Below are 144,179 nucleotides of genomic sequence, written 5' to 3' on the forward strand. Positions count from 1 at the left end.
AGAAAAAGGCCCTCAGCCCATCATGTCTGCAAAGGTCAAAAATAACCACCGAACTATTCTAAAAGCTAATTTCTTACAAAAAGTATTTGAAGATTGAGGAATGATGACAGCCAGGACAGGGGTGGTGTTGAGTGTTCAGTCAGGTGATATAAATAAATAATTTCCAACAAGTTTCATATCCTTCAATTGTGGTTCATACCTAGCACAAAAGATGGTTAAAACTATCAGATAATGTGATATGATTATATAATAGTATAAAGTATTTACATTACTGCCTTGCCAGGTTACTTTATTCATTGTTGCACTTTACATTTTAGCCTTATTTTCATCTGAAATATATTTCAGTACACTGTGTCTGAAACATGTGGACAGCAAACTGTCATGAAAGTCAAGAGTAAAGCCAAACTTGGTCTCAGGTCAGGTAAACATGTGCTTTTCTCAGCATTATAAAATGCCACCATTAGCCCACACATGGTCAGAGCATGGACAAGCAGAGAGCTTTCAAGAACTAAAATACATGGTCAGAGAGCTCTGCCTCCATCACCAATATGAAGTCATAGCTGCACTACAGTCTCAATCTATAGGTATGCTAAAGAGAACGTCTCTGTGAGCTTCTTAACTATCTGTTGCTAATGACTTAGAGTCTTCTGTGTTCTCAAGCAGGCTCTGAGGATTATTAACATTCTTTGCCATTTGATTGTCACTTTCCCATCCAATAATGAAATCAGCTCTGGCTATGTCACTGACAGTGTTGCTGCTTTGATCTGACTGCTGTTTGCCTGCTCCTAGACCAGTTTCAGTGCAGGAAGCTGATTCTCTCTGGGCTCTAGCACTGCTTCTCAGGCTACTGCTGCATTTTCTCCTTTCTTCACCTAGAGGTTTCTTCTCTGCTGGAATGGATGTTTCGGTAACTGGGTTTCTTCCTCCTAAGTTGTCCTTCCTCCAAGGCCCCCAGACAAAGTTCTCTGCTGCCATATAATGCAGCCTGGCGAAACGCAGCAGCTTCCTCTGTTCCTTCCTTGATTTGATTGCGCAGACAAAGTATTCCAAAGCATTATGTACCATATTGGACAGAATTTCTTAAACCAAAGATTCCTGCATTATGAAGCAGACTAAGTGAATCTGGAACCTCTCAAACTTAAACTCTCAGAGATCTTTTAGCATGCAGGTGATTCTTAGATAATTGTGTGTTGGGACCTTTTTAAAAAAAGCGAGGTCAAGTTGGAAATTAGAAAGCATGATGTACTCAAAAGTACAATAAGAGACCAATAGTTATCACTCTCCAAACGTACACTGGCTTAAAAAACCAAAAGCAGCAAATAATGGAAACACTCTGCAGGTGTAGCAGCACTATGCAGAGAGATAGAATTAACACCCTGGATTTATCCTTGGCCATTTAGCTATTATTCCATTGTAGATGGGAGTTGTACATGGAGACACTGCTGAAATACATTGTAAAGGATTGTCCAGAAAACTGAATTTTCCACAGGACTATCCTCTACCACGTGGAATCTTCCAAAGGACTCCATTTAAATCAAAGTTCTTGGAGGATTCCAATGAAATTAAGCAAAATAGCTGCTCAAGAAAAGGTAGATTATTAAAAATCTAGTCTAACTCCTATACAACTGATCCCATACTAACCTCACACACCTCCAACTGCACCCCACCACCAGACCCTAACCTGAGCACCTGTCCTGCTCCTGACTCACGACCTCTCCCAAAATTCCCATTCCCCTACTCTGGACCTGACCAACCCTGCCCTACCCATTCCCCCACTGTAGACTTGGCCAACTGTTTGCCCACAAGGAGCTAATTCCCCATCACCCACTCCTGAACAACTCCCTCCTTTTCTTGCCCATCCATCCCCCCTCCAGATCAACTGTGTCTCTGCTACCACCCCCCAGCCCCATTCACCCTGGGATCCCACTCTCCTTTTCCCATCTCCACCTTCCTCCCCTACAATCTCAATGAAATCCTGGCACGTTGTGCTATAACCATTATTTAATTGACTGTTAATGCAGTCACCACTGGTAGGCCATTCAGTGTGCCTCGGCCACTCTATGTTCTTATCTTCAAGTTTCATCCCAAAAAATCCAGCACCATTTCATAAACCTGGACATAGTTACTCTTTGCTTTTTTAGTTTAAGAAATTCCTGCGATTAAAAAAGGTACAATAAAATTGATTTGAAGACCTTTGATAGTTGGTTGCAAATCAGAAGTACATTTTCACACTTTTACTTTAGTGAAACTTCATTAAAATATCTCATTGTACTGGTCTTGACCCACAGAGTTCAGAAAGATAATAGTTTGAAATGTAAGGAATTAGTCTCTCGGGCAACACTAAAACAGACTGCATTCTGCACCCTGGCAAATACGTACAGGTACCAGGGACTGTCTTATGATGAGAAGTTGAGTAGGTTGGGATTATGTTTATTGCATTTTGAGAGAGAATGATAGGATGCCTTGTTGAAACATGCAAGATTCTTAGGGAACTTCATAGGGTGGGTATAGAAATGTTGTTTCCCTTTGTGGGAGAGTCTAGGACCAGAGTGTATAATCTCAGAATAAGCAATTGCATGTCCAAAGTAGAGATGAGGAGGAATTTTGTCTCTCAGTATTTTCAATCTGTGGAAATCATTACTACAGAGGGTGATCAAGGTTGAGGTAGACAGATTTTTAATCAGTCAGGGAATCAAGGGTTTGCAGATAAAGCAGAAAGCCTTTCTTGATTATCAGCAATGATGGCAGAGTTGACTTGATGGGCTAAATGGGCAACTTCTCCTACATCTTATGGTCTTTTGAGTGCGTATGAGTGTGCTTGAAAATTCAACACCTGTGTGAAAGAGTCAATGGATATTTAATTCCAAATGTTCAGACTCTGCTGATCTCCGTTCAAAACATTATGTGGTACATAGCTGTACAAATTGGGGAAAGTTGATTGAATCCCTGGTTTGTATCAAGTTAGATTACTTGAGCTGAGTTATACATGAGGAGACTGTTTTGTTTGGTGTTACTGCAAAAATGAGAGACAGGGGAGAGAGCAAGACTCTGTCCATTTCCCAATCTCTCCTACAAGAAAATGTTCAATTTTGATGTTCAATGAGGGCCATTGTTGTTGCAGTAGGTATTCAGGTTGATAAGAATCTGCAGGCCAAGAGGAGAGGAGGAAGAGGTAGGATGCTTTCAGACCAGATTTACATGCTTGCAGTAACCTTAATCTCTTCTGCCATCAGCTCTTCAGTGTGCCAGTTCAGGCCTGGTTCTTGCAGTGGAAACAGCCTAGTTCATTAATGCAAAACATTCATTATAAAGTGCACACAAAATGAGGGCAAAGTTCAAACAATTACTTTGAAATAATCAAAAAAGTGAAGCCAACCATTGGATATAGAACATAGAGCAGTACAGCACAGAAAAGGCCCTTCAGCCCACGATGTTGTGCTGACCACTGATCCTCATGTATGCACCCTCAAATTTCTGTGACCATATGCATGTCCAGGAGTCTCTTAAATGTCCCCAATGACCCTGGCTCCACAACTGCTGCTGGCAACACATTCCATGGTCTCTCAACTCTTTTTTTAGATTAGATTACATTACAGTGTGGAAACAGGCCCTTCGGCCCAACAAGTCCACACCGACCTGCCGAAGCGCAACCCACCCATACCCTTACATTTACCCCTTCACCTAACACTATGGGCAATTTAGCATAGCCAATTCACCTTACCTGCACATCTTTGGACTGTGGGAGGAAACCGGAGCACCCGGAGGAAACCCACGCAGACACGGTGAGAACGTGCAAACTCCACACAGTCAGTCACCTGAGGCGGGTATTGAACCCAGGTCTCTGGCGCTGTGAGGCAGCAGTGCTAACCACCGTGTCGCCCACTACTCTCTGTGTAAAGAACCCGCCTCTGACATCCCCTCTATACTTTCCTCCAACCAGCTTAAAGCTATGACCCCCTCGTGTTAGTCATTTCTGCCCTGGGAAATAGTATCTGGCTATCGACTCTATCTATGCCTCTCATTGTCTTGTATACCCAATTAGGTCCCCTGTTCTCCTCTTTTCCTCCAATGAAAAAAGTCCGAGCTCAGTCAACCTTTCCTCATAAGATAAGCCCTTCAGTCCAGGCAGCATCCTGGTAAACCTCCTCTGAACCCTCTCCAAAGCATCCACATCTTTCTTATAATAGGGCGACCAGAACTGGACGCAGTATTCCAAGTGCAGTCTAACCAAAGTTTTTTAGAGCTGCAACAAAATCTCACGACTCTTAAACTCAATACCCCTGTTAATGAAAGCCAAAACACCACATGCTTTCTTAACAACCCTGTCCACTTGGGTGGCCATTTTAAGGGATCTATGTACCTGTACCCCAAGGTCTCTCTGTTCCTCCACACTGCCAAGAATCCTATCCCTAATCTTGTACTCAACTTTCAAATTCGACCTTCCAAAATGCAACACCTCACATTTACCCAGGTTGAACTCCATCTGCCACCTCTCAGCCCATCTCTGCATCCTGTCAATGTCCCGCTGCAGCCTACAACAGCCTTCTATACTGTCAACGACACCTCCAACCTTTGTGTCATCTGCAAACTTGCTGACCCATCAATCTCCTCATCCAAGTCACTAATAAAAATTACAAACAATACAGGCACAAGGACAGTGCCCTGTGAAACACCACTCACCACAGAGTTCCAGGCAGAATATTTTCCTTCTACTGCCACTCGCTGTCTTCTGTTGGCAAGCCAATTCTGTATCCAGACAGCTATGTTCCCCTGAATCCCATTTCTCCTGATCTTCTGAATGAGCCTACCATGGGGAAACTTATCAAATGCCTTGCTGAAGTCCATATACACCACATCCACAGCTCGACCCTCAACTTTTCTAATCACATCCTCAAAGAACTCGATAAGGTTTGTGAGGCATGATCTGCCCCTCACAAAGCCGTGTTGACTGCATTTAATCAAGCCATGTTCTTCCAGATGGTCATAAATCCTATCCCTCAGAATCCTTTCTAACACCTTGCAGACGACAGACATGAGACATACTGGTCTGTAATTGCCGGGGATTTCCCTATTTCTTTTCTTGAAGAGAGGAATTACATTTGCCTCCCTCCAGTCCTCAGGTACGACTCCAGTGGAGAGTGAGGATGAAAAGATCTTCGCAAGTGGCAAAGCAATCACATTTCTCATTTCCCAAAGCAGCCGAGGCCAAATCTGGTCCGGGCCTGGGGACTTGTCAATCTTAATGTTTGACAAAATTTTCAGCACATCAGCTTCCTCAATCTCTATCCATTTCAGCATGCTCTTCAAAGGTTTCATTCACTACAAAGTTTATTTCTTTCGTAAAGACAGGAAAAAAAACTCATTTAGGGCTTCCCCTACCTCCTCAGACTCCACACACAAGTTCCCTATGTTATCCCTGATCGGCCCTACTCTTTCTTTGACCATTCTCTTATTCCTCACATAAGTGAAAAATGCCTTTGTGTTCTCCCTAATCCGTTCTGCCAAGCCTTTCTCGTGCCCCCTCCTGGCTCTCCTCAGACCATTTATAAGCTCCTTCCTCGCCTGCCTGTAATCCTGTAGAGCTGAGCTTGACCCTAGTGACCTCCACCTTATGTAAGCTACCTTTTTCCTTTTGACGAGAAGCTCCACCGCTCTCGTCATCTAAGGTTCCTTTATCTTACCACTTCTTGCCTGTCTCAGAGGGACATATTTATTCATCACTTGCAGCAACTGTTCCTTAAAACAGTCTCCACATGTCTACAGTGCCTTTACCATGGAGCAATTGCTCCCAATCCATGCTTCCTAACTCATGTCTAATCACATCATAGTTTCCTCTTCCCCAATTAAATATCCTCCCATTTTGCCTAATCCTCTCCTTCTCCATAGCTGTGTAGAATGTGAGGCAGTTGTGGTCACTATCACCAAAATGCTCTCCCACCACAAGATCTGATACCTGCCCCGGCTCGTTTCTGAGCACTAAGTCTAGAATGGCCTCTCCCCTTGTCGGCCTGTCAAATTACTGAGTTAGGAAACCCTCCTGAACACACCTTACAAAAACAGCTCCATTTAAATCTTCTGCTCGAAGGAGGTTCCTATCAATATTGGGAAAGTTAAAGTCCCCCATTACAACAACCCTACTATGTCCACACTTTTCCAAAATCTGCCAACCTATGCTTTCTTCCATCTCCCTGCTGCTATTGGGGGGCCTGTAGTAAACCCCTAACGAGGTGACTGCTCCCTTTGCTGTTCCTAATTTCCACCCATACTGACTCTGTAGGCAGATCTTCCTCGACAATGGAAGCTTCTGTAGCTGTGATACCCTCTCTGATTAGTAGTGCTACACCCCCTCCTCTTCCCCCCTATTCTTTTTAAATGCTCTAAACCCTGGAACATCCAGCAACCATTCCTGCCCTTGAGAAACCCATGTCTCTGTTATGGCCACAACATCATAGCACCAGGTACTGATCCATGCTCTAAGTTCGTCACTTTTATTCCTGATACTCCTTGCATTAAAGCAAACACACTTTAACTGATACCTTGGTTCCTTGCCAGGAAAAACCTCCCCACTAGCTGGTCTACCTCTTGCCGTTGCCTCCCCTGCATCAACTCTCACCTCCAGTATACAGCTCAGGTTCCCATCCCCCTGCCATACTAGTTTAAACCCTCTCGAACTACTCGAGCAAACCTTCCACCCAGGACATTGGTCCCCTTCCAGTTCAGATGCAACCCGTCCTTCTTGTACAGGTCCCAGCTTCCCCAGAAGGCATCCCAATTATCTACATATCTGAAGCCCTCCCTCCTACACCAGCTGCGCAGCCACATACTAAGCTGCGCCCGCTCCCTGTTCCTCGCCCCGCTATCTCGTGGCACCGGTAGTAAACTAGAGAACACTACTCTGTTCATCCTGCTTTGCAGCTTCCATCCTAACTCCCTGAAATCACTTTTTATATCTTCGATCCTTTTCCTAGCTATGTCATTAGTGCCAATATGTAACAAGATTTCTGGCTGTTCGCCCTCCCCTTTTAGAACCTTATACACCTGATCGGAGACATCCCGGACCCTGGCACCAGGGAGGCAACATACCTTCCGGGAATCCTGATCCTGACCACAAAATCTCCTGTCGATTCCCCTATCGAGTCACCTACCACGAGTACTTTTCTATTCTGCCCCCTTCCCTTCTTTGCCACAGTGTCAGGCTCAGTGCCAGAGAACTGACTACTATGGCTTTCCTCTGGTAGGTCATCTCCACTCCCCCCCCCTCCGCCGCCAGCAGTATCCAAAACAGTATACTTATTGCTGAGGGGAATGTCCACAGGGGATCTCTGCTCTGTCTGACTGTCCCCTTTCCTCCCCCTAACTGTAACCCATTTATCCTTGTCCTGAGCCTTAGGAGTGACCAACTCCCTGTACATCCTGTCAATTACCCCCTCAGCCTCCCGAATGATCCGTAGTTCATCCAGCTCCAGCTCCAATTCCCTAACACGGTTTTCAAGGAGCTGGAGTTGGGTGCACTTCCCGCAGATGTAGCCAGCGGAGACATGTGCCATGTCTCCCACCTGCCACATTCTGCAGGAGGAGCAAGCAACTGCCCTAACATCCATACCCAATTTATCTGAACACGCACTCAGTACTAAAGTAGAAAGCTTAGTTCAAGTTGCTATAAAATCAGTAACAAACTTATATTCAATAGAGGAAGTTTAGAATGTAAGTGGAAGGTAACTGCTAATGAATAGGATTAGGGTGAGGGTGAGATTAAGGCTCAGGAATTGAAGGCAAACATCAGTGTGATTAGAATGTGGCAGAACATCTGGACTAGTATATGACGGAAACAGGGTAAAAACAATGACTGCAGATGCTGAAAACCAAATACTGGATTAGTGGTGCTGGAAGAGCACAGCAGTTCAGGCAGCATCCAACGAGCAGCGAAATCGACGTTTCGGGCAAAAGCCCTTCATCAGGAATAAAGGCAGTGAGCCTGAAGCGTGGAGAGATAAGCTAAAGGAGGGTGGGGGTGGGGAGAAAGTAGCATAGAGTACAATGGGTGAGTGGGGGAGGAGATGAAGGTGATAGGTCAAGGAGGAGAGGGTGGAATGGATAGGTGGAAAAGAAGATAGGCAGGTCGGACAAGTCAAGGAGACAGTAACTGAGCTGGAAGTTTGAAACTAGGATGAGGTGGGGGAAGGGGAAATGAGGAAGCTGTTGAAGTCCACATTGATGCCCTGGGGTTGAAGTGTTCCGAGGCGGAAGATGAGGCGTTCTTCCTCCAGGCGTCTGGTGGTGAGGGAGCAGCGGTGAAGGAGGCCCAGGACCTCCATGTCCTCGGCAGAGTGGGAGGGGGAGTTGAAATGTTAGGGCGCTTTAGGGAACATCTCCGAGACACCCGCACCAATCAACCAAAACGCCCCGTGGCCCAACATTTCAACTCCCCCTCTCACTCTGCCGAGGACATGGAGGTCCTGGGCCTCCTTCACCGCCGCTCCCTCACCACCAGACGCCTGGAGTAAGAACGCCTCATCTTCCGCCTCGGAACACTTCAACCCCAGGGCATCAATGTGGACTTCAACAGCTTCCTCATTTCCCCTTCCTCCACCTCATCCTAGTTTCAAACTTCCAGCTCAGTTACTGTCTCCTTGACTTGTCCGACCTGCCTATCTTCTTTTCCACCTATCCACTCCACTCTCTCCTCCTTGACGTTTCACCTTCATCTCCTCCCCCACTCACCCATTGTACTCTATGCTACTTTCTCCCCACCCCCACCCTCCTCTAGCTTATCTCTCCACGCTTCAGGCTCACTGCCTTTATTCCTGATGAAGGGCTTTTGCCCGAAACATCGATTTCGCTGCTTGTTGGATGCTGCCTGAACTGCTGTGCTCTTCCAGCACCACTAATCCAGTATGACGGAAACAGTATTAAGTCTATTGTTATGTGGTGGTGCTAACTGCAGAGTTCTTGACTTACCATCTGGTTTTAATGCAGTCTCCTACATATAAACCTTCAGATTAGTGTAAATGATGAAGTGTTTTGTTTCCCATGGTGTTGTCTGAGTATAAATCAGAAACAACTATACTCCCACCTCTATTTTGACCATTGTTTTTCAGATTGGGCCTTGATTAGCTCACTTGGCTGAATGGCTGGTTTGTGATGCAGAGTAACACCAACCATGTGGGTTCAATTCTGGCACTGACTGAGTTTGCCATGAGGGTCCCTCTTTCTCAACCTCGTTCCCTCAGGTTAAACTCAGCACCAGTCATCTCTCTCCAATGAGACAGCAACTTCTATGGTAGAACTATTGCCAGTTCACCTAACAAAGGGGGAAGTGGCAGCAAAATAATAATGTTACTGGCCTAGTAATCCAGGGGATATAGGTTCAAATCCCATACAGTATACGATAGCATTAGTTTCAGTGACTAATCTAATTGAAAGCTGCTGTCAGTAATGGAACCATATTAGCCCAAAGTTAAAAATCACACAACACCAGGTTATAGTCCAACAGGCTTATTTGGAAGAATTTTTAACTTTGTACACCCCAGTCCAACACTGGCACCTCCAAATCATATCAGCCCAGAATGTTATAAAAACCCAACAGAGGAATGTCTGCTTTCCTTACTTGGTCAGGCCCAAATGTGACTCCAGAGCCACAATGATGTAAATTAACTGCCCTCTGGAATACTTGGCAGAGCCACTTGTTTCAAAAGCATTTAGGGGTGGGCAAAATTGTTGACTACATCCACCAGAAAGTTGTGTCCACATCCCACAAGAGAATTTTAAAAACTCAAATTTCAGGATCTTTATTAAATTCTCCCCAAATCATCACAATCCCAGCTGTCCTGTACATAATTGCAGTCCCACAATTCTGGTTCAATTTCTGGTCAATCTCTTTTGTACCCAAGACTTTACATCTTCCCTAAATGATGCTCCAGATAACAAATTGCAATTGGCTCCCAATGAGTCTGAGAGGCAGGAAACCGGTGCCAGATGATAGCATTCATTTGCAGTGACCACAATGATATAGTTGGTCAGAACGCAGAGTGAGTGTGTACAATCCAGGGACCTGCAAGATTGAAACTTACTGGGTAGCCATGTCGTTACATGTACAAATCTCTTGCTGCAAAGAAACATCTCTTTGGATTGAACGAAATGTCAGCTTTATGATCTCTCTGCAAAAGATCAGATTAACGAGGATGAGCTTGGTGCAAACTACCAGGACAATTAAAATAGCTGCAAACTGCAGCTTGACTGCCAAAGTGGTCACTCAATCTCACACATAATGATTGTTGTACTGGTGAGACTGTGCTGAGTACAAAAATATAATCAAGTCAAAGGAACAAAGAGTAAATCACTTCTCTGCAACCCCCTCTGCCCTGGGAGGTGTGCTTTCGAGAGTGGGATAGTGAGGAGAGAGGTGGTATAAAAACATTTGTTCTTCTGTGTTATCGCTTTTTGGGGAAGGAGAACTGAAGGGTAGTCCTTTCAGAACATTGAAAATGGAAAGCCAGAGGTGGGGATTGGGATAGAGGAAATGACGGCCTCATAGCAGAGCTAGTGGAAATAATGGAGGACAAGGCTGTTCATAAGGACAAGGTGAATGCTATCACAGTTGTGGAGGGTGAGCTAAGGGGTGAGGCCACAAGAGTGCTTATAGCCAACCCCACAGTGTAGGTGTGGGAAGAATAACCAGTTGAGGAAAAAGGAAGGCATGTTGGAAGTACCAGCTGGGAAGTTGGCATCATCTGAACTGATGTAATGGATATGGTGAATGGCCAACAATGCTCTCAACAATACCCAAAGGGAGTTCCTTGATTTTGACCAAGCAATACTGCAGGAATGGTGATACATTTCCAAGTCAGGATAGATGGTACTTGGAGGTGTTGGTTATCCCATGGACCTATTGCCCTTGTCCTTAGAGTCCATCACACTTCTGACTTGTACCTTTTGAATGATCGATGGGCCATTGGGAGTCAGGAAGTAAGTTACTCACTGCAGAATTCCTAGCTCTGACCTCCTTTTGCAGCCACAGTATTTATATGGCTAATTTAGTGCAGTTTCTGGTGCATGGTAATCCCCAGAATGTTGATAGTGGAGGGTTCCATAATGGCAGCACTGTTATCAAGGGGTGATAGTTAGATTCTGTCTTATTGATGATGGTCATTGCCTTGTGTTGTGATGTTGGGTTGAGTATTTATGGATTGATAGACAGGGTGTTAGAATTTTGTTTAAGTGAAATGATAGCGGGGGAGAGTGCATGGTCCCTTGAAAGATGATGTGGTGTTTTACCAAAGTGAGTATCTGTGGGCAGTAATTTGCCGGTTGCAGATGCTTGAGTTGAAACAAATTATTAAAGGCTATACTGTTAGTAGGCAAAGCAACATTTTTACCAAGACAACAGATTTTTAAATTTAAACCAGGCACAAGGCGACTAAGGACCAATTAAATTTAAATCTGATAGTTTTGACAACCTAGAACTGAGCTGATTGCAAAGAAATTAATAGGTCATCAAGGGTATAAAAGAAGAGGGCATTTGAAAATCAGCGGAGAGCTAACTGTCACCAGTGATGGTTAGCACTGTTAGGTTTAACTCAGTACATTGACAGGCCGACGAGGCGAGAGGCCATTTTGGATTTGGTGCTCAGCAATGAGCCGGGGCAGGTGTCAGATCTTGTGGTGGGAGAGCATTTTGGTGATAGTGACCACAACTGCCTCACATTCTACATAGCTATGGAGAAGGAGAGAAGCAGGTACAATGGGAGGATATTTAATTGGGGAAAAGGAAACTATGATGCTATCAGACGTGAGTTGGGAAGCGTGGACTGCGACCAATTGTTCCATGGAAAGGGCACTATAGACATGTGGAGACTGTTTAAGGAACAGTAGTTGCGAATGATGCATAAATGTGTTCCTCTGAGACAGGCAAGAAGGGGGTAAGATAAAGGAACCTTGGATGGCGAGAGCAGAGGAGCTTCTCATCAAAAGAAAGAAGGCAGCTTATGGAAGGTGGAGGAAGCAAGGGTCTTGCTCAGCTCTGGAGGATTACAGGCAGGTGAGGAAGGAGCTCAAAAATGGTCTGAGGAGAGCCAGGAGGGGGCACGACAAAGGCTTGGCAGAAAGGATTAGGGAGAATCCAAAGGCATTTTACACATATGTGAGGAATAAGGGAATGATCAAAGAAAGAGTAGGGCCGATCAGGGATAGCATAGGGAACTTGTGTATAGTGTCTGAGGAGGTAGGGGAAGCTCCAAATGAGGTTTTTGCTTCTGTCTTTACAAAAGAAAAGGACCTTGTAGTGAATGAAACCATTGAGGAATAGGTAAGCATGCTGGAACGGATAGAGATTGAGGAAGCTGATGTGCTGAAAATTTTGACAAACATTAAGATTGACAAGTCGCCAGGGCCAGACCAGATTTGTCCTTGGTTGCTTTGGGAAGTGAGAAATGTGATTGCTTCGCCGCTTGCAAAGATCTTTGCATCTTCACTCTCTACCAGAGTCGTACCTGAGGACTGGAGGGAGGCAAATGTAATTCCTCTCTTCAAGAAAGGAAATAGGGAAATCCCCGGCAATTACAGACCAGTCAGTCTGTCATCTGCAAGATGTTAGAAATATTTCTGAGGGATAGGATTTATGACCATCTGGAAGAGCATGGCTTGATGAAATGCAGTCAGCATGGCTTTGTGAGGGGCAGGTTATGCCTCACAAATCTTATTGAGTTCTTTGAGGATGTTACTAGACAATTTGATGAAGGTAGAGCGGTGGATGTGGTATGTATGGACTTCAGCAAGGCATTTGATAAGGTTCCCCATGGTAGGCTTGTTCAGAAGGTCAGGAGGAATGGGATACAGGGAAATTTAGCTGTCTAGATACAGAATTGGCTGGTCGACAGAAGACAGTGAGTGGTAGTGAAAGGAAAGCATTTTGCCTGGAAGTCAGTGGTGAGTGGTGTTCCACAGGGCTGTGTTATTGGGCCTCTACTCTTTGTAATTTTTATTAATGACTTAGATGAGGATATTGAAGGATGGGTTAGCAAGTTTGCAGATGACACAAAGGTTGGAGGTGTCGTAGACAGTATAGAGGACTGTTGTAGGCTGCAGCATGATATTGACAGGATGCAGAGATGGGCTGAGAGGTGGCAGATGGAGTTCAACTTGGATAAATGCGAAGTGATGCATTTTGGAAGGTCGAACTTGAAAGTTGAGTACAGGATTAAAGACAGGATTCTTGGCAGTGTGGAGGAACAGCGGGATCTTGGTTTGCAGGTACATAGATCCCTTAACATGGCCACCCAAGTGGACAGGGTTGTTAAGAAAGTATATGGTGTTTTGGCTTTCATTAACAGGTGGGTTGAGTTTAAGAGCCGTGAGATCTTGTTGCAGCTCTATAAAACTTTGGTTAGACCGCACTTGGAATACTGCGTCCAGTTCTGGTTGCCCTAATATAGGAAAGATGTGGAAGCTTTGGAGAGGGTTCAGAGGAGGTTTACCAGGATGCTGCCTGGAATGGAGGGCTTATCTTATGAAGAGTGGTTGACTGAGCTTGGACTTTTTTCATTGGAAAAAAGAAGGAAGCGATGGGACCTAATTGAGGTGTACAAGATAATGAGAGGCATAGATAGAGTTGATAGCCAGATACTATTTCCCAGGGCAGAAATTGTTAACACGAGGGGGTCATAGTTTTAAGCTGTTTGGCGGAAAGTATAGAGGGATGTCAGAGGCGGGTTCTTTACGCAGAGAGTTGTGGGAGCATGGAATGCATTGCCAGCAGTAGTTGTTGAAGCGAGGTCATTAGAGATATTTAAGAGACTGCTGGACATGCATATGGTCACAGAAATTTGAGGGTTCGTACATTAGGTTTACCCTACATGAGGATCAATGGTCGGCACAACATCATGGGCTGAAGGGCCTGTTCTGTGCTGTATTGTTCAATGTATTTCAGCAAATACAAGCTTTTGGAGGATTACTTAACACTCTTCGTGATGTTTGTGGAGTGTGTCAAGCGATGTTCTCTGAACAAGGGAACTGTCCTCCCTTTGTACAGGGTTTTACATCACAGTCAGTCATGCACGCAAGACACAATCCAAAAAAAAGTTTCTCTTGTTCAGACAGCGTTGCTTGACATGCTCCGCAATCATCGCGAAGAGTGTTAAGTGATCCTCCAAAAGCTTGTATTGCTGAAATAAATCGTAGCTGTTCTCAGAAGTTGTCATATTGCAGTTGCATCAAACATTTAAGAATCTTAAAAAGGGAACCTAATATATGGTGACAAGAGTGGGATTCCAACATATATGGAACTTCTAAGTTAGTGATCGCTTACGTGATGGTAATGTGAGAAAGATGGACCCACAAGGTAAGATTTACTTTGATCTCTCTCACTAACCTATCACTTGGTCGACCCCTCATCCCCTAAAACTCTGTAGTGACTGAATCTCTGAGATAGCTTATGCACTTATATGCCAATGCGTTCATTCCAGGGAGGTTAGAGTCCCCCTGGAATATGGAGGTTAGAGTTCTCAGAACTCTAAGTTACCCAAAAGGGAGGTTAGAAACCCCTGGAAATCACAGGTTAGCGTCTTCTAGTAGCAGGGTCTCTTATGCCCCAGAACATAATACATAAAACGAAGGATAACTACTGTATCTGTCTCAATCACCCTGCCTGCGATCAGTTGTTAAGAGGGGAAATCCCTCACGTGAAGGTCAGGACCCTGAAGTGGGCGTCGAGACTGAGGACACTGAACTATTATATAGAGATAAGTTAGGAAGTTGCAACTTAAAAAAAAAGGGCAGATATTGGATAAGTTGGGTGCCAGAATCTTTTGCATCCCCAAAATGAGGAACGGTTCAGGCGCCTGATAGGATGTTTAAATAAAAGAATTGGGAAATGAAATTTGGCCGATGGGAGGAACTTGGGACATAGAAAAATGTTTAAAACCAGAGGAGGCAATTTGGAAATGTAATGGGGAGACTAAATGGAAAACTTTAATATCCGTGGGGACAAAGACTGCTGAGGAAATAAAATCTAAACAGACCAGCTGGGTGAGTAATCCACGTCAGAGGGATCAGAGTGTGTGATCATGAGGGAAACCCTAACTCTTGGGAGGTACTGAAGAATCAGTGTGAAGATTATGATTTCGGTAGAGAAAAATAGGAAAAACTGAGAAAGGAAGGCAAAGTAAGGGATCAGGGTTGAAACGCCAATCTGGACAATTGAGGTACCTCCTGATATGTCTGGTCTGCAAATAATGTTTCAAAATAATGACACTGATGACCAGCTATGATCACAATGCGGATCTCTGACCTCCTCAGGGTCACCTATTCAGAATTCACTGTGTCTAAAATCTCCTCAAAGCCATTCTCCTTCCCAAGCAATTGGCCATAATCAAATGTGCTGCCCATGTAATGGACAATACGAACATCAGCAGTGGCAATGCCAAAGCTGATCGAGCTGCCAAAGACGCCGCAACAGCTCGCAATTCTATTGTGTTCTCTATGAACCTGCAGGTACCAAATTGATCAGCTGCCTGGAAAACTATGAGCATTAGTAAGGCATATGATAAGGTTCCCCATGGTAGGAGTTATGCGGAAAGTCAGGAGGCATGGGATAGTGGGAAGTTTGGCCAGTTGGATAGAGAACTGGCTAACTGGTCGAAGTCAGAGAATGGTGGTGGATGGTAAATATTCAGCCTGGAGCCCAGTTACAGGTGGAGTTCCGCAGGGATCGGTTCTGGGTCCTCTGCTGTTTGTAATTTTTATTAATGACTTGGAAGAGGGAGTCAAAGGATGGGTCAGTAAGTTTGCAGACGATACGAAGATTGGTGAAGTTGTGGATAGTGAGGAGGGCTGTTGTCGGCTGCAAAGGGACTTAGATATGATGCAGAGCTGGGCTGAGGAGTTCAACCCTGTCAAGTGTGAGGTTGTCCATTTTGGAAGGACAAATAAGAATGTGGAATACAGGGTTAACGGTAGGGTTCTTAGTAAGGTGGAGGAGCAGAGGGATCTTGGGGTCTATGTTCGTAGCTCTTTGAAAGTTGCCACTCAGGTGGATAGAGCTTGTAAGAAGGCCTATGGTGTATTAGCATTCGTTAGCAGAGGGATTGAATTCAAGAGTAGTGAGGTGATGTTGCAGCTGTATAGGACCTTGGTTAGGCCACATTTGGAGTACTGTGTGCAGTTCTGGTCGCCTCATTTTAGGAAAGATGTGGAAGCTTTGGAGAGGGTGCAGAGGAGATTTACCAGGATGTTGCCTGGAATGGAGAATAGGTCATATGAGGATAGGTTGAGCGTGCTAGGCCTTTTCTCATTGGAACGGCGAAGGATGAGGGGTGACTTGATAGAGGTTTATAAGATGATCAGAGGAATAGATAGAGTAGACAGTCAGAGACTTTTTCCCCGGGTACAACAGAGTGTTACAAGGGGACATAAATTTAAGGTGAAGGGTGGAAGGTATGGGGGGATGTTGGGGTAGGTTCTTTACCCAGAGAGTGGTGGGGGCATGGAATGCGCTGCCTGTGGGAGTGGCAGAGTCAGAATCATTGGTGACCTTTAAGTGGCAATTGGATAGGTACATGGATAGGTTCTTAAGCTAGGACAAATGTTCGGCACAACATCGTGGGCCAAATGGCCTGTTCTGTGCTGTATTGTTCAATGTTCTATGTTCTACTAGATATTGTCACTGTGCTGCATTTACAGAGGGACGCCCCTGACCCAGAAGATGCATGGGTGTTCACATTCTGCTTCAAAAGGCCTCTGGATCCCTCCAGTCAGCCAAGTGTGTATACCTGATGCTTTGTTACCAATGCTTATTGACTGTTTTCACACTGAGGCAAAAGTGAGGACTACAGATGCTGGAAACCGGAGTTTAGATCAGAGTGATGCTGGAAAAGCACAGCAGGTCAGGCAGCATCCGAGGAACAGGAAAATCGACGTTTCGGGCAAAAGCCCTTCATACTGGTACCCACCTTGGTGAAGAGGAAAAGAGAGAGGAAATGCAAAGGTAGATTAGACTACTTACAGTGTAGAAACAGACCCTTTGGCCCAATAAGTCCATACCGCCCCGCCGAAGCCCAACCCACCCAGATGCATTCGCCTACATTTATCCCTTCACCTAACACTATGGACAATTTAACATGGCCAGTTCACCTAACCTGCACATTTGTGGACTGTGGGAGGAAACCGGAGCACCCGGAGGAAACCCACGCAGACACGGGGAGAATGTGCAAACTCCACACAGTCAGTCGTCGGAGGCGGGAATTGAACTCTGGTCTCTGGCGCTGTGAGGCAGCAGTGCTAACCACAGTGCCACCGTGCCGCCCCAAAACCTTTGGCTGCTATCATCATCTCTGAAGTTTCTCCATCTACAGGTAAAGCATGCCTTCGCACTACTGCCCGCCCCTCCACAACCTGATCCAAATCCCACTCCACTTAGCCAGCCTCCTGGAAATGTTACCCATTGCGCACTCAGCACCAAGTCACATTCCTGGGGACCTTGCTCAGTGCTTCTGATAGACAATTCACCCTGGAACGTGTCACACCCATTCTGGTGACCCTTCCTGCTCTCCCAGCACCAGCACTGCCTGCCGGAGTAGGAGGACACAAGGGATTCAATCAGATCCCTAGTCACAAGCAGGAAAAGTGAATAAGCAAACAATGGTGAAGAGGAGGTCCATACGCTTTTTGTCAGTGGCTTTCCTATGGACATTAAACCATGTGAGTTTTACCTTCTCTTCCAATCATTTAAGGGATATGAAGATCCACTGATCAAGTTAACATCAAAACAGCCAGTTGGCTTTGTTACATTTGACAGCAGAGTGGGAGCAGAAGCAGCAAAGGATGAATTAAAAGGCATTTGATATGATCCCAAAACTCTTCAGACTCTCTGATTTGGAATTTGCAAAGGCGAACACTAAGATGGCCAAAAGCAAACTGCTGGCCACACCTAACCTCACAAATATGCACCATGCCTTGGGAGCACACTTCATTGCTTGGGACCCCTACAACATTGCAGGAACAGCACTGATCCTTGCATCTCCAGAGGTCTGGACTCCCTATCCACTGTACACAACAGAATTGACCGCTGCTACATTGGATTTTGTTTTCAGGTTGAACTTTACTGAAGGATATTTTGAATAATTGGCTCGTTTCCACTCAACTTGAAAGGGGTGGAGTGGTTACTAAGGGCTGTGGATTTACGAACTTTACTGGTGAACACTTTTTTTTTCCACATAGGAGAATCCTGGGGATCCTGTCTACTGCATGGACTAGTAATTCTAGTAAGTCATTGCACATTCTGTGTCAATAACGTACTTAAATACTGGCTGTCAGATTCTTATGAATACACTGGTAGTGCATTTTTCAGCCCCATTTAGTTGGTTATCATGGAATGATAAAAGGAGGGAATGAGATGTTAAAGGGTTAATTTGTTCTGCTGACATCTAAGAAATTGCATGTCCCAAGGGGTGTGTTTTTTCTGTTTGGCAGGTAGATGTAACAATCTAATCATACTCTGTAAGTGTTGCGGTTTAAGGAACAACCTAATCTCACACTGTTTTAAGGAATAACCTAGTTACACATTGTTTCTGGAAATAATCTAATCACTTTACATTGTTTTTGGGTGGCATGTGACTATGAGGGAGTAGCAAGGGAGTGTGTCTTGCGTGCATGCATGACTGACCTTGATGTAAAATTCTATAAAGGAAGGACGGTTCCCTTGTTCAGGAAGTCTCGCTTAACATGCTCTGCAAGCATCGCGAAGATTGTTAAATTAGATTAGATTAGATTCTCTACAGTGTGGAAACAGGTCCTTCGGCCCAACAAGTCCACACCGCCCCTCCAAAGAGAAACCCACCCAAACCCATTCCCCTACCCTATATTTACCCCTGACTAACACACCTAACACTGTGGGCAATTTAGCATGGCCAATTCACCTGACCTACACATCTTTGGACTGTGGGAGGAAACCGGAGCACCCGGAGGAAACCCACGCAGACACAGGGAGAATGTACAAACTCCACACAGACAGGCAGGAATCGAACCCAGGACCCTGGTGCTGTGAGGCAGCAGTGCTAACCACTGAGTCACCATGCCACCCCAAATGATCCTCTAAAAGCTTGCACTTGATGAAATAAATCATGGCTATTCCAGAAGTTGGTATATTGTAGTTGCATCAAGCGTGTAGCAATCTTAAGAAGGGAACATAACAGCGTGAGGGTACATAACTTTAAATTGAAGGGTGATAGATACAGGACAGATGTCAGAGGTAGTTTCTTTACTCAGAAAGCACCCGGAGGAAACCCACGCAGACACGGGGAGAATGTGCAAACTCCACATAGGCAGTCACCCAAGGCGGAAATTGAACCCGAGTCCCTGGTGCTGTAAGGCAGCAGTGCTAACTACTGAGCCACTGTGCCGCCCTCATCTGACTAAAGGTATAATTGCATTCTTAGCTAATATTCCTGACACCAGAATTCAACAGAGAGAGGCATTCCTGAAGCAAGAATTCGAAGAAGGTGTCCCTGACAGAAGATCAGTAGACAGGGCGCGAAGCATTCCAGAAGATGTATCCTGGTTGTAATTCTGATCTGGGTAATCCAAGATGGAGGACGGGAAAAATTTCTGGCTGTAACAGCTGCTCCTCTTTTGAGGTATTTTAGGTGCTGGAGGTGATTTCCTCGAATTCTAGGAGCAGCAGTTACTGTTTCCATATGCTGTTGCATTGTTTTGGAAGTTTGGGAAAAAATGTCAAAACAACAGCAGTTTTAAAAGGGAGAAGAACAGACAAAAGAAACACATGGTGAGGTCATTGCAGGCGAGAGAGAGAATCTGCACAGTTACTGCCTTTGCTGTTTGAATTCATGTATCGTTGGACAGCGGAGTGTATCTGGGAAAATTAACAAACAGTGAAATTCACAACTGATCTTGGAGGAACTGTTGGGCGAAGTTCACAGCACAGAATCAGATAAGTTAATTGTTGTTTTAAATGTGGCCTACAGAGAATCTGCAGTAGTGAGTAGAGTGGGTTCTTTCTTGATTATATGTTTTTGGAGATATGTCTCTTGATTAAACTTAAAATATAAGCCATAACTATTAGTTTAATCTGGGGCAGTGTTTGTACAGGAATAAGACAGTGTTAATTTCTGGGTCTGTAGATTGTGAAGGGGCAAAAATGGCCTTTAATAGAGTGATATGTACTTCTTGTCAAATGTGGGAGTTTAAAGAGAGTTTAAGGGTTACTGTGGATTATATCTGCTGTAAATGCTTTTGGCTGTGAGTCTTATCAGATCAAATGGATCAGTTGGAGAGACAATTAGAACCAATGAGGAATTTGCAAAAGCAACAGTATGTGATGGATGTCAGTTATAGGAAGGGGGGAAAATCTCAGATACAGTCAAATAGATGGGTTAACTCCAGGAAAGGTAAAAGAGGTAGGCAGCTAGTGCAGGAGTCTTTTGTGGATATACCCATTCCAACAGGTATGCTGCTTTGGAAAATGTAGGAGGTGATGGATTCTCAGGGGAACGTAGCACAAACAGCCAAGTTTCTGATATTGAGACTGGCTGTAATGCAATGAGGGGTACGTTGGGTTCCAAGAGATCAATTAGGTTAAGGGATTCTCTAGTCAGAGGTACAGACAGATGTTTCTCTGGCCAGCAGCGAAAAAGCAGAATGGTGTGTTGCTTCCTGGTGCCAGGATCAAGGATGTTTCCGAGAGGGTGCAAAATGTTCTCGCAGGGGAGAGGGGCCAGCAGGAGATCATTCTCCACATTGGAACCAATGACATAGGAAGGGAAAAAGTTGAGATTATGAAGGGAGATTACAGGGAGTTAGGCTGTAATTTAAAAAGGCAGATCTAGTGAGGTGTTTGCAGCGCCATCAGAGGTAGTGTCAGGAGAATATGAAGAGGTAAAAAAGATTATTTTTGAGTGCCTACAATTTGGTACCAGAAGCATATAGACAGTGGTTCAGAAATGTAAGAAAGGAACTGGGTCACATATCGAGTTTGAAAGAATTAAACAGAGCATTTTTGATAGATGGATGAGAGCATTAAAGATAGAAAAGATGTATAAAGCTCTTTTGAGATACTATTCTGCTGAAAGAGTTTAAAAACTCACTTTTAGAAGTGATGAGAATTCATGTTGAGGAACAGAAAGTTAAAACAGTGAGAAGAACTGCAGAGATAGCTGATGAATATGCATTAGTGCATAAATTGAAATCTACCCTCTGACAGCAATTTCATTCCATGAGGGATAGAAATTGGGAAAGTGGGAGATCCTTCAATGAACAATAAAAAGCAAATCACTGGGAGCAGTTAACCACAGGTGAAAAAGGAAACCCAAGAGGGTGGAAAAGTAGTGAACGACCTCATATGTTTTGACTGTAATAGAGTGGGACACACAAAGTCACAATGATGCTTGTTTAGAAAGGCACTGGGGAAAAAGGATGTGGTGAAAGAGGCTAAACAAGTGGGATTTGTTGAGTTAGTGAAGGAAATCCCAAGAGAAGTCAAGGAGCCGCAGAGGAGTGCACAACCTAGTCACAGGCTGAATAGTAAGAGAGCGCCCAATCCTTTCAAAGACTTCATCTGTGTGGATAAGATTTACTCAGGTAGAACAGAGGGAGTAGGTAAAGAAGTTAAAATATTGGGAGATACTGGAGCAAGTCAATCTCTAATAGTCAGAGCGGAAAATATTTGCTCTCCTTCGAAATATTGCCCAAGAAAGTGGTAATCTGTGAATTAAATGGAGAGAGGAGTAGTCTTCCCCTGTGTAAGATAAGGCTAGGAAGCCCAGTCAAGATTGGGGAAGTGATGGGGGAGTGATTGAAAGAGTGGCTATTCCAGGAATACAGTTTTTTCTTGGAAATGATACAGCTGGATCAAAGGTGGGAGTGATACCCATTCTAGTGGAGAAACCAAAGAAAAACCAGGGAACTAAAGAGTTTAAAAAAAGAATACACCAGAATTTTTCCAGACACAGACATAAGTTAAAGTAAGAAGGGAAAACCAAGGAGAAAGACAAAGAAGTTGAGGTCCAGTTAGCTGACACCCTGTTTGATGTTATAATAAAGAAAGAAGCTGAGCAGGTCGAGGATCACTTTTAATTCTGAAAGACTAATGGAGTTACAACAAAAAAGATAAGATAGTAAAAATTTATATAATAATGCATCCTTTAAAGGAATCAGAAGATATTCCAGAACATTATTATCTTAAGGATTAAATCGTAAAGTGGAAGTGGAGACCTTGGTAGGTTAGTACAGATGAGAAATGGGCGAATGTTCACCAAATTGTGTTGCTGGTAGCGTACAGACAGGAAGTGCACAAATTACATATAGGAGGTCATCTAGGAATGAGGAAGACTTGAACTAAGATACAGAAGCATTTCTATTGGCCTGGATTACATAAAGATATGGTTTTATTTTTTGCCATACCTCTCGTACATGTCAAATGGTAGGAAAGCCACAGGCAGTGATCAAACCAGCGTCTTCGATGCTGAATCCCCCATTTGAAGAACCATTTACATGGGTTATGAATGATTGTATGGGTCCCTTCCCTTAAACCAAAAGTGGGAATCAATATTTACTAACCAGAATGGATGTGGCTTTCAGGTTTCTGGTGGCAATTCCATTATGGAATGTTAAGGCAAAAAAAGTTGTGGAGGAGTTGCTTGCTTTCTTTACCCATTATTGATTACCCAGGGAGGTTCAGATAGACCAAGGGTCCAGTTTTACTGCCAAATTATTTAGGAGGACATGGATAATTTAGGCATTAAACATTAAGGGCTTAACATCCTGAATCCCAGGGAGCATTAGAACGGTGCTCATTAAGGATCATGTTGATGGCTTATTGCCAGGATTTGTATCCATTTATATTATTTGATATTAGAGATGCTCCAAATGAATCGACCCAGTTTATGCCATTTAAATTGATATTCAGACGCAAAATCAAGGAAAAGTTGATAAGTCCGAAATCCAAGATCTCACAGTTACATTATGTATCTGAGGTAAGAGACAGGTTAAACAGCACCTAATGAAGGCAAGAAGCAGATAAGAACTCTAAAATTCATAGTTGTCCATGGGGATAAAGTATTGATGTTGTTATCAGTGGTAGGAGATCCCTTCAAATCAAGATATAGAGGAAGTTAAGTTGGGTGTATTAATGGATAAAGATGCCAGATAGGAAAAAAAAATTATCAGGTGTGTCATGTGATCATGTTGAAACAGTATTGTTACTGAGAAAGGAAACCAGCAAAAACAGGTATTAGTTACTGCCACTCAGAGTGAGGAATCAAATACAGAAGATATACATTTTGATATGCCTCAGATTAAATTGACCAATGAAGAAGTCATCAAGGAATTTGATCGTGTAGTGAGCTATCTGCCTCAGGAGCAGAGAACTGAATTGAAAGACTTATTGCAGCACTATGAGGACACATGTGGAAATAGAATGGGAAGGACTAATACCATACTTCACGAGGTTGACGTAGAGAATGCTATTCCAATAAAACAATACTCCTACAGGTTTAATCCTTTCAAAGCAGCACAGATACAGAAGGAAATGGAAGGGATGCTCTAAGAAAACATCATCAAAGCGAGTGGAGTTCGTTGGTCGTGTTGGTTTCTAAACCTGAAGGTACTCCATGATTCTGCGTAGACTTTAGAAGATCAATGCTGTGACTAAATCAGACTCTTGGCCAAGTCCAAAGCTGAAGGACTGTATGGAAAAAGTTGGACAAGCCACTTACATCACAAAGTTGGTCTTACTTTGTAGTTACTGGCAAGTACCTTTGTTGGAGAGAGCGAAAGAGGTTTCTGCTCTTGTAACCCCAAAGGGTTATAGCAATTTAAAGTAATGCAATTTGGAATGAAGAACACATCAGTCACATTTCAAAGACTTATGAACAGAGTTGTGGCAGGATTGTCTAATTGTACTTAGTGATCTTTAACCATTCGTGGGGAGATCACATGGCACATTTGGCAAAGCTTTTTGAGAGGCTATGGAAAGTGAAGTTGGTCCTAAATTTAACAAAAATTGATTCTGCAAGGGCAGAAGTGATGTTCTTAGGACAAGAAAAACCAGACTATTTCATTAGAGGCTTATGTTACAATTATTTAGTTTACAGATTATACATGTTGTGGGTCAGTTAGTGCGGTTGTGTTATCACTGTTCAATGCTATATATATATGTGTGTGTGTGTGTGTGTTTATAGGATTTAGTATGAAATGTGTAACTTTAGATTAATGACCTATGGAGCCAGTAACAATGGTGCTAAGGTTTAGAAAAAAAAAATGAAGCCATCTTTTAATCATGATGATTACATTTTTTTTAAGGGGGGAGGTATTGCGAAGTTGGGTAGAGCATTTGTGGATTGAACGACATAATGTTAGAATTTGATGTTTATAAACTGATGGGGGTGGAAGAATGGCATGGTCTCTAAAAGTTTTTTTTCTATGCTTAGCGATTTGAAAATGAGTGTCTGTGGGCAGCAGCTTGCTACTTGCAGGTGCTTGAAATAAAACATATGTATCAAAAGGCTATGCTGTTAGTAGGCAAAGCAGTACTTTTACCAAGATAAAGAAGATGGCTTTTGAAATTCAGCAGAAAGCAAACTGTCATCAGAAAAGATTAACTCTCTCAGCTCTTAGAGTAACCATCGTCTGATTAAAGGTACAGCACCACTCTTATTTAACCTTCCTGACACCAGAATTTAATGGAGAGAGGCATTCCTGACACAAAATTTGAAGGAGGAGGTGTTCCTGAAAGAAGACCAGCAGAGAGGGTGCGAAACATTCCGGAAAATGTATCATGGCTGTAATTTTGATACACTAAGTTCTAATTTTTATTTATTGGTTTTATTGGAACAGTATGTCATGAGAATTTTGTTTTATTTGGGAATAGTTAGTAGTTAGAGCAGAATTGTTTAGTTTGTTAGTGGTTACATTAATTTGTTCACTGTTGGAGTTAGATAAATAAATTGTTACATGTTGATTATAGAGTGAGTAAAAGGATTTCATTTCATTTAAATATTCCTTTATAACAGATTCAGGGTAGGTTATACCACTTTTCACGCTTCTTTTAGTTTTTTGAAGAAGTAACAAAGAAGGTTGATGAGTGCAAAGCGGTGAACGTGATCTATGTGGACTTCCATAAGATGTACGATAAGGTTCCTCATGGGAGACTGGTTAGCAAGGTTAGATCTCATGGAATACAGGGAGAACTAGCCATTTGGATACAGAACTGGCTCAAAGGTAGAAGACAGAGGGTGGTGGGGCAGGGCTGGTTTTCAGACTGGAGGCCTGTGACCAGTGGTGCACCACAAGGATCGGTGCTGGGTCCACTACTTTTTGTCATTTATATAATTATGTAAGGTTACGCGCTTTGCTAGCAAAAACAGGGAGGCAGATTATTATCTCAATGGTGATGTGGTTCAATGAGGTTCAATGAGACCTGGGTGTCTTCATACACCAGTCACTGAAAGTAAGGTGACAGGTGCAGCATGCGTACTGCATTTTTTACTTCATAATGAGAGGATGTTTTGTGTGCAGCTTTGGTCTCTTTATCCACGGAAGGATGTTCTTGTTATAGACAGGGTGCAGCAAAGGTTTAACAGACTAATTCCTTGCATGCACGACCAACTTATGAGGGGATACTGGATCAGTTAGGGCTGTATTCACTAGGATTTACAAAAATGAGGGGGAAACTCAGAATTCTATAAAATTTGAAAAGGACTTGACAGGGTAAATGCAGACAGAATGAGGTCCAGATCTGGGTGTCACAGTCTAAGGATATAGGGTAGGCCCATTTAAGACTGAGATGAGGAGAAATTTCTTCACACAGAGAGTAGTGAGCCTGTAGCAAACTCTGCTACTGTAAACAGATTGGGAAACAGATTTTGGAAAGGTGCAGAAGCCACAGGGTCGTAGTCATGGGCGACTTCAACTTCCCAAATATTGATTGGAAGCTCTTTAGATCAAGTAGATTGGATGGGGCGGTGTTTGTGCAGTGTGTCCAGGAAGCTTTTCTAACGCAGTATGTAGATTGTCCAACCAGAGGGGAGGCCATATTGGATTTGGTACTCGGTAACGAACCGGGACAAGTGGTGGGCTTGTTAGTGGGTGAACATTTTGGTGATGGCGACCACAATTCTGTGACTTTCACCTTGGTTATGGAGAGAGATAGGTGCGCACAACAAGGAAGTTTTTACAATTGGGGGAAGGGAAATTACGATGCTGTAAGACAGGATTTGAGGAGCATACGTTGGGAGCATAGGCTGTCAGGGAAGGATGTGGTGGAAATGTGGAACTTTTTCAAGGAGCAGATACGACGTGTCCTTGATATGTATGTACCGATCAGGCAGGAAAGAAATGGTCGTGTGAGGGAGCCTTGGTTGACGAGGGAGGTTGAATGTCTAGTAAAGAGGAACAAGAATTTTGCTTGTTGTATTCTTTAGACCCAGTTTTTTTAAATAAAGGTTAGCTTTAGAGGGATGGCAGTGAAGGCAGTGCAATGTTCCTCCTGCAACATGTATGAGGTGAGGGATGCCATGGACATCCCTGCTGATTACACTTGCAGGAAGTGCACCCATCTCCAGCTCCTCCAAGACCGTGTTAGGGAACTGGAGCTGGAGTTGGATGAACTTCGGATCATTCGGGAGGCAGAGGGGGTCATAGATCGGAGCTATAGGGAAGTAGTAACTCCAAAGATGGCAGATAGATGGGTGACAGTGAGGGGGACTGGGAGGAAGCAGCCAGTGCAGGGACCCCCTGTGGTCGTTCCCCTCAAGAACAAGTATACCGTTTTGGATACTTGTGGGGGGGACGACTTACCAGGGGTAAGTAACGGGGCTCAGGCCTCTGGCACGGAGCCTGTCCCCGCTACTCAGAAGGGAAGGGTGGAGAAGAGCAGAGCAATAATAATTGGGGACTCGATAGTTCGGGGCACAGATAGGCGGTTTTGTGGGAACGAGAGAGACTCACGTTTGGTATGTTGCCTCCCAGGTGCAAGGGTACGTGATGTCTCTGATCGTGTTTTCCGGGTCCTTAAGGGGGAGGGGGAGCAGCCTGAAGTCGTGGTCCATATTGGCACCAATGACATAGGTAGGAGTGCTGAGGATGTTAGACAGGCTTTTAGGGAGCTAGGTTGGAAGCTCAGAGTTAGAACGAACAGAGTTGTTGTCTCTGGTTTGTTACCCGTGCCACGTGATAGAGAGTCGAGGAATAGGGAGAGAGAAGAGTTAAATGCGTGGCTACAAGGATGGTGCAGGAGGGAGGGATTTCGGTATTTGGATAACTGGGGTTCTTTCTGGGGAAGGTGGGACCTCTATAGACAGGATGGTCTGCACCTGAACCTGAGGGGCACCAGTATCCTTGGGGGGAGGTTTGCTAGTGCTCTTGGGGGGGGTTTAAACTAACTCTGCAGGGGCATGGGAACCCAGACTGTAACTTTAGGGTGCAGGACCTGGAGTGTAGGGAGGGTAGGAATATGGTATCAATCTTAAAGGATCGTGCCTGTAAACAGAAGAGTGGCTTGAAGTGTGTATACTTTAATGCCAGAAGTATACGAAATAAGGTAGGTGAACTCGCAGCGTGGGTTGGTACCTGGGACTTCGATGTTGTGGCTATTACGGAGACATGGCTAGATCAGGGACAGGATTGGCTGTTGCAGGTTCCAGGGTTTAAATGTTTTAGTAGGGTCAGAGGTGGGGGTAAAAGAGGGGGGGGTGTGGCTTTGCTTGTCAAAGATAGTATTACAGCGGTGGAAAGGAAGATGGATGAAGATTTGCCATCTGAGGTAGTTTGGGTTGAGGTTAGGAATAGGAGAGGTGAGGTCACCCTGTTAGGAGTCTTTTACAGGCCTCCTAATAGTCCTAGAATCGTTGAAGAAAGGATTGCGAAGATGATTCAGGAGAAGAGTGACAGTAATAGGGTGATTGTTATGGGAGACTTTAACTTTCCTGATATTGATTGGGAAAGCTATAGCTCAAGTTCGTTAGATGGGTCAGTGTTTGTGCAATGTGTGCAGGAGAGTTTCCTGACACAATATGTAGATAAGCCAACAAGAGGTGAGGCCATACTGGATTTGGTTCTGGGTAACGAACCAGGCCAGGTATTAGAACTAGAGGTAGGTGAGCACTTTGGGGACAGTGACCACAATTCGGTGATTTTTACTCTAGTGATGGAGAGGGATAAGTGTGTACTACAGGGCAAGAGTTATAGCTGGGGGCAGGGAAATTATGATGCGTTGAGGCATGACTTAGGATGTGTGGATTGGAAAAGTAGATTCCAAGGCAAGAGCGTAATTGATATGTGGAACTTGTTCAAGGAGCAACTATTGAGTGTCCTTGATAAGTACGTACCTATCAGGCAGGGAGGAAAGGGTCGTGTGAAGGAGCCGTGGTTTAATAAGGAGTTGGAATCCCTTGTTAAATGGAAGAGGGCGGCCTTTGTAAAGATGAGGCGTGAAGGTTCAATAGGGGCGATTGAGAGTTATAAGGTAGCCCGGAAGGACCTGAAGAGAGAGCTAAGAGCAGCAAGGAGGGGACATGAAAGGTCCTTTGTTGGTAGGATTAGGGAAAACCCTAAGGCTTTCTATAGGTATGTTAGGAATAAAAGAATGACTAGGGTAGGAATAGGTCCAATCAAGGATAGTAATGGGAAGTTGCGTGTGGAGGCTGAAGAGATTGGGGAGGCGCTGAATGAATACTTTTCGTCAGTATTCACTCAGGAACAGGACATTGTTGTCGATATGAATACTGAGGCACGAATAAGTAGAATGGATGGCTTTGAGATATGTAGAGAAGAGGTGTTGGAAATTCTGGCAAGGGTGAAAATAGATAAGTCCCCTGGGCCTGATTGCATTTATCCTAGGATTCTCTGGGAAGCAAGGGAGGAGATTGCAGAGCCATTGGCCTTGATTTTTGTGTCCTCTTTGTCTACAGGAGTAGTGCCAGAGGACTGGAGGCTAGCAAACGTGGTTCCCTTGTTCAAGAAGGGGAGTAGGGATAATCCTAGTAACTATAGGCCAGTGAGTCTCACTTCTGTTGTGGGCAAAGTCTTAGAGAGAATTATAAGGGATAGGATTTATGCACATCTGGATAAGAATGATGTGATCAAGGATAGTCAGCATGGTTTTGTGAAGGGCAGGTCGTGCCTCACAAACCTTATTGAATTCTTTGAGAAGGTGACGAAGGAGGTAGATGAGGGGAAAGCGGTAGATGTAGTATATATGGATTTTAGTAAGGCGTTTGATAAGGTCCCCCATGGTAGGCTACTGCAGAAAATACAGAGATATGGCATTGAGGGTGAGTTGGAGGTTTGGATTAGGAATTGGCTCTCTGGAAGAAGACAGAGGGTAGTAGTTGATGGCAAAGATTCATCTTGGAGTGCCGTCACTAGTGGTGTTCCGCAAGGATCTGTTTTGGGACCATTGCTGTTTGTCATTTTTATAAATGACCTGGAGGAAGGGTTAGAAGGTTGGGTGAGCAAGTTTGCGGATGATACGAAAGTCGGAGGAGTTGTAGACAGTGAGGAAGGATATGGCAGGTTACAGCGGGATATAGAGAAGCTGCAGAGCTGGGCAGAAAGGTGGCAAATGGAGTTCAATGTAGCTAAGTGTGAAGTGATTCACTTTGGTAAGAGTAATAAAAAGATGGATTACTGGGCTAATGGTAGACTACTTGGTAGTGTGGAAGAGCAGAGGGATCTTGGTGTCCATGTACACAGATCTCTGAAAGTTGCCACCCAGGTAAATAGTGCAGTGAAGAAGGCATATGGCGTACTGGCTTTTATTGGTAGAGGAATTGAGTTCCGGAGTCCTGAGGTCATGCTGCAGTTGTATAAGACTCTGGTGCGGCCGCTTCTGGAATATTGTGTGCAGTTTTGGTCGCCATACTATAGGAAGGATGTGGAGGCACTGGAACGGGTGCAGAGGAGGTTTACCAGGATGTTGCCTGGTATGGTAGGAAGATCCTATGAGGAAAGGCTGAGGCACTTGGGGTTGTTTTCTTTGGAGAAAAGAAGGTTTAGGGGTGATTTGATAGAGGTGTACAAGATGATTAGGGGGTTAGATAGGGTTGACAGTGAGAACCTTTTTCTGCGTATGGAGTCAGCTATTACAAGGGGGCATAGCTTTAAATTAAGGGGGGGTAGATATAGGACTGATGTTAGGGGTAGGTTCTTCACTCAGCGAGTCGTAAGATCATGGAATGCCCTGCCAGTAGCAGTAGTGGACTCTCCCTCTTTATGGGTATTTAAGCGGGCATTGGATAGGTATATGGAGGATAGTGGGTTAGTGTAGGTTAGGTGGGCTTTGATCGGCGCAACATTGAGGGCCGAAGGGCCTGTACTGCGCTGTATTGTTCTATGTTCTATGTTCTATGTTCTAAGGAGGCTTACATAAGGTTGAGGAAACAAGGTTCAGACAGAGCAGTGGAGGGATACAGGATAGCCAGAAGGGACCTGAAGAAAGGGATTAGGAGAGCTAAGAGAGGGCATGAAAAATCCTTGGCGGATAGGATCAAGGATAACCCCAAGGCATTCTATGCGTATGTGAGAAACCTGAGAATGACGAGAACGAGGGTAGGTCCGATCAAGGACAGTGGTGGGAGACTGTGTATTGAGTCGGAAGAGATAGGAGAGGTCTTGAACAAGTACTTCTCTTCAGTATTTACGAACGAGAGGGACCGTATTGTTGAAGAGGAGAGTGTGAAACGGACTGATAAGCTAGAAGAGATACCTGTTAGGAAGGAAGATGTGTTGGACATTTTGAACAACTTGAGGATAGACAAGTCCCCCGGGCCTGACGGGATATATCCTAGGATTATGTGGGAAGCAAGAGAGGAAATTGCAGTACCGTTGGCAATGATCTTCTCGTCTTCACTGGCAACTGGGGTGGTACCAGGGGACTGGAGAGTAGCGAATGTTGTGCCCCTGTTCAAAAAAGGGAATAGGGATAACCCCGGGAATTACAGGCCAGTTAGTCTTACTTCTGTGGTAGGCAAAGTAATGGAAAGGGTACTGAGGGATAGGATTTACGAGTATCTGGAAAGACACTGCTTGATTAGGGACAGCCAGCACGGATTTGTGAAGGGTAGGTCTTGCCTTACAAGTCTTATTGAATTCTTCGAGGAGGTGACCAAGCATGTGGATGAGGGTAGAGCAGTGGATGTAGTGTACATGGATTTTAGTAAGGCATTTGATAAGGTTCCCCATGGTAGGCTTATGCGGAAAGTCAGGAGGCATGGGATAGAGGGAAATTTGGCCAATTGGATATAAAACTGGCTAACCGGTCGAAGTCAGAGAGTGGTGGTAGATGGTAAATATTCAGCATGGAGTCCAGTTACAAGTGGAGTTCCGCAGGGATCAGTTCTGGGTCCTCTGCTGTTTGTAATTTTTATTAATGACTTAGAGGAGGGAGTCGAAGGGTGGGTCAGTAAATTTGCAGATGATACAAAGATAGGTGGAGTTGTGGACAGTGAGGAGGGCTGTTGTCGGCTGCAGAGGGACTTAGATATGATGCAGAGCTGGGCTGAGGAGTGGCAGATGGAGTTCAACCCTGCCAAGTGTGAGGTTGTCCATTTTGGAAGAACAAATAAGAATGCGGAATACAGGGTTAATGGTAGGGTTCTTGGTCAGGTGGAGGAACAGAGGGATCTTGGGGTCTATGTACATAGATCTTTGAAGGTTGCCACTCAGGTGGATAGAGTTTGTAAGAAGGCCTATGGAGTATTATCGTTCATTAGCAGAGGGATTGAATTCAAGAGTCGTGAGGTGATGTTGCAGCTGTACAGGACTTTGGTTAGGCCACATTTGGAGTACTGTGTGCAGTTCTGGTCGCCTCACTTTAGGAAAGATGTGGAAGCTTTGGAGAGGGTGCAGAGAAGATTTACCAGGATGTTGCCTGGAATGGAGAGTAGGTCGTACGAGGATAGGTTGAGAGTTCTCGGCCTTTTCTCGTTGGAACGGCGAAGGATGAGGGGTGACTTGATAGAGGTTTATAAGATGATCAGAGGAATAGATAGAGTAGACAGTCAGAAACTTTTTCCCCGGGTACAACAGAGTGTTACAAGGGGACATAAATTTAAGGTGAAGGGTGGAAGGTATAGGGGAGATGTCAGGGGTGGGTTCTTTACCCAGAGAGTGGTGGGGGCATGGAATGCGCTGCCCGAGGGAGTGGTAGAGTCAGATTCATTGGCGACCTTTAAGTGGCATTTGGATAGGTACATGGATGGGTGCTTAATCTAGGATAGAAGTGCGGCACAACATCGTGGGCCGAAGGGCCTGTTCTGTGCTGTATTGTTCTATGTTCTATGTTCTATGTTCTAAACCAGTGAGGGCAAAACATTGAATGTTTCCAAGAAAGAGTTAGATATAACTCTTGGGGCTAAAGAGATCAAAGGAACTGCAGGATCAAAGGGAAACAGCGGGAATTGATACTAATTTGGATGTTCAGTTACGAACATTTTGAATAGCAGAGCAGGCTCAAAGGACAAATGCCGTATTCCTGTTTCTTTGTACAAATGCAGCACAACCTGGATATTATCAAATATAAAGTAATATTCTTGCCACAGAAGCATAATGCAATGATCATCTTCAGTAAGAGAATTTAACCATCATCCACTCAGTATCACCATCACTGAAACCCCCATTATCAATATTCTGGGGATTACCATTCACCGGAAACTGCACTTGACTAGCCATACAAATATGATTGCTACAAAAGCAGGTCAGAGGCGAGGAATTCTGCAGTCAGTAACCTAACTCCTGACTCCCAAAAGCTGTCCAAGTCACAAGTCAGGACTGTGATGGAATGTTTCTCACTTCCAAATCCATGACCCCTATCATCTAGAAGGACAAGGGGTTACACAGGAGATTCACCACCTAGAGGTTCCTTCCAAGCCACTCACCATTCTGGCTTGGAAATCTATTACCATTCCTTCAGTTCTGCTGGGTCAAAATTAGGGAACTCTCTATAGGTATTGTCGGTACTAACATTGGCAGTTCATCACCATCTTCACAAGGACAACTCAGGTGGACAAGAATGCTGATCCAGCCAACAATTACCCTATGAATCAACATGCAACCATATCCTTGCTCACTAAAGGGACTGATAAACCATTGAAAACTGATAGAAGATAAACCATGATCTTGCAGCATGGGTTGGTACCTGGAACTTCGATGTTGTTGCCATTTCGGAGATATGGTTCGAGCAGGGACAGGAATGGTTGTTGCAGGTTCCAGGATTTAGATGTTTCAGTAAGAACAGAGAATATGGTAAAAGAGGGGGCGGTGTGGCATTGTTGGTCAAGGACAGTATTACAGTTGCAGAAAGGATGTTTGGGGACTCGTCAACTGAGGTAGGATGGGCTGAGGTTAGAAATAGGAAAGGAGAGGTCACCCTGTTGGGAGTTTTCTATAGGCCTCTGAATAGTTCCAGAGATGTAGAGAAAAGGTTAGGAAAGATGATTCTCGATCGGAGTGAGAGAGACAGGGTAGTTGTCATGGGGGACTTCAACTTTCCAAATATTGACTGGGAACACTATAGTACGAGTACTATAGATGGGTCAGTTTTTGTCCAGCGTGTACAGGAGGGCTTCCTGACACAGTATGTAGACAGGCCAACAAGGGGCAAAGACACATTAGATCTGGTACTGGGTAATGAGCCCGGCCAGGTGTTAGACTTGGAAGAAGGTGAGCACTTTTGTGATAGCGATCACAATTCTGTTATGTTTACTTTAGTGATAGAAAGAGATAGGTGTATACCACAGGGCAAGAGTTACAGCTGGGGGAAAGGCAACTACGATGTGATTAGGCAAGATTTAGGAAGCAGAGGATGGGGAAGGAAACTGCAGGGGATAGGCACATTAGAAATGTGGACTTATTCAAGGAAACGCTACCGTGTGTTCTAGATCAGTATATAGTCAGGCAGGGAGGAAGCTATAGAGCGCAGGAGCCGTGGTTTACGAAGGGCGTGGAATCTCTGGTCAAGAGGAAGAAGAAGGCTCATGTTAGGATGAGATGTGAAGGCTCAGTTAGGGCGCTTGAGGTTTACAAGGTAACCAGGAAAGACCTAAAGAGAGAGATCAGAAGAGCCAGGAGGAGACATGAGAAGTTGTTGGTGGATAGAATCAGGGTAAACCCTAAGGCTTTCTATAGATACTTATGGAATAAAAGAATGACGAGTAAGATTAGGGCCAATCAAGGATAGTAGTGGGAAGTTGTATGTGGAGTCAGAGGAGATAGGGGAAGCATGAATTGAATATTTTTCAACAGTATTCACTCTAGAAAACAACAATGTTGTCGAGGAGATTACTGAGATACAGGCTACTAGACTAGGTGTGATTGAGGTTCACAAGGAAGCGGTATTAGAAATCTTGCAGAGTGTGAAAATAGATACGTCCCCTGGACCAGATGGGATTTATCCTAGGATCCTCTGGGAAGCCATGGAGGAGATTGCTAAGCCTTTGGCATTGATCTTTAAATCATCATTTTCTACAGGAATAGTGCTAGAAGACTGGAGGATGGCAAATGTTCCCCTGTTCAAGAAGGGGAGTAGAGACAATCCTGGTAATTATCGACCAGTGAGCCTTACTTCAGTTGTTGGTAAAGTTTTCGAAAAGGTTATAATCATCTAGAAAGGAATAATTTGATTAGGGATAGTCAGCACGGTTTTGTGAAGGGTAGGTCATGCCTCACAAGCCTTATTGAGTTCTTTGAGAAGGTGACCAAATAGGTAGATGAGAGTAAACCGGTTGATGTGGTGTAGATGGATTTCAGCAAGAAGCTCGATAAGGTTCCCCACAGTAGGCTATTTTACAAAATGCGGAGGAATGGGATTGTGGGAGATATAGCAGTTTGGATCAGTAATTGGCTTGCTGAAAGAAGACACAGGGTGGTGGTTGATGGGAAATGTTCATCCTGGAGTCCAGTTACCAGTGGTGTACCGCAAGGGTCAGTGTTGGGTCTACTGCTGTTCGTCATTTTTATAAACGACCTGGATGAGGGCGTAGAAGGGTGGGTTAGTAAATTTGCAGAAGACACTAAGGTCGGTGGAGTTGTGGATAGTGACAAAGGATTTTATAGGTTACAGAGAGACATAGATAAGCTGCAGAGCTGGGCTGAGATGTGGCAAGCGGATTTTAATGCGGACAAGTGTGAGGTGATTCATTTTGGTCAGAGTAACCAGAATGCAAAGTACTGGGCTAATGGTAAGATTCTTGGTAGTGTAGATGAGCAGAGTGATCTCGGTATCCAGGTACACAGATCCTTGAAAGTTGCCACCCAGGTTTACAGGGTTGTTAAGAAGGCATACAGTGTTTTAGATTTTATTAATAGAACCTCATTAATAAATGAGGCTCTGGAACCATGAGGTTATGCTACAGCTGTACAAAACTCTGATGCGGCCGCACTTGGAGTATTGTGTACAGTTCTGGTCACCGCATTATAAAGAGGATGTGGAAGCTTTGGAAAGGGTGCAGAGGAGATTTACTAGGATGTTGCCTGGTGTGGAGGAAAGGTCTTATGAGGAAAGGCTGAGGGACTTGAGACTGTTTTCGTTGGAGAGAAGGAGGTTGAGAGGTGACTTAATAGAGACATATAAGATAATCAGAGGGTCAGATAGGGTGGACAGGGAGAGCCTTTTTCCAAGTATGGTGACGGCGAGCATGAGGGGGCATAGCTTTAAATTGAGGGGTGATAGATATAGGACAGATGTCAGAGGTAGTTTCTTTACTCAGAGTGTAGTAAGGGTATGGAATGCTTTACCTGCAACGGTAGTGGATTTGCCAACTTTAAGTACATTTAAGTCGTCATTGGACAAGCATATGGACGTACATGGAATAGTGCAGGTTAGATGGGCTTCAGATTGGTATGACAGGTCGGCACAACATCGAGGGCCGAAGGGCCTGTACTGCGCTGTAATGTTCTATGTTCTAACTGTAATCCATTCTAAAGACTGTAATATGCCATGGAATTTGAATTCTGTTACATTCCTATTAGGTTTACTCAGAAGCAAGCTTGATGTAAACAACAGATATTGTCAATGTGTCTACACTGATCTATCAGGAGCTAAATTCAACAGAACAAAAGGATCTGAAGGAGCTTTCTTTCATCTGTCACATTTCATGAAATTTGTCGAGAAAATGATAATTAATTCCAATAGATATGAATTCAAAGCCTGACAACAGACCATTCAATCCAGCTGGCCTATACTGTCATCAGGGTGGTAAAAACAATGACTGCAGATGCTGGAAACCAGATTCTGGATTAGTGGTGCTGGAAGAGCACAGCAGTTCAGGCAGCATCCAAGGAGCTTCAAAATCGACGTTTCGGGCAAAAGCCCTTCATACTGACATCTGTGGTAGGCAAATGTTTCCTCCTACCCAATGTATCCAAATCACAGAATTGTAATGGCACAAATTAAGACTATTTCGCCTCTATATCTGCACTGAATGAGCATTCTGGTTCACTGCCAATCTCGTGCTTCTCTTTCCCTAATTCTGCACTTTGTTTCTGTGTAAATAATCAAAGCAAAGGTCCTGATTGTCACCTTTGACAGCTGCTGTCAAAGGATAAGTATATAAGATAAGACTGATTTTAATGTTCTGAGAGGATAGCGCTTCATATGGGTAAGGGGAATAAGGTACCAGGGAAAGAGGGTGCCAGGTAAGTAAGACCCCACCTGGGAAGGGTTTCAGGGATTCCTTGGCAGGGAGGAGTGGTATGAGTGAGGTCATTAATGTCTGTTTAATAATTACTCAGGATAAATACTCAATCATCAAATTTTTCCCCCAACCCCTTTTACGCTCGCCATGGTGTTCGCCTCAAACTCTCCTAAATATTAATCAGTTCTGCAACAAGTTATTTTTTTCTTCTTTTTAATAGTGATTCCCCATTACTGATGGCCCCAGTTCAAGGGGATATTCTTTCCCTCTACAACATTGATAAATCTCCTCAAGGTCTTCTCTGTTCATGGAGAATGAGCCTCAATATCTTGATTCTCTCCATCTAACTGCAGATTCCTTTCAAGTACATTGCCCTGATGAATTTGCTTTCACCTGTTTAAACAGACCACAGCCTAATGGAGTACTATACTCTGTGTCCACTTGGACCTATGTGGGTTTGGGCACAAGTCAAAATGAAGCAGCAGATTGCACACAATTTAAAACAAATAAATAGCATGCAGGAGGCCAGGAGTGACCATCTGGTTGGTACAGTTGGTACAAGCTGCCAGGTGCTCACTCTTCACTGATTCACATGAATGAGCAGGTGACTCAATTTTGTTTGGGTGAGTAACACTGGAGTCTGACTGAGGGCACATGTTGGTTTAATAGTCATGTCACTAGATTAGTCAGCTGGGGATATGAATTCACATTAGATTGTGAAGTTCAAATTCAGTAAACAAATTCAGAATTGATAAGTTACCACAGCTGCCCTCAGGGAGCAGGTCAAGGGTAATTAGGCATGATCTAAAATGCTGGCTTTGCAAATCTAAGTTAATGTTAGTTTTAAGTTGAGATTTGTACTTGAAAGACACATCAGGTTTAAAAATTATTTTTATGATGGGGCCAAACTCTGATTGGTTTAATGGCAGCCTCACTGCCAACAGGAAAAATACTACATTTGTCAAAAATTGAAAATATAATTAAAAAGACCCGAGGCTTTGGGAACGTTTGCACCCTGATCCTTTCCAGTGCGGGTGAATACAGACTTTTCCTGGTTAGTGGAAGCCACCTCAACAAGTAGGTCACAATGTTAAGGGCAATCCCAAGGCATTTTATGCATTTATCAGGCGCAAGAGGGTAGCAAGAGAAGAATTAGGATAAGGGGGAGAGGTTATGTGTGGAGCCAGAAGAAATGGGTGAGATCCTTAATGAGGATCCTTAATCAGTATTCACCAAAGAGAGGGGAATGACAGATGTTGAGGTTAGGGAAAGGTGTATGAATACTCTTGGGCAGGTCAATATAATGGAGGAGGAGGAGGTGTTGGGTGTCTTGAAATGCATTAGGGCCAGGGCTATCCCACAATACTGCAAGGGAGGAAATAGCTGGGGGCCTTAACAGATATCTTTGCATCCTCTCTGGCCTCAGACAAGGCTGCAGAGGACTGGAGAATGGCCAATAATTTTCCTTTGTTTGAGAAAGGAAACAGAGATCTTTCATATAATTACAGGCTGGTGATGTCAGTGGTGGGGACATTGTTGGCCGACGTTTTCTGAGGAGTTGAAAAGAATAATTGATGAGTGATGGGCAATGGATGTTGTCTACATAGACTTTAATATGACATTTGAGAAGGTAGAGTCTCATGGGATCCAGAGTATGCTGGTTATATGGACACAAAACTGGATGGGTCATAGAATAGTGAGAGTAACGGTGGAAGGGTGCTTTTCAGAATGGAGATCAGTAACTAGTGGTGTTTATGAGGGTCAGTGCTGGAAGCTTTGTTTATAATGTAGATAAATCATCTGGAGGAATGTGTAAGTGGTGTGATTAGTAACTTTCCGGATAACACCAAAATTAGAGGAGTTGCAGGTAGTGGAGAAAATTATGAAAAGATACAGCAGGACACAGATTGCAGATTTGACCAGAAAATGGCAAATGGAGTTTAATCCAGACAAATGTGAGGTAATGCATTTTGGAAGATCAAATTCAGGTGCAAATTGTACAATAAATGGCAGAAACCCTAGGAATATTAACATACAAAGGGGTCTGGGCGTACAGCTCCATAGATCCCTGAAAGTGGCAACACGGATTAAGTGGTCAAAAAAGCATACAGCGCACTCGCTTTATTCAACCGAGGCCTCGTTTATAAGAGTTGGCAAGCTATATTACAAACAACATAGAACTATACAGCAAAGGAATGGGCCTTTCCATCCATGAAGTTGTGCTGAACATGATACTAAATTAAACTTCTGTCCGCCCTTGGTCCATGTCCCCCCATTCCTTGCAAATTTATGTGCTCATCTAAAAGTCCTTTAAATGCCCCATTATATCTGCCTTCACATCTACTCCTGGCAGCACGGAAACCTCTTCAGCACCCTATCCAAAGCCTCCACTTCCTTCCTGTAATATGGCAACCACAGTTGAACACAATACTCTTGAGTGTCCTCTAACCAAAATCTTTTAAAGCTGCAACATGACAACCTGATTCTTGTACTCAATTCCCCGACCAATACAAGCAAGCATGCCATATGCTGCCTTTACCTACTTCTGTGGTCACTTTCACGGACCTATGGACTTGAAGTTAGGGATGGATGTTTGATTGCTCTCGGTCAAGTCGGCATGAAGTGTTGGGTATTCTAAAGGGCATTAAGGTGGACAAGTCCCCAGGTCTGAATGGAATCTATCCCACATTTCTGAGGGAAGCAAGAGAGGAAATAGCTGGAGCTTTAACAGATACCTTTGCAGCATCCTTGATCATGGGTGACATCTGGATGTCTGGAGAATTGCTAATGTTGTCCCCTTGCTTAAGAATGGAGAAAATGAGGACTGCAGATGCTGGAGATCAGAGCTGAAAATGTGTTGCTGGAAAAGCGCATCAGGTCAGGCAGCATCCAAGGAGCAGGAGAATCGACGTTTCGGGCATGAGCCCTTCGGGCATGTGACCTGCTGCGCTTTTCCAGCAACACATTTTCAGCCCTTGCTTAAGAAGCATAGCAGGGAGTAATCTAGGTAATTACAAACAGGTGAGCCTGACATCAATGGTAGGAAAGCTGCTAGAGAAGAAGATACTGCGGGTTAGGGTCTATTTACATTTGGAAGAAAATGAGCTTATCAGTGATGGGCAGCATAGTTTTGTGCATCCTACCAACTTAGTAGAATATTTTGAGGGAATGACAAAGTTGATTGGTGTGGGAAGGGCTATTGATGTTATATACATGGACATCTGTAAGGTGTTTAATAAGGTTCCCCATGGTAAGCTGATGGAGAAAGTAAAGTCACATGGGGTCCATGGTGTACTAACTAGATGGATAAGGAACTGACTAGTCAACAGGATACAGATAGTAGTAGTGGAAGGGAGTTTCTCAAAATAGGGAGAACTGTGGCCAGTGGTGTTCCACAGGGATCCCTGTTGGGACCATTGTTGTTTGTGGTATACATAAATGATCTGGAGGAAGGTGTAGGTGGTCTAATTAGCAAGTTCACAGATGACACTAAGATTGGTGGAGTAGCAGATAGTGAAGGGGACTGTCAGAGAATGCAACAGAATGTAAACAGATTAGAGAGTTGGGCGAAGAAATGGCAGATAGAGTTCAATCCTGCCAAATGCAAAGTGATGCATTTTGGAAGATCCGATTCAAGAGCGAACTACACGGTATATGGAAAAGCCCTGGGGAAAATTGATATACAGAGAGATCTGGGTGTTCAGGTCCATTGTACCCTGAAGGTAGCCACTTAGGTTGATAGTGTGATCAAGAAGGCATATGGCATGCTTTCCTTCATCAGACGGGGTACTGAGTACAAGAGTTGGCAAGTCATGTTACAGTTGTATAGGACTTTAGTTCGGCCACATTTGGAATACTGCATACAGTTCTGGTTGCCACATTACCAAAAGAATGTGGATGCTTTGGAGAGGGTGCAGAGAAGGTTCACCAGGATGTTGCCTGGTATAGAGGGTGCTAGCTATGAAGCAAGGTTGAGTAGATTATGATTATTTTCATTGGAAAGGCAGAGGTTGAGTGGGTACCTGATTGAGGTCTACAAAATTATGAGAGGTATAGACAGGGTGGACAGCTTTTTCCCAGAGTGGGGGACTCAATTATTGGGGTCACAAGTTCAAGGTGAGAGGGGAAAGGTTTAATGGAATATGCATGGCAAGTTCTTTACACAGAGGGTGGTGGGTGTCTGGAATGCGTTGCCAGCCGAGGTGGTAGAGGCAGGCACAATAGCATCAATTAAGATGTATCTAGACAGATACATGAATGGGCAAGGAGCAGAGCGATACAGATCCCCTTGGAAAATGGACAGCAGATTTAGATAGAGCATCTGGATTGGTGCAGACTTGGAGGGCCAAAGGGCCTAGTCCTGTGCTGTAATTTTCTTTGTTTTTTGAATCCCAAGATCACTCTGTAAATCAATGGTGTTCAGGGTCTTGCCATTAACTGTATACTTTTCCTTAATGGTTGATCTCTGAAGGTACAGCACCTCACACTTACCTGGATTAAGCTCCCTCCACCAGTTTTCCGCCTATATCTGCAACTGATCTATATCCCAGTGTATCCTTTGACAACCTTCGACACTACCCACAACTCCACTGATATTTGTATCATCCACAAACTTACTAATCCACTCAACTATATTTTCATCCACATCATTTATATACATCACAAATTGCACAGGTCCTGGGAGGGATCCCTGCAGAACACCGCTAGTTACGGAAAACACCCATCCAGCCAGAAAAAACAGGTTCATTATCCTCTGATTTCTATGGGCAAGCCAATTCTGAATTCATGTAGCCAAGTCACCATGGATCCCATGTATCTTAACTGCTGAATGAGATTCCCATGAGGGTCCTTGTTGAAACCCTTACTAAAATCCATGTAGACAACATCTACTGCTCCACCCTCATCAATCGGTTTCGGCCACATTTGGAGTATGGTGTGCAGTTCTGGTCACCACACTAACAGATACACATGGATGCAAAAAAGGTTTGCCAGACTGCTTCCTGGTCTGAAGAATTTTACTGGAAGGAGCAGTTGGATAAAGTTGGATTGTTTTCACTGGAAAGATGGAGACTGAGGGGCACCCTGGTAGAGGTCTACAAAATTACGAGAGGCATAGTTAAAGTGGATAGTCAGAGCTTTTTCCTAGAGTGGAAAAGTCAATTACAAGAGGGCACAGGTTCAGTATGAGAGGGGGAAAGTTTAGGGGAGAGGTATGCAGAAAATTTTCAGGGAGGATGGTGGATTCTTGGGATGCACTAAAGTGGAGGTGGTGGAAACAGGCGTGTTAGCAACAATTCTTGATTGAGACATGAAAAGGAGGCGAACAGAGAGGTGGAAACCTTGCCTGCACATTACATAGAAGGCCTAAATAAGGATCAGGAATAGGTGCAAGCTTGATTGGTCGAAGGGCCTGTTCCTGTGCTGGATTGTTCTTTGCTTGTTGTTCAATTCTTCTTTCTTTTGTTTGTATTTTAATGACAGTGAGAATAAAGTGTGTTTTGCTTAAAGGTAAGAAGTGTGACCAATAGAATTACATCTGGGGACACAATGTGTTACACTTGCCTTTAAATAAGTTAGATGTTAGGGTCCAGGATATCTCCTTGATATACTTGCATGGGGTTTGGCCTCGGTCCACAACAAATTGGGGCTCTTAATTGGGATCAAAATCTCTAATTTCTGGTTTGGTTTAGGTTTATTTGGTGAGGACAGAGTATTGGACATGATCTATATGGACTTCAGTAAGGCCTTCGCCAAGGTTCCCCATGGGAGACTGGTAAGCAAGATATCATGGACTACAGGGAGAACTAGCCATTTGGATACAGAACTGGCAAGAAGGTAGGAGACAGAGGGTGGCAATGGAGGTTGCTTTTCCAATTGAAGGCCTATGACCAGTGGAGTGCCACAACGATCGGTGCTGGGTCCACTAATTTTCATCATTTAAATAAATGATTTGATTAGGAACATTGGAGGTATAATTAGTAAGTTTGTAGATGACACCAAAATTGGAGGTGTAGTGGACAGCAAAGAAGGTTACCTCAGAGTACAACGGGATCTTGATCAGATGTGCCAATGGGCTGAGGAGTGGCAGATGGAATTTAATTTAGATAAATATGAGGTGCTGCATTTTGGGAAAGCAAATCAGAACAGGACTTATACACTTAATAGTAAGGTCCTAGGGAGTGTTGCTGAACAAAGAGACCTTTGAGTGCAGGTTCATAGTTCCTTGAATGTAAAGTTGCAGGTAAATAGGATAGTGAAAAAGGTGTTGGTATGCTTTCATACCAAACTAATGGCATTGACTATAAGAGTTGGGAGATCAGATTGTGCCTGTACAGGACACTGGTTAGGCCACTTTTGGAATATTGCATGCAGTTCTGGTCTCCTTCCTAACGGAAAGATGTGTGAAACTTGGAAGGGTTCAGAAAAGATTTACAAGGATGTTGCCAGGGTTGGCAGGTTTGTGCTCTTGTGAAAGGCTGAATAGGCTGGGGCTGTTTTCATTGGAGCATCAGAGGCTGAGTGGTGACCTTATAGAGGTTTAATAAAATCATGAGGGCATGGATAAGATAAATAGACCAAGTGTTTTCCCTCACCATTGCCTCTTATTCAAACGGTTACATTTTCATTTGAATTCTAGCAATTTCCAATGCATCACTGTCCAAAGATGTATCTGGGGAGTTCGTTGAAGTGAATAAAGCCATCTTAAGTGCATATGAATTAGTACTAGAAGCCCACAGACATTTTAGGAACTTAAGGAGGGAACCTGGCATATAGTAATTGAAAAGATCAAACAAAGTAACTTTGATAGGTGGATAAGGACATATGACATGCTTACAGAGACGCCGGTTTTGTACTGGGGTGTACAAAAGTAAAAATCACACAACACCAGGTTATAGTCCAACAGGTTTATTTGGAATCACTAGCTTTCAGAGCATTGCTCCTTCATCAGGTGATTGTGGAGAATAAGATTGTAAGACACAGAATTTATAGCAAACGTTTACAGTGTGATGTAACTGAAATTATATATTGAAAAAGACCCAGATTGTTTGTTAAGTCTCTCATCTTTTAGAATGACCATGTTGGTTTCAGTTCTTTCATATCTAAATCGCAAAACTTTTTAAAAAAGTTACATTCTTACAATGATCATTGTGGCGCTCATCACCATACCACTAATTGCTTCCGTTTGATCACCATGACAGAGAACATCTTAGCACCAATTGTTTGACACTGATCACCAAGGCATGAATGGCTTCATATTGATTACCAATGCACAAATTACTACAATCCAATCACCATGGTACCAATTGTTCACACTGATCACTGTGGCATGGATCACTACTGACACAATTGCTTAAGTTATATCTCCATAGCACTGATCAACATTATACTAATTGGTTCACACCTATTACCTTGGCTCCATATGGTTCACTTTGATGACCAAGGCACTAATTAGTCACACTAATCACCATCTATAGCAAAAGTTTACAGTGTGATGTAACTGAAATTATATATTGAAAAAGACCTGGATTGTTGTTAAGTCTCATCTTTTAGAATGACCATGTTGGTTTCAGTTCTTTCATATGAAAATTGCAAAACCTTTTTAAAAGTTACATTCTCAAGTGAACTTTAACAATTGATGTCAATATGGCTCAGATAATGTATTGAAGGTGTTAGTTCCTGTGCCACAACGGTCAGACTGATTCTAATCTAAAAAAACAGATTTATAGAATCTTACATGGATTCATGCAGTTTTTGTGCAAAGTAAAATGTATTTTATTTTATTAGATTACTTTCAGCGTGGAAACAGGCCCTTCGGCCCAACATTCCACACTGACCCGCCGAAGCGCAACCCACCCAGACCCATTCCCCTACATTTACCCCTTCACTAACACTATGGGCAATTTAGCATGGCCAATTCACCTAACCTGCACATTTTTGGACAGTGGGAGGAAGCCAGAGCACCCGGAGGAAGACATAGGGAGATTGTGCAAACTCCACACAGTCAGTCGCCTGAGGCGGGAATTGAACCCACCTCCAAACAGACCCCACCACCAGGGATATATTTCCCTCCCCACCCCTATCAGCGTTCCGGAGAGACCACTCCCTCCGCGACTCCCTCGTCAGGTCCACACCCCCCACCAACCCAGCCTCCACTCCCGGCACCTTCCCCTGCAACCGCAAGAAGTGCAAAACTTGTGCCCACACCTCCTCCCTCACTTCCCTCCAAGGCCCCAATGGATCCTTCCATATCCGTCACAAATTCATCTGCACCTACACACACATCATTTACTGTATCCACTGCACCCGATGTGGTCTCCTCTACATTGGGGAGACAGGCCGCCTATTTGCGGAACGTTTCAGGGAACACCTCTGGGACACCCGCACCAACCAACCCAACCGCCCTGTGGCTGAACACTTTAACTTCCCCCTTCCACTCCGCCAACGACATGCAGGTCCTTGGTCTCCTCCATCGCCAGACCCTGGCCACACGACGCCTGGAGGAAGAGTACCTCATCTTCCGCCTAGGAACTCTCCAACCACACGGGATGAATGTAGATTTCTCCAGCTTCCACATTTCCCCAATCCCCGGATTCAGCACCGCCCTCTTGACCTGCAATCTTCTTCCCGACCTCTCCGCCCCCACCCCCTCTCCAGCCTATCACCCTCACCCTCACCTCCTGCCACCTATCGTATTCCCAGCACCCCTCCCCCAAATTCCCTCCCCCCTACCTTTTATCTCAGCCCGCTTGGCACACCAGCCTCATTCCTGAAGAAGGGCTTATGCCCAAAACATTGATTCCCCTGCTCCTCGGATGCTGCCTGGCCTGCTGTGTTTTTCCAGCACCACACTGTTTTACTGACCTTGTTATCCTACTCTAAGACCAACTAACCTACATACCCATCATGAATGATTTTACTATCATCCATGTCCCTATCCAAGAGTCACTTATGTGTCCTTAATGTATCTGACTTTACTACAACTGCTGGCAATGCATTCCATGTATCCACCACTCTGTGTAAAGAACCAACCTCTGACATCTCTCCTAAACTTTGCTTGAATCACCTTAAAATTTGCCCCCTCGTGATAGTCATTTCTGCCCTGGGAAAAAGTCTCTGGCTATCCATTCAATTTGTGTCTCTCTCAACATCTTGTATACCTCGATCAAGTCACTTCTCACCCTTTTTCACTTCAATGAGATAAGCCTAAGCACCCTCAACCTTTCTTCATGCCCTCCAGTCCAGGTAGCATCCTGCTAAATTTGGGGCGGCTCAGTGGTTAGCACTGCTGCCTCACAGCACCAGGGTCCCAGGTTCGATTCTAACTTTGAGCGACTGTCTGTGGAGAGTTTGCACATTCTCCCTGTGTCTGCGTGAGTTTTCTCAGGGTGTTCCCACAGTCCAAAGATGTGCAGTTCAGGTGGATTGGCCATGCTAAATTGCCCATAATGTTAGTCAGAGGGAAGTGGGTCTGGGTGGGGTGCTCTTCAGAGGGTCGGTATGGACTTGTTGGGCCAAATGACCTGTTTCCACACTGTGCGGAATCTAATCTAAATCACCTTTGCACCCTCTTTAAAGCTTCCACATCCTTCCTATAATGAGGCAACCAGAACTGAACGCAATACAGGGGAACCTCGATTATCTGAATGAGACGGGCGGGCACTATTTAATTTAGATAATTGATTATTCGGTTAATTGATTCAATGCCTTTCCTCTAGGGCTCAGAGTTTTCTATTAAGTTTGCTCCCCGTTCATGAGACTAGACTAGCAGTAGCAGCACAGTGCACGCGAGCCCTCGCCCACCCCAAACCCTGTCCAACACCGCTCCCCATCCCCAAACCACATGCTCCCCCGTCCAACACCATCCCCCACCCACCCCCTGCTCGGCCTCCAACCGCCCTGCCTCCTCTCTGGGGCAGTCGGAGCTGACACCAACAAGACTGCTGCTGCTGCCTTTTGGGGGTGGGGTGAGTCTCCAAATAGCACTTGCATGCGCGCGTGCACACACACACACACGTTTTAACTGTAACTTTACGACAGGTTCCATCTTTGCCTTGTACAGGACAATGTTAGAGAGATTATCTGGGGAAGAGGGGTTTAGGGTACAAGCCTGTATAAAACTCCAGGGAAAGTGTGGGGAGAGAGAGAGGGTGGGAGGTCAGTCATTCAGAGGCAGTGCCTGTGCCCCCATCAGTCCAGGACTGTTCTCGGCAGCACTTTTGATCACTGTAAACAAAAGACGCATTCAGTCTTTTGGACACAATTTTTGATGTAATGTTTCTATCGGGACCTTGAGATCTCCTTCGGATAATATGATTTTTGCATAAATGGTAATCGGATAATCAAGGTTCCCCTGTATTTCATATGTGAACTACCCAGGGCTCTATAGAGTTGCAGCATAACCTTACAGCTCTTAAACTCAATCCTCCTGCTAAACAACCCAAGAACTTGGGTGGCAACTTTGAGAGAACTATGGACATGGACCCCAAGATCCCTCTGTTCCTCCACACTGCTGAGAATCTTGCCTTTAACCCTGTATTCTGCATTCAAATTCAATTTTCCAAAATTCACTTCACATATTACAGGTTGAACTCCATCTGCAATTTATCAGCCCAGTTCTGCATCCTGTCAATGTCAAATTGCAACCAACAACAGCCCTCCACACTATCCACAACTCCACCAACCTTTGTGCGATCGGCAATATTACAAATCCAACCTTCCACTTCCTCATCAAAATCATTTATAAATATCATAATGAGCAGAGATCCCAGAACAGATCCCTGCAGAACACCACTGGTCACCAAGTTCCAGGCTGAATACTTTCCATCCACTACCACTCTCTATCTTCTATGGGCCAGCCAATTCTGTATCCAGACTGCCAAATTTCCCTGTATCCCATGCCTCCTTACTTTCTGAATGAGCATACCATGGGGAACCTTATCAAATGCCTTGCTAAAATCCATGTACACAACAGCCACTAAATTCATCAATGTGTTTTGTCACCTACTCAAATAATTCATTAAGGCTTGTAAGGCATGACCTGCCCCTCAGAAAGCCATGCAGACTATGGTTTTCCAAGTACTCATAAATCCTGTCTCTCAGATCCACTCCAATGCTTTTCCCACCAGAGACATTAGACTGACTGGTCTGTAATTCCCAGGATTATCCCTATTCCCTTTCTTGAACAAGGGAATAATATCTTCCAATCATCTGGCACTACTCCAGTGGATAGTGACAGCGCAAAGATCATTGCCAAATACATAGCAATCTCTTCCTTCACTTTCTGTAAAAACCTTTGATGTAACCTGTCTGGCCCAGGGGACTTATCTATCCTTATGTTTTTCAAACTTTTCAGCACATCCTGCTTCTTAACATCAACCTGTTCGAGGATATCAGTCTGTTTCATGCTGTCCTCACAAACATTAAAGTCCCTCTCAGTAGTGAATACTGAAACAAAGTATTTATTAAGGATCTCCCCTATCTCCTACAACTCCAGGCGCAAGTTCCCTCCACTATCCCAGATCGGCCCTGTCCTGGCCATCTGGCCATCCTTTTGTTCCTCACATAAGTGGAGAATGTTTTGGGGTTTTCCTTAATCCTACCCGCAAAAGCTTTTTCATGCCCTCTTCTAGCTCTCCTAGTCTTTTCTTCAGTTCCTTCCTGGCTATCTTGTAACCCGCTAGAGCCCTGTCTGATCCTTGCCTCCTCAAGCTTAAGTAAGCTTCCTTCTTCCTCTTGATTAAATGCTCTATATTCCCTGTCTCCCAAAATTCCTTCACCTTACCATCCCTTCCTTGCCTCAGTGGGGCAAACCTATCCAGCACTTTCAGCAAGTGCTCCCTAAACAATCTTCGTGTTTCTGTCATGCATTTTTCTGAGAACATCCCAGTTTCTGCCAAATAGCATTGTAATTCCCCCTCCCCCAAATAATTCCAAATAGCATCTGCATTTGTCCCTCTCTAATAAAGGGCAGGAAGTTGTGATCACTATCATTAAAATGTTCTCCCACCAAAAGCTCTGACATCTGGCCTGGTTCATTACCAAGCAACAAATCCAATATGGCCTCCTGTCTAGTTGGCCTATCTCCATATTGTGTCAGGAATCCTTCCTGGATACACCTGACAAAAACCTGGCTCCATCCAAACTAGTTGAACAAAGGAGGTTCCAATCAATATTAGGGAAGTCACAATCACCTGTGACAACAACCCTGTTACTTCTGCACCTTTCCAAAATCTGCCTCCCACTCTGCTCCTATTGTTATCGGGGAGTCTATAGAAAAATCCCATAAAGTGACTGCTCCTTTCCTGTTTGTGACTTCCACCCATACTGACTGTGTCGATAAACCCACCTTGATGACCTCCCTTTCCACAGCTGTGATACTATCCTTGATTAGCAATTCCACACCCCCACCTCTTTGACCTCCTCACCTATTCCTTTTGAAACATCCAACAACCATTCTGCCCCTGTGATATCCAAGTCTCCACAATGACCATGACATCATAGCTCCAAGTACTGATCTATGGTCTAGGTTCATCACTCTTATTCCTGATAATTCCTGTCTTAAAATACACATATTTCAATCGATACACTGACTGCAACTTTGCCCTATCAACCGTCTATCCCTCCTCACAGACTCTCTGCATGCTGTATCTGGCTTTCCACTAACTACTCCGTCCTCAGATTTGTAGCTCTGGTTGCCATCCCCCTGCCAAACTAGTTTAAACCCTCCCAAAGAGCTCTAGCGAACCTCCCTCCAGGATTATGGTGGCCCTCCACTTCAGGTGCAACCAGTCCTTCCTGTACAGGTCCCACCTTCCCCCGAAGGTATCCCAATGATCCACATATCTGAAGCCCTCTCTCCTGCATCAGCTCTGCAGCCACGTGTTCATCTGCACTTGCTGTCTGTTCCTAGTCTCACTAGCTAATGGCAATGGTAGCAATCATGAGAATACTACTCTGCTCATTCTGTCTTTTAGTTTCCAACCTATCTCCCTATATTCACTTTTTAGGTCCTCATCCCTTTTCCTAGCTATGTCATTGGCACCTATTTGTTATGAAAAATACACCAGGTGCATTGGAAAGAGCATAAGAACATAAGAGCCAGGAGCAAGAGGAGGCCATCTAGCCCTACAAGCCCACTCCACAATTCAATAAGATTATGGCTGATCTTTTTGTGGCCTCAGCTCCACTTACCCACCCTCTCAACATAACCTTGACAACGGAATAGTGTTGGTTAAATGGGCGTCAGATTGCTTTCACACAAATGCAACATCGAGGGCCAACAGGCCTCTACTGCACTGTAATGTTCTATGTTCTAACCCTTAATTCCTTTACTATTCAAAAAGTTATCTATCTTAGCTTTAAAAATATTCAATGAAGAAGCCACAACTACTTCACTGGGCAGGAAATTCCACAGATTCACAACCCTTTGGATAAAGAAGTTCCTCGCTGAAAATGTGTTGCTGGAAAAGCGCAGCAGGTCAGGCAGCATCCAAGGAGCAGGAGAATCGACGTTTCGGGCATGAGCCCTTCTTCAGGAAGTTACTCCTCAATTCAGTCCTAAATCTGCTCCGCTAATTTTGAGGCTATGTCCTTTTGCTCTAGTCTCACTTGCCAGTGGAAACCTCCTCCCTGCTTCTGTCTGTCGTATCTAGTCCCTTCATAATTGTATATGCTTTTTCCAAGTGATTCCGCTCCCCCATCATTCTTCTAAATTCCAATGAATATAATCCCAATTTACTCAGTCTCTCCACATAAGCCAACCCTCTCAGCTCCAGAATCAACCGAGTGAATCTCCTCTGCACCCCCACCAGTGCCAGTACATCCTTTCTCAAGTAAGGAGGCCAAAACTGCACACAGTATTCCAGGTGTGGCTTCATTTGTACCTTGTACAGCTGTAACATAACCTTCTCTGATTTTAGACTCAATCCCTCTAGCAACGAAGGATAAAATTCCATTTGCCTTCTTAATTACCTGTTGCAGATGCAAAAGGTAATTCATGCACATGGTACTCCATCTGCCAGACCTTTACCCACTCATTAAAACTATCTATATTCCTCTGTAAATTTCCATGATTCTCTGTACACTTTTCTCTACCACTCATCTTAGTGTCATCAGCAATCCTTGACATACTACATGTGGTTCCCAACTCCAAATCATCTATATAAGCTGCAAACCATTTACTAGCATCTATGTAATGGATATATATTGTACAGACTATCCAATAAAATTATTTGGGGATTACCCATTTGCATGGTGTACATAGATGATCTAGTGATATTTAGTCTCATTTTGGAGCAGCTACTGGAATTATTCAATTGAGTGTGGGCTTGGTGATAAAGCTAGCTAAGAGTGAGTTCACAAAAGCCTTAATCATGTTCCTGGACCTTGTCATTGGACATAGACAGATGCCCCAGCCCCACTGGATTATTGGGGAGTTTCCTATACCACTGACGAAGAGGGAAGTACTGCAAATCCTGGGACAATTCCTGAGTGGTTTTTATCAGAAATTTGTAGCAAATTTTAGCAGCATGGCTGCTCCACTGATTGACTTGTTAAGGAGTGCAGAAGTTTTCAGTGGTCAGAGGAATGTAAGAGGGCAATTGACATCCTGAACGCGATGTTAACCACCACCCCAGTGTTAATATCACCTAATTACGCAAAGCTGTCAATGTGGGTATTGATGCTAAGAAAATGACAAGAAGGTAGAAAGGCTTATTGGGTATTTTTTCTGGACAGTTGAATATTCATGAACAGAAATATTCTACAATTAAGAAGGAGACCATGAGTTTAGTGTTGGCGATGCAACATTTCAACATTTATGAATGCGTCTGAGACACATTCATATGCAAACCCGTATCCCTTTAATGATTTTGGAAAAAATTGAATATAAAAATACTAGACTGTTTAGATGGAATTTATTATTACAGTTATAGAATTTGAAAATTATACAGGTGGCAGGATGAGGGAGTGTAATTGCCAATGCATTGCCACAATCTTGATGAAGGAAGTTAAAAATCACACAACACCAGGTCAATAGTCCAACAGGTTTATTTGGAAGCACTAGCTTTTGGAGCACTGCTCCTTCATCAGGTGGTTGTGGAGTATAAGATTGTAAGACACAGAACTTATAGCAGAAGTTTACAGTGTGATGCAACTGAAATTATATATTAAACAAATTTAGATTAAGTCTTTCATCTTTTAGAATAAGATATGGTAGCTCCAGTTCTTTAATATATAAATCCCAGAACTCCTTTTAAGTTACATTCTCAAAATAGCTTTCGCTTTTCTAACAGTAAGTGTCATCTCAGCTCAGACAATGCCTTAACGATGTGAGATTAAAGTCTGTCTGTGTCCCAATGTTGAGTGAGACTGGCTCTATTTCTAAAGTGGGACTTATAGAATCCTGCTTGGATTTATGCAGTTATTGAGCAAATTAAAATATAATTCTGCAAATACAAATTCACCCCATAAACTTATATGTGTGGCGTGCAGGAGAGACAGAGTGAGTGTGTGCCTGTGAGTGTGCGCGTATGGGTGTGAGTGCATGTGAAAGAATGTATGTACATGTCTGTGTAAGCTTGGTCAAGTGTGTGATGGAGTATAAGCCTGTGAGAGGGTGTGTTCAAAGGTGTGAGTGTGGGGGCTGCATCTGTGTATGACAGAGGGTCTGTGTGTGTACGCACACATGCTTGTATGTATGTGAGTGTATAGTGCAGTGTCACACCTGTAGTGTGACATGAACCCAAGCTCCTGGATAAGGCCATCCCCATGGGTACCAATTTTGGCTATCAGACTCTGCTTGGCAACTTTGTGTTGTTGCTTGTCCCGAAGTCCACCTTGGAGCATGGTCACCCGAAGGTCCGAGGCCGAATGTCCCGGACAACTGAATTGATCCCCGACTGGGAGGCAACATTCCTGGCTAGTGATTGTTGTGCGGTGTCCTTTCATCCATTGTCGTAGTGTCTGCTCGGTCTTGCCAATGTACCATGCCTCAGGGCATCCTTGCCTGCAGCGCATATGGTAGACAATGTTGGTCGAGGTGGAAAGGAAAGCTATTGCAGAAAAAACTTTTTGGAAAGGATCATAGTATTGAATCTTTGCATGCTTAGAGTCTATGTAATGCATGTATTGTCATATACTAATTGTCTAAAACTAAAGGTTTTTAAAAATGAAGTCATCTTTGTATGTTAACGGTTTATTTCTTTTTAAGGAGGGATGTGTGACAAATACTATGGCTTCAAGCAGTGGATTTTGTCCTTTTATTTATGAAGAGCTGTTCAGGCAGAGTTGATGAGTGGTCTGTTCCAAGCCAATAAAGTAAACTGCTTGTGAGGCTCTTGCTTTTTTTGTAAAATTTAGAACAGAAGCAGCATGAATGGATGGAGTCAGGCTCCCACAGCACCACGGTCTTAGTTTAGTTTTAGCAGTTGTTGAAGCTTTGAAATTGGCTGTAGAATCTGCCTCTTTCTTTCTGCCAGAATTTTCTCTGTTACTGCCCAAAGCTTGAGTTTTCTCTGATGCCAAAATTGCATGTGAGACAATCTGTTTTGCTGAATTTGTTTTTGCCAAGGGAGTGTTTATGGGACATTGCTGCGCTAGAACAGTTGCTGTTTAGTAGTTAAATAATCTATTATTCTGTTAAATTTCCATTAGAGTCAAAGTTATACGAATTCTTCTTTCTTCTGTTTGTATGTTAACTGAGTGTAAGAACAAAATGCTCCATCACAGCACTTACCTTTAAATAAGATAAAAGTTAGGGTCTAGACTATATTTGCATGGGTATGGCCTGGTTCATAACAGGCCATCCAAACCCCTCCCATCCACCCCTGCTAAGTCTGCTATCATATTTAATATAGAGAAGCAGGACGCTGGAAAAACACAGCAAGTTAGGCAGCATCAGGAAGTGGGGATGTCAACATTTTGGGTGTAACCTTTCTTCAGGACTGGGGACGGGTTTAAAGGGAGCTGTTGATAAGGCTCCATATCCATTCTATCAAGACCCTCAGGACATTTTATGTTTCAATAAAGTCACGTCTTACTCTTTTACACTCCTGTAGATACAAGCGTCTCTTGTCCAACATTTCTCACTCATCAGATAATTCTCCCATTAGTCTCGTAAGTGTGTTCAAGAAAATTTTCTGATTCAGCATGTGAATGTACCTACTAGACAAGGTGCAAAACTTGACCTACTCTTGGGCAGGTGACTGAGGTCTCAGTGGAGGAACACTTTGGGGCCAGCAACCATAATTCCATTAGATTTAAAATAGTGATGGAAAAGGATAGACCAGATCTAAAAGTTGAAGTTCTAAATTGGAGAAAGGCCAATTTTGACGGTATTAGGCAAGAACTTTCAAAAACGGATGGGGGTAGATGTTCGCAGGAAAAGGGACGGCTGGAAAATGGGAAGCCTTCAGGAATGAGATAACGAGAATCCAGAAAAAGTATATTCATGTTAGGGTGAAAGGAAAGGCTGGTAGGTATAGGGAATGCTGGATGATTAAAGAAATTGAGGGTTTGGTTAAGAAAAAGAAGAAAGCATATGTCAGGTATAGACAGGATAGATCGAGTGAATCCTTAGAAGTCTATAAAGGCAGTAGGAGTATACTTAAGAGGGAAATCAGGAGGGCAAAAAGGGGACATGAGATAGCTTTGGCAAACAGAATTAAGGAGAATCCATAGGGTTTTAGAGACATTAAGGACAAAAGGGTAACTAGGGAGAGAATAGGGCCCCTCAAAGATCAGCAAGGCAGCCTTTGTGTGGAGCCATAGAAAATGGGGGAGATACTAAATGAATAATTTGCATCAGTATTTAATGTGGAAAAGGATACGGAAGATATAAAATGTCGGGAAATAGGTGGTGACACCTTGCAAAATGTTCATATTACAGAGGAGGAAGTGTTGGATGTCTTGAAACGCATAAAGGTGGATAAATCCCCAGGACCTGATCAGGTGTACCCGAGAACTCTGTGGGAAGCTAAAGAAGTGATTACTATGCCTCTTGCTGAGATATTTTTATCATCAATAGCCACAGGTGAGGTGCCAGAAGACTGGAGGTTGGCAAACGTGGTGCCACTGTTTAAGAAGGGCGGTAAAGACAAGCCAGGGAACGACAGACCAGTGAGCCTGACCTCGGTGGTGGGCAAGTTGTTGGAGGGAATCCTGAGGGACAAAATTTACATGTATTTGGAAAGGTAAGGACTGATTAGGGATAGTTAACATGGCTTTGTGCGTGGGAAATCCGGTCTCATAAACTTGATTGAATTTTTTGAAGAAGTGACAAAGAGGATTAATGTGGGCATAGTGCTGGATGTGATCTACATGGACCTCAGTAAGGCATTCGGCAAGGTTCCCCATGGGAGACTGGTTAGCAAAGTTAGATCTCATGGAATACAGGGAGAACTAGCCATTTGGATACAGAACTGGCTCAAAGGTAGAAGACAAAGGGTGGTGGTGGAGGGTTGTTTTTCAGACTGGAGGTCTGTGACCAGTGGAGTGCCACAAGGATCGGTGCTGGGTCCTCTACGTTTTGTCATTTACAAAATGATTTGGATGCGAGCATAAGAGGTACAGTTAGTAAGTTTGCAGATGACACCAAAATTGGAGGTGTAGTGGACAGTGAAGAAGGTTACCTCAGAGTACAACAGGATCTGGACCAGATGGGCCAATGGGCTGAGAAGTGGCAGATGGACTTTAATTCAGATAAATGCGAGGTGCTGCATTTAGCGAAAGCAAATCTTAGCAGGACTTATACACTTAATGGTAAGGTCCTAGGGAGTGTTGCTGAACAAAGAGACCTTGGAGTGCAGGTTCATAGCTCCTTGAAAATAGAGTCGCAGGTAGATAGGATAGTGAAGAAGGCGTTTCGTATACTTTCTTTTATTGGTCAGAGTATTGGGTGCAGGTGTTGGGAGGTCATGTTGCGGCTCTACAGGACATTGGTTAGGCCACTGTTGGAATATTGTGTGCAATTCTGGTCTCCTACCTATCTGAAAAATGTTGTGAAACTTGAAAGGGTTCAGAAAAGATTTACAAGGGTGTTGCCAGGGTTAGAGGATTTGAACTATAGAGAGAGGCTGAACAGGCTGGGGCTGTTTTTCCTGCAGGTCGGAGGCTGAGGGATGACCTTATAGAGATTTACAAAATTATGAGGGGCATGGATAGGATAAATAGACAAAGTCTTTCTCCCTGGGGTGGGGGAGTCCAGAAGTAGAGGGTTTAGGGTGAGAGGGGCAAGATATAAAAGAGACCTACGGGGCAACTTTTTCACATGGAGGGTGGTACATGTATGGAATGAGCTGCCAGAGGAAGTGGTGGAGGCTGGTACAATTGCAACATTTAAGAGGTATTTGGATGGGTATATGAATAGGAAGGGTTTGGAGGGATATGGACCGGGTGCTAGCAGGTGGGACTAGATTAGGTTAGGATATCTGGTTGACATGGATGGGTTGGACCAAGGGGTCTGTTTCCATGCTGTACATCTCTATGACTCTATAAACATTCTCACAACAGTCTCCAATGCATTTCTTTAAATAAAGTGATCAATAGTGTACACAGTACTCCAAGTGTGATCTCAGCAATGCCTGCTCTTGCATTCAAATCCTCTTGCTATAAATTTAACACTGTATTAGCTTTCCTAATTACTTCTTGTACATCCTGTCTTAATCCTCTGTGATTCATGCACTATAAACCCAGATCTCTCTGCATCTCAAGCGTCTGCAACCTCTCATCATTTAAGATTATATGCTCCCTTTTAATTCTTCCTTCCAAAATCGACAATTTCATATAATATGGTACTCTCTACACCATGAGCCTTTAATTTCCATGAAATAATTTAACATGGCACTTTATGAAATCCCTTCATTCCATACCAATCTGCAATCTCTATCCATGTAAACAATATGCTGCTTTTCAATGCTTCCTGCCAAGTGGACAACCTCACATTTCCCACATTAAACTCGATCTGCAAATTTACCAACACCCATTTATCCTTTTCACATTCTTTGTATCTTTCCCACACCTTGCTCTCATATATGTCTTTGTGTTGTCAGCAAATGTGCCTCCCTCATCTATAGAACATCCCTATCCATATCATTTATGTAGAGTGAGCCTGTTGAGACCTAAGCTCTGATTCGAGGCATTCCATTAGTTACAGGTTAACAACCTGAAAATGACCCATTTATCTGGACTCCCTTTCATTTTTTACTTCTTTTTTTCTGAATCTCCTGTTCATAACTTTTTTCTTTTTTTATTTCCTCAACACTACTGCCATACAGTAGTAGTGCTTATATTTGGGCTCCCTTTCATGTTATGACATCAATTAATTCAATTAACCAATAAGTATCTGGTTGACATGTGGCAGGTTGAATAGATGTCGCTCAAAACAATGACATCACCATCCTCAGACAGATGTCAATCACATCTGAAAACCTCACTGTCTTGGATTAATGTTCTACATTTATTTTGTACTGTACCAACTTGCTTCACTGATTGTTTAAACAGACTCCGTACTCTGTTACAGTGCTGTTTAAAACATCTCTGTAGATTGTTACAGAGTGGTATTTAAATTGACTCCAAGGACTGCTACAGTACACTGTTAAAGTAGATTCTGCAGACTGTTCCAGGGTTTTGTTTAAATAGACTCTATAAACTGTCTGTTATTGTGTGCTGATTAAATAGATTCTATGGACAGGTACAATGTGTTGATTAAATAGTCACTGTAGATTGTCTGTTACACAGTTGCTGTTTAAATAAACTCTGTAGAGTTTAAATAGACTCTGTTACAGTGCAAGGTTTAAATAAACTGTAGACTCTCTGTTACAGTGGAGTGTTTAAATAGATTCTGTAGACTCTGTTACAATGGAGTGTTTAAATAGATTCTGTAGACTCTCTGTTACAGTGGAGTGTTTAAATAAGCTCTGTAGACTGTCTGTTACAGTGCAAGGTTTAAATAAACTGTAGACTCTCTGTTACAGTGGAGTGTTTAAATAAACTCTGTAGACTGTCTGTTACAGAGCAAGGTTTAAATAGACTCTATAGACTGTTGCAGGGCTCTGCTCAAATTGACTCTGCAGATAGTTGCAGTGATATATTTAACTAGACCAAATAGATTGTTACACTGAGCTGTTTAGATTGTTGCTGGTTTCTGTTTAAATAGAACCTGTAGAGAATCACAGTGCACTGTTTAAATAGACTTTGTAGACTGCTACAGGTGCTGATTATATGGACTTTGTAGATTGTTAGTCTGCTATAGGATTTGAGCCGGTAGACTGTTTGTTACAGTGCACTCTTTAAATATACTCTTCAGACTACTTGCTACAGTGCATTGCCTTAAAAGTATTTGTGGACTGTCAAAGTGAGCTGTTTAAATAGGCTCTGTAAACTGTGACAGTGTGCTGTTTAAATAAAAACTGAAAGAATTATGGATGCTGTAAATCAGAAACAAAAACAAAGTTATTGGAAAAGCTCAGATTTAATATTTCAAGTCAAATGACCATTCCTCAGAACTGTAGACTGTTCTGAGGAAGTAACACTCAACCTGAAATGTTAAATCTGATTTCTCTCCACAATCAGACTGGAGCCCTGTGACCAGTGGAGTACTGGATCAGTGCTGGGTCCTCTACTTTTGAGTACAGAAGTTGGGAGGTCATGTTGCAGCTGTACAAGACGTTGGTTAGGCCACTGTTGGAATATTGCATGCAATTCTGGTCTCCTTCCTATCGGAAAGATGTTGTGAAACTTGAAAGGGTTCAGAAAAGACTTACAAGGATGTTGCCAGGTTTGGAGGATTTGAGCTATCGTGAGAGGCTGAACTGGCTGGGGCTGTTTTCCCTGGAGTGTCGGAGTCTGAGAGGTGACCTTATAGAGGTTTACAAAATTATGAGGGGCATGGATAGGGCAAATAGGCAAAGTCTTTTCCCTGGGGTCGGAGAGTCCAGAACTAGATGGCATAGGTTTAGGGTGAGAGGGGAAAGATATAGAAGAGACATACGGGGTAACTTTTTCACATAGGAGTTGGTATGTGTATGGAATGAGCTGCCAGAGGCTGGTACAATTGCAACATTTAAGAGGCATTTGGATGGGTATATGAATAGGAAGGGCTTGGAGGGATATGGGCCGGTTGCTGGCAGGTGGGACTAGATTGTGTTGGGATATCTGGTCGGCATGGACGGGTTGGACCAAAGGGTCTTTTTCCATGCTGTACATCCCTATGACTCTATGATTGTTGGACCTTGATCACAAGGCTGCTCGACAGAACTGGTCTGAATAGACATGTGATCTCACATTACTTCCCCATTAATTATTAATGTAGACCTTATTAATGTAGACAACATTAATCCTGTATGCTCTTTTGCCCTGTGCTCTCCAACTTACAGGTCCAGAAACACCTCAATTATAACATACTGATTTAGTGTTCTATTCCTTCATTCTAGCACTGCTTTGTATCTCAGTGGTCCAATCCACTGTTGTATGGAAGCACTGCCTTCCTGCACTTCTGGCATTTTACATATTCCTGACGCCTTTTGCACCCTTATTAGCAGCTTTGCTGTCACTGACCAAGGTTATAAATTCACAGAATTGTAACGGTTTAGCCTATCATGTCTTCATTATTCTCATTTCTGAGTGCCATTCCCATACCCTTAAACACTATTTCTATCCAACTAATCATCCAATGCTTTCTTGAATGCTTCAATTAAACTTGCTTTTACCAGGTTCCCAGGCATTGCACTCACATCTTCACTGTGTGGAAAAGATTTTTCTATGCCCTCTCATTCTTTTTTCTTCACAAGCAAGAACAACTTTTCATTTACTAATCTGTGTAGCCTCCTCATGCTTTTGAAAACCTCAATCAAATCTCCTCTCAGTCTTCTCGTCTCCAAGGAGAACTTTCCGTCCTAACTGCTTCAGTCTATCCTCATAACTGAAGCTTCTCATGCCTTGAATCATGCTTGCCAATGCATTCACATCTGGCACCCCCACTTTACTCAATACTTCAGCTAAGGTCTAACAAATGCCTTGTACAAATTCAACATCATTTCGTTGCATTTGTACTTTATGCTCTTTATTAAAACATAGTGCCTCTATTTTATTATTAAATGCTTTCTCCACCTGTTCTACCATCTTCAATGATCTGTGCACATATACACCTCGGCCTCTCTGCTCCTGTACTCCCTTTAGAATTGTACCTCCTATTTTACATTGTCTTTCAATGTTTTTCTGACCAAAGTGCATTGCCTCAGACTTCTCTAGATTGAACCTCATCAGCCATCTATCCACCCACTCCACCAACTTGTCAATGTCCTTTTGGAGTTCTACACTGCCCTCACAGTTTACAAGTTCTGGAATTCATTCTCTGTCTGGCTCACTCCTTAATACTTTTTTCACTGACAACTCCTCAAGTGTTTTGGTGTCCAATCTTATCTGATAACAGTCCACCAAGCAAAGTGGAATGTTTCTCTATTCATCTTATACGACTATGAATCATTGTAGAAATTAAATTGGGATAAAGGAGGTGGTTTGTACATTTTTTAAAACTCATTGCAAATTGTAAATTCCAGAGGTAGTACATATTTGAATTAAAACAAAACAGCTCATACATGGATGGGACTTTTATAAGAAGTTAAAGTGTTAAGTTCTAAAGAAATGCAATAACAGACTTGAAACATTAATTCTGTTTCTCTCTCAACAGATGCTGACAGACATACTGAGTTTTGCCAAGTTTTATTTTGAGATTTTCTACATTGATTTCAAATTTATGGAGAAGATAGATCTGCATTTGTATCTTTCTCAGTCTCAGGATATCTTTCTCAATTCAGGATTCTTTGAAGTCGGTAAAATAGAAAGATTAGCATAGACTTGCTCAGGCAGTACAGCCTCTAACTCTCAGCCATGAAACACAAAGAGACTAACTATTTCTGATTTAAATTTCATTGCACTGGACACAAGCAGCATCCTGAGCTGCTGTGCTATTCCAAATCCCACAGCTTGGGTTGATAATCCATTTGAGCTCTTTCAAGTTTCACAACATCTTTCCGATCGGAAGGAGACCAGAATTGCACGCGACATTCCAACAGTGCCTAACCAATGTCCTGTACAGCCGCAACATGACCTCCCAACTCCTGTACTCAATACTCTGACCAATAAAGGAAAGCATACTGAACGCCTTCTTCACTATCCTATCTACCTGCGACTCCACTTTTAAGGAGCTATGAACCTGCACTCCAAGGTCTCTTTGTTCAGTAACATCCCCTTAGACCTTACCATTAAGTGTATAAGTCCTGCTAAGATTTGCTTTCCCAAAACGCAGCACCTCGCATTTATCTGAACTAAACTTCATCTGCCACTTCTCAGCCCATTGGCCAATCTGATCCAGATCCTGTTGTAATCTGAGGTAACCCTCTTCGCTGTCCACTATACCTCCAATTTTGGTGTCATCTGCAAACTTACTAACTGTACCTCTTATGCTCACATCCAAATCATTTATGTAAATGACAAAAAGTAGAGGACCCAGCACCGATCCTTGTGGCACTCCACTGGTCACTGGCCTCCAGTCTGAAAACCAACCCTCCACTACCACCCTCTGTCTTCTACCTTTGAGCCAGTTCTGTATCCAAATGGCTAGTTCTCCCTGTATTCCGTGAGATCTAACCTTGATAATCAGTCTCCCATGGGGAAGCTTGTCGAATGCCTTTACTGAAGTCCATATAGATCACATCTACCGCTCTGCCCTCATCAATCCTCTTTGTTACTTCCTCAAAAAAACTCAATCAAGTTTGAGAGACATGATTTCCCACACACAAAGCCATGTTGACTATCCCTAATCAGTCCTTGCCTTTCCAAATAGATGTACATCCTGTCCCTCAGGATTCCCTCCAACAACTTGCCCACCACCCTTCTTAAACAGTGGCAACACGTTCGCCAACCTCCAGTCTTCCGGCACCTCACCTGTAACTATCGATGATACAAATATCTCAGCAAGAGGCCCAGCAATCACTTCTCTAGCTTCCCACAGAGTTCTCAGGTACACCTGATCAGGTCCTGGGGATTTATCCACCTTTACCCATTTCAAGACATCCAGCACTTCCTACGCTGTAATATGGACATTTTGCAAGATGACACCATCAATTTCCCTACAGTCCTCTCTATTGCTTTATGATGTTCAAATACAGGGTAATGTTCACTTACATCAGACTCCTGCAATTGTTATTAACCTCTCTTCCAGAACCACCCAGAGTACAGTAGCAGACCGAGGGTGAATATGTCTTCTCAGCAAAGGCTAAACAGGTTAAGACTCCATTCACTGGAGTTTAGACGAGGTGATCTAATTAAAACGTGTAGGATTCTTAAGGGATAAATGTTGAGAGGATAAATGTTCCCTCTCATGGGAAAGTCTAGGATCATAGGCATTATCTCCAAATAAAGGGGTGGCAATTTAAGACTGAACTCAGATAGGGAGGAATTTCTTCTCTCTGAGCATTAAGGGTCTGGAACTCCTTGCCAAAGAGAGCTGTGAATAAAGAGATTGTGTGTATATTTGAGGTTGACACGGTTTCTTGATCAGTATGGGAATCAAAATTCACAGGGAAAAGACAGGACAGTGGACCTCAGATCAGTCATAATTCTATTGAATGATGAAGCAGGATCAAGGGCCCAAACAGCCGACTTCCGTTCTTGTTACTTATGGTCTTACGGTCTTAATAGGACTCATGTGAATTCACACATAGACAATCAGGCTCTGGAATGAACTCATTTTTACAATTTGAGGTTGCATGAGAATATTCAGCTGCACAATTAACAAATGTGTCAGCAGCAAGCAAGCTGAAGAAATACTGGAAAAAGCAGTGTTAAAGACATAAAGATATTTGATATTGGTCACAGGGAACATGCATGTGGAGCTCAGCTTGGAGTCAAATAGGACCTTGATTATGAGCTGCCTGTTCTTAGCCCCCACTCGGAGAGTTGTCAGGGAGAGGGTTGGAATCAATGGCTGGGGAACACGGTTTATAGTGAGGGAACTGTAGGCAAATCTTCAACCTTTCTCATGTTTAGATTGAAGGCTGGACAACAGCTAGAGGTAGTGGAGATATGAGGCGAGGAGCTGATGGTGAGGTACAGTTGGCTGCTGTCTGTGAACACTCTGAAAACTGGCACGTTTTACAGTAACAGGATGAATCCAAATGGGAACACAGTTGTGGGTTAGCCATGGTTCAACAAACTGATCGTTGAATAAAAAGATTGTGACAAAAGTCAATCCAATAGTGCAGTAGAGCTGTTAATCCAAGGGCCCTCTCAAGCAACCATGAAAGATTCCACTCCACGATTTGGAAGAAGGGAGTCATATCCCCATGACCTGACTAATTTCTATCAGATAATCAATATTAAAGCAATTCATCCAGGCATTTATCATATCGCTGTTTATGGGAGTTTGCAGTGTGCAAATTCACAGCATGTTTCCTACTTTACAACAGTAGTTACATTTTAAAAGAGCTTCTTCAGCTGCAAAATGCCTTGATGCATCATGAGATGGATAAAATGGTACAGAAGGTTTGTCAAACCTTTCTTTTGCAAACAAAATTTGATATGCAAGGCATTTCGTACCTGAAACATTGAAATCTGTACATTGCAAGATAGGCTGTACACATCTGAATAGAAAGGACTGATCACTAGATGAGCTAACCAGAGTGTGGACCAGTTGCTAACCTATTTTGTAGGAGTGGTTGCTTGTGCAAAGATAAATGCAGCGGACAGAAATGTATACTTTCAATTGAGTTTGTTGTCTAACAATAGCTCTGAATCACATGACAGTCTAATGAGATATTAAGTATTATGTAATAAAGATATCCTGTTTGTCAAGATTAAGCCTTGCTTCTGCCAAAGACTTCATCCTACCCCACTTGATGTTGGAGAAATTGGGGACAGGGAATCTGCAAAAGGCATCTCAGTTGGTTCCACCATGCTAACTGAAGGCTCGATTTTGTCATGTATCCCAAAAACTTTCACACATCTTTCACAGCTCACATGCAGTTATTGACATTCATTCTTTCTGGTAATAAATGAAGTTTGCACTACATTATTGCCATAATTTGATAAAGTTTACATTCTGAGCAAATTGATGGCCTCAATGATAATGGAGATTTAATTCTAAATCCATCTCCTTCAACATTCTAGTCTGAGATACAAATGCTACATTTTGCTGACCACAAACCGTACCTTCGTATTGTATTTCATTCTTGCTACTTAGACTCTTTGATGCACTTCTCTTCCCCAAAATGACTGTCAGCAGAAGATATCCCTGACCCAGCAGAGGTTCAGCGTTATCCTATAAGCAATACCAGGAGATACCCACTCTGAGGCATTTTGTCACCTGTTCCAATGAGACTATTGGCATACCCAGGATTCAAGTACACCAGTGAAGTACTAGACTTCAACGTGGCAGTTGAGTGATGCTGAAAGGGAGAAATACAATGGTTGTGAATCTGCCCATGAGTGAAAGTGGGTGAGTTATCTCACTCAATGATTGGATTAAATGCCAGTTTCTGTGTCAGTGCGACACTGCCCATTGCCCACCTCCCCCCTCCTCCTCCTCCTCCCCTCCCCACCCCTCTTCCTCCCCTCCCTCTTCCTCACTGGAACAGAGATGGGTCTAATAACTTTAAGGCATAAAGTCGTCTGCACGTGGCTCCAATGGCAATGCAAGGTTTAGAATACAAGGACTTGTGGGGAATCTAATAACATGATTATAGAAAAGCATTGAATAGAATGGCAGCAGGAATAATTAAATTCATTCTGTATAGACAATTGTTAAAAAAAAATGGCACTTCATTTGAATCATGCTCAAACCCACAGCTATGCTCCTTGGAGGAAAGGCGTAAGATGAGAACTAAAGGTTTGAAGTGTCGGTGTGTTTCCAGATTATGCTGCTCAGAACTCTTGAGCTGGAGTGCAAGTTCGAGAAACTCTAACATGTAATAAGGCATGAAGGATTTCTGGAGAAATTTTTGCCAAGAGTACTGGCACTTGATTGTAAAATGGAAGTTCAGCAAGGGAAGAGGATGACTGTCAATCAGCAATGGAGAGATGAACTGAGTCCCACACACATTGATCCTGGACAATGATAGAGTATTTCTAAATACTTTTCACCCATTTGTTCTAGGGATGTGGACACCAGTCCCCAGCTGCTCCGGAGAAAGCAGTGATGATCTGCTTTCTTGAACTGCTGCACTTCTTGGGTACATTAGGGAGACAGTGACGGAATATTGATATAGTTCCAAGTTAGGATGGATTGTGGAGCTTGGAGAGTAACTCGATGAAAGGAGATGAGGTGTTAAAAGCACACTGGGGGCTAGGAGTTCAAGTGAAACAAAGTGGATCCTAAGATCCCCTCTAAATATTACTCAACTAGCTATTTGGTAAATAGATCAGAAAGGTAGGCACATGATGACAGATATATTGTGAAAAAGAAATTTCATGAGATCTTGGCAGATGGATTAGATAGAACTGCACCTCAACAGAGGAGTAAAGCTCTGAACGAATAGAGTAAACAAGGTTGCAGATCTTAAATGGATATGTGAGGGATGGGATCAATCAGGAACAACAGCAAAATTGATAATTTAAATAGAAATTAAACTGGATAAGTAATCAGGTCAGATGATGTATCCAAAAGATTGAAATATTAAATAACTAAAATAATTTCAGCAGAAATGACAAAGACAATTCTGTTTTTAATACAGTATGAGAAAGAACATCACAACAGAGAGACTGCTTCAGGATTTTGTTACCCATGTAAGGGTTCTGTGTACTTAGTTGGTGGGCAAGAAACACATCAAGTGACTTCAGGATCCAAATATAGCTAAGAGGAAATCATATGGTGACTACTGTAGGGATATGACCCCTGATTGGTCATTACTAAGACTGAAATATTCCTTGTTATAAAATCCTATCAGAAGGATGTTGTGAAACTTGAAAAGGGTTCAGAAAAAAAACAAGGATGTTGCCAGGGTTGGAGGATTTGAGCTATAGGGAGAGGTCGAACAGGCTAGGGCTGTTTTCCCTGGAATGTCGGAGGCTGAGGGGTGACCTTATAGAGGTTTATAAAATCATGAGGGGCATGGATAGGGTAAATAGACAAGGTCTTTGGCCTGGGGTCGGGGAGTCCAGAACTAGAGGGCATAGGTTTAGGGTGAGAGAAGAAAGATATAAAAGAGACAAAAGATATAAAAGGGGCAACTTTTTCATACAGAGGGTGGTGCGTGTATGGAATGGGCTGCCAGAAGAAGCGGTGGAGGCTAGTACAATTGCAACATTTAAAAGACATCTGGATGGGTATATGAATTTGAAGAGTTTGGAGGCAGGTGGGACTAGATTAGATTGGAATATCTGGTCAGCATGGACAAGTTGGACTGAAGGGTCTGTTTCTGTGCTGTACATCTCTATGATTCTAAGCATAGAGAAGTGGGAAATGGAGGCGAGGACCCTGGTGCGTTTAAGAACACCACTATTATTTTAACAAGAAAAAGTATAGCTGAGGGGAAAAATAAGCAGTGTAAACCCCAAAGTCAGAATGAAAGACTAAAAATTATAATACAAAGCTGCCAAACACATTACCTGGTGTCAAAACTACACTGTATTCATTCTGAAATTGGACAGGCTTGAATCAGAGAGTTATTTTAATGGGAGATTTTAAATTTCATAAACTAGGAAGAGCAGAGTAGCTCCAGTCTGAAAGGCAGTGAATTTCTAAACAGAGTTTCCAGGTAGTTTTCTGGAGCAATCTGTTTTAGACCAACAAGAGGGAAGGTTACAGTAGATTTAGTCCTGAGCCAGACTTAGCTAATAATCGAATATCAGGAGTTATTTACTAACTACATTCATGATATGGTCAAATTCAAATATTAGATTTAGTCCATTTACTGTGTACAAGCTCCCTGTTGAGCAATCCAAACAATGTCCATACCTGTACGGTTTCTGTCGTCCTGAAAATTTCGCTCACTCAAATGTCCATCCAACTTTCTTCTGAAATCATTTATTGTTTCCATTTCAACCAGCTTCATAGACAGTGAGAATCAATATTATTACTACTCGCTGCATAAAGTACTTCCCTGAATCTCATGCTCTAACTTTCTAGTCTGTCTCTCCTAGTCCACGTAGCATCAGAGAACAGAAACAGCATTCCCTTGTTTATTTTGTACAAAACTGTAAAAGCCTTGTACACCTCCATCAAATCTTCCCCCATTTTGTTTGCTCCAAGTAGAACCACATCGGAATCTCCAACCTAACCTGGTAGTTAAAATCCATTATCCCTGGAGCTATTCTGGTAAATTTCCTCCACACACTCTCACAGATTCTCACATTCTACCTAAAACAAGGAAACCAGAACTCAATTCTCCCTTTGTGGCATTATCAGAACCTTACAAAGATTCAGCAGAACTTTTCTGATTCTGTACTCTATCATATTTATGAAACCTAATCTCCTATATGTTTTGCTAACTGCTCTCCCAATACGCCCTACTACTTTCAAATACGAATGGCTCTCTGTCCCTGCACACTCTTTAAATGGTGCCCTTGAGGTTATATTGCCTCTCAATCCTTTCTGTCAAAACACATTACCCCACAGTTCTCTGTTCTAAATAATATGTCACTTGTCTGTCTAAACTTCTAACCTATTGTTGTTCTTCTACAGTCCATTGGTACCATTCTCACCATCAGACAAACTTCCAAGTTTGGGATGACTGACAATGCTAACATTTCTCTATATTTCAATATTATAGTCATTTATATTTTACACATAAAAATGCACTGACCATCACGATGCACCACTGTCCACAATCCTCCAGTCTAAAAAACAACCATTTATCACCACTTGTTGTTCCTGTCCCTTAATTTCATGAACATCAATGAAAAGTTAACCAGACTTTTGTATGTGTTACTTCATAAAACTTCATTAAAATCAATTTTTGACAAGTACTGTGATGTCGTGTGATTTTGGCATTAATGAAGGTTTTGTGTTTCCAATCAATAATTTTGCATATTACTGTATCATTCTCATTGAATCACACTTCATGATGAAGGGATTCAAACTGGATGATTCAAATCCGAGAAAGAAAAGGGCAGCAGATACATGGGACCATCATCACCTGCGAGTTCCCCTCCAAGGTACTGAACATCCTGACTTGGAATTATATTGCTGTTTTACAAAAGTTTACCAGATTGCTTCCTGGGATGGCAGGACTGACGTATGAAGAGAGACTGGATTGATTAGGACTACATCCACTGAAGCTTTGAAAAATGAGAGGTGCGATCTCATAGAAACCTATAAAGTTCCTAACAGAACTAGACAAGGTAAATGCAGAAAGGAAATTCCAGATTACCAGGAAATCTAGAACCAGGGTCACGGTTTAGAGAGAGAAAAAAATACACCCAGAGGTTGGTGAGCATGTGGAATTCTCTGGCTCAAAAAGCAGTTGAAGCCAAAACACTTGTTTCAATAAAGAGCTATTGTTCTCAGGGTTAAACAAGTCAAAGGGTACAGGGAGGAAGCAGAAGCAAGGTACTCTTTTTAAAAATCCATTCACAGCATGTGGGCATTGAATTAAATTGAACTGAATTTATTGTCACGTGTACTGAGACACAGTGAAAAGCTTTGCCTTGCGAGCAATATAGGCAGATCACATAGTTAAGTAGCATAGATGAGTAAATAATAGGTAAACAGTGGCAAAAACAAAAACACATGTACAGGCAAATGTTAAGGGTTAAGAGATTGCTGGCTAGTCCAGCATTTCTTCCCATCCCAAATTGTCAAGAGGGCAGTTAAGAGTCTGTGGTTCTGGAGTAACATGACCAGACCGAGATTTCCTTCCGTGAAGGACATTAGTGTACCAAATGGGTTTTTCCAACAATTGGCAATGGTTTCATGGTCATCATAGACTCTTAATTCCAGGATTTCTTTTTCTTGAATTCCAATTCCACTATCTACCGTGGCAGAATTCAAACTTAGGTCCCTAAAACATTACCTGGTCTCAAGATGAACAGTCTAACGATAATATCACTAGACTGTCACCTCTCCAACTCCCACCAAGTTGAATGCTCAGTAGTGGAGAAGACTCAAAGGCCTGAATGGCCTACTCCTACACCTATTTTCTACGTTTCTATGCTTCAACGTCGCTCGGTCAAACTCCCAAAATTCTCTCCCTAAGGCATTATGGGTCTACCTACAGCATATAGATTGCAATGGTTCAAGAAGGCAGTTCACCACCAACTTCTCAAGGGCAATTAGGATGGACAATAACTGCTAATCTAAACAATGACCCACATCCACTTCTGTATACAGTACTGGGATCTTACTGAGTCTTCGGACAAAGGTGACTTTGGAAATCTACACCATTAGGATTGCTGTGAACTGAACTAAAAAGGTTCTATGGTAATGTAGACTAATAGGGTAGAGGAATGGATCTGGGTGGGCAACTCTTCAGGGGATCGGTGTGGACTTGTGGCCTACTTCTACACTGTTATGATTCTATGAAACTTGTGGGGTTTAGCAGAAACCCATAGGGGAGCAAAGAATAAAAGGGGACAATTAATTCAATCAGGCAAACTTCATTATATCAGACTCAAGGTTACCAGTGGCAATAATAGTGATAAAAAGGGAAATAAAGAGAGCTGGTAAATGTAACCGTCTAACATAGTAAAAGCCCTTGTGTGCACAGCAGGAGGCAACCACAGAATGTTTACATTTGGTCTAAACTACTTAACTGAACAGACAGTTCTCAAGGTTCGCTGCTCCTTGGATGCTGCCTGAACTGCTGTGCTCTTCCAGCACCACTAATCCAGTATTTGGTTTTCAGCATCTGCAGTCATTGTTTTTACCTAGACAATTCTCAAGTACCTGTCTAAATGGGTCAGTTTCAAGAACTTTCATTTCAATAAATTGATAGCTGCACCCTGTAAATGTTAGACACATTAGCGAGCTGATAACTATATCCTTTAAATGTCAAAACTATTAATGTATTGATGCCTGTATCCTGCAAATGTTGATTATATTAATGAGTTGTATGTTAGAATATCACCTAACCAGTATGTTAGGATATCACCTAACCAGTATGTTAGGATATCACCTAACCAGTATGTTAGGATATCACCTAATCTGCCAGTTGGATAGAGAACTGGCTAACTGGTCGAAGTCAGAGAGTGGTGGTAGATGGTAAATATTCAGGCTGGAGCCCAGTTACAAGTGGAGTTCCGCAGGGATCAGTTCTGGGTCCTCTGCTGTTTGTAATTTTTATTAATGACTTGGAAGAGGGAGTCGAAGGGTGGGTCAGTAAATTTGCAGACGATACGAAGATTGGTGGAGTTGTGGATAGTGAGGAGGGCTGTTGTCGGCTGCAAAGGGACTTAGATATGATGCAGAGCTGGGCTGAGGAGTTCAACCCTGTCAAGTGTGAGGTTGTCCATTTTGGAAGGACAAATAAGAATGCGGAATACAGGGTTAACGGTAGGGTTCTTAATAAGGTCTTGGGGTCTATGTTCATAGCTTATTGAAAGTTGCCACTCAGGTGGATAGAGCTTGTAAGAAGGCCTATGGTGTATTAGTGTTCATTAGCAGATGGATTGAATTCAAGAGTCGTGAGGTGATGTTGCAGCTGTACAGGACCTTGGTAAGGCCACATTTGGAGTACTGTGTGCAGTTCTGGTCGCCTCACTTTAGGAAAGATGTGGAAGCTTTTGAGAGGGTGCAGAGGAAATTTACCAGGATGTTGCCTGGAATGGAGAATAGGTCGTACGAGGATAGGCTGAGAGTGCTAGGCCTTTTCTCATTGGAACGGCGAAGGATGAGGGGTGACTTGATAGAGGCTTATAAGCTGATCAGGGGAATAAATAGAGGAGACAGTCAGAGACTTTTTCCCCGGGTACAGAGTGTTACAAGGGGACATAAATTTAAGGTGAAGGGTGGAAGGTATGGGGGGATGTCGGGGTAGGTTCTTTACCCAGAGAGTGGTGGGGGCATGGAATGCGCTGCCTGTGGGAGTGGCAGAGTCAGAATCATTGATGACCTTTAAGCGGCAATTGGATAGGTACATGGATAGGTGCTTAAGCTACGACAAATGTTCGGCACAACATCGTGGGCTGAAGGGCCTGTTCTGTGCTGTATTGTTCTATGTTCTATGTTCTAAACCCACTTCCACTCAATGCTGTAGCTTCAACTCAGAAACTGTAACAGCAAGTTTTCTGAATAAAGACTACTGAAGGCCATTTTACTGTCTCTGTCTCTTACTCCATTTCACGGTCAAGAAAAGTAACCTCAACAAACTAAATTGGTGGAACTTGCATGTAATAAAGGTGATGTCAGAGTTGACTGGATGATCAAATCCAAAGACGTGAAGGAGTTGATGAAGCCAAATTGGAGGCTACACATAGGTGCAGAGTGGATGGTCTTCAAAACTGTGAGATCAATATTATATCAGCTATTTAAAGTGTAATCTATAGTTTTGACTGAATTAAAATTGCTGGTTAATTCCTTATTAATTGGTGTTGTTTGCAAATTAGAATAAAGAACAGTACAGTACAGGAACAGGCCCTTCAGCCGATCAAACCTGCTCCAATGTAGGACACCTTTCTAAACTAAAACATCTTTACATCTATGAGGTCTGCATCCCTCTATTCCCTGCCATTCATGTATCTGTCAAGATGCCTCTTAGGTATTGATATTGTATCTGCCTTTAGTACCTCCTTTGGCACAGATTCCAAACACTTAGCATTCTCTGTGTAGAAAACCTGCCTCTCACATGTTCTTTAAACATTCCCACTTTTACCTCAAAGCTACTTCCCCAAGTAATTGACATTTCTACTCTGCGAGAAAGACAACTTCTATCAAATCGTCCCTTCGCCTCTCATGATCAAGTGAAAACAAACCAAGTTTACACAATCTCTCCTCATAGCTAATACCCTCCAAACTAGGCAACATCCTGATGATCCTTTTCTGTACCCTCTCCACATCCTTCTCGTGGGATGACAATATTTCAAATGTGGCCTAACTAAAATTCTGAACACCTGCAGTGACTCAACTGATGAAGGTAAGTGTACCATCTGTATTCTTAACCACCTCATCCACCTATGATGCCACTTTCAGTGAACTGTGGACTTGTACGCTTAAATCCTTCTGTGTATTAACGTTTCTTAGGATTCTGCCATTTACTGTATAGCTACAGCAAGTTTCTGAGCAGAAATGCATCATCAGCTACCATTTTTCCTCCCAAGTCACTAATGCTGTCAACATGTGGCATTTTGCCCAATAGAACAAACAGGCATCTGTCAGTGATAAGACATTAACTCAAAATAGTCAATAAGAAGTCTTAACATATAGTTAAAGGAAACGTTAAAAATTAACTTTGGAAAATTATGTATATCTCTCCCAGTCCCCAAATCTAAACAACAGCAAAATACAAAATAGATGGCAAGAGTATCAAAAAGGGATGTGAAAAGAAGCTTGAAAGGTATATTGATATTAACACAAAGCCTTTACAATTTTAAGGAGAATCTGTAAAGTGAAAGAGAGCAAGAATGGTTGAGAGGCTTGGGGACCAGGAGGAGGATATTCCACAGCATGAGACCATGGCTGCCATCACTGGAAGCAGTCAAACCACGATTGGACAATGAACAACTTTCGATCTGTCTTCACATCAAACAAATATGATAGCACACAGGCTTAGGGAAAAAGTACTGACACTGAAGCATAAACAACTCCCAGAACCTCAGAATAGAAAATGGACATTGGCAGGGAGTATAAATAATCATCTTCTTAGGCACCAACAATGTAATGCCAGTATTCTATGTCATATTTATCGTCTGTCATACATTTGTGAACATCTGTGTAAAAACCTTTTTGAAAGTGAAAACACAGCAAAGACTGAACATTTGGTGGAAGTGCCAGTCCTGAAAATCAACATAATTGAATATTTTGGGAATAACTAAAATAAGGGTAAAGTTGCCACAGTCAAGACGACCATTTGGCTGCTCCCACAGAGAAACACAAAACTGGTGGAGGTTTATCTGAGGGTCACCACACCTCACGCAAAGGGGCAATGCCCCTTTCATGGTACCTCAGCCAGTGCAAGAATTGAACACTTGCTGCCGGCATCACTCTACTCCACAAACTAGCCATCCAGCCAACTGAACTAACGTACAGCATTTCTTCAAGCTGGATAACACATGATCCACCTGCAGTTGGATCTATCCAACTTGACCGATCAAAGATTAATTGCATACTATGTAGTGCAGTGTAAAATTACAGAAATATAGCGGGACTTTTAAAAGTCCGATGTTTCTTTTCTTTTCAAACAGTAAAAAGCTCTAGGCAGAGCTCTGAGGCCCTGCTAAATGTGACTGGTGACTTCAATCAAGCCAATCTAAGGAAGTGTTGCCCAAATACCACCAGAACATTACCTGCTCCACCAAGGGCCTGAACATTTTAGACCACTGCTACACCACTGTGAGAGCTGCCTACCGCTGCATTCCCCGTCCTCATTTTGGGAACTCCAACCACAATGCTGTACTTCTTCTCCCGGTTTACAGGCAAAAGTCAAGTACGACACCCCCTCGCGGATATAGGTCAAGTGCCAGGCAGAGGAGGCAGTGGATCAACTCCGGTGCTGTCTGGAATCGGCCGATTGGGTCATGTTCAAACAGTCTGCAGGTATCTTGGACGAGTACACCACCACCATCACAGACTTTATCAGCAAGTATGAGGAGAACTGCATACCGAGGAAGTCAATCCAGGTGTTCCCCAACAGGACACTCTGGATGAATCGGGACATACAGAATCTGCTAAAAACCAGGCGTGAGGCCTTCAGATCAGGAGACCCACTCAAATATAAGGAATCCAAGTATGACCTTTGCAGAGCCATTAAGACAGCTAAGGACCCAATACCAATCCAAACTAGGGACCCAGACAGATACCCGGCAACTATGGCAAGGATTGAATGACATAAGGTTCTAAAAAGAGATAGTGCAAGATAGCAGACAATGACATATCTCTCCCAGATTGTCTCAATGCCTTTTGTGCTTGCTTTGAGCAGAATTTTGGTGGAGAGGTAACACGTACTCTGACAAGTTCTGATGAACCTATCACTGCATCAGAGGTCAGATCAGTTTTCCTTCGTGTGAATCCAAGGAAAGTGATGGGACCAGATGGAGTATCAGGCCGTGCACTCAGAGCATGCACAGCTCAACTGGCAGAGGTCTTCTCAGACATTTTCAACCTCTCTCTGCTGTAGGCCACTGTCAAGAAGGCCAACATCATCCCTGTGCCTAAGAAGGCTCATGCAGCATGTCTCAATGAGTACTGCCCAGTGGTCCTAACTTCAGTGGTCATGAAGTGCTTTGAAAGGCTGGTCATAGCATTAATCAACTCCAGCCTCCCCACTACTCTTAATCCACTCCAATTTGCCTATCGGACCAATAGATCCATGTCAGATGCCATTCCACTTGCACTTCACTCCTTCCTAGAACATCTTGACACCAAGAACAGCTATGTAAGACTGACTACAGTTCAGCCTTCAACACTATTATCCCCTCGAGACTGATTACTAAACTTAGTGATCTCGGACTAAGCCCCACTCTCTGCAACTGGATCCTCAGTTTCCTGACACACAGACCACAATATTTCATCGCCACTAACACTCAACACTGGAGGCTCCCAAGGGTGCATACTCAGCCCCTAGTGTACTCACTGTATACCCATGACTGTGTCGCCAAATACCAGACCAATGCCATTTACAAGTTCGCTGATGACGCCACCATAGTCGGTCGAATGTCAGATGGCGATGAAACAGACTACAGACGGGAGGTGGAAGACCTGAAAAAAATGGTGCACTGAGAACAACCTACCTCTCAATGCCAGCAAAACCAAGGAACTCATTAGTGACTTTCAGCAGGATGTTACTCATACCCCCCTACACATTAACAGCACAGAGGTGGGACGAGTGGAGAGTACCAAGCTTCTGGGAGTGGTCATCCACAACAAGCTTTCTTGTTACACTGGTTACAAAGGCCCAACAACACCTCTTTTTCCTGAGGAAATTTGGCATGATGGTGAATACCCTTGCTAACTTTTATTGGTGCGCTATCGAGGGCATTCTGTCTGAATATATCACTACCTCGCAACTGTACTATTCAAGATCAGAGACGGTTACAGAGAGTGGTGAACTCAGCCCAGACAATCATAATGGCCAACCATCTATATACTCCATCTACCAGCCCGCTGTCAAGGGAAGCCACCAGCATTCTTAAAGATCCATGCCCCCCTGGAAACGTTTTTCTACAACCTCTACCATTGGGGAGAAGTTACAGAAGCCTGAACACACGCACCAGCCAGTTTTGTAATATCTTCTACCGTACTGTTTAAATTAGATTAGATTACTTACAGTGTCCAACAAGTCCACACCGCCCCACTGAAGCATAACCCACATACCCCTACATCTATATCTACCCCTTACCTAACACTACGGGCAATTAGCATGGCCAATTCACCTGGCCTGCACATCTTTGGAGTGTGGGAGGAAACCGGAGCACCCGGAGGAAACCCACGCAGACACGGGGAGAACGTGCAAACTCCACACATTCAGTCGCCTGAGGCGGGAATTGAACCCGGGTCTCTGGCACTGTGAGGCAGCAGTGCTAACCACTGTGCCACTGTGCCGCCCACTGTTGTTAGAATACTGAATGGTCTCACAAACTCTTAATATTTGCCTGTACCTGTGTTTTTGTTTTTGCTGCTGTTTATCTATTATTTACTATCTATTCTCCTTAACTAAGTGATCTGCCTGTATTGCTCGCAAGACAAAGCTTTCCACTGTGCCTCGGTACACATGACAATAAATTCAATTCAATTCAATTCAGAGAGGAACAAAAGAGATTGGTCTATGCCCATTGACCATTAAAATGTGGACATCACTTTGAAAGACAATCAGAAATGCCAATGAATCATTTCTTTTGCTCACTACAGGGCTGGTATTTATGACCCTATGGCATATAAATTGTTTTCTTACAATTATATATATAATGTCAGGTATATAGTTCTGAGTGCTGTACTTTAGAATGGGTTTACAAGCTTTGAAAGGAATTTGGTACAGTTGCACCAGAATATTGTCCCCAAATTGTTAAATTCTAACAGATTACCTCAACGAGAGTATTTTAAACTCACTGGAGCCTAAAAAGTGGTTTGGCTTCTCACTCAGAAACACCTCCGCATGACAGCAACAGATTTTTCGCCCTGGGCATCCAGTTCTACAAAATAATTTTACATCTCAAGTGGTCAGATTTTGTGTGAAGCATACTGGAATAGGCTGGAAAGGCCGAATGGCCGTCTGCGTGTTTTCCTGTTCCTAAGCACAACTCTGGTTTCAGGACGGAGAACATCAGTGTGACAGGTAGCCGTGTCCATCGCTCTACACCTGTCTTTCCTTGCCCTGCAAGTGCCCCCACCCTCTCAACCCCCCCATTTGCCCTCTCGCCGTTTTACCTGGTCCCGGCTGCCAGTCTCAGGCAGCTCTTCTGCTCTCTTGTCTGTCTTTCTCTCTCCTCTGCTGGATAATGCTCCGGTTCCGAATGGCATTGCCACGTCGAATCACACTCGTCCACCGTGCCGGGCTCCCTAGCACTCCAGAATTGTGAGTTTCCCATTAACGAGAGGACAATGCCAAGAGACAGCCGTGCACACCCATACAAAACCACCCATCCACCCTGGGCTGCCACTTATTTAGCGGCTTCGACCTGCCTCTTTGGAATTATAATTAATAAATAAAAATTCTACACACATTCGTTTAGTTTCTAGCCAAGCAGGAACATACACGCCCAGTGAAACAGAACAAGGTAAGTTGTTGTTCAGTGTAATCCTGACGATCTATACATAATAGGAAGACTCTCGATGCTATCTCGACTGACCACTACCCGGGCCGCCTTTTAGCACCAAATTCTGGGTTGTTCCAGTTAAACTTCCGGCTGAGGGAAAGGGACAGAGTAACCAGGGAAGGCAGACAAATCTGGGAAAGGGAACCGGCGGCATCTGCTGCACAGTGCTCACATTGCAACCAAATACTATTTCAGACGAAGTACCAAAAATTAACCTCACAGTAGTTCACTCGCTCTGACCACCAGTCTCGGTCCTGATCTTGGAAGTTTCGTTCAGCCCATAGAACCCTAGGCTGTGTTAAAGCTGAATGGAATCCCACATTTCCAGGATAAGCCTGAAATCTCCACCAATTACCCCATTCTCTCCCCTCACAACAGTAGACCCAACTCAGGAGAAAATCATAATCAGTTTTAAACAAGTGTTCTCAATTTCTTTGAACATTTTAGTTTATTAAGAAAGAAAATTCTATGAAGGTTTTCAGTCTGACAATCCAGAATTATCTAACCAGAGTTTGTGAATTCTTGAATTCTGTGAAGTCAGGACTGTGGTGGAATACAACCCACTTGCCTGGATGAGTGAGCTCAAACAATGCTCCAGAAGTTTGGAAATCTGCCACCCTCAGCTGGTCTGGCATACACATCACTCCAGACACACACAGCAATGTGTTGACTCTCAAGCCATTCAGTTGTATCAATCGCTGCAAAGTCTCAATAAAGTATTGAAAACCAGACAGATCGCCTGGCATCAATCTGGGCACCAGAAACACAACAATAGAAACAGTATTGTCGACTGTGCAAAATCCTGTTACTAGTGCCAAAATTGTGACAGCCACCTCATAGAGTAGTCAAGCAATATCCGAGCATAGTCATACTCAGAGAATTACATCTTATGGACAATGTCCGAGACAAAATCATCCCTATCCCAGGATATCTCCTGTCCCTGTAGCAGGCCAGACCCAGCAGAGGTCGCAGCTCAGAATTATGCAGTTGAGGGAGCCCTGGGAGCCCTCAATATTGATTTCGGATCCCATGAAATCTCATGGTATCAGGAAACCTCCTGCTGGTTCCCATGTACCATCCTCCCTCAGCTGATTAAAAAGTACTCCTTCATGTTGAACAATACTTGGAGGAAGCACTGAGGGTAGCAAGGGTACAAAATATACTCTAAATGGGGATATCAATGTCAATCACCAAGAATAGCAGCAGCACTACTGATCAAGCTAGTTGGATCCTAAAAGCTGTGAGATTGGGCCCAGGGCAGGTGCTGTGCAAATCAACAAGAGGAAAAAACAAATTAGACTTCATCCTTACCAATCCACTGGCTGAAATGCATCTATCCATGACAGTTTAAGAAAAGTGACCACTGCACATTCCTTGTGGAGATGAAGTCCCACCTCCACATTGAGAATACCCTCCATCATGTTGTATGCTACTCTCACAGTGCTATATGGTGATTTCAAACAGAAACTCAAACAATTCAAGGCTGGGCATCCATAAGACACTGTGACCCATGAACAGCAACAACTCCAATAAAATCTGCAATCTCATGGCCTGGCATGGTCTCCAACTCAAGCCTTACCATCAAGCCAGGGAATCAACTCTGGTTTAATAGAAAGTACAGGCGGGCATTCAAAGAGTGTTCGAAGGAAGGGTCACTCAACCCAAAAGGCAACTCTGATTTCTCTCCACAGGTGGTGCCAGACCTTTTTCAGCAATTTATATTTTTATTTCAGGAGCAGGACCAGACATACCCAAAAAAGAAGTGTTAGCCTGGTGAAGCTACCAAACAGGCTGACCAGCATGCCAAGCAGCATAAGCAGCAAGTGATAGACTGAACTAAATGATCACACCACCAGCAGATCATATCTAAGCTGTGCAATCCTACCACATCCAGTCATGAATGGTGGCAGACAATTCAACAACTTATGGGAGGGTGAGACTCCACAAATGTCCCCATCCATAACGATGGGAGAGCCCAATTCATCAGTACAAATAATGAATGCCAAAATTCCTAAATAGTACCAAAGACTTGTACTCCAGAACTTCCCTGCACCCCTCACAAAGCTGTTCCAGTAGAGTTAGAATATTGTATTTACCTAACAATGTGGAAAATTGCCCAGGTATGTTCTGTTCACAACAAGTAGGGCAAATCAACTGAAGGCCCATCAGCCCCGTCATCAGTAAAATGGTGACAGAGGGGATCATCAACAGGGCTATCAAGTACACATGCTTAGCATTGATGCTCAGTTTGGGTTCCACCAAGGCCACTCAGCTCCTGACCTCATTGCAGCCTTGGTTCAAGTATGAATAAAAGAGCCGAATTCCAGAACTGATGTGAGGGTGAAAGCCCTTGGCACCAAAGCTACATTCAACTAAATGTTGCATCAAGGAGCCCTAGCAAAACTGGAATCAATGGAATCATTGCTGCTGGATGGAGTCATTCCTGGTGCAGAGAAAAATAGTTATAGTTGCTGGAGGTCAGTCATCTAAGCTCCTGGACATTTCTACAGGAGATCCTCAGGGTAGTGTTCTAGGCCCAACTATTTCAACTACTTCATTAATGACCTTCCCTCCTTCAAAATGTTGGAAGTGGGGATGTTTGCCAATGATTGCACAATGTTCGGCACCATTTGTGACTCCTCCGATGCTTAAGCAGTCCATGCTCAAATGCAACAACACCTGGACAATATCTAGACTTGGGCTGACAAGTAGCAACTAACATTTGCGTCATATAAATGCTGGGCAATGACCATGTCTAATAAAACACAAGTTAACCACTAACCCTTGACATTCAATGGTGTTACCATAACTGAATCCCACACTATCAATTTCCTGGAGGTTACCATTGACCATAAACAGATATTTCCATTGGTGTGCATTTCTGAACCCTTGAGTGCCTGGACTCAGGCTCCTTATCAATGTCAGTGACCTTCTGCGTGACTAATACTGCAAACCTCCAGTTAAAAGCACCAGCAAGGTATTGGAAACCATTGTACTCTGTTGTACCACAAGTAGAAATTCACCAGTACTGTAGTTTAGGGAGGTCTAGAGTGTAACAGGTCCCAAAGATCAGTGGAATAGTCATAAAGCCAGAGAGTCATAGAGATGTACAGCATGTAAGCAGACCCTTTGGTCCAACTCATCCATGCTGACCAGATATTGTAACCTAATGTAATAGTATTTGTCAGCTTTTGGCCCATAGCCCTCTAAACCCTTCCTACTCATATACCTATCCAGATGCCTTATAAATGTTGTAATTGTACCAGCCTCCAACACTTCCTCTGGCAGCTGATTCCATACATGCACAATCCTCTGCATGGAAACATTGCCTCTTAGGTCCATTTTAAATCTTTCCCCTCTCATTCTAAACCTCTAGTTCTGGACTTCCCCCCCCCCTCCCCTCAGGGAAAAGACCTTGTCTATTTACCCTATCCATGCCCCTCATGATTTTATAAACCTCTATGAGGTCACCCCTCAGCCTCCGATGTTCCAGGAAAACTAGTCCCAACCTATTCAGACTCTCCCTATCGCTCAAATTCTCCAACCCTCGCAACATCTTTGTAAATCTTTTCTGGACCCTTACAAATTTCACAACATCCTTCCAATGGTGAAGACCAGAATTGTACACAATATTCCAAAAATGGCCTAACCAGTGTCCTGTACAGCGTAACTCCTATATTTAATACTCTGACCAAAAATGAAAAGCATACCAAACACCTTCTTCACTATCCTACATATGTGTGACTCTTCTTTCAAGGAACTATGAACCTGCCCACCAAGGACACTTTGTTCAACAATATTCCCCAGGTCATTTTCATTAAGTGTGTAAGTCCTGCTCTGATTTGCCTTTCCAAGATGCAGCACCTCACATCCTTAAAACATTGGAAAAGACCATCCAGCTTTTTGTTTTGTCTAATCTAGCTGGCTTTGACAGCAATCAGCTGTACCTCTCCCAGTTTAATACTGGGAGAGTATTGGCTTACTTGCAACACAGAATAGTGCTTACTTAGGGTGACCAAATTCAGTAGTAGCTACATGTCAATGTGAAGAATTTAATTTAATTCTCTAACTTAAAGCAACAGGGCTGACTCAACAAGTTCTCTTGATGCACAGGCACTGTTAAACAGTTTGTGTGGAATCAAAACAGACTGAAGATAAATGAAGGATAAATTTATCCATTCTTAATTGCGAATGGTATAAGGATAAGATGAACTGAGGGCATTGTGGAGATAAATTGTTGCTGCTCAATAACAAGATTCTGAACTCTGTACTGAAAGCTTAAGAGGAAATTGGGAATCTGTTTCTTGAGGTTGAGATTAAGATTTTGTTCATTTTCACACTGTTTTCACAAATATCTCACCATTGTACGTGCCACACCAAGACATTGATTCTTGAAAGCTAAGTGACATTCTGTAGAATTGGAAACTGACTCTCAAGAACAATCTGGGCTTTTCCTGCTTGTGTGCCTAGCCAATAGTATTTCGGGAACATGTCTCATGAATTTCAGTTTTCAAGACTTGGAGGATTTGGATAGAACCTAAGAATTTAAAAAGACTTGGTCCTCTGCCGTGTTACACTGCCTGACTGTAACTGCCAAAGTAATAGCTGGTTTATATTCAGCAGAGCTTAAACTGAGACAGGGCAATGTATTTTTCCTTTTCAATCAGGAGAGCTTTCTACCCCATCAGCCAGGCTGGGGAAAGGCCAGAGATCAACTCCATGCTTGTTCAGATACTAGCACTTTCTGGTCTGACTCACTGGGTCTTGGTTCAAACCCTGTTGAGGGCAAAAATTCAGTTTGACATTGAATATAGAACAGTACAGCACAGGAACAGACCCTTCAGCCCACCATATCTGTGTTGATCAGGATGCTATTGTAAATAAATTCCATCTGTTTGCACATTGTCAGTATCTCTAATCTCTGCCTGTTCATGTGTCTGTCTAAGTGCTTTTTAAATGTTGTTATTACCTCTGCTTCAACCACCTCCCCTGCTAGCACACTCTAGGCGCCTATCACCCTCTGTGTAAAAAACCTTCCTTCAATAATCTACCAAAAATAATCCATGTTTGTCAAACCTCTCCTTAAAGCTAATAAACTCCAATGCAGGTAACATCCAGGTAAACCTCTGTTGCATGCTCTCCAAAGTCTCAACATTCTTCCGACAGTTTGGTGACCAGAATTGCCACACAATATTCTGAATATGGAGTAATAACTGAAGTTTTATACAGCTGCAACATGACTTGCCAACTCCTATACTCTATTGCCAACTGATGAAATAGTTGCCTTCTTTGCCATCTTATGCACTTGTTTTGCCATCTTCAGGGAGCTATGGACTCCGACCCCAAAATCCGTCCTTATGTCAATGCACCTAAGGGTACTGCCATTCATTATATACATTTCTGTTGCATTTCACCATCCAAAACACATCGCCTCACGTTTGTCTGGATTAAACTCCATATGCCATTTCTCCACCCAACCTTCCAATTGGTCCACATTATAATGTATCCTTTGATAACTTTACCTATAATCCACAACTTGCGTGTTATCTGTAGACATTAATCAGATCACCTACATTTTCATCCAAAGCACTTACATTTATATATTCCAAAAAAAAGAGGTTCCAGCACTTGTGGAACACCATTGGTCACAGACCTCCAATCAAGAGAATACTGGACTGACTGAGGAGCCATCTTTCAGATGAGATAGTAAACCAAAGCCCCAGCTGTCTGTTTGAATGGTGTTAAGGCCACATTGACGCTAATCCGTAGAAGAATGGTGACCCAGCCAATCCCTATTCCATCAGCCAACATCAAAGCAAACATTGAAAGTAGAATCATACCATTCAGACCTGTAAGCCTGTTCCACAATCATGACTAATCATCCAAATTTGTACCCTGTTCCTGCTTTCTTCCCACATCTTTTAGACCTAAGGATGATATCTAACTTCTTCCAGAAAAACATTCATTGTTTAGGCCTTACTTGCTTTCCGTGTCAGAGAATCCACAGGCTCACCACTCTCTGGGTGAAGAAATTTCTTCCCATCTCAGGAAGAGCTCAAAGGAGCAAATGACCTTTTTGTAATGGATTTAATTGGGTCAGCCAAGTGGACCTCATAGAATATGAGTTCACTGCTTGTGGCTGTTAACCTGGTCAAATCAGAGGCCACTGGCTACAGATATAAAGAGGAGTGTCAGACATGCTGTTCATACTGAGAGCTGGTTCTTAGGAAGACAAACCTGGATCAAGTACTCCGCACGTGTAAATAAAGGGTGACTTGATGATGGGATACTGGCCTCAGTGGTAGGGAGAGGAAAAAAACCTCCTGAAGAAATGTGCTTGCAACAACATCTTTGAGTTATGGGTTAGCATTTCTGGCATTGTGTCAATATTTGGGAAGCTTGACTTGTTTGATCCTGCCATTGAAGACTGGGGCTGTAAATGTGTTGCTGGAAAAGCGCGGCAGATCAGGCAGCATCCAAGGAGCACGAGAATTGACGTTTCGGGCATGAGCCCTTCTTCAGGAATGAGAAAAGTGTGTCCAGCAGGCTAAGATAAAAGGTAAGGAGGAGGGACTTGTGGAAGGAGCATTGGAAATGCAATAGGTGGAAGGAGGTTAAGGTGAGGGTGATAGGCCAGAGTGGGGGTGGGGGCGGAGAGGTCAGGAAGAAGATTGCTGGTTAGGATGGTGGTGCTGAGTTCATAGGTTGGGAGTGAGACAAGGTGCGGGAGGGGAAATGAGGAAACTGGAGAAATCTGGGTTCATCCCTTGTGGTTGGAGGGTTCCTAGGCGGAAGATGAGGCGCTCTTCCTCCAGCCCTCGTGTTGCTATGGTCTGGCGATGGAGGAGTCCAAGGACCTGCATGAACTTGGGGGAGTTGAAGTGTTGAGCCATGGGGTGGTTGGGTTGGTTGGTCCGTGTGTCCCAGAGGTGTTCTCTGAAACGTTCCGCAAGTAGGCAGCCTATCTCCCCAATGTAGAGGAGGCCACATCAGGTGCAGCAGATGCAGTAAGTGATGTGTGTGGAGGTGCAGGTGAATTTGTGGTGGATATGGAAGGATCCCTTGGAGCCTTGGAGGGAAGTAAGAGGGGAGGTGTGGGCGCAAGTTTTGCATTTCTTGCGGTTGCAGGGTAAGGTGCCGGGAGTGGAGGTTGGGTTGGTGGGGGGTGTGGACCTGAAGAGGGAGTCATGGAGGGAGTGGTCTTTTCAGAATGCTGATAGGGGAGGGGAGGGAAATATATCCCTGGTGGTGGGGTCTGTTTGGAGGTGGCGGAAATGACGACGGATGATACGATGTATATGGAGGTTGGTGGGGTGGTAGGTGAGGACCAATGGGGTTCTGTCCTAGTGGTGATTGGAGGGGCGGGGCTCAAGGGCGGAGGAACGGGAAGTGGAGTAGATGCGGTGGAGAGCATCGTCGATCACGTCTTGGGGGAAATTGCGGTCTTTGAAGAAGGAGGCCATCTGGGGTGTACGGTATTGGAACTGGTCCTCCTGGGAGCAGATGCGGCGGAGACGAAGGAATTGGGAATATGGAATGGCATTTTTACAGGGGGTAGGGTGGGAGGAGGTGTAGTCTAGGTAGCTGTGGGAGTCGGTCGGTTTATAGTAAATGTCCGTGTTGATTCTGTTGCCTGAGATAGAAATTGAAAGGTCGAGGAAGGGGAGGGAGGAGTCTGAGACGGTCCAGGTAAATTTGAGGTCAGGGTGGAAGGTGTTGGTAAAGTGGATGAACTGTTCAACCTCCTCGTGGGAGCACGAGGCAGTGCTGATACAGTCATCGATGTAGCGGAGGAAAGGGTGGGGGGGTGGTGCCAGTGTAGCTGCAGAAGATGGATTGTTCCACATAGCTGCAGAAGATGGACTGATCTCCAGCATCTGCAGTCCTCACTTTCTCCATTGAAGACTGGGCCCAATATGTGGAAAGAATGCATTTTTTTTCTGGGCAAATGACATTAGGGCAGATGAAAAGCAATGAGTAATTCTCCTGACAGCTTGTGAACCTGCAGCTTTTTTGGTTATTAGGAGCCTAACCTGAGCTACCATATATTAAAATAGTTCAAGAGTTGATGGATTTAGTAAAGGAATATTACATCTCCAAGCCTTCTCTGATCTGGTTAAATGGTCATATGGTTCTAATGGAGGTTGAAACTGATGTGGCTGTTATCAGTGATTGCAGATCAAGTCTTTAATAAAATTTGCTCTGGACTCCAATCCTTAAGTTTAATGCTGCGTGATCAAAAAGTGAAAGAGGAGGGCAAAATAGAGTCAGAGGGGGAAATAAAACACTCCACACCCTGTGGTGCCCACCTTTCCCTGAAAACGTTAAGGGTGTGTGTAGACACTGCATGCTCCTTCTCCAGGGACATCCAGGCCCACACTTTCTTCAATGCATTCACATCTTTCTCATAATGTGGTGTCCACATTTGTATACAATACTCCAGATAATCTAAGAAGTATCTTGGGCACATTCAACATCATCTCCTTGCTTTTGTACTCAATGTTTCTATTAATAAATTTGAGAACTGTATATGCTATATTAACTGGTCTTTCTACCTCTCCTACCATCTTCAATTATCTGTGCAAACATACACACAGCTCCTGCACCCCTTTTAGAATTGTACCCCTATTTTGTATTGTCTTTCAATATTCTTCTGACCAAAGTGCACTATCACATACTTTGCTCCATTGAACCTCATTTGTTATCAATTTTGTCAATGTCCTTTTGGGGTTCCACACTGTCAGGCCTGTCAGGCCTACACTGCTCCTCCCCCCAGTCCAAAACCTGAATCTGGCCCCACCACCAACACCACTATCCCCTGCAACCTACGCCCAACCTGCCTACACCACCCCAGGCTCAAAAGCATCCCCAATCCAACATCCAGACCAACCTGAAAACCTGATCCATCCAAAACACCCATCCATTGACCTTGAACTATAATCCCTTATCCACCTGGCACCCTACCCCTCATCCACATGTGACCTTACCTCCCATTCCCACATGGCATGCTAACCTATCACCTACCTGCGACCATACTCCCTCACCCTTTCTGCCTTCTTCTCCTACCTGGCACCTTATTCACTCACCCACCTGGCATCCTATCTCTCTTCCCCACAAGGCACCTTATTCCTTCACTCACCTACCACCCTAACTCCACATCTCTCTTACTCACTGACCCTTTCATGATCTGTCCAAGGGTCAGACTGAGCTCCTGGACATTTAAATCTCAGAACACAGCATACTACCTGTTGAACAAGGGTTTCCAATTTCCAATCTGAAAGCTGGGGTTTATAAAGTTCATATTCATGCTTGCTCTCTATAGAGCAATCTAGCCAGCCCTAGCTTCCCATCTATGGGCATGGACCCCAAGATCCCTCTGTTCCTCCACACTGCCAAGAATCCTGCCTTTAGCCCTGTAAACTGCATTCAAATTAGACCTTCCAAAATGAATCACTTCACACTTTTCCAGATTGAACACCATCTGCCACTTCTCAGCCCAGGTCTGCATCCTGTTAATGTCCTATTGCAGCCTACGACAGCCCTCCACACTACATGCAACTCCACCAACCTCCATGTCATCAGTAAACTTACTAACCAACCCTCCCACTTCCTCATCCAAGATTTCTTTAAAAATTACTAAGAACAGATCCCTGAGAAACACCAGTGTTCACCGAGCTCCAGGCTGAATACTTTCCATCAACTACCATCCTCTGTCATCTATGGGCCAGCCAATTCTGTATCCAGACAGCCACATTTCACTGTATCCCATGCCTCTTTACTTTCTGAATGAACCTATCATGAAGAACCTTATCCAATGCCTTGCTAAAATCCATGTACGCCACATCACTGCCTTACCTTCAGCAATGTGTTTTGTCACATCCCCAAACAATTCAATAAGGCTTGTAATGCATGACCTGCCCCTCACAAAGTCATGCTGACTATCTCTAATCATGCTCTGCTTTTCCAGATAATTATAAATCCTGTCTCTCAGAATCCTCTCCAATAATTTGCCTAAGATTGACTGGTCTGTAATTCCTAGGGTCATCTCTATTCCCTTTTCTGAACAAGGGAATAACATTTTCCACCCTCCAATCATCTGGCACTACTCCAGTGGACAGTGAGGATACAAAGATCATTGCCTATGGTGCAGGAACCTCTTCCCTTGCTTCCTGTAGTAAGCACTGTATTAAACAGTGGTTAATATCCCACTGGCCCAGGGGTCTTATGTTTTTCAAAGTTCCAGTACATTCACCTTCTTAACATCAACCTGTTTAACCGTATCAATCTGTTTCACATTGTCCTCACAAATGACAAGGTCTCTCTCAATAGTGAATACTGAAGCAAAGTATTAATTAAGAACCTTCCCTACCTCCTCTGACTCCGGGCCAAGTTCCCTCCATTATCTCTGATTGGCTCTATCCTCACTCTGGCTTTCCTCTTGTTCCTGATGTGGGTGTAGAAAACCTTGTGGTTTTCCTTAATCCTACCTGCAAGGCTTTTTCATGCCCCCTTCTGGCTCTTGTAAATTAATTCTTCTGTTCCTTCCTGGCTATCTTGTAACCACTAGAGCCCTGTCTGATCCTTGCTTCTTCAACTTTATGTAAGCTTCCTCTTGACTAGATGTTCCACAACTCTTGTCATCCAAAGTTCCTTCACCCTACCATCTCTTCCTTTTCTCAGTGGGACAAACCCATTCAGCACTCCCAGCAAGAGTTCTCGAAACAACCTCCACATTTCTGTTGTGCATTTACTTGAGAATATCTGTTCCCAATGTAGGCGTCCCAGTTTCTACCTAATAGCATTGTAACTCCCCCTCCCCCAATAAATAATTCCCATACAATCTGCCCCATCCCTCTCCAGGACTATAGCAAAGGTCAGAGTGTTGTGATCACTATCACCGAAAAGCTCTTTCACCAAGAGATTTGACACCAAATTCAATATGGTGTCTCCACTAGTCGAGTCAAGAATCCTTCTTGGACATACCTGATATCCAACTTATTTGTACTAAGGAGGTTCTAATCAATATTACGGAAGTTGAAGTCACCCTGTTACTTCTGCACCTTTCCAAAATCTGTCTCCCAATCTGCTCCTCTGTGTTCCTGTTGGGGGGGAGGGTCTATAGAAAACACCCAATAAAGTGACTACTCCTTTCTGACTTCTACCCATAATGATTCAGTCGGCAAACCCTCCTTGATGACCTCCCTTTCTGCAGCAGTGATACTATCACTGATTAGCAATGCCACCCTTTACCTCTCTTACCTTCCAACCTATTCCTTTTGAAACATCTAAACCCTGGAACATCCAATAACCATTCCCACCACTGTGATATCCAAGTCTCCGTAATGGCTATAACGTTGTACCTCTAAGTACTGATCCACGCTCTAAGTTCATCACCCTTATTCCTGACACTTCTTGTGTAAGGTAGACACACTTCAACCCATCACTTTGCCCTATCAATTGTGTATCCTTCCTCACAGACTGTCTGCACGTTGTATCTACCTGTTCACCAGCTACCCCATCCTCTGATCCGTAGCTCCAGTTCCCATCCCCCTGCCAAACTCATTTAAAACCTCCTGAAGAGCTCTAGCAAAGCTCCCACCCAGGATATTGGTACCCCTCTAGTTTACTGGATCATTGAATTCCCCACTATCAACATTCTGGGGGTTACCATTGACCATTGACCAACACTCAATTGAACTCGCCATGTACATTCCGTGGCTACAAGAGCAGGTCAGAGGCTAGGAATACTGTAGAAGTAAATCACCTCATAATTCCCCAAAGCCTGTCCACCACCTACAATGCACAGTTCAGGAGTGTGTTTGAATTTGCCCCATTTGCCTGCAGGAGAGCAACTCCAACAACACTCAGAAAAGTTGACACCATCCAACCCGTTTGTTTGGAACTACATCCACAAGCATCCATTCCCTTTAATGCCGATGCTCAGTAACAGCAGCGAGTACTGTCTACAAGAAAGCACTACAGACATTTAGCAAGGTGACACCTTCCAAAGCAATGGCCACCTTCATCTGGAAGGTTAAGGACAGCAGGTATCTGTGAACACCACCACCTACAAGTTCCCCTTTAAGCTGCTCACCATCCTGACTTGAAAACATATTGTGGTTCCTTCATTGTCGCTGGGTCAAAATCCTGGAATTCTCACCTGAAAAGGAATTGTGGGTCAACTTACAGCATATGAACTGCAGTGGTTCAAGAAAGCAACTCACCACCACCTTCTCAAGGGGCAAGCTATGGTTGGACAGTATACACTGGCCAGCTAGTGATGCTTACGTCCAATGAGTGAGAAAAAGGTTGGAGTTGTAACAGGTTGTGAGCAAGTACAGAGGCAGGAATGAAGGAGAGAGGATAGATCTGATGCTTGAAGCTACTGCTGCCCATGATGTTCATTTGATCATGACCATCTTCTCACATCCACTGTTGCTCATCTGTCAATCAACTATGTCCAGGCCAACCTCTGTTTCTAGTACAAAAACAGAAATTTATGGAAAAACTCAGCAGGTCTGGCAGCATCTCTGGAGTGAAATCAAAGTTAACATTTGGGGTTCATTGACCCTTTCTCAAAATTCTTCCTGTTTCTGGTGCCCTCCACTTTGCCCACAAACAGAGATCTTGATAGATAATCAAGACAGAACAGGCAGTAGTATGATGACTAAAGTGAGGTGACTGTACAAAACACGAGGAGTCACAAGAGAAGTAGAGAGAGATGTTTGGAAGAGCTGTAAATTGAAACATTATTGATGCAATAAAGGCAAAGAACTGCAGATGCAGGAAATTTGAAACAAACATAGACAATGCAGCATCTGTGAAGAGTGAAACAGAGTTAACATATTGAGTCCACTGTGACCATTCTTCAGAACTGGAAGGTAGAATCATAGAATCCCTATAGTGTGGAAACAGGCCCTTTGGCCCCACAAGTCCATACCGACCCTCTGAAAAGTATTCTACACAAATCCATTCCCATTTACCCCTGACTAATGCACCCAACCTACACATCCCTGAACACTATGGGCAATTTAGCACTGACAATTCACCTAGCCTGCACATCTTTGGATTGTGGAAAGAGACCAGAGAACCCTGAGGAAACTCAAGCAGACACAGGGAAAAGGTACAAACTCCACACAGACAGTTGCCTGACAGGTGTTGGAAAATAGATTTTTAAAATATATATTTGAAGGAGACAGTGGAGAAACAAGCAGACAGATGACATAGAGGGCCAGTGCAAAATACAATGAGGTTAATGTAAGAAAAAAAATGAGATGTAAATAAGGTGTAAATTAAGGTCTGAAAACATGAGAATTAGAATATAAAACAGTATAGCAGAGGAACAGACTTTTTAGCTCAACACGCTTTTGCTATATACTTCTATCAGGTTACCTATCAGCCTCATACTCTATAGTGAAAACAATTTAAGTTTGCACAACCTTTTCTTACAGCTAATACTCTCCAATCCAGGTAATATTCTGGTAAACTTCTTTCCTATAGTGTGGCGACCAGAACCGCACACAGTACTCTAAATGTGATTTAACTAAAGATTTGTACTGTTGCAGCAGGACTTGTCAACTTTTATACTCAATGCTCCAACTGATTAAGGGATCTACACAATACATCTTCTCGATCACATATCCACTTGTATTGTGACTTTCAGGAAACAAGGGATTTGGACCCCAAGATCTCTCTGTATATTAATGCTCCTAAGAGCCCTGCTGTTGCTGTAAACCTTCCTCTTGCATTTGATCTCCCAAAATGCATCATATCATAATTGTCCAGATTAAACACCATCTGTCATTTCTCCACTCAACTTTCCAACTGATGTTTTCCCTGCTATATCCTTTGACATCTTCCTCACTGTCCACAATCCCACCAATTTTCCTTTGCAAACTTACTAATCATCCCACTCACATAAGAACATTATAGAGGTCCCAGCTTTGATCCTTGTGGACTATCACTGATCAAAAATTTGTGAGACAAGACCTCCTTCACCATGCTGACTATCCCTAATAAGTGTATTATTTTATAAAATACAGGTAAGTTCTATAATCCAATAATTTTCCTAACCATTGATGTTCTTTCCTATAATTTACTAGATTATCCCTGTTGCCCTTCATAAACAAAGGAACAACATTGGTTATTCTTCAGTTTTCTGGGGCCTTGCCTGTTTCTAAAGAGATCTCTGTCAAGGCCCCAGCAACCTCTTCCCTTGCCTCCTTCAGTATCCTTGGATAAATCTCATCAGGCGCTGGGGACTTACCTAGGTTAATGTTTTTCAAGACACCCAACACCTCCTTATTATCAACATACCCTAGAATATCAACATACTTCTCCCTCATCTTCCATTGTCCATGCCCTCCTCCGAGGTGAATACTGATATGAAGCACTCATTAAAGACTTCACCCACTTCCTCTGGCTTCTTGCACAAATTCCCTCCTTTATTCTTGAGTGAACCTACTTGCCAAGGACACTTCATAGCCACTTTAGTCCTACAAGTTTCTTGTCTATGTACTTTCCTGCCTCCTTTATATCCCCCCAGGACTGTTATCACTTTCTTAAAAGTTATTTATGCTTTCTTTCTTTTCGACTGGTCTTTTAATATCTATTTTCTGAACTATTGACTTCCTCATCTTTCATCCACACAGGAACATGCTAGTCCTAATTTGGAGATGCCGGTGTTGGACTGGAGTGTACAAAGTTAAAAATCACACAACACCAGGTGATGAAGGAGCAGTGCTCCAAAAGCTAGTGTTTCCAATTAAACCTGTTGGACCATAACCTGGTGTTGTGTGATTTTTAACTTTATGCTAGTCCTAAAATATGATAACGGGCGTTCAAAAGACACCCAATTTCAGAATTGGTCCTTTCTACTAATTGCAAAGTAAACAAGACACAAACACAACAAGATTGTTGGGAGGAAGAGTGGGGAGGGGAATGTAACAAAAATGGAAAATAGACATAATGTGGTCAGTTTCTAAATGTATTGACTTCAGTGTTGAACTCACAATGCTGTAAAGTGCCTAAGCTAAAATGAGGTGTTGTTGAGCTAAAGTTGTGCTTTGCTGGAGCGTGCAGCAGACCCAGGACAGAAACTTAAGTATGGGAACAAGGTGGCTTACTGAAGTGGCAAGTAACTGGGAGGTCAGTATCATTCCAATGGACAGAGTGGAGGTACTCTGCAGAGTCACCCAGTCTGTGTTTGGTCTCAGCATTGTAAACAGTATTATAAGCAGTGAATACTGTGCACTAGATTGGGAGGAGTACAAGTAAAATGTTGCTTATCCTGAAAGTTATGTTTGGGGTCTTGGACAGTGAAGGAGGGAGGTGGTAAACTGGCAAGGAAAGGTGTCATGGAAAACTGCCATGGAGAGTACAAAAGCATTAGGAGTGATGGGGGAGTTTCCAGGGTATCACAGAGGAAAAGGTCCATGTGGAATTCTGACAGTGGAGATGAGGGAAAGATGTGTCTCGTGGTGACATCCTGCTGGAGGTGGTGGAAATGGTGTTCGCTGATCCTTTGAACACGGAGGCAACTGAGGACAAGGGAAACCTTATTATTGGAAAACAGGGAAAAGATTGAGGGCAAAAGTGTGGGGAATGCATTGGACATGGCTGAAAGACCTATCAACTAGAGTCATTGGGGGGCAAAGGGTTGGGGGGGGGATGGCTGGGTTGAGGAAGAAGGGGTCATATTGGAAACAGCCTTGTGAAAGGTGGCCCCATCAGAACAAATGTGATAAAGATGGAGAAACTGGGACAATGTAATGGAATCCTTGCAGGAAACAGTTTGTAACATGTATTCAAGGTAATAATGGAAGATGGTGTGTTTGTAATGGAGTGCTGTTAGTGGAAGCTGAGTATAACGGAGCAGTGCAAATAATCTCATAGTATTGATGAATCTCACCTACCTCATCATCCTAAAGCACAAGCACATTCCAGAAGAAAACACCCTGTGCTGTACCTGACTATAGCAGACAATCATGGACACACTGACATGCCTAAAGTGCTCCCAGCAATCTGCAAGAGATTGAAAATGCTGGGAGTTGAGCGAAGTGGGGGAGTGAAACTTTGCTGTGTCTTGGTCTGGCCATCTTTGCAAGTTTCTACTTTGAGTTAAATGTGCTGCTGGTTAAATTAAAGAGCTGGCCTAGGTGAATACTAGGCTTTGTTGAGGAGGGCGAGCAGCAACATAAGATTGCTTTTCCCAATGTGCTAGTTGTTAAAGGAGTCAGTGGAGTGGTATACTCCTGTTAGATGCGGCAGATCAGGGAGCAATCGAGTGTCCCTTGTGATTATGTCTGCAGGAAGTGTGTACGGCTGCAGCTTCTCTCAGACTGCAACAATTGGAAGCACTGAGGACCATACAAGAGGCAGACAGTGTGATAGTAGCTTCAGGAAGCTGATCATACCACAGTTTCGAGTAGATGGCTGACCGCTAGGTAGGCAGTTAGTGCACAAGTCTCCTGTGGCTATCCCTTCTCAAACAAGTGCACCATTTTGGATGCTGTGAGGGGATAGCCTCTCAGGGGAATATAGCAGCAGCATCCAGGTCTTTGGCACCACAACTGGCTCTGCTGTAAAGCAGACTGTGACAAAGTCCAAGCGAGCAATTGTGATAGGGGACTCTCTAATCAGGGGCACAGACAGGCGTTTTTGCAGCCACAAGTGTGACTGCAGGCTGGTGTGTTGCCTCCCTGGTACCATGGTCAAGGACGACTCAGAGAAGTTGCAGCAAATTCTCGAAAGGGAGCGTGAGCAGGCAGAGTTTGTTGCATACTATGGGCCTGACAAGATAGGTAGAAAAGTGGATGAGGTTCTGCAGAGTGAGTGTAGGAATTAGGCATGAAGTAAAAAAGCATGCCCTCAATGGGTAGTAGTCTCCAGATTATTACTGGTGCAATGTGTGAGTGAAAGTAGGAATAGGAGTATAGGGCAGATGAATACATGGCTGAGGAACTGGTGCAGGGGACAGGGATTCAGATTTTTGTGTAATTGGGGTCACCTCTGCAGCAAATCTGTAAGTAATCTAATCTAATCTAATCTAATCTAAAAAAAAGTGACCTGTACAAGAGGGATGGCTTGCACCTGAACTGGAGGGGGACCAATATCCTGTCAGGGAGATATGCTAGAGCTACTCTTGAGGGTTTAAATTAATCTGGCTGGGGACTGGGATCCAACGCAGTGGTGAGACAAGGAATAAGAGTGAGGTTGGTACAGGAGTTAAATACAGCAAGGTAAATAGACAAGGCATATGCAAGAGCATTGTGGAGAATAGAGGAAGACTGATGAATTAAACTGCATTTATTTCGGTGCAAGAGGCCTGACAGATACGGCAAATGAACTCAGGGCATTGATGAGAACATGGGATTGGGATATCATTGCTATTATAGAAACATGGCTGAGGGAGGGACAGGACCCAATGTTTCAGGGTACCGACGCTATAGGAAGGATAGAAGGATAGGCAAGAGAGGAGAGGCAGGACTGGCATTTTTGATTCAGGAAAACATCACTGCAGTACTGAAACAGGATATTTCTGGGAAATCATCCCATGAAACTATTTGGTTGAAACAAAGAAATAAGAAGGATGTGATCACTTCGATGGGCTTCTATGTTAGGCCACTCATTTAGTCAGTAGGAAATTGAGGAGCAAGTCTGTAGGGAGATCGCAGATGACCTGTAAGAATAATAATAGTTCTAATAGTAGGGGATTTAACTTTCCAGTCATGGTCGCGACTGCCGTAGTGTTAAAAGCTTGGATGGGGTATGGCAGGGGCAAATCTTGACTTCCCTTGGGAAGTAAGGCAGGGCAAGTACTCAGGTAATGGTCACGAAGCACCTTTGGACCACTCACCATAATTCTGTTAATTTTAAAACACTAATGGAAAAGAATAAGCCTACTCCACCAGATAAAGTTTGAAATTGTGGCAAGGCCAATTTTGATGGTAATATTTAGGAAGTTTCAAAAGTTGACTGGGGGAGGCTGTTCGCAGGTAAAGAGACATTTGGTGTAAGTGGGAGTGTTTCAAAAGCGAGATAGCAAGAGTTCAGGAATATCACATTCCTGTTAGTGTGAAGGGCAAGGCGGGTAAGTTTGGTACTAGAGATACTGAGCCTCTGGTCAAGAAAAGGAAGACACTTGGGATCAAGTGAATCCCTTGAGGAGCATATGGAGTATAGGAGCACATTTAAGAGGAAAATCAGGAGGGCAAAAAGGGGACATGAGGTAGCTTTGGCAGATAAGATAAAAGAGAATCCAAAGAGATTCCACAAGTACATTATGGGAAAGAATAATGCTCCATAAAAATCAATGAGGCCATCTGTGTGGAACCACAGGAGATGGATAAGATCCTAAGTATTTCTCATCAATATTTACTGTGGAGAAAGACATGGAATCTTGTGAATTCAGTAAAATAAATAGTGATATCTTGAAGAGTCCACATTGCAGAAGAGGAGATGCTGAATGCTGAAAGCTTGTGACCAACAGTGTGCTGCAAGTATCAGTGCTAGGTCCACAGTTGTTTGTCATTTATATAAACATTCCAGATGAGAATATAGGAGGCATGGTTAGTAAGTTTGTGGATGACTGCAAATTGGTGGTATGGTGGACAGTGAAGAAGGTTATCTAAAGAGCACAACAGGATCTTGATCAACTGGACCAGTGGACCGAAGATGGCAGATGAAGTTTAATGCAGATAAAGGCAAGTTTTGGTAACATAAACCTGGGCAGTTAATGGTAGGGCCCTGGGGAGTGTTGACAAACAAGGAGACCTAGGGATGCAGGTACATAGTTCCTTGAATGTGGTGTCACAAATAGACAGGTGGTGAAGGAGGTATTTGGCATGCTTGCCTTTGTCAGTCAGAGCATTGAGTACAGGAGTTGGGACATCATGTTAGGGCTGTACAAGGTATTGGTAAGGCCACATTTGGAGTATTGGGTACAATTCTGGTCACCCTGCTATAGGAAGGACATCGAAGACATCATTAAACTGCAAAAGGAAAACAAAAAATTTGCAAGGATGCTACCGAGACTGGAAGGGTTGAGTTATAAGGATGGGCTGAATATGCTGGGACCTTTTCCCCTGAAGTGTAGGAGGCTGAAGGGTTTATAGATATTTATTGACTTTATAGATGTTTATAAAATCATGAGGGGCATAGATATGGTGAGGACTTTTTCCAGTGTAGGGAAATTCAAAACCAGAGGCCATTGGTTTAAGATGAGAGGGGCAAGATTTAAAAGAGACATGAAGGTCACCTTTTTTTTAACACAGAGAGTGGTAAGAGGAAGTGGTAAAGGTGAGTACAATTATAACATTCAAAGATATTGGGCAGGTACATAGATAGGCAAGGTTTAGAGGGATATAGTCAAATGGGACTGGTCAGTTTAGGAAAGCTGGTAGGCATGAACAAATTGGCTCAATGGGTCTATTTTCATGCTGTATGACTCTATAACTCAATGACTCCATGACATGAACAAGATCTCACAGCCAGCAGCTGTGCTTTGTGTTGAACACATTGCCTGAAAAAGCATTGGAAACAAATGTAACAGGAACTTTCAAAATGAAATGGAGGTAAAGACTTGGAAAGGAAGAAGTTACTCAGCTGTGTCAATAGACCATGACAGTATATCTAATTTGGGATACAATGGACTGTTTGTTCTGTATCAGTCGACATTTCTACAATATAACAGAGATAGTTGTCAGTGTACATGTAAGTAATATTGTATTTTTATAAAGGCACATCGTGATACAAATCTCAAACCAACTGCCCAAAACCAGGCCATTTCTGTAACTTTCCATGTGTCAGTTTTAGTTGAGCAGATTTACGGGTGGCATGGTGGTTCAGTGGTTATCACTGCTACTTCACAGTACCAGGGAACTAGGTTCAAATCCTCCCTTGGGTAACTGTCTGTGTGTAGCTCACACATTCTCCCCTTATCTGCTTGAGTTTCCTCTCATGGTCCAAAGATATGCTGGTTAGGTGAATTGGCTGTACTAAATTTCCCACAGTGGTCAGGGTAAATGTAGAGTAATGGATAGATTAGTCTTTGGAGGGTCAGTATGAATTTGTTGGGCTGAATGGCTGTAGGGGTTCTATGATTTGTTAAAGATAATATATCTAAGCAACTGGTTTTGGGGCTGTTTCAGCAGGCTGTAACTGCTGAGAATTAATGTTCTTCTATCCAACACTCCAAGCGCCTTTCGACCTCACTCAACCTGGATTGATCTGACCTGCCTACAGCATGAATCACCTGCTGTGAAATCTGCAAATATCTGAAATCTGACACAGCTTCCAGACTGAATGGGTGGTCTGTGCTTATGTTTGCTTTCTATGCTTTACATTGAAGTTTGCTTTCTCTCAGCACTGCTGGCTATGTCTTCACTGGAGTAACCTGTGTAGAGGAAATGACTTCATTTACATTTCCACTGCAGAGAGCTGAATCTGACTCGTGAGAGCCTCTCAGCTCCTGCTGCAAAGTGGCCAGTTTGGCAGCAACTAGGGAGGGTCAAAAGAAGTCAGCACTGATTGCTTCATCTAGTAGCTCCTTCAATATTTGCAGAGCATTTACACTGTACAGCACAGTACAGAATATTTGCTGTTCCACATTGATATCCACTCATTCCTCTTCCTTCAACGCCACTAATCTGTCTCCCTCTCTCTTTCTTTCACATGTTCATCCACTTTCCCTATAAAATTGATTGATTATATTCATTGTACTATTACTCATTATACTAATCATCCATCCTACGTTGGCCCATATTCCATATTCTCACCATTATATGGGATAGCTTGCTTCTCCTGAATTCCCAGTAGAAACAATTAGGGGAAGTTTATATTTATTAGCCCAGTTCTGGTCTGTGGAGCAAGTGGAAACAGCTTCTCTGTGTCTCCCCAACCAGATCCCTGCATGATACAGGGATCAATTACCAGTACCGTTCCTGACTCCAGATACTGAAGCAGTCCTTGCTCTAATGCAATTTATTCTTTTATTCAAGGGACATGGGCATCATTGGCTGGGCCAGCAGTTATTGCCCTTCCTCAGTTGCCCCTTGAGAAGGTGTTGGTGAATTGCTTTCCTCAACCTCTGTAGTCCATATGCTGTAGATGGATCTACAATGTTGTTAGCGAGTGAGTTCCAGAACTGTGACCCAGTAACAGTGATGTATTTCCAAGTCAGCATATGAGGAAGAGAAGTTTGAAGAGTGGTGTTCCTATCTGTCTGCTTTCCTTGTCCTTCTAAACAGAAGTGGTCATTGGTTTGGAAGGTGCTGCCAAAGGATCTTTGGTGAATTTCTATAGTGCATCTTATGGATAGTGTTCACACTGCTGCTACAGACCATTGGTGATGCAGGAAGTGAATGTTTATGGATGTGGTGCCAGTCAAGCGGGCTGCTTTATCCTGAATGGTGTCAAGCTTCTTGAGTGTTATTGGAGCAACACTGATCCAGACAAGTGAGGAGTATTCCATCACACTCCTGATTTGTGTCTTGTAGGTGGTAGACAGGCTTTAGGGTGACAGGAAATGACTCATTCACCAAAGGACTAACAACCTCTGACCTGCTTTTGTGGTCACTGGATTTAAATGGAGAGTCCAGTTCAGTTTCTGGTCAATGATAACACCCAGGATGCCTGATAGTGCCTCTCAGGGTCTTCAAGATTCCCTCTCAGTCTCCTATGCTCAAATGAAATCTCTCCCTATAACTCACCCTTGAGTCCTGGCAATATCTTTATAAATTTCTTCTGCACTCTTTCCAGTTTAAGAACATCCTTCCTATAGCAAGGTAACCAAAACTGAACACAATATTCCAAATGTGGCCTCACCAGTGTCCTGTACAACTGCAACATAACTTTCCAACTTCTGTACTCAATACCCTGATTGCTGAAGGCCAGTGTGCTAAAAGCACAGTCACCTGTGACTCCACTTTTGGAGAACCTTACACCTGAAGGTCCTTTGGTACCACTACACTCCTTAAGGCCCTACCATTCGCAATGAAACTCCTACCTTGATTTGACTTTCCAAAATACAAGACCATACACTTATTTATATTAAACTCCATTTGCCATTTCATGGCCCGCTTCCCCAGCTGATCAAGGTCTGATAATCTTTCTTTGCAAATTCAGATAATCTTCTTCGCTGTCCACAATACCTTCGATTTTATTGTTATCTGCAAACTTACTAATCATGCCTTACATTCTCATCCAAATCATTAATATAGATAACAAACAGCAAAGGGCCCAGCACTCACCCCTGAGGCACTCCACTAATCACAGGTCTCCAGTCCAACAAGCATCCTTCAACTATTACCCTTAGCCTCCTATCATCAATCCAATTGTGTATCCAATTTGCCAGTTCCCCCTGGATAGTTGATAGCATGTTTAGCGAATTGGTCACACCACAGATTAGGATTGCTGAAGGAGAAAGGGAATGGGTGACCAAAAGGCAGAGAAAGAGCAGGAAGGCAGTGCAGATGTCTCCCGCGATCATCTCCCTCCAAACAGGTATACCGTTTTGGATACTGTTGGGGGAAGATGGCTCACCAGAGGAAGGCAGCAATAGCCAGGTTCATGGCACTGTGGCTAGCTCTGCTTTACAGAAGGGCGGGAAAAAGATTGGAAGGGCTATAGTCATATAGTCAATTATAAAGGGAGTAAGTTGGCAGTTCTGTGGCCAAAACAAGACTCCTGAATTGTATGTTGTCTCCCAGGTGCACGGATCAGGGATGTCTCAGATAGGCTGCAGGACATTCTGAAGGGAGAGGGTGAACAGACAATTGTCGTAGTGCATATAGGCACCAATGATATAGGTCATAAATGGGATTAATTCCTACAAACAGAATTTAGAGAGTTCAGAACCAACTTAAAAAATAGGACCTCAGAGGTAGTAATCTCAGGATTGCTACCAGTGCCACATGCTACTCAGAGTAGAAATGAATGAATAGGTAGGATGAATGCATGGCTTGAGAGATGGTGCAGGAAGGAGGAGTTCAGATTTTGCGACATTGGGACTGGTTCTGGGGGAGGTGGGATGTTTACAAATTGGATGGTTTATACCTGGGCAGGACTGGAACCAATGTCCTTGTGGGTGCTTTCGTTAATGTTGTCGGGGTGGGTTTAAACTAATATGGCAGGGGGATTGGAACCAAATGAGGAGATAAGTGGACAGGAAGGAGGTGGTAACTAAAGCCTGTAAAGAACTAGGTAATGAAGTCAGCGTGACTAAAGGGAAGAATAGCCAGGGAGCAAATGATGAATGCAAAGGGACTGGTGGTCTGAGATGCATTTGTTTTAATGTAAGAAGTGTAGTAGGTAAGGTAGATGAACTTAGTCTTGGATTAGTCTCTGGGAGTATGATGTTATTGCTGTTACTGAGACTTGGTTAAGGGAAGGGCATGATTGGTAAGTAAATATCCCAGGATAATGCTGCTTCAGGTGAGATAGAGTGGTAGGTAAAAGGGGTGGAGGAGTTGCATTACTGGTCACATAGGATATCACAGCTGTGCTGAACAAGGGCACTGTGGAGGACTCAAGCAGTGAGGCAATATGGGCAGGATTCAGAAAAAGGAAGGGTGCAGTCACAATGTTGGGGCTGTACTACAGGCCTCCCAACAGCGAATGTGACATAGACAAGATTATGGAAAGATGTAGGAGCAACAGGCTGGTAGTGATAGGAGATTTTAATTTTCCCAGCATTGATTGGGATTCACTTAGTGTTCGATGTCTAAATGGAGCAGAATTTATAAGGAGCATCCAGGAGGATTTTCCGGAGCAATATGTAAATAGTCCAACTCAGCAAAGGGCCATAGTGGACCTGGTATTGGGGAATAGCCTGGTCAGGTGGTTGACGTTTCAATAGGAGAATGCTTTGGGAATAGTGATCACAATTCCATAGATTTTTAAATACTCATGGACAAAGACAAGAGTGGTCCTAAAGGAAGAGTGGGGAAGGCCAGCAATACCAAAACTCAACAGGAGCTGGGGAATGTGGATTGGGAGCAGTTGTTAGAAGGTGAATCCACATTTGATATGTGGGAGGCTTTTAAAGAGAGGTTGATGAGAGTGTAGGACGGACATGTCCCTGTGAAAATGAGGAATAGAAATGGCAAGATTAGGGAACCATGGATGAAAGGTGAAATTGTGAAACTAGCTAAGAGGAAAAATGATGCATACATAAGGTCTAAGTGACTGAAGACAGATGAAGCTTTGGAAGAACATTGGGAATGTAGGTCCAATCTGAAATGAAGAATTAAGAGGGCTAAAAGGGGTCATGAAATATCCTTAGCAAACAGGATTAAGGAAAACCCCAAAGCCTTTTATTCATATATAAGGAGCAAGAGGGTAACTAGAAAAAGGGTTGGTCCACTCAATGACAAAGGAGGAAAGTTATCCGTGGAGTCAAAGAAAATGGGTGAGATTCTTAACGAGTACTTTACAATGGTATTCACCAATGATGGATGTTGAGGTTAGGGATAGATGTTTGATTACTCAAGGTCAAGTTGGCATAAGGAGGGAGGAAGTGTTGGGTATTCTAAAAGGCATTAAGGTGGACAAGTCCCCAGGTCTGGATGAGATCTATCCCAGGTTACTGAGGGAAATGAAAAAGGAAATAACTGGAACCTCAACAGTATCTTTGCAGCACGGGTGAGGTCCTGGAGGACTGGAGAATTGCTAATGTTGTCTCCTTGTTTAAGAAGGGTAGCATGGATAATCGAGGTAATTACAGACTGGTGAACCTGACATCAGTTGAAAGGAAGCTGCTGGAGAAGATCTGAGGGTTGGAATGGATTTCCATTTGGAAGAAAATGGGCTTGTCAGTGATAGGCAAGGTTTTGTGCAAGGAAGGTCATATCTTACCAACTTAATAGAATTAATTGAGAAAGTGACAAAGTTGATTGATGAGGCTGTAGACGTCATCTACATGGATTTCAGTAAGGCATTTGATAAGGTTCCCCATGGTAGGCTGATGGGGAAATTGAAGTTGCATGGGGTTCAGGGTGTACTAGCTAGACAGATAAAGAACTGGCTGGGCAACAGGAGACAGAGAGTAGTAGTGGAAGTTAGTTTCTCAAAATTGAGAACTGTGACCAATGGTGTTCTACAGAGATCCGTGTTGGGACTACTGTTGTTTGTGATATACATACATGATTTGGAGGAAAGTATGGGTGGTCTATTTAGCAAGTTTGCAGATTATTGGTGGAGTAGCAAATAGTGAATGAGCAAATAGTCAGAGAATACAGCAGAATATAGATAGTTTGGAGAGTTGGGTGGAAAAATGGCAGATGGAGTTCAATCGGGCAAATACGAGGTGATGCATTTTGGAAGCTCCAATTCAAGAGCGAACTATACAGTAATTGGAAAAGACATGGGGAAAATTGATGTACAGAGAGATCTGGGTGTTCAGGTCCTTTGTACCCTGAAGGTGGCAATGCAGATCAATAGAGTGGTCAAGAAGGGATATGGCATGCTTACCTTCAATGCACGGGGTATTGAGTACAAGAGTTGCCAGGTCATGTTACGGTTGTATAGGACTTTCATTCAGCCACATTTGGAACACTGCATACAGTTCTGGTCACCACATTACCAAAAGGATGTGGATGCTTTGGAGAGGCTGCAGAGGAGATTCACCAGGATGTCGCCTGGTATGGAGTGTGCTAGCAGTAAAGAGAGGTTGAGTAGATTAGAATTATTTGCATTGGAAAGACGGAGTTGGGGGTGACCTGATTAAGATCTATAAAATCATGATAAGTTTTAGATAGGGTGGACAGCAAGAAGCTTTTTCCCAGAGTGGGAGATGCCATTACTAGGGGACATGAGTTTAAGTTGAGAGGGGAAAGGCTTGAGGAAGGTATGCATGGAAAGTTTTTAATCACAGCAGTTGGTGGGTGCTTGAAATGCATTGCCAGCGGAGGTGATAGAGGTGGGCACTACAGCATCATTTAAGATGTATCTAGACAGATACATGAATGGGCAGGGAGCAAAGTGATACAGATGCTTAGAAAATAGGTGACAGGTTTAGATCGAGGATCTGGCTTGGCGCAGGCTTAGAGGGCCAAAGGACATGTTCCTGTGCTGTAAATTTTCTTTGTTCTTTCTCCTTTGATTCCATGTGATCTAACTTTCCAGAGCAGCCTACCATATGGAACCTTATCAAATTCCTTAGTAAAATCCACATAGACTACGTCTACCACCCTGCTCTCGCCAACCTTCCTGGTTACTTCATCAAAGAATTCTAACTAATATGTGAGGCATGATCTCCCATGCACAAAGCCACGCTGACTACTCCTCATAAAACCCTGTCTTTCCAAATGCCTGTATATCTTATCCCTCAGAATATTCTCAAGTAACTTACCTACCACAGATGTTAGGCTTACTGGTCCACAGTTCCCAGGTTTCTCTTTGCAGCCCTTCTTGAATAAAGGCACAACATTCGCTACCCTCCAGTCTTCCGAGACCTTACCTGTGGCTAACTGTGATGCAAAAATATCAGACAGGGTCCATGTAATTTCTTCTCTAGCCTCTTGCAGTGTTCTTGGATGTATCTGGGTCATAACCAGATTTATCCACTTTCAATTTGTTCTATTACATCCAACACCACCTCTACTGTGATATGGACTGATCCAAAGACAGTTCCCAAGTTCCTCAAGTCTTCATGTCTTTCTCCACAATAAACAAGAGGAGAAATTTTCATTTAGGATGTCATCCATCTCCTGCAGTTCTACGCATGCATGTCCACTTTGATCCTTGAGGGGCCCTATTGTCTATTTCGCTATTCTTTTTCCCTTAATATACTTGAAGAACCTCTTTGGATTCACACTAATCTTCTCAGCCAAGGCTATCTTGCGCCCCCTTTTCACTCTCCTGATTTCCTTCTTCAAAAGACTCCTGTAGTCCTTGTAAACCTTCAGGGATTTCCATGATCCCAGCTGCTGGTACCTGACACATACCTCCCTTTTTCTGGTCAAAACCTCAATATCTTTTGTCATCCAGGGTTCCTTATTTCTCTCAACCTTGCCTTTCACCCTCACAGGAACAACTCTCGCTATCTCACTTTTATCCCACTTGCCAGAGGTCCCTTTGCCTGCAAACAAACCACTCCAATCAACCCCTGCAAGCTCATATCTAATTACATTAAAATTCACCTTGCTCCAATTTAGAACTTGAACCTGTGGACCAGTTTTGTCCCTCCCCAAAACTATTTTTAATTTAATAGAATTATGGTCACAGGTCCCAAAGTGCTCACCTACTGTCACTTCCATCACCTGTTGTGCCCTACTTCCCAAAAAGTCAGTTGAGTTTTGCCCCTTCCTGAGTAGAACCCTCTATATACTGCTTGAGGAAACTTTCCTGAACGGACTTAACAATTTCCACTCCATCTAAACCGTTAACATTCTGGCAGTCTCAGTCTATGTTAGGAAAATTACAATCCCCTTCTATGATAATCCTATTGCTCCTGCAAGCCTCCCCAGTTTCCCTGCATATTTATTATTCTAATTCCTGTTGAGTATTTGAGTACAACGCCATTAACATCTTATTTCTTAGCTCCACCCACAAAGCTTGAATGATTCTCCAGTTATTTCATCATTGACTACTGCTGTGACACTCACCTTAATCAAAAATGCAACTCCCCCTCCCTTCTTTCCACTACCTCTGTCCCGCCTAAAATACCTGTACTCTGGTATATGAAGCTGGCAGTCCTGTCATTCCCTTAGTCATTTTCAGATAGTATTAATATAATATTGCAGTCCCACCTCGGAATGGTACTATTTGGCGCCACCTTTTTGGCACCGATCATTTGACCCCGTCGTTTTGGCTCTAAACTGTTATGGCATTCATTACTTTGGCACTGAGCTGTTTTGGTGCCAATTCAGAATGAGAGCCCATAAGAAGTTCGTTTTTATTACATTGTAAGAAATAAATCTAATTCTTTTTTATTCATTTTTTTAACCTATTCATTATAAAAACAAATTTCTACATTTTGTTACATTTATCAAACACATATAGATAACCATCGTGTGAAAATTTTGGTTTGTTTCTTTTGCTTAGAATGTTTTCAGCCATTTCTGGTATGGGCTGTACAAGAAAATAGAAAGAAAATTGTATTACAGCTTTCCAATGTGACGACAGAAGGGCTTAAGTATCATCAAGGCAGTAGATGACTATTAACAATTGTTAAATGAGAAAATTATTACAAAATGAGATTTGAATCTACAGCGGGTCATTACAGCTTTGACTATCAACTCTTGCTAGATGAGAAAATTACATTGGGTCATTAGTCATCCTCTATTCTTTAACCAAACAAGACTTTTTTTTACTCTGAATTGGTGCCAAAACAGCTCAGCGCCAAAGTAATGAGCGCCAAAACAGTTTAGAGCCGAAACGGCAGGGCCAAATGATCGATGCCAAAAGGGCAGTGCCAAAACATACCCGACCCATCCCACCTACCTATCTACACACTGAGTTTATCCACCTTACCTTTCAGCCCTCTTGCATTGAAATAAATTTCATCCAATTAGCATTCCTTGCTCCCTGTTGTGTTCCAGCCTGACCTGTCTCTTCACTTTACTATTTCTGAATACTGTATCTCCTTCCAACCTTGCACTTGCCTCCCTCTGTTGAGGATCCCACCCACCCCCGTCAATCTAGTTTAAACTCTCCCTTGTAGCACTAGCAAACCTGGCTCTTCCATAGCTTATAGCAAGTTGATTAGAAAATATCTTGAATTTGTTTAAGTTAATATGTTTTGGGTATAAAATTGTTCGCAGGGGATAGTTGAGTCAAAATGTAAAGCTTTAGGATTGGGTGGTGCAGTAGCTCAGTGGTCAGCGCGGCTACTACACAGCGCAAGGGACCTGGGTTCAATTCTGGCCTCGGGTGACTGTCTGTGTGGTGTTTGCAAGATCTTCTCCATGTCTGTCAGGTTTCCTCCTGCTGTCCAAAGATGTGCAAGTTAGGTGGATTGGCCATGCTAAATTTCCGTATTGTGCAAGCTAGGTGGATTAGCCATGGGAGAAGCAGTGATGGGATGGGATGGTCTTTGGAGGGTTTATGTTGACTTGAAGGACTGAATGGCCTGCTTCCACAATGTTGGGATTCTATGATTCTCCACCCATGTTTTCTGAAGCCGAGCCTTTTGACCAGTGGGAAAATGAAGTTTCAATGTGAATTTGAGTTGTTTCTTCTCCAAGCAGAAAGCAATATATGACTTTAACATAGAATCCCTAGAGTGTGGAAATAGGCCCTTCAACTCATCAAGTCCACATCACGGTAGCCCACAAAACCACTAACACACTAAAACAGCAGCTGATGAACTTGAAAGTCTCTAAACAGACAACAAGCAAAACTAAAGTCATTTAGATTAGATTACTTACAGTGTGGAAACAGGCCCTTTGGCCCAACAAGTCCACACCGCCCCGCCAAAGCGCAACCCACCCATACCCCTACATCTACCCCTTACCTAACACTACGGACAATTTAGCATGGCCAATTCACCTGACCTGCACATCTTTGGACTGTGGGAGGAAACCGGAACACCCAGAGGAAACCCACGCAGACACGGGGAGAATGTGCAAACTCCACACAGTCAGTCACCTGAGGCGGGAATTGAACGCGGGTCTCTGGTGCTGTGAGGCAGCAGTGCTAACCACTGTGCCACCGTGCCGCCCACAAAATACCATGCAAGGACTGTAACAAACTACATTGGACAAACAGGCAGAAAACTAGCCACCAGGATACACGAACATCAACTAGCCACAAAACTACATGATGCACTCTCATTAATATCCTTATCTACAGATGTGGAAGGACACCACTTCGCCTGGGACAACACATCCATCCTAGGACAAGCCAAACAGAGACATGCACGAGAATTTGTAGAAACATGGCATTCCAACCAGAAATCTATCAACAAATACATTGACTTGGACCCAATTTACCACCCCCAAGAAAAAGAACAGGAAATAACATCACCATAGGAAATGACATCACCACAGGCAATTACATCACCAACCCAAAGAAACCCAAACATATATATAGAAAGCAGGAATCATCAGCAATGCTTCATCTGGAGACTCACTGAAGATGAAATATCTGAACATGAACCTTCCAGCTTAGCGAGCAAATCTACATCCAGAATTTCAATCTGAGCTACATTTCATCTCAAAACTTGATGGCACGTATGGAAAATTTTAACCACATCCTTGTGCAGTCCAAGCCAAAATAAATGCTTTTGCAGCTTAGCCTGAGTCTTCCTCATACCTAGATGACTCCGACTGGTAATTCATGTGCTACCCTTAATACTTCCTGTCTGTATACTACCGGCAACAAAATCTTGTGCTCTTCTGCCTATTTCTCCTCTGCACGAACCTGCCTTGGTCTCCATTTTCATCTTAGGACTCTGCCTTGAAGACAATAAGCCTCAGGAATACATTCTGGTTTCTTTTCTGACTATGCATCAACATATACAGGGTGGCCCCTGTCTTTGCTGAATCGTTTTCCGTGGTTTCAGTTACCCGCAGTTTACTGTGACCTGAGCATATTATAGGGAACCTTCCAGAAACAGGAATCAGAAGCTGCCTGGAAGGTAAATTTCCCATTTATGTACCTGTCAGACAGGGAGGAAGTTGTCAAGTGCAGGAGCCGTGGTTTACTAAGGAAGTTTACTAAGGGGCTGCATTTTGGGAAAGCAAAACAAAAAAAAGCAGGACTTATATAATTAATGGTAAGGTCCTAGGGAGTGTTGCTGAACAAAACGACCTTGGAGTGCAGGTTCATAGCTTCTTGAAAGTGGAGTCGCAGGTAGATAGGGTAGTGAAGAAGGCATTTGGTATGCTTTCCTTTATTGGTGACAGTATTGAATATCGGAGTTGGGTGGTCATGATGCAGCTGTACAGAACATTGGTTAGACCACTGTTGGAATATTGCGTGCAATCCTGGTCTCCTTCATATTGGAAAGATGGTGTGAAACTTGAAAGGATTCAGAAAAGATTTACATGTATGTTGCCAGGATTGGAGGATTTGAGCTATGGGGAGAGGGTGAACAGGCTGGGGCTGTTTTCCCTGGAGTGTCGGAGGCTGAGGGGTGACCTTATAGAGGTTTACAAAATTATGAGGGGCATGGATAGAGTAAACAGACAAAGTCTTTTTCCTGGGTTCGGGGAGTCCAGAACTAGAGGGCATAGGTTGAGGGTGAGAGGGGAAAGATATAAGAGAGACCTAAGGGGCAATCATTTCATGCAGTGGGTGAAAGTGTGTATGGAAGTAGTGGAGGCTGGTACAATTGCAACATTTACAAGGCATTTGGCTGGATATATGAATAAGAAGGGTTTGGAGGGATATAGGCCGGGTGCTGGCAGGTGGGACAAGATTGGGTTGGGATATCTGGTCAGTATGGATGGGTTGGACCGAAGGGTCTGTTTCCATGCTATACATCTCTATGACTCTATAACTGTAAAGCAGGGAGGAGATTGCTGGGCCTTTGGCTTTGATCTTTATGTTGGCATTGTCTACAGGAATAGTATCAGAACACTGGAGGATAGCAAATGTTATTCCCTTGTTCAAAAAAGGGAGTAGAGACAACCCTGGTAATTATAGATCAGTGAGCCTTATTCAGTTGCAGGTAAAGTGTTGGAAAAGGCTATAAGAGATAGGATTTATAATCATCTCGATAGGAATAAGTTTATTAGGGATGGTCAGCATGGTTTCAAAAAGGGTTGGTTCTACCTCACAAATCTTATTGAGTTCTTTGAGAAGGTGACCAAACAGGGTAAAGCAGTTAATGTGGTATATATGGATTTCAGCAAGGTTTTTGACAAGGTTCCCCACGGTAGGTTATTGCACAAACTACGGAGGCGTGGGATTGTGGGTGATTTCATGGTTTGGATCAAGAAATTAGCTAGCTGAAAGGTTTTGGTTGTTGGGAAATGTTTATCCTGGTGTTCAGTTACTAGTTGTGTAGCGCAAAGATCTGTTTTAGGTACGCTTCTGTTTGTCATTTTTATAAATGACCTGGATGAGGGTGTAGAAGGATGGGCTAGTAAATTTGCAGACGGCAGTAAGGTCGGTACAGTTGTAGATAGTGCTGAAGGGGCATAGATAAGTTGCAGAGCTGGGCTGAGAGGCAGCAAATGGAGTTTAATGCAGAAAAGTGTGAGGTGATTCACTTTGGAAGGAGTGACAGGAATGCAGAGTTCTGGGCTAATGGTAAGATTCTTGGTAGTGTAGATGAGTAAAGAGATCTCGGTGTACATGTACATAGATCCCTCAAAGTTGCCACCCAGGAGGAAAGGGCTGTTAAGGAGGCTTATGGTGTGGTAGCTTTTATTAGTAGACAAATGAGTTTCAGAAACATGAGGTCATGCTGCAGCTGTACAAAACTCTGGTCTGGCCGCACTTGGAGTATTGCATATAGTTCTGGCTACTGCATTATAGGAAAGATGCAGAAGCTTTGGAAAGAGTTCAGAGGAGATTTACTAGGATGTTGCCTGGTATGGAAGGAAGGTCCTACAAGGAAAGTTTGAGGGACTTGAGGCTGTTTTCATTAGAGAGAAGAAGGTTGAGAGGTAACCTAATTGAGGTATACAAGAAAGTCAGAGGGTTAGATAGGTTGGACAGTGAGAGCCTTTTTCCAAAGATGGTGATGGATGGTACGAGGGTCATAGCATCAAATTGAGGGGTGATAGCTTTGGGGCAGATGGCAGAGGTAGTTTCTTTACTCAGAGAGTAGTAGGGGTGTAGAATGCACTGCCTGCAACAGTTGTAGACTTGCCTACTCTACGGGCATTTAATTGGTCATTGGATAGGCATATGGATGAGAATGGAATAGTATAGGATAAGTGGGCTTCAAATATGGTTCCACATGGTGGTACAACATCAAGGACCAAAGGGCCTATACTGTGCTGTAATGTTCTATGTTCTATGTTCCTTCATCTTTCTCTTTAGTTTTTGCTTCTTGCTGTGACTAATGACAGTGGGGTCTTGTTACTACACAGTCTGGAAAAATTCCAGGGTATTTTTCTTTTAACTCTTCAGTTCCCTGGTCTTCCTTTGGCTTCTCCACAACAAGGGGTGTCACTCCCACCTGTATTCCTGGAGCTGACACTCTGACAATAACTCCAATCTGATCTTACACAGGGTAACACTGTTCCATCTATTCCACAAATTACCACTCTCTCAGCATGTCAGAAAGAGTGCAAATACATTCATCCCTTACTATTAGAGACTGATTAGCTCTCATGTCTCTCAAAACTTTAACTTCTTTCCCTTCTCCCCCTGTTCCTCCTGAGTAAACTTTACCCAAAGAGCTGAGGTCTTTATAACAATCAGGCGCCTACTCAAAACCCAGTCCTTGTCTAGGCTGTGCACTCTCTTGCAGCTCTTTGACTTTTATTGGAGTTTCCTTTACTACTTTTACTAATCCCACTGGCTTAGTCGCTTTTACCATATCTTTTCCCATAATGCCTTACCACAGTGAAAAAATCTTTTCCAAATGTTCCTCTTAAACCATCGGCATTGTAATTCTCATTAGATTAGATTCCCTACAGTGTGGAAACAGGCCCTTTGGCCCAACCAGTCCACGCTGACCATTCGAGGAGTAACCCACCTCGCTCTGACTAATGCACCTAACACTATGGGCAATTTAGCATGACCAATTCACCTGACCTGCACATCTTTGGACTGGGGGAGGAAACCCATGCAGATATGAGGAGAATATGCAAACTCCATACAGACAGGTGCCCGAGGCTGGAATCAAACCTGGGACCCTGGCACTGTGAGGCAGCAGTGCTAACTACTGAGCCATCATGCCGCCCTTAGAAAGCCTACTGCACCTGGTATTCCCACGCAGTATCCCATCCAAGTACTAACCAGGCCTGAGTCTGCTTAGCTTCCAAGATCAGGTGTTTTCTGACTAGTATGGCCATTGGCATTTTGTGCCCCACTCCATTGCAGTGAAAACACCTAAGGCCTTTCACCTCCTTTTCATCCCCTTGGGCTTCTTTTTTCACCTGTGGTAAACTATTCCCAGTGTGATCTACTCTTTGTTTTGTAGTGAACGTTCTTCCCTCTTCCAATTTCTATCCTGTCGGAAGCTAAATTTCACCTTACGTACCAATAAATAGTCATCTGCTATCACTGCTGGTCTTCTCATTTCTTGCATTTTCTGTTTATCCACATGAATTCTGAACATCTCTGGAAGTGAGTTTTTAAACTCCTCTGGCAGAATAATCTCTCTTAGAGTCTCATATATCTTACCTATTTTTAACACCCACACCCATCTCTCAAAATTACTGTGTTCAGTACTTTCGAACTCAACATAAGTCTGACCAGGTTCCTTCTTTATGATTCTGAACTGTTATCTATATGCTTCTGGTACCAATTCATTAGCACTCAAAATAGCTTTTTTGACATCTGCATAATCTCTTGATCCCTCATCTGACAGCGCTGCTAATACCTCACTTGCTTTGCCTACCTGCTTAGTCTGAACTAGTTCTCTGGCCACTCCATCTGCCTAGCCAATTTTTCAAATGAAACAAGGAAGGCTTCAACATCTTTCTCATCAAAATATGGCATTTGTATATATCACTCCCTTCTCTCTTCATCTTCATCTTGCTAACTTGACTTTTCTGACTAATTCGCAATTTCTGATGTTCAAATTCTCTCTCTTTCTCTTTCTTCTCTGTCTTTCTTTTTGCTCAGTTAAGAACCTTCTCTCCCTTTCTTTATCTTCGAACTCCATTTGCCTCAATTGCAATTTAAGTTTTTCTAACTCTATTGCACTTGCCTGTTTCTCTGATACACTTAAGTGCTTGACCAACTCCATTACAATTTCAACTTTCCTTTTGGCCCTGGTGAAACACAATTCCAATCTATTTACTAATTCTAAAAGTATGCCATTCCTTTGGCTTTCTAAACTTTCTTGGCAAATTTGAGAAGCATCTTCAAACCCCAGAACCTCTTTTGCAATCTCAAGAGCCATTTTCTTCATTTTTTAATTTAACCAACCACAAGTAACCAGAATTAAACAAATTTTCTCACCTGCATTGTATTTAAAGTTCTAGGACACTAATTGGCAAGTGTTTAAGTCTACTGGGATCATTTGTACCCCAAATCTGTTTAAATCCATCCAAATCTCAGACTGGATCTGTCTAACCCTGTCCAAATCTATCCAAATCTCAGACCCAAGCCCCCAGATTATTGGAAGGTCAACGCCATAACAAAATTGGACTCCTACCTAATAGCAGGATTGGAGGACTCTATAGAGAAAGTTGGACAAGCTACTGACATCACAAATTTGGACTTATTGTGTGGTACCTTTATCAGAGAAAGTGAAAGAAGCTTCTGCATTTGTAAGCCCAAATGGGTTACATCAATTCAAAGTAATGCCCTTTGGAATGAAGAACACAGCAGCCACATTCCAAAGACTCATGAGCAGAGTTGTGGCCAAATTAATAAATTGTGCAGTTCATTTGGATGATAGTGATCTTTAGCGAGTCATGAAAATATCACATGGTACAGTTGGCAGAGCTCTTTGAATTATTACGAGATGCAGAACTGATAATAAACTTAAAGTAAACAGAATTCACAAAGGCAGAGGTGAGGTTCTTGGGACATAACATCAGTCATGGAATGTTGACCCCAAGAAAAGCAAAGACAAAGGTCATCGAGAGCTATCGTCAAAGAAAAAGGTGCTTCGATTTTTGGGACTAAACAGATTCTACCGGAAGCTTGTTCCAAACCTCAGCAGTGTGGTGGCACCGCTAACAGATTTACTAAAGAAAAACATAAAATTTCAGTGGGCAGAACAATGCCAGGAAGCATTTGAGAATTTAAAAGCAGTATTAACCACAGTACCCATTTTAGCAACACCAACTTTTTTTGAAACCCTTCAAAGTTGCAATCAATGCTAGCAATACAGGAGTCAGAGATGTACTGCTACAGGAAGCTGATGATTGAATTGAACAGCCAATTGGCTACTTTTCAAAGAAACTCAACACCCACCAGAGAAAATACTCTCCCATCAAAAAAGAATTATTGAGTTTGGTACTGCCCTTACAACATTTTATCGTTTATGTGATGAACAATGTGTCAGAGACAGTTGTGTACACGGACCATGATCCTCTTACATTCTTGGAAAGGTTTAAAGATTCAAATATGAAACTATATCTTTGGAGTCATATGTTGCCAATTTTTAATTCATAAATTGTACATGTTGTGAGTCGTAAAAATGTGATAGCAGATGCATTACCGTGGATTTAAAGGATAAAGTATGGAAAAGATTTGACAGATTCCAATGTTATATATGTGTGCAGAAATAAAAAGAAAGGTATAACTTAGATTAATGACCTATATATTTCATTGTAATGGGATTAAGAATTAGAAAAAAAAATGAACCCATGATGGTTTTCTTTTCTTAAAGGGGGAGGTGTTATGAAGTTGAAGGCATGTACCATACCTTTAGGAGAGAGTGAATGCTTTCTGAACTGAGAGATTATAAACACCTGCGTATATGACTGGATGGTAGTCCCAGAATGTACTGGAAAATTGAAAATATGTAACAGTTGGCTGTCAAATGGATACCTGAATTTTGGTTGCTATTTTGTCGACAATTTACATATATAGGTATAAAATTTTCAAGTTTGAAAATAGGTCAGAGAGCATCTGCTTACATCTAGCTCTCCAAGAAATCCGGAAGCACTCTCCATCAAAGGTACCTATTCATATGAAACATACAGGCAATAAAAAGAAAGAAGACAACCCAGGGTGATTCTCAGCAAGAAGAAGAAAGACATAGAAGATGACAGCCACTGTGTGGTTTTGAAATTAAGTTGCTGTAATTTTAATAAGTGTCTTATTGGAACAGCATATTGTTATAGAGTTGGAGCAGTTAAGAGAAAAGGTGGCATTGAGTTGTGAACAGTTGTTTAATGATCACATTTAGAGTTAAAAAGTAAATCAATGTTATTTTCTTTAAATAGTGGAATTTGGGAGTTCTCTGTCACTCATATTTTAACACATCACGAGCTTTTCTGGGTTTTTGGTTTAATTAATAGAGGGATTCACCTCCGGGTTGTAACAATAGGTGTTAAAGTCTATTCAACTTCCTTGCTGAGTGCAGGAAAAGTATCTGCACTCAGAGGATTGCTGAAGAAAAAAGCATGTCATTTATTCCTGTGGCAGGATAATCACCAACCTATGGTCAATACATTGAAACAAGTGTTATTAGCCCAATCATGTCTTCAATAGAGCGATACTCAGCGGGCATCAACTATAAGAGTGGATGTATCTCTGACAGCTTTTTCTTGCAGGCCCTTTTGAAGACATCAACTATTTGATTGAAAAGATCCATATCAAGCACATGCAAATTACTTTAATATCAAATGAGAGATTTGTACTCTTGGTTTGGGACTTGTTCCAAAGACTTGTTCAACAGACTTGTTCAAGACAGCGTTCACAGTCAAGACAGGTTATAAGCTGCTAGGGATGATCTAGAGAAATCATTAGCTGACTATCTTAATTCTGGAAATCACTCGTTAATGTTCAGGGTTATACTTGTGCTGCCAGCTATAAACAAGTGATCAGTTGATTGTATCAGTGACTCTGAGTAGAGTGGGAATGTGTGGCACATACCATTTCATATCCACACAGTCTGTCAAAGCTTAAAGGAATCCTACAAGGTATGTCTCATATTCTGAGATCAAAAAAGCAAGAGGAACTCCAGAATGAGTCCTCTCAAGCCCCATACCCCAAACTCTGAGCCAAGCCATTTGAGAGGAACATCTAGAAACATCCAGAAGATCCTGATGGATCTGAAAACGCATTGCCCATATCATAGAATCATTGAATCCCTACAGTGGGGAAAGAGGCCATTTGGCCCATTGAGTCTGCACTGACCCTTTGAAGAGCATCCCCCACCCTATCCCCATAATCCCACATTTACCATGGCTAACCTAGTCTGCACATCCCTGTATACAACAGACAATTTACCATGGCAACTCCACATACCTGATGGTGCTATTGTTTGTCTTGGTAGTTGCAGTGAAAGTGGGTTGACAATGGGGTTACATGGGAAACAATTCCAGAATATGTGTCAATAATGGTCCATTAACCACATTGCATGTTCAATCTTATATCGTCCTTAGCAGATGCTCAGGACAGTCAAATCATGGATCGAGATGTCACAACCATCACTACCAAGTTATAAACCTCCTTTATATTCGACTATGATCAGACTAGTTACATCTGGAACTAGATAGAAAGAAACTAGAAATGTCATTCCCAATGTCAGGATAAGGTTGGTCATGTTCAGGTTTTGGTTGGAGTTGCGTTGGAGAAAATTCAATATTGGGTCATATTGAGGTCAAGGCAGGGTCTATATTGGGGACAGGAGAGGTCACATTAGGATTTGTTTGGGATTGGGTGTGGGGTCAGGGCTCAGCTCCACGTAGAGAGATAGAGAGGTCAGGATTGGGTGGAATAAAGCCTGCACTTTTTTTTTTCAATTTATTTATTGTAAACTAAAATAGAAAATTAGAATTTTAAAATCCAGGGACTGGGAAAGGAGTTGCTGCACTTTTGAAATCAAATTACTGTAACTGATTGTAAGCTGTGTTTAAATAGTTGCTTTGTAAGCAATGAGGGAGGTGACATAAGGCAGCATGGCACCAGGATTTTGGTGGGGGGAGCGGAATGCGACGTTAGGGGTGTGCAGAGAGTAGTTCAATCAACAATATGTAGCTGGTTGGTTTATATAATTGTGACCAGCTGTGGTTTTGGAAATCATTAACCTGACAGCAACTCTGTGATTAGTTACTGGGCAGGTAAATTGCTTAGAGGTTTACAGTAGAAGGTGAGATGCCTTCAAACTACTGGAATAGCACATTCTGTGACTCCATCTCTTTCTGAAGTAAAAGTTCCTTAAGAAAACCAGTTATTTTCTCCACCAGTTTGTAAGCTGTTCCATTAATCAGTAGTTAAGAAATACTGTAATTAGTATAACAGTTATCCTGTGCCTTCTGCAAAAAAATGAAAGAATCTCAAAGACCAGAAGGTCTTAGGAAACAAAAGGAACATCTCATCAAACCCTGTGAACTGGTAGGGTATCCAGTTAAACAATAGATGAGGATAGTATATTGAGCAATGGGTGAGGATGTTACAATGAGCAGTGAGAGAGGACAATGCACTGAGCAGTGGGTAAGGATGATGCACTGAGCAATGAGAGGGAATGTGCACTGAGCAGTGAGAAAAAAATTATTTCAAAAATATACTTTATTCATAGAATGATTTTATGGTCTGTACATTTGATCATGCCATACATATGTCCATATTTACAAACACAGATTCTACTTTATCCTTGTCATTCGCATTTACAATCCTGTGCATTTTTCAATCTTGTACATATACATATATTTGGCTGAGGCATCAGCAGAGCCCAAAAAACGTCCGCATGGGCCCCCTGTTCTTCTTTAGGCAGGCCGATTTTACACGGTGGTCTTTCCCCACCGCGCCTTGGCGGCAGCTGCCCCAAGCTTCAGCGCGTCCCTCAGCACGTAGTCTTGGACCTTGGAATGTGCCAGTCTGCAACACTCGGTCGGGGTCAACTCCTTCAGCTGGAAGATCAACAGGTTTCGGACCGCCCAGAGAGCGTCCTTCACCGAGTTGATGATCCTCCAGGCACAGTTAATGTTCGTCTCGGTGTGAGTCCCGGGGAACAGGCCGTAGAGCACGGAGTCCCACGTCACGGCGCTGCTCGGGACGAACCTCGACAAGCACCACTGCATTCCTCTCCAGACTTCCTCTGCATAGGCACATTCCAGAAGGAGGTGTGTGACAGTCTCGTCCCCCCCGCAGCCACTTCGAGGGCAGCGTGCGGTGCGGCAGAGAGTCCGGGCGTGCATAAAGGATCTCACAGGCAGAGCCCTTCTCACCACCAGCCAAGCCACGTCTTGGTGCTTGTTGGAAAGTTCTGGCGATGAGGCATTCTGCCAAATGGCTTTGACAGTCTGCTCAGGGAACCGCTCGACAGGATCCGCCCTCTCCTTTTCCCGAAGGGTCTCAAGGACGCTACGTGCTGACCACTTCCTGATGGACTTGTGGTCAAAGGTGTTTTTCCTCATAAATTTCTCCACGAAGGACAGGTGATACGGAACGGTCCAACTACTCGGAGCGTTCCGCGGCAGCGAGGCCAGGCCCATCCTTCGCAACACCGGGGACAGGTAGAACCTCAGTACGTAGTGACACTTGGTGTTTGCGTACCGGGGATCCACGCACAGCTTGATGCAGCCACACACAAAGGTGGCCAGTGGCCACTGAGCAGTGAGATAGAAAATGCTTGAGCAGTGGGAGAAGATGGTACACTGAGTTTGCTCTCAGAAGACATGCTGAGTTGCCCACTGTCGGCCTTTTTAGTCAATGTGGTGGGGAAATGAAACCTAAAGTGGGAATAGATTGACTATTGAAGGATCTTATCTGGTGGCAGTTTGGGAAGATCAACCCTGGATTTTTGCACTTTGACCTTAATCCTGGTGGAAGAGGGAGGATGGTGCAGCATGGATACAATATCATCCAACCAATTAAATGCCTTTCTTGCCTCCAAGATCATCTCCAGTGGGAGCTGAAGATTGTCCTCCATTGTAATTCAATATAGCTGACCTTTTTTCCACTCAATTCTAAAGATTTCACTTTCTCCCAAAAACTAAGCCACTATTCAGTGGCTTCTATAACCGGGTCAACTATGAGTTTGCATTTTAGGGTTGAGAATCTGACAAATGGTGGATTAGTAGGGTACACAGAGAATTAGTAGGGTACACATGTGTACACAGAGAAGCACATCATTTCCCTTAATATTGATTGGTGATAGTCTCTATATCTCAGTATGGAACCAGTCTCAAGACTCTCAGAAAGTCAGCAACAACATAAACCTCTTACAACCTTAGGCAAACATCCCTCTCATGCAGTCTGTACAATTGATGATCTTGCCATTACTAAAGATTCTATCAATTACCTGCTAAACATAGTGAGACATACTGCACTGATTAATAACGTCAAGATTAATCCTGGTTTCTTGGAATGGTTTCTCATAGAGAATGCTTGGTTCCCTGGTACAGGAGCAGACTGAGCAGTTACGTTTAGAGGGAATGCTTCTAGCATGATGGACTGCCACAACTCAGTAATATGTTCCTTCTTGATTCCAAGTCTCTTGCTTAGAACATAGAACATAGAACAATACAGCACAGAACAGGCCCTTCGGCCCACGATGTTGTGCCGAACTTCTATCCTAGATTAAGCACCCATCCATGTACCTATCCAAATGCCGCTTAAAGGTCGCCAATGATTCTGACTCTACCACTCCCACGGGCAGCGCATTCCATGCCTCCACCACTCTCTGGGTAAAGAACCCACCCCTGACATCTCCCCTATACCTTCTCCGACACATGATTAATTGGAGGCTGAAAACTCAATTCCAGGTTAATAATGGAGGCCTGCAGTCATAGCTGTTGTATCAGTTCCTTTCTCTCTGACACACCTATTGTTTCTGCAGATGCCACTACATAATATGTCTACAACTAGATTGACCCAAGATGAAAATTAAGGCAGTGTTATTACACAAGCTTTTGATTGTCCATACTTATCATAATAACCATTCTTTTTTTAAGAAAAAGTGAGCTCTGCTCTTATAATTGGTATTTCTATCCTGCTGTGGTTGAAACATAGACCATAGGAGTTAGAGTTAGACTAACCACACCTCAGGGAGGAGTTATTAGCAAATACAATGGCTGGAATCAGCTAACTATCACAATATTGGAGCATTTTAAAACATTAACAACAAGAACCTGCAATGATGTGGTGTCCTTCAGCAGTTTCATTAAAAGAAGTTGCAAAATACTTTGCAGCAATACTGTCAGATTTTGTATATAAGCTGCATAAGGATTTGTTCAACCAAGTGGCAGAAAAAACTCAGTCAAAGGATCACACTGAAGGAGCGTCTTAAAGGTGGAGAAATATTTACAGAGTCAGAGACGTTTAGACAGGGAATTCTAGAACTCTAGATTCGAGGCAACTGAAGAAATGGCAGCCAATGACGGGAGCAATTCGAACCAGGCATTCTCAAGAGGCCGGAACTGGAAGAGTGCTAAGATCTTGGAAGGGTGAAGGAGCTGGACCAGATTTCAGAGATCAAGGGGGATGCAGAAGAGTTTGTAAATGTTGGAAGGATAATTTCAGCAGCGCAGCTCTTATGGTTTAAAGGAGTTACACTGCCGTACTCCACATTGGACAAACTTTCCATCCACAAGGAGTTCCCCACTGGCAGAACAGGAATTGAGAAATGACACTGCAGCAATATTTCTTACTGGGTAACTTCAATCAGTGAATTTACATTTTATACTTAACAGTAAGATTGGAATGTTGGAAATGAATATAAGTTGTTAGTATTTGGTATTTTTCAACAACAATCAAGATATCAACAATCTAAATCAAGATGCTGTTATTATTTAAATGATGCAAGACTGCAGAACTCTGCAGAGAGAGGGATCTGGGTGTCCTGGTACATGAATCGCAAAATGTTAGTCTACGCGTACACCAAGTGATAAAGAAGCCACATGGAATGTTGATATTTGTTGCAAGCACTATTGGAGCATTTGCCCCTGATACCCATTGATTCCAGTTTTGCTAGGGCTCCTTGATGCTGCACGCAGTCGAATACAGCCTTGATATAATGGCCTGTCACTCTCACCTCACCTCTGAAATTCAGCTCATTTGTCCATGTTTGAACCAAGGATGTAATGACGTCAGGAGCTGAATGGTCTCTGGTGGAACCTGATGGGGGTCAATGTGCAGGTTATTGCTGAGCAGATGCTGCTTGATAGCACGATTGATGATATCTTCCATCATTTCTGTGATGATCGTCAGGTTGGATTTGTTCTGCATTTTATGTACAGGACATACTTGGCCAATTTTCCACATTGTCAGGTAGATGTCAGGCACGATGGCTCAGTGCTTAACATTACTACCTCACAGTGCCAGGGACCCAGGTTCAATTCCATTCGCAGGCGATTGTTTGTGTGGAGTTTGCACATTCGCCCCATGTCTGTATGGATTGTTGCTAGGTGCTCAAGCTTCTTCCCACAGTCCAAAGATGTACAGTTTAGGTGGATTGACCATGTTAAATCACCCATAATATCCAAGGATGTGTAGGCTAGCTATGTTAGCCATGGGAAATATGGAGTTAGAGGGATGGGGTGGATGCTGTTCGGAGGAGCAGTGTAGACTTGATGTGATAAATGGCCCGCTCCCACACTGTAGGGATCCTATGATTCTATGACAGTGTTGTAACTGTACTGGAACAGCTTGGCTAGGGGAGGGGCAAGTTCTGGAGCTCAAGTCTTCAGTACTGTTGCCAGAATGTCATCAGGGCCCATAGTCTTTGCAGTATCCAGTGTCTCTAACCATTTCTTCATTTCATTTGGAGTGAATTGAATTGGCTAAAAACTGGTATCTATAATGCTGGGGACCATTGGAGAAGGCCGAGATGGATCATTCACTAGGCAATTCTGGCTGAAGATTGCTGCAAATGCTTCAGCCTTATCCTTTACATTGATATGCTGGACTCTTACATCATTGAGGATGGGATAATTGTGGATCCTCCTCCTCCAGTGAGTTGTTTAATCATCCATCACCATTTAGAACTGGATATGACAGGACTGCAGAACTTAGATCTGATCCATTGTTTATGGGATCACTTAGCTCTGTTTATCACTTGCTGGTTGTGCTGTTTGGCATTCAAGTAGTCCTGTTTGATAGCTTCACCAGGTTGACATCTCATCCCCTGGCATGCCCTCCTGTACTCCATTGAATCAGGGTTGATCACTTGGCTTGGTGGTAATGGTTGAATGGGGAATATGCCCCCATATGAGGTTGCAGATTGTGTTGGAGTACATGTCTGCTGCTGTTGATGGCCCATAGCAACTCATGGATGCCCAGTTTTGAGTTGTGAGATTTGTTCGAAGTCTGTCCCATTTAGCATGGTGATAGTGCCACACAATACGATGGAGGGCATTCTCAATGCGAAGGTGGAACTACGTCTCCACAAGGACTGTGCGGTGGTCACTCTCACTTATAATGTCCTGGACAGATGCACCTACAGCTGGCAGACTGGTAAGGATGAGGTCAAGTATGTTTTTTCTTGTTGTTGGTTCCCTCAGCACCTGCCGCAGATCCAGTCTAACAGATGTGTCCTTTAGGACCCAACCAGCTTGATCATTAGTACTACTATCTAGCCACTCATGGCTAGATAGCAAGTACAAATTCCTCCCACAAGTGTGTGTGTGTGTGTGTGTGTGTGTGTAGTACAGTGGGGTCGCTTGTAGCAAGGATGCCCTGAGGCATGGTACATTGTTGAGACCAAACAGGCTACGGCAATGGAAATGGATGAATGGACACTGGACAACAATCAACAGACAGGGGTGTTCCCTCCCAGTCGGAGAACACTTCAGACCTGAACGTTTGACCTCGGACCTTTGGGTGACCATCCTCCAAAATAGAGTTCGGGACAGGTAACAATGCAAAGTGGCCAAGCAGAGGCTAATAGCCCCAAGTTTAGTACCCGTCTGGATGGCCTCAACCGGGACCTTGGGTTCATGTCACACTACGGGTGACCCCACTGCACTACACACACACACACACACACACACATACAGACCCATACACACACGCAGATACTCTGTCAGACACAAGCTCTCCCTCATAAGCTCACACACGCACCTTCTCACAGACGTGTACTCCTTTACACTCACACTCACACACATACAAATATGCACACTCTCTCACAGACACTCATACCTCCCCTGCACACACACACCCACATGCACACACACACACATATAAGTTTGTGGGGTGAATTTGTACTTGGAGAATTACATTTTATTTTGCTCAAAAACTGCACGAATCCCTGTAAGATTCTGTAAATCCTTTTTTTAGATTAGAATCAGTCTGAACATTGGAGCACAGACAGCCTCACTCAGGGCACCTTACACCTTCAATGCATTATCTAGGCCAACATGGCACCCACTGTTAAAGTTCACTTGAGAATGTAACTTCAAGAAAGTTCTGGAATTTACATATGAAAGAACTGAAACCAACATGCCCATTCTAAAAGATGAGAGACTTAACAAACAATCCCGGTCTTTTTCAACACATAATTTCACTTACATCACACTGTAAACTTTTGCTAAAAAATTCTGCATCTTCTGATCTTATACTCCACAATCACCTGATGAAGAAGCAGTGCTTTGAAAGCTAGTGTTTCAAAATAAACCTGTTGGATTACAACCTCTGTTGTGTGATTTTTAACTTTGTACCATCTGCCATGACAGGATTCAAACCTGTGTCCCCAGAACATTAGTTTGGCTTCAAGATTAATAGCCTAGCAGTAATACTTCTAGTTGCACTGTCAAGATCAGCAAAATGTTGTTTAAACACAACTTGATGACAGCCACAAACCCACAACCTTTAAAGTTAAAGCAAGTCATCTTACTTTGTTCATCTATTAATTTAATATACCCAAAACCAATTAACTTACTGACTACATTAGTAATCAAGGTTATTCAGCATATTTAAACATCTTATCTTATTAAACTTGTATTCAATTTTTGTAAAATAACAAATTCCTTCCTACAATCAATAATTACATTTATGGCATAATTTATCCATAAATTCAATTCTAATTATCAGATTTATATAAATTTTCTGATTACATTAGCATTGGAGGTCACACATCAATTATTTATCCAGATCATTTAGGAAATAGTTTGACATTTATATCAAGCACACTCGACAATATCATAAGCTTTGAGATAATGAATTTCTGGCTGCCAGGCAAAATCCTGGAATCTTCTCGCTAATGGCACTGTGAGTCTATCCCCAGTTACATGAACTGTGGCAGTTGAAGAAGACAGCTCATCAATACCATCTTGCGGGATGGATAATAAATGCTGGTCCAGCCAGTGACACCACATCCAGTGAGTGAATAAAGAAAAATCTTACTGAATGCTGGAGCAGATGCAAAGGTGTCAATGGCCGACTCTTGTTCATATGTTCATATTTATTTAAACATTTTCAAAGGCTTATTTCCATCTGTTTACCCCATCAACTGCAGACAGCTCTCCACTTTCCAAATTGAATTTGTTTATATCCAAGATAATTCATTTGGACGTAAGTACATCACCCTCATCCTAATATAGAATTCACAGAACCATAGAATTATTATAGTGCATTGTTATAAAACTCTGTGTCTGAAATGCAATTGCATCATGATAGAGAATTGTTTACAGCATTATCCAAGGCAGCGAACTCAATCTGGAACAGCTTTCTCCATGATAGAGAGATAGAGTGATATTCATTGTCACTTGTATTTAAGTATTGATGAACCTGAAAGGCCTAATGGCCTCCTCATGCATAATACTGCCTTATAATTCTCTGATTGGAGGAGAAACTTCTTCACCCATGGAATTTCAAGAATACAGGAATAGACTAGCAACTCGCTAGTACAGAATGTAAAGGAAAGTTATAAAGTAAGCAGGAAAGAAGTAAACTGATGGGATTGGAACAGGTGTACCTTGAAGAGACTCCAGAATATATAAACAGCAGAACAGAGCAGGTGGGTCAAATGGCCTGTTTCTGTTCAGTATCTTTGCTGTAAATGGATGCATTCAACGATTGTGATATGGCAATGGCATCACAAAAAACAAAGAAGCTGAGAGAATGTTCCTTGTCTATGATGTCACATGGGCTGCCTGACAACAGAATGTTTCTGTGTTAGAGATTAATTTTCTTCTTTGACTGATTGGCTGCAAAATGCAGCTTCTATCTGGGTTCGGTCCATCTTTTATGTTGACTTTCTTGACGGCTGTTGGCAGCTCAGAGGCATTTTCTCGCCCAGCCTGGTTCAGAGTGGGAATGGAAGTGTTCCCAGAGGACCTGGCTGTGACGCAGCCTGACTTGGCTCAGTGGTGTCTACCATACCCATTTCGTACAATCTGCTTTGAAAATACTGATGGCACACAGATCCAGAAATGGATCACAAATCAGAGCTTTCTGCTCCAAGTTTTGGGATTGGTGTTGACAGCTTTTTATTTAATGCTTCTCAGGAGAAGGTGGACTCTTCACTCACGCAGGGTAAGTGCAGTTCCCATAGATAACCATTGTGCAGAAATCTGTTTTGCAGTGAGTCAAATTTGCTATGAAATAGACTGGACTGCATTAAACAGTCTATGAACAGTGTGGTGAACTCGATATGAAAGAGTGCAAAAGGACAATGGTGAACACTTTGTGCTACAAGTGAAGGAATCTCAGTCTTTTGAAAGGGTTAGCACAGTTTGTTAATCTCCTGGTTAGCACGGACAGTTCAGATACTGCGTAAGTTGGGGAGGCTATTTGTTCAAGAGTAATAACTGTAATTTTTAGGTGGCTAATCAAATTTTAACTTTGTCATGGAGTCATAGAGACATACAGCATGAAAACATGTCCAACTCATCCATGCCAACCAGATATCCCAACCCAATCTATTACCACCTGCCAGTACCTGGCCCACAACTCTCCAAACCCTTCCTCTGACAGCTCATTCCATACACGTACCACCCTCTCAGTGAAGATGTTGCCCCTTAGGTCTCTTTTATGTCTTTCCCCTCTCACCCTAAACCTATGCCCTCTAGTTCTGGACTCTCCCACCCTGGTGAAAAGCCCTTGTCGATTTATCCTATACATACCCCTCATAATTTTATAAACATCTATAAGGTCACCCTTCAGCCTCCGATGCTCCAGGGAAAACAGCCCCAGCATATTCAATCTCTCCCAATAGCTCAAATCATCCAACCCTGGCAACATCCTTGTAAACCTTTTCTGAACCCTTTCAAGTTTTCTGATAGGAAGGAGACTAGGACTGCATGCAATATTCCAACAGTGGCCTAACCAATGTCCTGTGCAGCCACAACATGACCTCCTAACTCCTGTACTCAATACTCTGACCAATAAAGGAAAGCAGACCAAATACCTTCTTCACTATCCTATCTACCTGCAATTCTACTTTCAAGGAGCTATGAACCTGCACTCCAAGCTCTCTTTATTCAGCAACAGTCCATAGGACTTGCTATTAAGTGTATAAGTCCTGCTAAGATTTGCTTTCCCAAAATGCATCATCTCACATTTATCTAAATAAAATTCCATCTGCCACTCCTCAGTCCACTGGGCCATCTGATCAAGATCCTGTTGTAATCTGAGGTAACCTTCTTCACTGTCCACTACACCTCCAATTTTGGTGTCACCTGCAAACTTACTAACTATACCTCTTATGCTCACATCCAAATTGTTTATATAAATGACAAAAAGTAGTGGACCCAACACCGATCCTTGTGGTACTCCACTGGTCACAGGCCTTCAGTCTGAAAAACAACCCTCCACCACCACCCTCTGTCTTCTACCTTCAAGCCAGTTCTGCATCCAAGTGGCGAGTTCTCCCTGTATTCCGTGAGCTCTGACCTTGCTAACCAGTCTCCCATGGGGAACCTTGTCAAACGCCTTACTGAAGTCCATATAGATTACATCCACCACTCTGTCGTCATCAATCTCTTTGTTGCTTTTTCAAAAAACTCAGTCAAGTTTGTGAGACATGATTTCCCACACACAAAGCCGTGTTTACTATCCCTAATCAGTCCTTGCCTTTCCAAATATGCGTACATCCTAACCCTTAGGATTTCCTCCAACTTGCCCACCACTGATGTCAGGCTCTCTGGTCTATAGTTCCCTGGCTTGTCCTTACCACCTTTCTTAAATGGTGGCAACTTTTTAGCCGATCTCTAGTCTTCCAGCAGCTCACCAGTGACTAGTGATGATACAAATATCTCAGCAAGGGGCCCAGCAATCATTTACCTATCTTCCCACAGAGTTCTAGGGTGCACCTGATCAGGTCCTGGGGATTTATCCACTTTTATGTGTTTCAAGACATCCAACACTTCCTCCTCTGTAATATATTGGCATTTTTCAAGATGTCACCATCTATTTCCCTACATTCTATATTTTCCATGTAAAAACTGATGCAAAATACTCTTTTAGTAGCTTCCCCATCTCTTGCGTCTCTGCACAAAGGCCACCTTGCTGATCTTTGAAGGGCCCTATTTTCTCCCTAGTTACCCTTTTGTCCTTAATGCATTTATAAAAACTCTTTGGATTCTCCTTAATTCCATTTGCTAAAGATATCCCATGTCCCCATTTTGCCCTCCTGATTTACCTCTTAAGTATATTCCTACTGCCTTCATACACTAAGGAGTCATTTGATCTATCTTGTCTATACCTGACGTGCGCTTCCTTCTTTTTCTTAACCAAAACTCCAATTTCGTTAGTCATCCAACATTCCCTACACCTACCAGCCTTCCCTTTCACCCTAACAGGAATACACTGTCTCTGGACTCTCATTATCTCATTTCTGAAGGCTTCCCATTGTCTAGCCGTCTCTTTATCTGCAAACATCTGTCCCTAATCGGCTTTTGGAAGTTCTTACCTAATACCATCAAAAATAGCCTTCCACCAATTTACAACTTCAACTTTTAGATCTGGTCGATCCTTTTCCATCACTATTTTAAAATGAATAGAGTTATGGTCGCTGGCCCCAAACAGCTCCCCCACTGACACCTCAGTCACCTGCCCTGCCTTATTTCCCAAGAGTAGGTCAGGTTTTGCACCTTCTCTATAAGGTACATCCACATATTGAATCAGAAAATTTTCTTGTGTGCACTTAAATTTTTCTCCATCTAAACCTTTAACATTATGGCAGTCCCAGTCGATGTTTGGAAAGTTAAAATCCCCTACCGTAACCATCCTATTATTCTTATTGATAACTGAGATCTCCTTACGAATTTGTTGCTTAATTTCCCACTGACTATTAGGGGGTCTATAGCATAATCCCAATAAGGTGATCATCCCTTTCTTATTTCTCAGTTCCACCCAAATAACTTCCCTGGATGTATTTCCAGGAATATCCTCCCTCAGTACAGCTGTAATGCTGTCCCTTAAAAACATCACTCCCCCTCCTCTCTTGCCTCCTTTCTGTCCTTCCTGTAGTATTTGTATGCTGGAACATTAAGCTGCCAGTTCTGTCCATCCCTGAGCCATGTTTCTGTAATTGCTATGATATCTCAGTCCCATGTTCCTAACCATGCCCTGAGTTCAACTGCCTTCTCTGTTAGGCCTCTTGTAATTGAAATAAATGCAGATTAATTTATCCGCCCTACCTTGTTCTCTGCTTTGACCCTGCCTGCCCTGACTGTTTGACTCGCTTCTTTTCTCAACTGTACCAGTCTCAACTTGATCTCTTTCCTCACTATCTCCCTGGGTCCCACCTCCTCCCCCACCTTAATAGGTTAAATCCTCTGGAGCAGCTCTTGCAAATCTCCCTGCCAATATATTAGTCCCCTTCCAATTCAGGTGCAATCCACCTTTCTTGTACAGGTCACTTCAACCCGCGAAGAGATTCCAATGATCCAACAATGTGAATCCTTTTCCCACATACCAGCTGCTCAGCCATGCATTCATCTGCTCTATCCTCCTATTCCTACCCTCACTATCTTGTAGCACCAGGAGTAATCCAGGTAGTACTACTCTCGAGGGTTTCCTTTTTAACTCTCTATATTCCTGCTTAACTCTCTATATTCTCCCTTCAAAATATTATCCTTTTCCCTTCCAATGTCATTGGTTCCAATGTGTACTATGACCTCCTGCTGGTCCCTCGCCCCCATGAGAACATTCTGCACCCTCTCCGAGCCATCCTTGATTCTGGCAGCAGGGAGGCAACACACCATTCTGATTTTTCACTGCTGGCCACAGAAACGTGTCTGTGCCTTGGACTAGACAGCCTCCTGACACATTTGATCTGTTTGAACCCGACGCGCCCCCTCATTACATTAGAGTTGGTGTGAATATCAGAAACTTAGCTGTTTGTGCTACATTCCCCTGAGAATCCATCACTCCCTACATTTTCCAAAGCAGCATATTTGTTTGAAATGGGGATAACCACAAAAGACACCTGCACTACCTGCCTCCCTCTCTTTCCTTTCCTGGAGTTAACCCATCTATGTGACTCTATCTGCAACTTTTCTTCCTTCCTTAAACTGTCATCCATTACATCACCTTGCTCTTGTAAATTCCTCATTGCCTCTAACTGTCTCTCCAACCAATCCATTCAATCTGATAGGATTCGCAACCAATGGCATTTATCTCCGTAAATTCTCAAATCCGACAAGAGCCCATCTTTGTTTCTTTCAATCTACAGATCCAGAAAATAGCACTGTCTCATTCCTCTACAAAACACTGCTCCAGGCTTATATTTTTAAGTTTACTCAAGAGACATATCTCAATAAAACATATAATCAAGAAAGAACCCACTCTACTCACTTCTGCAGACTTACTGCAAGGCCACACTTAAAAAATATTCAATTATCTCTTTCTGGGCTGTGACCTCTCCCAAACAGGTTTTTCCAAGATCAGCTGTGAATTTCACTGTTTGTTAATTTTCACAGACGCTCTCCAATGTCCAGTGATGTATGAACTCAAACAGCAAAGGCAGTAACTGCACAGGTTCACTTCTGTGGCAGGGAGCATTGTGGGTTTCTCTCTCTCTCCTTCTCTCTCTCTGTCTTGCATTGGCCTCACCATGATTAGAGTGATGCCGGAAAAGCACAGCATGTCGGGCGGCATCCGAGGAGCAGGAAAAATCAATGTTTTGGGCAAAAGCTGTTCATCAGGGATGAGAAGGGTAGTCATGTCAATTTGAGGCTTTTGTTTTATTCCTCATTTGAGATGTGGTCAATCATGGATGCTGACAGCATCTGATAAGTATACTTGCAGGAACCAGCTTCAGCTACTCACCAACAAATGTATTGGCTTGAGTGGCTGTTGGAGATATTAATGAGCACACAAATGGCAGGAAGTATTATAGGTAGATATTATATAAGCACAGGAAGATAGATGGGTGATTGTTAAATGGGGTATCAAATATAAACATTGGCAAGTTATGTACCACTGTATAAAACATTGGTTAGGCCACATTTAAAATATTGCATGCAGTTCTGGTCATCACACTACCAGAAGGACATGGATGTTTTGGAGAGGGTGCAGAAAAGGTTTACCAGCATGTTGCCTGGTCTGGACAGTTTTAATTATGAGGAGAGGTTGAAAACCTCGGATTGTTTTCAGTACAAAGATGTAGGCTGAGGGGATGTCTACAAAATTATAGGAAGTATAGGTGGATAGTCAGAGGCTTTTTCTTAGGGTGAAAAAGTCAACTACAAGAAGGCACATGTTCAAGGTGAGAGAGGGAAAGTTTAGGGGAGAAGTGCAGGTAAGATGTTCAGGGTGATGGGTGTCTGGAAGGTGGTGGAAGCAAGCATGTTAGCAACATTTAAGGTATGCCATGATGGACGCATAAATGGGAGGAAAGCAGAGGGATAGAAATTGCTATTTGTAGCAGGTCTAAATAAGGATTAAGAATTGGCACAGGCTTGGTGGACTGAAGGGTCTATTGCTGCGCAATATTGAATTGCATTGAATTATATTGTATGAACTATTGAATAGTTCTTCCTGGAATGAAAAAGGGGTCTTATTAGTAACAGTAAATCCTTGTCTGTGTAATACCAATTCAGTCACAAAGAGAAGACTTAAACTGATTGGTTGCCGAACTTGACCAAGTGATTAGCTAAAGTAGGCTGATCCAATGTTGTGAATTATATCAAGACTCATAGAATGGGAAAATGATACAGAAAGCGTCCATTCAACCCATTGTAACTAAGCCTGCTCTTTGAAAAGAATCCCAGTCATGATTCTCTTATTTGGTACGGGATGTTGGTAAGACCCCAACTGGATTATTGCATGTAGTTTTGGTCTCCTTGTCTCAGCAATGCCAATGGAGTGAGTGCAACATGACCAGCTCCTAGGATGGCAGGTCTGACATATAAAGAGATTGGATTATATACACTGGAGTTTAGAAGAATGAGAGGAGATCTCATTGAAACTCATAAAATTCTAACAGGACTAAACAGGGTAATGCAGGAATGATGTTCCTATAGTCCAGAACCATGGATATAGGGTGGACCATTTGAGACTGTGATAAGGATAAATTTCTTCACCCATAGAGAAGGGGTTAGATATAATTGTTTGAGCTAAAGGATTTGGGAGAAAGAGGAACAGGGTACTAAATTGAATGATCAGCTCTGATCATATTGAATGCTGGGACAGGTTTAAAGGGCCAAATAGCCTACTCCTATTTTCTATGTTGCTTTTTTTTTCCTTGTAGCTACCCAAATTATAATGAAGTCTGCTTCACCAATCCCTTCAGGCACTGCATTCCGGATTAAGCACAACAGCTACAGCCATTCCAATTTATCCAAATGCAACCTTTTTGGTTTCCCTCCCTCCTTCCATGTCCTGTTACCACTGGTACCCCCTTGGATTTTTCCCTGCTAATTCTCATCTGCCTGTTGCACCTTAAGATAACAAGACAGGTTGTCTCCAATAATGGGTTATGATGGATGGTGACAAGGTGAGATCTTTGGGGATCATATGCTCTGAAGCATCAATAATTGCCATTGAAATGTTATTAGCTGGGAAATCTCTCAGGATCTTCACATCATTTCAAAGGTGGTGGGTATGGCCTAAAGGATAGTTATTGGGGCCTGCTTGCTGCTGCACGAAAAGCTAGTGTGAAGCTAGAGTTTTGTCTATCGAAGAAGATCTGACATTTAAACAACTCGCAGCACCTTGAACCTCTCCCCCTACCTTCACAAACTCTACCATGCTCAGGAGCTAACCCCTTCTTCCCCCAACTCCAGCTGAGCAGCTAAAGCTATTCTAGGTGACTTGCTGTAAGTTATGATGTGGGCCATACAGTTTTGGGTAACTGCAATCTTTTGGAGGGTTAATGGCTTTTGAGCTTGTGTTAGAATAGTCAATCATAGAATTGTAGAATATGTACAATGCAGTTAGAGGCAATTCAGCCCATTGAATCTGCACTGTCCCACTGAAGAACATCCCACTGAAGAACATCCCACCTTGTCCCCATAACGTCACATTTACCATAGTTAACCTGTACACTATGGGGCAATTTAGCATAGCAAATCCAACTAACCTGCACATCTTTGGACTGTTGAGTCAAGTGTTGAGTTAACAAAGGCATATAAGATCATGAGGACTTGGAGCTGGAGCAGGTCATCCAGCCCCTTGACCCTGCTCCACTATTCAATATAATCAGGGCTGATTGTATCTTGGCCTCCACTCCACTTGCCTGCCTACTTCCCTTAACCATTTATTTCATTACTAAATAAAAATCTGTCTACCCTTTCCTCAAATTTACTCAATGTTCCAGCATTCACCACACTTTGGATTTATAAATTCTATCACTTTGTGACCCTTTGAGGGAAAGTTAAAAATCACACAACACGAAGTTATAGTCCAACAGGTTTATTTGCAAGTACAAGCTTTTGGAGCACTGCTCCTTCATCAGGTAGCTAGCAGAGCAGGATCATAGGACACAGATGTTAAAGCAAAAAATCAAAGTGTCATACAACTGATAAGATGTATGGAACAAAGCTAGATTGCTGTTAAGTCTTTAATCACTTAGGTTACAGGTTTCAATTTATTAATATGTCAACTCAGAACTACTTTCAAGTCACATTCCAGAGATAACAAAAAAGGTGACATCTCAGCTCAGACAATGCATTAAACGTGTGTTGTTAGAGTCTATCTGTATCCCAACCTTGAGTCAGACTAGTTCTATTTCCAAAGCAGGAATTTATAATATGTCACATGGACTGACTGCCTACAGATTATGACCTCCTCAGGAGATAGACACTACAACAAGTTCTTTGCAGCCTGCAACACAGCGTTGATGTTATGACATGGGGTAAACCCCTCTGTTAATTTAAATTAGCAACAGAAGAGATTCACCTTATACTGTAATCTGTTATGATTCAAGTGACAAAGAACTACCCCAGAGTTCACTATTTAAAGTAAAATTAACAACTTTATTCCAACAGAGAATATTAAAACAAACAACTATTTACAACTCCTTTTTCTTAAACCTATCTTTTACCTCCCACTCTGCAATTCTAGTCAGATAAAAAATCCCAATTAAGATTTACAAAAACAAAACATAATCACGTTTCAAAACCAGTTAGCTTTGCCAATTCTACTTTGTAGATTTTCTCCTGTATATTCTCTCCAAGTCGGCCTCAAAATTCTGCTGCACAAACTCCCCACAGACAGTTACCTTTCAGAGAGCTCTTCAGCTAGCAGTCTACATTTGTTGCTCTTTGGTAGTTCTTCCCTAACTATTCAAAATGCCCGGTTTTATACCACAGAACATCGGATCATTTCATTGGTTTTAATATTATCAAAATACTAAATTCAAATTTGATTGGATTTTGGGGCACAATTTAAACCGATTGACCGGATTTGGATTTGTTTTTGTGTCATGGCAACCCATCTGCTGCTATTTGTTTCAACCAAGTGTTACATTGTTACCTCATTCAGGATTCTGTGTTTTGTCAGTCCTTGCTAGCTTTTCAACTCTCTTAAAAGGTACAAAACACCTCTACACCTTCATAACAATTGATGAGGATGAGCACCTTGCCAAGATCTTCCCACGTCTCCACTTCTCACCTTTAAACAATCGCCAAACCTTAAACAGACCATTGTTCACAGCAACCTGCCTAGCCTTCAGGGCAACATCAACCACAACACTATACAACCCTGTCATGACAGTCACTGAAGATGTGTCAGAGGGTAGACGTGGATACTACCATTACACATGGGCATACCATCCATCACATACTTGGCAGGTACTCATGTGATTCGGCCAATGTTGTCTATCTCATACACTGCAGACATGGATGCCCCAAGGCATGGTATAGTGGTGTGACCAAGCAGACGCAATGACAACAGATGAATGGACACTGTGCAACAATCACCAGACAGGGATGTTCCCTCGCAGTCAGGGAACACTTCAATGGTCAAGGATATTTGGCCTCAGATTTTTGGGTCACCGTCCTCCAAGGCAGACTTCGGGATACACATCAACACAGAGTTACCGAGCAGACACTGATAGCCAAGTTTGGTACCCATGAGGAGGTGAAGAAGTCAACGTTTTGGGTGTATTCCTTCTTCAGGACTGGGGTTACCCCTGAAACGACTTCTCCACTCCTAATGCTGCCTGGCTTAGTGTGTTCTTCCAACCTCCTGCCTGTCTATCCTGTACAGAACTGAACTGCATTTATGATTATGTAGATATATAAAAGATATTTTTATTCATAATGTGTATTTTTGAAACTAAAAACATGCTAATTAATGTTCTGCCAGTGCTCACTGAGCTTTGCACTCTGTGGAGGCAATATCATTGATCTATATGATACCTGTTAGTTTATCAAATATGCAGGAAAACTCTTTCTCTATTTAAATATGATTACTTTATGGATGTGATTTCTAGTTCTTTTGAGGATGTAGAATCAGAGCAATAGATTTACATGGTTGAAGAGCAATTATGATGGGACAGAAAAGAAAGGTAAACAGGAGAAGTAGGAGGTCAGACTGATCTTGCTCATTCAATCAAGTTGAAGGATCAGTTAGCTCAGTTGGCTGTACAGCTGGTGAGTAATGGAAAAATCACCGGTTACCATAGGGACTCTCATTCTTAACCTTTCTCCTCACCTGAGACATGATGTCACTCAGGTTAAACCATAACAAGTTGTCTCTCTCTAATGAGAGAGCAGCCCATTGGTCTGGCAAGACTACAGCAAATTTACCTCTTCCTAACTCAGTCACGACAGAACTTGTTTGTGAGAAGTTTGCTGCAAAACGCTCAACAAGCAGTGCTGTCTGTTACTCAGAACCAGACAGGTTAATCCTTGGAGATCTGCAAGTCGAGTTGGAGGATTCAGATCTCGGGGTTGGGGTGGGGGGTGGGGTGGGGGGGAGGTGGGGAGTCAATATTACCTTGATGTGCCACTGACTGAGATTTGGCAAAACAAAATGACGAATTCTCAATTCCAGCTGGATTGAAGCGGTATTTGCAGCTGAGTGAAACCACAGAATGACAGTAGATTATATACCTGAATTGAATTGGAGCCAACACAGTTGGGTAGTTTACCTGAGTAAAGAAGTGGGAATAATTTATTATGCATTACATTTCATTAACATAGATATAGTCATATGAACTCAGCCACTTGCATCTACTGTGCCACTCATTGTTAATCTGATTACTCCATCTCCCCATCTACCCTGAATAATCTTTCACCCACTTGCTTAATATGAATCTGTCCACATCTGTTTTAAAAGTATTTAAAGACTCTGCTTCCACCACCTTTTCAGGAAAAGAGTTCCAAAGACTCATTACTCTTTAAAAGAAAACATTTCTATTTTAAATGGGCAGCCCTTTATTTTTAGATCGTGACTCCTGTTCTCAATTCTCCCATAAGAGAAAATATGCTCTCCATTTTTAACCTTTCAAAACTCTTCAGGATCTTCAATGTTTCAATCAAATCACTTATTCTTTTAAACTCCAGTGGATTCAGGCCTAATTTATCTAACCTTACCTCAAAATACCACATCCATTCCATGTATTAACAATGGCTGACGCTGGAAGTCAGAAACAAAAACAGACGTTGCTGGAAAAGAACTCAGCAGGTCTGACAGCATCTGTGGAGAGAAATCAGAATTAATGTTTCGGGTCCAGTGACTCTTCTTCAGAACTGGTAGGAGTCTAGTAACCCTTCTCTGAGCTATCTTCAATGCATGTGTTGTTATGTGTCAGAGGGAAAATATAAGGTTAGAAAAAAACTATTATGAACAAAAAATAATCTTCTTAGCATTTTTAATAATATGTTAGCAAATTAATAAGATGCATTTTGCTTATTTTTCAGCAGGACCATCCGTGTACAGATTATTTAGATTCAAGTTCGGAAAATGACCTTCATTCCAATGTTTCTGAAGATATATCGAATATCATTTCCAAGATTGAAGAACTGGAAAAGAGGAAAAATAAATTAGAAGAAAACTTCCAAGTGATAAGAAAAACTCACTAGAGCCATTAGGAAATATACTGTCTGATATCTTAGCTACCTTCTTTTACTACACCTCTCTAAGGCCTTATTATAGACCAAAAAGCATATTTAGAAATTTCGTACAACTCAAACTTATGGTTATCTGAAAGAATATATTTACACAATTTATAATGTATTAAAAATCTTATATCTGGAAATTTTTTGTCATCTTACAACTTATTGTCCTATCGCTCTATCCAATGTTGGAAGGTAATTCTTGTCTTCCCAATCATTCTGTTTTTGGCTTCTCAAAATTTCACACATTGCCCTGTTGATTCCTGAAATTATATTAAAATTATCTAGAATATGTTTTATTGAGGTCTATCTCTTGATTAAATTTTAAAAATATAAAACACAGATACTAAGTTAGCCTGGAGCAGTGTTTTCAAAGCAATAATATGATGCTATTTCCTGGGTCTGTAGATTGTCAAGGAGCAAAGAAGGCCTTTAGTTGAGTGATGTACTCCTCCTGTCGAATATGGGAGATTAAAGAGAGTTTCCATGTTACTGATGATTATGTCAGCAGGAAGTATCTTTGGTTGCGAATCCTATCAAATCATATGGATTGGTTGGAGCGGCAGTTAGAGACAATGAGGGATTTATAGGAGCTGCGGGGTGTGATGGATGGCAGTTATAGGAAGGGAGAAAAACCACAGATACAGTCAGGTAGATGGGCTACCTATGGAGAGGGAGGCAGGCAGTGCAGGAGTCTCCTGTGGCTATCCCTATCTCAAACAAAGATGCTGTTTTGGAAAATGAAGGGGATGATGGACTCTCATGGGAATGTCGTATGGTCAAGCAAGTTTTTGGTACCAGGACTGGCTCTAATATAATGTGGGGTACATCGGGTCCCAAGCAATTGATTGTGATAAGCACTGTCTAGTCCGAGGCACAGACAGACTGGTAGCAAGAAATCAGAGTGGTGTGTTGCATCCCTGGTACCAGGATCAAAGATGTCTCAGAGAGGGTGCAGACTGTTCTCAAAGACGAGTGGGACCAGCAGGAGGTCATTGTACACATTGGAACTAACGGCATTGGAAGAGAAAAGGATGAGATTCTGATGGGAGAATTTAGAAAGTTAGACAGGAATTTAAAAAGGGGGTCCTTGAGGGTATTAACATCTGTGTTACTCCTGGTACCATGAGCTACTGAGAGTAGAAATAGGAGGATAGAGCAGATGAATGTACGGCTGAGGAGCTAGTGTAGGGTCGAAGGGTTCACATTTTTGGATCATTGGAATCTCCTCTGGGGTAGAAGTGACCTGTACAAGAAGGACGGATCGCACCTGAATTGGAAGAGGACTAATTTACTGGCAGGGAGATTTGCTAGAACAGTTCGGGAGGATTTAAAGTAGTAAGGTGGGAGGGTAGGATGCAGGGAGATAGTGAGGAAAGAGATCAATCTGAGATTGGTACAGTTGGAAAAAGGGGAAATCAAACAGTCAGGGCAGGCAGGGACAACATAGAGAATGATGTAGGCCTTATAAGTCTCTTGCATTGAAATAAATGCAGTTTAATTTATCAGGGAAGGCAGATGAACTCAGGGCATGGTTAGGAATATGGGGCTGGGATATCATGGCAATTACAGAGACGTGGCTCAGGGACGGACAGGAATGGCAGCTTTATGTCCTAGAATACAAATACTATAGGAAGGATACAAAGGGGGCAAGAGATGAGGGGGAGTGGCGTTGTTGATATGGGATAGCATTGCTGCTGTACTTAGGAAGGGTATTCCTGGAAACATGAATGTGTGGTGCTGGAAAAGCACAGCAGGTCAGGCAGCATCAGAGGAACAGGAGAATAGACAATAGACAATAGGTGCAGGAGTAGGCCATTCTGCCCTTCGAGCCAGAACCACTATTCATTATGATCATGGCTGATCATCCTCAGTCAGTAAGGTAAAAACAATGACTGCAGATGGTGGAAACCAGATTCTGGATTAGTGGTGCTGGAAGAGCACAGCAGTTCAGGCAGCATCCAAGGAGCAGCGAAATCAGATCCTGTTCCTGCCTTATCCTTAAGAGCTCTATCCAACTCTTTCTTGAAAGGTATCCAGAGACTTGGCCTCCACAGCCTTCTGGGGCAGAGCATTCCACACACTCACCACTCTCTGGGTGAAGAAGTTTCTCCTCAACTCTGTTCTAAATGGCCTACCCCTTATTTTTAAACTGTGTCCTCTAGTTCGGGACTCACCCACCAGCGGAAACATGCTTCCTGCCTCCAGAGTGTCCAATCCTTTAATAACCTTATACGTCTCAATCAGATCTCCTCTCAGCCTTCTAAACTCAAGGGTATACAAGCCCAGTCGCTTCAATCTTTCAACGTTAAGATAGTCCCGCCATTCCAGGAATTGACCTCGTGAACCTACGCTGCACTCCCTCAATAGCCAGAATGTCTTTCCTCAAATTTGGAGACCAAAACTGCACACACAATATTCCAGGTGCAGTCTCACCAGGGCCCTGTACAGCTGCTGAAGAACCTCTTTGCTTCTATACTCAATTCCTCTTGTTATGAAGGCCAGTATGCTATTAGCTTTCTTCACTGCCTGCTGTACCTGCATGCTTGCTTTCATTGACTGATGTACAAGAACACCTAGATCTCATTGTACTGCCCCTTTACCTAACTTGACTCCACTTAGGTAGTAATCTGCCTTCCTGTTCTTGCCACCAAAGTGGATAACCACACATTTATCCACTTTAAACTGCATCTGCCATGCATCTGTCCACTCACCTAGCCTGCCCAGGTCACCCTGTAATCTCCTAACATCCTCCTCACATTTCACCCTGCCACCCAGCTTTGCGTCATCAGCAAATTTACTAATATTACTTTTAATACCATCATCTATATCAGTAATGTATATTGTAAAAAGCTGCGGTCCCAGCACTGATCCCTGCGGTACCCCTTGGTCACCGCCTGCCATTCTGAAAGGGAGCCATTTATCACTACTCTTTGTTTCCTGTCAGCCAACCAATTTTCAATCCAAGTCAGTATTTTGCCCCCAATACCATGCGCCCTAATTTTGCTCACTAATCTCCTTTGTGGGACTTTATCAAAGGCTTTCTGAAAGTCCAGGTACACTACATCCACTGGATCTCCCTTGTCCATCTTCAGAGTTACATCATCAAAAAATTCCAGAAGATTAGTTAAACATGATTTCCCCTTCATAAATCCATGCTGACTCTGACCTATCCTGTTACTGCTATTCAGATGTGTCATGATTTCATCCTTTATAATTGACTCCAGCATCTGAGGTCAGACTAACTGGTCTATAATTCCCTGCTTTTTCTTTCCCTCCTTTCTTAAAAAGTGAGACAACATTAGCCACCCTCCAATCTTCAGGAACGGTTCCTGAATCTATAGAACATTGGAAAATGATCACCAATGCATCCACGATTTCTAGAGCCACCTCCTTCAGTATCCTGGAATGTAGACCATCAGGTCCCGGGGACTTCAGATCTAACAGTCTCTCCAACACCATTTCCTGGCAAATATAAATTCCCATCAGTTCAGGTCGTTCAGCCACTATTACGTCTGGGAGATTTGCTTGTGTCTTCCCCAGTGAACACAGATCTGAAGTACCAATTCAACTCTTCTGCCATTTCTTTGTTCCCCGTAATATATTCACCTGTTTCTGTCTTCATGGGCCCAATTTTAGACTTAACCATTTTTTTTCCTTTCACATATCTAAAAAAGCTTTTACTATCCTCCTTTATATTTTTGGCCAGTTTGCCTTCTTACCTCATTTTTTCTCTTCGTATGTCCTTCTTAGTAATCCTCTGTTATTCTTTAAAAGCTTCCCAGTCCTCCGTTTTCCCACTCACCTTTGCCATGTTATACTTCTTCTCTTTTGACTTTATATGTTTCTTAACTTCCCTCGTCAGCCACGGCCACCCCTGCTTCCTCTTAGGATCTTTCTTCCTTTTTGGAATGAACTGATCCTGCATCTTCTGCATTATACCCAGAAGTACACTGCCATCCCTGCTAGGGTATTGCACCATTGAACTTTGGCCAGCTCCTCCCTCATAGCTCCATAGTTCCCTATATTCAACTGAAATATTGTCACTACCGACTGTACCCTCTCCCTTTCAAATTGCAGATTAAAGTTTATTGTATTATGGTCACTACTTCCCAATGGCTCCTTCACTTCGAGGTCCCTGATCAAATCTAGTTTGTTGCACAATACCAGATCCAGAATTGCCTTCTCCCTGGTAGGCTCCAGCACCAGCTGTTCTAAGAATCCATCTCACTCCACTAACTCCCTTTCTTAGGGTCCACTACCATCCTGATTCTCCCAGTCTACCTGCATGTTGAAATCCCGCATAACAACTGTAGTAATATCTTTGCGACAGGCCAATTTCAGCTCCTTATTCAACTTACACTTTACATCCAGACTACTGTTTGAGGGCCCATAAATAACTCCCATGAGGGTCTTCCTACCCTTAGAATTTTTCATCTCTATCCACACTGACTGTACATCCCCTGATTCTAGGTCTCCCGCGCAAGGGACTGAATATCATTCCTTACCAACAGGGCCACCCCACCCCCTCTGCCAGTCAGTCTGTCCTTACGATAGCACATATAGCCTTGAATATTAATTTCCCAGGCCCTGTCCACTTGAAGCCATGTCTCCATTATCCCCACAACATCATAACTCCCAATTTCCAAATGATCCTCAAGTTCATCCACCTTATTTCTAATGCTTCGTGCATTCATATATAATATTTTTAATTTGTTACTCCCCTCACCCTTCCTATCAATCCCTATTTCACTCAACCTTACGGCATGATCCCTTTTTGAGTTTTCTGCTCCATTGATACTGTTGTCTTTCTTGACTTCTCTTGTTCTAACTTTCCTTCTTAAACTTCCAGTTGGTCCCCTCCCCCTGCTATTTAGTTTAAACGCAGCTGCGTTGCAGTGGCAAACCTGCCTGCCAGAATGCTGGCCCCCCACCTATTAAGGTGCAACCCGTCCCTCTTGTATAATTTATCCTTACAGCAAAACATACCCCAGTGATCCAAGAATTTAAATCCTTGCTTCCTGCACCAGTTCCCCAGCCACACATTCAAGTCCATTATCTCCATGTTCCTGGCCTCACCAGCCCAAGGAACTGGAAGCATACCGGTGATAACCACCCTGGACGTCCTGCTTTTCAGCTTTCTTCCGAGTTCTCCGAAGTCCCGCTGTAGGATGTCCCTCCTCTTCTTCCTGACATCATTTGTGCCTCCATGTACCACCACCTCTGGCTCTTCACATTCGCCCTTGAGGACTTCCTGATATTCATCTTCGGGCTTTTGCCCAAAACATGGATTCTCCTGCTCCTCAGATGCTGCCTAACCTGCTTTGCTTTTCCACACTCCGACTCTAATCTCAGCATCTCCAGTCCTCACTTTCGTCTATTCCTGGGAACACATCAGGGACATTACTTGAGTGGAACTGAGAAATAAGAAAGGGATGATTACCTTATTGTGATTATATTATAGACCCCCCAATAGTCAGCCAGAAATTGGAGAAACAAACTTGTAAGAAGATCTGAGTTACCCATAAGAATAATAGGGTAGTAATGGTAGTAGTATAGTAGGATTTTAGCTTTTCAAACAGACTGGGACCACCATAGTGTTAAAGGTTTAGATGGAGAGGAATTTGTTAGGTGTGTACAAGAAATTTTTAAAATTCTGTATGTGGATATACCTACAAGAGAACATGCAAAACTTGACCTACTCTTGGGAAATAAGGCGGGACAAATGACTGAGGTGTCAGTGGGGGAGTATTTTGGGTCCAGCGACCATAATTCTATTAGTTTTAAAATAGTGATGGAAAAGAATAGACTGGATCTAAAAGTTCAAGTTCTAAATTGGAGAAGGCCAATTTTGAAGGTATTAGGCAAGAACTTTCAAAAGTTGATTGGGTGCAGATGGTTGCAGGTAAAGGGATGGCTGGAAAATGGGAAGCTTTCAAAAACGAAATAACAAGTCCAGAGACAACATGTTCCTGTTAGGTTGAAAAGCAAGACTGGTAGGTGTATGGAATGCTGGATGACAGCAGAAATTGAGGCTTTAGTCAAGTAAAAGGAGGAAGATTGTGTCAAGTATAGACAGCAGAGATTGAGTGAATCTTTAGAAGAGTACAAAGATATTAGGAGTCTACTTCAGGGGGAAAGTAGGAAGGCAAAAAGGGGACATGAGATAGCTTTGGCAAATAGAGTTAAGGAGAGTCCAAAAGGATTATATAAACACATTAAGGACAAAAGGATAACTAGGGAGAGAATAGGTTCCCTCAAAGATCAGCAAGGCAATTGATGTATGGAATAGCAGGAGATGGGGTATATACTGTGGAGAAGGACATGGAGGATATTGAATATAGGGAAATAGATGATGACATCTTGAAAAATGTCCATATGACAAAGGAGCTGATGCTGGATGTCTTAAAACACATCCCCCTCCTCTAACCGGAAGAAAAAGACCCTGTAAGGTAAGGCTTTTATTTCTTATCTTTCTTTTTCATTTATTTAAGAGCATTGTTTGGTTTCAGTTAGTTCATATAAAGCTAAGCTTACAATGGTAGGGGACCTCAGACCCGTGGCATGTGACTCTTGCTCGATGTGGGAGCTTAGGAACTTGTCTGACGTTCCTGACCTTTACACTTGCAAGAAGTGTGTCGAGCTGCAGCTCTTGTTTGACCACATGACGGCTCTGGAGCTGTGGATGGACTCATTGTGGAGCATCCATGATGCTGAGGATGTCATGGATAGCACGTTTAGTGAACTGGTCACACTGCAGGTTAGGATTGCTGAGGGAAACAGTGAATAGGTGACCAAAAGAACAGAAAAAGAGTAGGAAGGCAGTGCAGGTGTTCCCTAAAGTCATCTCCCTCCAAAACAGGTATACTATTTTGGATACTGTTGGGAGAGTTGGCTCAACAGGGGAGGGCAGCAGTTGCCAAGATCATGGCACCGTGGTGGGCACTGCTATTCAGAAGGGCGGGAAAAAGACTCGTAGAGCCATAGTCATAGGGGATTCTATTGTGAGGGGAGTAGATAGGCAATTCTGTGACCGAAAGCGGGACTCCCGGATGATATGTTGCCTCCCAGGTCCTCGGGTTAGGGATGTCACCGATCAGCTGCAGAGCATTCTAAAAGGGGAGAGTGAACAGCCAGTTGTCTTGGTGCATGTAGGCACCAACGATATAAGTAGAAAGCGAGATGAGGTCCTGAAAGATGAATTCAGGGAGCTAGGAGAGAAGTTAAAGGGGAGAACCTCAAAGGTAGTGATCTTGGGATTACTACCAGTGCCACGTGCTTGCCAGCGTAGAAATGGAAAAATTGGCAGGATGAACACATGGCTTGAGAGTTGGTGTAGGAGGGAGGGGTTCAGATTTGTTGGACATTGGGGCCGGTTCTGGGAAAGGTGGGACTATTATAAAAGGGGCGGTCTACATCTGAACCAGACCAGAACCAATGTCCTTGGGGGAGTTTTTGCTACTGCTGTTGGGGAGGTTTTAAACTAATGTGGCAGGGGACTGGGAACCAGAAGAGAAAATAAGTAGGCAGCGAGGTGGAGACTGAAGACTGTAAGAATTATGAAGATAGCATTAATAAAGGGAAGAGTAGGCAGAGAGCAGGTGAGCTCAAAAGCAGGTGGCCTGAAATTCATCTACTTTAATGCATGGGGTATAGTGTGTAAGGCAGATGAACTTAGGGCTTGGATTGGTCCCTGGGAGTATGACATTATTACCATCACAGAGACTTGGTTGAAGGAAGGACATAATGATTGGCAACTAAATGTTCCTGGATATAGACGCTTCAGACAGGACAGGGAGGCAAGTAAAAGAGGGGGTGGAGTTGCATTGCTGGTCAGGGACGATATCACGTTGTACTAAAGGAGAACACTATGACGGTCTTGGGTAGTGAGGCATTATGGGTGGAGCTGAGAAACAAGAAGAGTGCAGTTTCATTGTTGGGGCTGTATGACAGACCTCCCAACAGTGAGCGTGAGGTAGAAGAACAAATAGGTAAATAGATTATGAATAGATGTAGAGGCAATAGGGTAGTGGTGATGGGAGATTTTAATTTTCCCAACATTGACTGGGATACACTTAGCATCAGAGGTCTGGATGGAATAGAATTTGTACGAAGCATCCAGGAGAGTTTTCTAGAGCAGTAAGTCAATAGTCCAACGAGGGAAGGGACCTGGTACTGGGGAATGAGCCAGGACAAGTGGTAGAAGTTGCAGTGGGGGATTTCTTTGGGAACAGTGACCACAATTCTGTAAGTTTTAGAATACTCGTAGATAAAGAGGAGAGTGATCCTCAGGGAAGAGTACCAATCTGGGCCAAAGCCAGTTATATAAAAATTAGGCAGGAGCTGGGAAATGTGGATTGGACACAGCTATTTGAAGGGAATCCACATTTGAGATGTGGGAGACTTTCAAAGATAGGTTAACGGTAGTGCAGGATAGGCAAGATTCGTGAACCATGGATGACAGGAGAAATTGTATGACTAGCCAAGAGGAAAAGGGAAGGGTACATAAGGTCTAGGCAGCTAAGAAAAGAACAGGCCCTGGAGGAATATCGGAAGAATAGGACAAGTCTTAAACAAGGAATCAAGCGGGCGTAAAGGGGTAATGAAATAGCTTTAGCAAGCAGAATTAAGGAAAATCCCAAAGCATTTTATTCTTATATAAGAAGCAAGTGGGTAACTAGAGAAAGGATTGGTCCACTAAAAGATAATGAAGGGAGGCTGTGTGCCGAACCTGAGAGAATGGGTGAGATTCTGAATGATTACTTTGCATCAGTGTTCACTGAGGAGAGGAACATGATGAATCTTGAGATTAGAGATAGAAGTTTGATTAGTCTGGATCACGTTGGCATAAGATGTGTTGGGTAGGCTAGTGGCTATTAAGGTGGACAAATCCCCAGGACCGGATGGGATCTATCCCAGGTTGCTGAGGAAGGCGAGAGAGGAAATAGCTGGGGCCCTGACAGATATCTTTGTGGTATCCTTAAATACAGGTGAGGTGACGGAGGACTGGAGGGTAGCTTGTGTTGTCCCCCTGCACAAGAAGGGTAGTAACGATATTCCGGGTAACTACAGACCAGTGAGCCTGACGTTGGTGATGGGGAAGTTGCTGGAGAGGATACTAAGAGATAGGATCTATTTATATTTAGAAACGAATGAGCTTAGAAGTGATAGGCAACATGGTTTTGTGCGGGGGAGATTGTGCCTTACCAACTTAATAGAGTTCTTCGAGGAAGTGACCAAGTTGTTACATGAAGGAAGGGCTGTTGATGTCATATACATGGACATCATTAGTAAGGCATTTGATAAGATTCCCCATTGTAGACTAATGGAGAAAGTGAAGTCACATGGTGTGCAGGGTGTTCTAGCTAGGTGGATAAAGAACTGGGTAAACTGGTTGAGCAACAGGAGACAGAGAGTAGGAGTTAAAGAGTGGTCAAGAAGGCATATAATATGCTTGCCTTCTATGGACAGGGTATCGAGTATAAGAGCTGGCAAGTCATGTTAA

The 144,179-nt window shown here is 43.0% G+C and overlaps 2 pseudogenes; both read right to left on the reverse strand.

The window, feature by feature from the left end:
• Positions 1-606: 606 nt before the first annotated feature.
• Positions 607-76,570, reverse strand: LOC140454326 (uncharacterized; annotated as a pseudogene).
• Positions 76,571-110,344: 33,774 nt separating this feature from the next.
• Positions 110,345-110,453, reverse strand: LOC140472825 (5S ribosomal RNA; annotated as a pseudogene).
• Between the last annotated feature and the right edge of the window lie 33,726 nt (positions 110,454-144,179).

The sequence above is a fragment of the Chiloscyllium punctatum genome, chromosome 3 (genome assembly GCF_047496795.1).
Source record: "Chiloscyllium punctatum isolate Juve2018m chromosome 3, sChiPun1.3, whole genome shotgun sequence".
In the NCBI taxonomy this organism is placed as follows: Eukaryota; Metazoa; Chordata; class Chondrichthyes; order Orectolobiformes; family Hemiscylliidae; genus Chiloscyllium; species Chiloscyllium punctatum.